General features: G+C 41.0%; 3 protein-coding genes across 6 annotated transcripts; 1 reads left to right on the forward strand and 2 right to left on the reverse strand.

The window, feature by feature from the left end:
* Positions 1 to 855: 855 nt before the first annotated feature.
* Positions 856 to 24,666, reverse strand: mindy3 (MINDY lysine 48 deubiquitinase 3). Of its 3 annotated transcripts, none has more exons than XM_031746256.2 (16): positions 24,545 to 24,666; positions 23,576 to 23,903; positions 23,169 to 23,248; positions 22,295 to 22,355; positions 21,944 to 22,150; positions 21,694 to 21,745; positions 20,890 to 21,004; positions 20,640 to 20,713; positions 20,416 to 20,495; positions 20,098 to 20,168; positions 17,757 to 17,837; positions 9,074 to 9,146; positions 5,549 to 5,621; positions 3,637 to 3,724; positions 2,659 to 2,730; positions 856 to 1,760 (listed from the first exon to the last, which is right to left on the reverse strand). In XM_031746256.2, the coding sequence occupies exons 2-16, from the start codon at positions 23,664 to 23,666 to the stop codon at positions 1,611 to 1,613; spliced, it is 1,368 nt and encodes a 455-aa protein (XP_031602116.1). In that variant the 5' UTR covers positions 23,667 to 23,903; positions 24,545 to 24,666; the 3' UTR covers positions 856 to 1,610. The 3 variants fall into 3 exon arrangements, with proteins under 3 accessions (XP_031602116.1, XP_039475412.1, XP_031602115.1); XM_039619478.1 differs by lacking the exon at positions 24,545 to 24,666 and adding an exon at positions 24,407 to 24,537 and having other exon boundaries at positions 20,146 to 20,168; XM_031746255.2 differs by lacking the exon at positions 24,545 to 24,666 and adding an exon at positions 24,407 to 24,537.
* A 108-nt stretch (positions 24,667 to 24,774) lies between these two features.
* On the forward strand, positions 24,775 to 53,803 carry si:dkey-12j5.1 (probable assembly chaperone of rpl4). The gene is made up of 11 exons (XM_031746278.2): positions 24,775 to 25,086; positions 25,237 to 25,346; positions 25,467 to 25,613; positions 25,727 to 25,879; positions 26,945 to 27,054; positions 27,161 to 27,284; positions 28,359 to 28,451; positions 29,127 to 29,195; positions 35,558 to 35,611; positions 42,476 to 42,628; positions 50,420 to 53,803. Exons 1-11 carry the CDS (start codon positions 24,897 to 24,899, stop codon positions 50,591 to 50,593), a joined length of 1,377 nt encoding a protein of 458 aa, XP_031602138.1. The 5' UTR covers positions 24,775 to 24,896; the 3' UTR covers positions 50,594 to 53,803.
* A 3,377-nt stretch (positions 53,804 to 57,180) lies between these two features.
* LOC120442525 (G patch domain-containing protein 8) lies at positions 57,181 to 92,180 on the reverse strand. 2 transcript variants are annotated; one of them, XM_039619124.1, is made up of 5 exons: positions 92,107 to 92,180; positions 91,213 to 91,524; positions 67,751 to 67,888; positions 62,973 to 63,103; positions 57,181 to 62,112 (listed from the first exon to the last, which is right to left on the reverse strand). In XM_039619124.1, exons 2-5 carry the CDS (start codon positions 91,363 to 91,365, stop codon positions 58,125 to 58,127), a joined length of 4,410 nt encoding a protein of 1,469 aa, XP_039475058.1. In that variant the 5' UTR covers positions 91,366 to 91,524; positions 92,107 to 92,180; the 3' UTR covers positions 57,181 to 58,124. The 2 variants fall into 2 exon arrangements, with proteins under 2 accessions (XP_039475058.1, XP_039475057.1); XM_039619123.1 differs by lacking the exon at positions 92,107 to 92,180 and adding an exon at positions 91,685 to 91,793.
* Between the last annotated feature and the right edge of the window lie 21,502 nt (positions 92,181 to 113,682).

Consider the following 113,682-nt stretch of genomic DNA (forward strand, 5'->3'; position numbering starts at 1 on the left):
TTCTCCAGGTTTAGAGTTCAGTTTGAGGATCCGGTGTGCACATTTCCATCCGTAATCATTTTGTCCACTGCCTTGCCTCCAATAAAATGATCACAGACATCCTATTTCCAAACGTGGAACCATTACTTCGCATACTGTTCATGTTACTTCCTGTCAATCTGCCAGTGTGTCCTGATCAGAGATTTACTGCAGGTCACTGTGGATTGATGACTGCACGAGAACAGTGGTGGTTTATGTTTTACACACTTTGACTTCATTTCTCTTCTCTCTGTAGAACCTCACCATAAGACTTTTAAAATGAGCGTTATGCCGGATTATATCACACACATCCCTTCTCCATTAGAGACACACCCAGGTAATATTACACATCTCCTGTGCATAGACGCAGAGAGGAACAAGCGTCTTCTGCATCCATATATAAACACACAAATACATGTGTGCTGAGCTACAAATGCTTATAATCCTGAATCGAAGTAGCTAAAATGTAAATTCTCACTCTGCAAACATTCACCACTTGTTTTGAATTATGAGGGACCAAAGTGTGAGGACATACAAGACAGAGTACAGACTGTCTCGTTTGTCTTCTTCTGGGACAATTTTGAGCAAACAGAAACATGCATTTTTTTCTCCCTTAGGAGGATCTCCTGTTTATAGGGAGGTACTTAAGTGACCATCGGTGTCTTGTAGATTTAGAGTCTCTGGGGAGCACAAAACATTTGTTTGTGCGTTTGATTTAGTGGTGAAGATCCTGGCCGAGCTGGGACATCTGACACCCTATGTTGTCCCATGTTTGGTCATGATAGGATACTTAAGAAGGGAATTTCTAGGACTTAAGTTACCAAACCACACAGCATATCAACAAAAAAACGTGTTTATTTCACAATTTTTGAGTGTTGGTAATAAATACATGAGCACATGTCCAACATCCAAGTGTAGTGCATGAAGCACTCACACAGAGCACCTAAACCAGCTCCGTCTTGGTTAAAACACTGAAAACCTCCTCTCATATCTCTGCGTCCGGGTTGGTCCCTTTTACGCTGTAAACTCTAAGCAGTCCGTCTCTGTGTTCTCTTATGTGGAAGGCTTTGGTAGGTTTTCCCTTGAACAGTCCTATAGCTGGGTTAACAGTAGTGTTTCACAGTCGACTGGCTCTACATGCGATTCAGCATTTGATTTAATGACATGCTCCAGTCGAATCAAACTAGTATGCTAACGGTCTACTACCAAGCTGTAGCAGAGGTGTCGGCACAGAGCAGACCTGTAAAAATAAACAGTCACTCTTTTTGTTTTAAATAATCACATCATAAACATCTTCAGTGTCAGTTACAAGCACTGGTGTACAGACAATAGCATGAAGTGTAGAGGTGAGTTTGTGTGGAATGTGAGAATGACAGAATGGATCTCTGGCTTTAATGTTTACTCCATGAACATGTATCGCTTGAGCGCATTTGTGTCTTTTTGTTGTGTTCCTTGTTCTCATTCATCTGTGTTGCATGTGTTTCAGTTTTGTAGCCTGCCGACCTTTTTGGGGTCATTGTGCAGAGAGGCATGCTGTGACACAGTAGTGGTCCATCTGCATACATAGGACCACGCTGCTTGCTGTGTCAGTGCTAGTTTAACGATGGAGAGCGATCGGTAGTCCACAAAAGCTCGATGTAGGGCCACTTGGTCTGTAGGCAGCGCTTCACTGGAGTGTCATCCGTCCGCACCATGGGGTCCTCAAAACCAAGCACCAAAGCAGTCCCCTCCACGTACTCGACCTGAGAGCGCACATAAATGCAGGTTAATACACAGCAAATATACCCCCCCCACAATATCTCTTGAATGACCAATTAACCTAACCTCATGCATGTCTTTGGGCTGCGGGAAGAAGCCAAAGTACTTGGAAAGAGCCAATACAGACATGGAAAATATGCAATCTCTACACAGAAAAGGCCCCTGTTGGGATTTGAACCAAAGACGTTCCTGTTGTGAGACGACGGTGCTAACCGCCCTAAATGCAAATCAGTGTACTTCAATTCTGACCGTTCCTCTGACGGTGTCAGCAGAAGGGATGCGAGTACACAGCAGTCTTACACAGAGACACAGGCACACAGTCAGCAGGTCTGTTATTCCCATTTGGAGCTATAGGAATGGAAATGCCATCACAACCTGCCTCTTATGTGAGTAGGTGTGCACTTTTGTGTGGGCACACATGGTGCCATTCCTACAATTTCAGGTAGCGGTATGGGGAAAAAAAAGGAGCAATTTTACACAACAGGAAACGTGACAGATGAAGAAACTGATATTTTTGACTGCCAGGTTTGTGCAAAGCCACCAATGACATCTGCTGATAATCATCCATCAAACTAATCCTGCTTAACAAGCCTGTGTTTGACCATTTATCACAGAAAGCCTGCTGACAGTGGCCTTCGTGTTGAAATGGCTCGAAGAAACGCGAGGCTAAGCCAGGGTTTTTTTGGATGGACGGACAGGCTATTAGGCTCGCAACAGCTACTGTTTATTTTGGAGTGGCCAGCTGCCACCAGCTGTGTGTATGTGTGCGCATGTATGTATGAATGATGACGGGAAAAGGAGCGGAGGTAATTGGGAGAGAGACAGAGAATATGAAAAGGGAACCAGTGCCATTAGTTACTGTGAAAACCCTGAGTGTCTTACCCTCTCTTTGTGGTTTGACTGTTTAAGACCATTGTAGTGGTAGACGGGAAATGAGTCTGGGATTCCTGAATCCTGAAAAACAGGCACAGAGTGAAGGGGGTGAAAAACATGCTGTGTTGTTGAAGACTCTGAGCAATCTTTTCTCACTGAGATGGAGGCAAAGACCCACAGAGGCAGAACCTTTGCCAGCTGAAAAGCAAAAGTCAAACAGTCACATCTCTGGCTGCAACCGAAGCTTAATGTTAAATCCCAGGTGCTAAACAGAAATGCGTGCGTAACTCCAAATGACCACAAAACAGCCTACGCTACAAAAAATGATCAAAACAATGACAGCGAGCCAAAACACTTCCCATGACTTTTCTGAAGGTGCAGAAAGCTAATTGGGTGTGTTTTTTGAGAGCGTGTCCAGCTTCTCGTGTTTATACGGTATATATGAAACTCTAACCCTCGCCCCAATCCCACGTGTGTCTGCATGTGTGTGTGTGTGTCCAGTTGGCTAATGGTAGTATAATTTTTTTGCGGCTCGGGGCCATTCTTCTGGCGAGTCCCTAAAGCCCTGATCACTTTAACACAGTTCCCCTCTATCTCCCCCACCTCCCCGTCTTCCTCACTCGCTCGGCCCCATAAAAGCATCTTACCGCTCTTTCTTAAAACTTCTCGGCAAGCAGCATCATATGATGGTGAGCACACACAGGCACACATGCATTTCACATGAGACACCACAGGAATGTTATTGGCATAATGCTAAAGCAGCACTCCACATATTCTTTGAAAACAGACCTAAGTGTCACCCATATGTGTTTGGGCACAAGTCCTCCTCCATATGTTATACTATGATATGGATTGTATAACGGATGGAAGGCATTTATCATGCAGCATCTGTATTGTAGAAGTGGTAGTTGACCTCCATCTGCATGCACACACACACACACACACACACACACACACACACACACACACACGCACATGCACACATACCTGATCAGGGAAAAACTCCAACAGGAATGGGCCCAGAAGAATTATGCCCAAGTTCTCTGGATCCAGCTTACTCTTAACCAGAGTCACACTGAGAAGGAGAAGAGATAAAAAAAAAAGAAAAAAAAAGGGGAGTAAACATACAGTGAGCAGACGAAAACAGACCAAAATGCCCCAACAAAACAGATAAAAACAAGTTTCAGGAGAAAGGAACTATCAGCACAAAGGAAACAAGATTTGTGTATGAAAGCTGATCCAAATTTACAATCACCTCATCACTCAGCGTGGATTCATGATGCATGTTTTGGGAAAGCGCGTGCATATTTTCGTGAATACTGTGGTACAACTAAATATACCTCTGTCCAGACATTCCTATGTGTTAGATCAGTGTTATTATTATTCCACTGTGATAGAAAAAAAATCTGATCAGATTGCCCTTTTAAGGCAGTGAGGAGAAAAGTGCGGAGTACACGCAGACACAGAGGGAAAAGAACGATTATTTCTTCATCTGCCGATTTGTTACCAACGGTACATGCAGCAGGGGAGCACGCAGAGTAAGACTCAGTGTCACTGAGCAAACCTCTGAAATACTAACAGCTTCTAGCTGGCCTTTTGCACCTTTTGTACGGAGGAAAGAAGAACATGATGAGAGGAATCAATAAAAAGAAATAAAAATCCCACTATGAAAAAGTTGTTCTGTGTTGATGGGGCTCAGCAGGGTCAGTTGTTTCTGGTGGGTTATATCAGTAAATGCTGCATGACTTACATCACCTAAAAACTGACTAGACGTGAGATTAATCTGCACACACCGAGTATGCCACAGTAATTTCTTCTAAGATGATGTTTGTTTGTTTAGGAATTGCACAAAGACAGTAGATTAGCAAGATTGGTAATATTTGATTAAGATTATACCTAAGTATCAAAATGTAGACTACTTGAATTGATCGTCAGTGGATTTCTTGCACTGGATATGCTGGATTTGCTCAAAACACAGTAAGGATGCAACAATGACATCTAAGTGCTTGTAGAAGGCAATAAGGAGACTCGTTTGTATTCTTCTCACCCTGTAATAATATTTGACCTCACTTTTTGGTTCCCATTATGCATCACAGCTGATTACTTAATTTCCAGACGTACAGAAAGTGAATTCACATATTCACCAAAACAGTCTATAAGTACATTTCTATTAGTACTTATAGAATCAAAATCAAATTATATAGAAATGTATCCATGTGTTTAAAATCTCAAGAAATAATAATTTGCCAAACATAACAAAAGTCTTAGAGCTGCCGGCTGTCATAGGTCACAGGATAGATGGAAACAAAAAACTTTCACTGCTCTCAATGACGATGTTTGCTTCCTAAAGTCTCGATACTGCTATTAAATACTGATGTAATCAAGATGCTATTTTTAACATAGGAATCCCGGTGAGATCTTGTTGTGTGGTAAGGAATGAGACTCTCCTGTTAGCACTGGGAGTCTCCCGTCAGTTTGCTGTGTTTTGTTGTGATGTATCAGCCATCTGGGGGTCTGTAGACCAGATTATTGGTCCGGTTACTTGGCAAGTCCAGTGACTACAGCATTAAGGCTTACCGTTCCTCAGAGGAGAACGTGCTTCTGTTTGAAGCGGCACTTTAAAGTGTTTCCTCAATCTCTCAGTCTTTCTTCCTGCAGTTAATGATCTCCCCGTGAGCCTCAATTTCTGACTCTTTCTTCCCCAGCCTTTATAGCGGGCTCTCTCTGGTCTTGCTTTATAGCAGCCTGGTAGTGAAACATGAGCAAGGAGGTGCTGACCTGGCCTGCAAGTGACTTTGGAGGTAGAATCTAAGAAGCTCTACAGGTGCCACATGGAGACGGACACATACAGGCAAGCACGCACACACAAACATAAAGCCTTGAACATGCAAGCACTTACTATTCAGGCTCTGAGACAAGGTCAAGAGCTTTCATCACATCCTCCAGCAGAGACTCTGGGATGAAACCATTATCTACAGAGAGGGAGCGAGAGAAAGAGACATAAGGAAAGACTGGCTGACTTTAGACAAAACATGAGATACATACTTTAATTAAAAACCAGGCAAAGCCTTCACCTACACACATGTGGCATAAGAACTATTTACATCACAGGCCCTGGGCAATGAACTCATCTGACACACATTTCATACAGACACCTTGTCTTTTCTCTCTGACCTACATTCCTTAAGCGTGATGATCGCTTTACCTGAGAGGAGAAGCTTTAAACACTAACATGTGTTTCTATCCACTGCTGTCTGGCCGGGCAGTTTTATGTCATTTAAACATCAGCATGTGAGTCTGTGCGGTCTCTTGTTTAGATATACACATAAACCCCAAATGCGAGCCAAAGAACACTAACTGACAAGTGCGCTGCTAGTTCGCTCTCAAAAACTCAATCTCGTTCTATCAAGACAGAGAGATATTTTCTTAGAGTGGCAGCTGATGGTGTGACAGTGAGCAGAGAGGGCAGACAGCAGGGACAATGGCAAACAAATGTTTAAAAAAAAAAAAAGTGCAGTGGGTTATCGAGTTTGTAGTTCTTGTGAATCACTGTCGTGCGTGTGAATGTTTCTGGCGCCATTATTCCACAACACAAGGGGCTGTACTGACCGTACATGCGACACAGACAGATTTATGGTCCTGTTACGCAGCACTCATCTGTACAGTGCATTCTTCTTTCATGTGTGTATACGTATCCCTATAAGATTGTGGGTCCAACTACTGGAGCCCACGCATGTGTTTGTTTGAACAAGTGTTTGGGAGAAAAGACCATATGGCATGCAGAATGTCCTGGCAGATGATAGCAGAAGCGGATTTGACAACAAGCAAAGTGGTATTCTGTGCAACAGGAAGAGACAAATGAAGAACAAGGAAAGTGCAGACGATGGCTGTGTTTACATATTTGTTGTAAAAGCTGTTGGAGCCTGCAAGCTTGTTGTCAGCTGGTAGGATTTAATCATGCGTTAACATCACATCACACCACATTAAAGCTGCGCTATATCATATCGTCTACGTAAAAACGTGATAAAAACAAATGTAATTTGGAGATATAATTTCAGCAGCCAGCCACGTGTCAACATCCGATGACAATTTAACACCTGAAAAGGGAGCTACTTCAACAACCTCCAACAAAAGCACAATGCTTTGAAAAATATGCACGACAAGTGTTCCTGCCAAAAGCTAGAAACGACACTCGTTTCACCATTTGAGGCAAAAAACACTGTTGAGAACAACCAGGCTACAAAAGAGGAGACACTAGCAGCTGGTGATGCGAGACCCAGATGTAAACAAATGACTCCACCGAGCTTTGCTGGAGCACTCATTAGCTGCACGCCATATGACAGGAAGAGCAAATGGTGGATGGAAATTACTGATGCGATCAGATAGTGGAAAAGCAGCGCTTTAAGCAGCTGGTTAAAATCCCTCAATCCAAGATTCAGGAGTCAATATCCCAGGTAGAAAATATTTTTATGTGACCACCTTGTGCAGCTCTTGAAGTATTACACGGGAAAGTTTTGTTATTGTTAAGTGTTAATCAGTTATTATATACTTTCCATTTAAAGTTTCCAGGTAAAATACTGCTGCTGTAATACCACTGCACTATAGCGCTGGCACCTTCAAATCAGAAAGTGTGTTATCAATGACAGTTATTAATTATTGAAAAAAACCCCAAGAGGATAAAAAATGCTGCCGCCTGCAAGCACTGATAGTACTTTTGTTTTCCTAGATCGTCATAAATATCTGGATATAATTTAGAGGTTTTAGTACCCACCCCTATACAAAATACAGAAAGACCTCGGCACATATCGTGAATAATGCAGCTTACAGCAATGAAGAACAGCACAGTTCCTTTGAAAATAGGAAAACATAAATATGTGTTATAACTGGTTCCCAGCTGCACACTTTAATAATAAAATAGTTCATGCTCACGTCCTGTGTACGGCTCCTGACATCTCTTTACTGCTCACTTCACTCTCTTATATTCAAGCAGAAGGAAAAACACTGCACGGCAGATGTTAACACTAAATGTTTCATTGCTTAGTGTCTCTCTTCTCCGAGTGAACATAAATATCTAACATTATAATCCTGAGGCTACGTGAATGAAAATTACACAGAAGATTTTCATTTCTACTGACATGACAAACTGCTGCCTCTGCTGTCATTGTCCCACACTCTGTGTCTTTCCTGTGGTCTTTTACACAGTGACTTGGAAGTGATAAGAAAGGAGGTTTAAGAAAATGAGGAAGACAGGGGGAAGAAGCAGGATGGTTGACTCAGCTGTTAGCTGAGCTGATCTCACTAACCTAAACAACAACAATGAAGATCAGAGGAGGGACATGGACCCTTGTTCTCTTTGCAGAAGAAAATAATGGTGATGAGAACAAAAAGAAAAGAGGTTATGACTGCATCTGCAAGCAGGGAGAAGGGAAGAAAAGACAGTTGGGCCAGGATGTCTTTTTTTCAGTTTGTGTGTGTAGCTGTGTTAGTGAAAGTTTGGAATAACTAAAGTACAACCGTGTGCCAGGTTACATATGACTGGTTTATTAATAAGCAAATAAAGTACAGTGCTCAATCAAAACATGTGCACAGCTGGTGACAGACAGAAGATGAATAACATGTGGACTCTGTATATGAATCAAACTGAGGCACGCCAATCAATACTTAGTGTATTACTGTATCAATACTGGATAACAGCCTCAGAGCTGGTTCAGGTGTTCAGGGCAGGGAGCAGACCTCTTAAATTCAAGTCTGTGTTATTCTAAGTTTAGTATGTCAGGCATCGGCAGCAGTGCGCCCATAAACTCTTACATTTTGCAAACAGAGCTTATATAGCATGGAGAGAGCTAACAACAAAGGGTGAGCAGCCTGGATGCATTTCACTTTTACTGCTAGAACAAATTCTGTTAGTGTTTTTTTTTTTTGCACCGTTGTCTTTGATGGTGAAATCCTTTTTGGTTTCTCTCCTCCAGTTATTTTAGGTTTTTAAAAATGTATTTATTTTATTTGGTCAAGTTTAGACTGTTGCTGCAAAGCTTTTTAAACTTCACCCATGTCTGGTCTGCGGATAGTGAAATAGACACATTCACAGACATGGTGAAACAGGGAGCAGAGGAAGCTGGGGAAGAAACTATTGCAAACACAGTTGAAAGTCTCTTGTGTTTTATCAAACTGCTCTCAAATGAAACAAGTGCAAATAAATTAGGCATTAAAAAAAACACTGAAAAGTTAAAAAAAAAATGCCCATTTTACCAATTTTCTTGGCCTTGTTCCTTAAGTAAAGCCTGATGCTGCCTTACATACAGAAGAGTCATGCAGAGTCTCTTCTTCTGTAGTGAGGACTACTAATTTAAAACTGATATCAGTCAAAGCTTAAACAGAGGTATCAGTAGTACATCTCAAATACAAACACTTGATTTTCCGTTACCTTCAGGATCAAATGACTGGAAAACCCTCCTTGCCTGTTCTGATGGAGACTCTGGACCAACCAGTGACATCTCCTATTGGGAGACAGTAGGGACAAAGATACAAGACATTAAAGACAAGAACAAGTAAAAAACACGTGTGCATGAGAACGTGAAGAGGTTTAACCTTAAAGTGACCACACACATCCAATATTTGTATGCAGAGTGAGGAGAGAGAGATGATCATCTATATATCGCTATCTTTCTCTTTATCTATATCTCTACTAAGAGCAGATTTCAATTGGTCCTGCCCAAGTTGAGCAATACTAATGCACCAAACCCACTCTATATTCTAAACATGCAGCCAATACAGAGCACCACTCACAGCAGTAGGTTTGTGATTCACTGTTGGTACATTAAGCATGTATGTGTGGAACCTAAGGGGCCTGTGCAATCACCAGAGTTCATTAGGTTATTAACTGATTTGCTGATAAAGTTAGATGGCTTGTTTTCACTCCAAACACAGTGTCAGGAAATCAAGTCTTAAACATCTAGCTTGTGATTTATGACGAGCTCTGCAATGTTTGTATGTTGGTAAAGTTTGGAGAGAGCAATGCTGACAGGCACAGCAGATGCGAAGAGTTGTGTTTATCCGTCTATAAGTGGTTGATGCTTCGTACAGCGTGATTATGCGAAGCCTTCATTACTCTTTCTATACTGAGGAAGTTGGGAATAAAAAATAAAACCAAAAAAACCCACAACTTATCAGACTGTTAGACTCTGAAATTCTTCCTCCCACTCCACTCCACTTTCTGACTTTGTAATTGACATTTTGTTTTACTTCCCAAAACTAAAAATATGAAAGCATGAACTAAAATCTTCAGGGGTGATAAAGGTTTAGACCCCTTTTTTTTGCACACAACTGAGTTCTAACAATAAAATCAGGAAAGTATTTTGACCCACAAGGAGAACATGACCGCAAGGTTTTCACCCATTTGGAGGTATAAACAGTTTTGCCTCTGGACGCTGTTGGATGATGTGTTTGAAAACCAAGTTTGTTTAAAACATACCAAACCCTTAATACAGCACTTTAACCCCAGAGGCCTGCGATAGATCTTGTTGGCCACCCCCCCCCCCAAAAAAAAAAATTAAGAAACGCCCTGACTTATCTTGCATTTAGGTATTATTTGATATTTTCAAACTTGGTGTCAGATCTTGTCAAGATTGTACAGGTTTTACAGCCGAATAACCAAAGTGTCTGATAAGCAACACTGAAAGCAATCAGTGATAAGGAGAGCGAAGGTAAATGTTAAAGCGCCCTATAAATATTTTTCATGTGTAAACACTGAAAAGAGTTTAAGAAAAAAAAGGAAAAGAAGCTCAGAGAAGATGGAGGGAATATTTTTTAAGAGAAGAGACGATAAAGATGAAATACTTGTTCAAAACGTGAAGTCAAGAGTCGGAGGGTTCTCACTGTTCTTCCTTACAAGACTGTACTTATGACAATGAATCACTGGACAAACACATAATGTTTTGGGAGAGCAAATGAACCCTCCACATCTCCTTTAGCCAGCCTTTATTAAAGCTTGAGCCTCTGATCCACACAGGCTGCTTGGGTTTCACGGTCCACTTATTACTGTATTCGGGGCTTACTTAAGGAGAGAGGAGGTTTTTTTGGGGGGGGGGGGGGGGTGTCAGGGGGACACATCCAAGAAGAGATGACTCCCAGCTGCAGGCTCTTCAGATGCAAAGAAAAACAGTCACACCAGCAAACGTACGCTCACACACTTTTCTGTGACAGAGTATAGCAGAGGCCTGATGTGTTAACATTACAGGCTCCATAAATCTGACAGAAGATTTTTCATTAGTTAGATACGTCTATGCTTCACTTCCAAGACTGAACAATTCCCAGAGGAATAAAGTGCTGAAAAAGTTCAGAAGGAGTTGAACAAATGTCCGTATCATGAAACATGAACTGTTTTGATAAATATAATTACGCCTTGTACCATAACTGAAAAAATAATCCTCATTTGAAAGACATGAGGCTTAATTAATTTAAGGCTACATATAGAGGTCGAATAAGCCTCGTGAACTGAGAGTCAGTTTGCCATGTTCACCTGATAATCTAACATTTACAGGTTGCGTTCCAACGAAGACACAAACACTACTAAGTGGTCATCAACACCCTAAACAAAACATATCATTATGGCCAACCATTACACACAGACACACACCAATATGAGCACAAGAAAGAGACTAATAAAGACAATGACTCATGTGAGCATCAAGACCATGCACAGGCACATAAAATGACAGCAAAGCCTACATGACTGTGTGTGCAATGATAGGTCTGCTTGGCCAGCTTTGATCCGTGTTTTATTAGAGGCCTGGGGAAGACGCTGCTGAGTTGGAAAACATGTCATGGAGCTAACAAACTCTGCAGGGAAGTGTGTGCACGCATGTTGTGTGCCTCACAATTTCATTCCACTCAAACTAATTGAGTAACAGTTCATGGCAGTGTGTATGTGTGAGCTTCTATGCAAGAGGTAGTGTCAGTGCAACAACTAAATTGCATCCTGTGATGAAATTCATTTGGTACAGTGCTAATGCAGAGAACCAGTGCAATGATACACTGCAGCACCAAAGCCAGGTCTGAGATGCAAACGCTGCTTGTGAAGGAGCACATTCCAATCTCTGCAGTGCAACCTTTTCTGTGCAAACCCGTGACCTCAGTAAGGGAGCGAAAACAAGCTTCTCCAAAGCAACAAAGCAGTAACAACAGTCATGCAATCACAAGGACTTACATATACAATGTAATGTAGAACATTTGCTCCAAGTAAAACTGGAATACATTTACGGTCTTTGCCAAAATTTTTTAAAAGACCGGAAAGGGGATCCGAGTAAGAATTCAGGAATGTGTGTTTGTCTTTCAATCAACCGTCCTTTTCAGCAAATGTCTTTTTATTAGATCAAGAGCATTGTTAGACCAAAAAAATTACAGATAGGAAGTAAAATTTGTAATTATGCGTGTCATTTTATGTAATTAACTCATGTTACACAGAGAGGAAGACTTACTTTAGCCAACAAAATATTTGAGATCACAGACCTACTTGTGCAGTAGCTATTAAGATCACGATAGACGAACACAAATTATTTAGGTTTACCTGCAACCTTCGATTTCATGTAACAGGTGATGATGTGCTTATTCTTTTCAGATGAAAATACTAAAAAATAAAAAAAAGGCATGAAAGCAAACACACAGCAACTGATGCAAGAAAAGACCCCAAGAACAAACATTAAACTGGATGAAGGAGCAGTGTTTTGTGTACTATTGTTATCTGATGAGCACAACCCAATTTTAGGAAGTAATGCCTACAGCACTGTTGGATTTTGCGATTGCCACCTCCCTACCCAATGCTGTAAGAGTATGAAAAATGAGTGCATCTCTAATGAGATCAACCATAAACAATCTAATTTTGTGTCTTACCAACACAGTTTAAAAAAATGAATAATTTTTCCTCCCTAGCTTAAGAACCTATTAAGCCTCTCTGGCTCTTTACATTTTTCCCCCAACCTGGACCAACCCTTTGCCTGTTAATCTTCAATACAGCCCAAAATTTGCTGCAGCATGTTAGATAAAGTACAATGCTCGGCTGATCTTTATTATTTGTGTCATGTTAAAGAAATGTTTGCTGACTACCTTCTTCAACGTCACCTCTATCCATCTGCTCTCATGCTGCACTGTGCTCACCAGGCTGAGAGGCTCTCTTAGGTTGACGTCTCATGCCCTTCCTTCTTCCCCTTTCATTCTTTCTCCCAGCCCAGCTCGCCCCCCTTCACTTAGCTTTTTCTGTGCTAAATAGGTACTCCAGTTTTGGAGTATTTCCTCCCCTCCCTCCCTTAACTTTTGTTCCATTTTCTTTCCACCTTTCAGCCTTTATCTCCACATGCATGTAGCTACTTCAGGTAAGACAGGTAGACATAGCACTTTACTAGAATTACTCTCTCTTTCTCACCGGTCCATCCAAAGAGCTATTGTGTGTGCTGAGAGGCTTTGAGTGGCCATAGAGTGCGTCTGTAGAGATCAGTTTCAAAACAACAAAGCAGAGGTCTTGGGCAGTGTCTCCCATCTTGTTCCTAGCAGGTAACGACAGACTCACTACATGACAGGCTGAGAAGAGAGTCTGTGAGTGAGGGCTTGTTATGTAGAGTGTATGTGTCTCTTTAGTTCACCTTAACTAGCCTGCGTGATCACGAGTACAGAGAAGAACAGAAGCTCTGTGTCTCTCTTGCTACATAATGAGTGAGTGCAGTTTCAGGTGTGACAAAGCAGACTAAGCAGTGATTTATGAAACTGTCTTGGATGGGCAAAAACGTGTCTCACCAGAAAAGAAAGGAGACACCAGAGAATAGTTATACAGCGCAATGATGCGTCTTATAACAAAGAGCAGCACCTGAGGGAAAAGGAAGAATAATGCACACATACAGTGACAAAGACAGACTTTTATCCTACTACAAAGACCTTTGGTCTTACCTGTCACAGATTATTAATGACTGTTAATGTACACCGCTTTGTTAGTTTGTGTTTGCGTGTGGCCCGCGCCCACTGATCATATGGAGACCAGAAATTAATCGCGGATGACCAAACAAATTTCATAAAGGCCCCGCAGATTATTTTCCAGTTGTCGTTTTAAATATTAATTCTTTAAGAACGCAATACATCTGTCGTTTTGCATACATGTGCTGATTGAGTAATGAACAGGGGGATTCATTATTTACTTTATTGCATCAAACCTTCCCACATTGAGTTCAGAATATTATGTTATAAATTACACTGAAGAAGACTGTGGGCTGCAGACAACATATTTTAAAACGGATGGCAAATGCACCTTGAGTTTGGAATACTTTGTGTTGAAGATTTCAGCCATATTCCAGTAGCAGTAAGACACCAATGAATTAAAGCTAACTGTGTCTGCACACAACGTCTTCCTCCTTACCAGTCCCTGAAAGACATCCTCTGTCTTTGCAGACAGAAGCTGGAGTCTTATGGGACACAGAGCGCCATAGCGGCTGCTCGCTCTCCTAGTAAATCACTGACCCAGAGCACAACTACTGTACACACATGCACACACATAACTCCCCGGAGAAGCGCAGATACAGCCTGTGAACCTCATCACTCAGTGAGGGCAGAGTAAAGAGCGATGAGAAATGTCACAGGGGGGCTACCCCCACCTCCTTTCCTGAGTGACCACCACACTGCTCTTTAAAGTGCATCCTTCCTTTCTACTTCCTTTCCTCCTCTTTCCTTCCCATGAGGGACCAACAATCTGAAGAGGCTGGCTAAGGTGCGCTGGGGAATCCTTCACTTGGGCAACAGACCAAGCGTCAGCTACTTCAAAGAAAGAAGGAAAAGGAAGGATGGAAGAATCTTTTTTGTTTTTTAAAAAAACATACTATACGATACGTCTCATCTGTCACCCATCCCTCCACTCCTTTGCTTTCTGTCTTTTTTCCGTTCTCTCCTTTTTCTGGCGTCTCAAAAAACTCTCGTCCAGAAACAGATCCCATTACATGCCATTATACACACTCAGACTCTCTCTCTTTCACATGCACACACACATTAATACAACTGAGAACAGAGTGCGGGAGGTATTGTGGGTACAGATCAAAATTGGCAGGATGGTCTTTGTGTAGGCAGATTAGATAAAACAACAACAAAAAAACCCACTAATGGCATTAAGCTGATGGCCTGAAAGCCACAGTCACACTGACAACCACTCAGGGGAATACACACCCGTCCCCAGTGACAGAAAGAAGGAGCCACTGACACATCAGAGGCGGGGATCAGGTTTTCTGTTTTTGTGGCGATGGTTCTATATCGGAGCTAAAAGCTACATAACCAGGCATGTGTATTTTTGTACCATAAAGCCCAGAAAAGTATTCTCGAAACACAGATTCACTTCACAGTAGGACAAGGTCACACTGAATGAGGCCCCGCATCTGCCTTCCTGACCTCGAGCTCAAAGTTGTAGAGCTCATTACTGTTGGCATAGTGTACAACTAGCCATGTGGATCAGTACATATGCATACATGAATGAGTGTGTTTCCAGTGTCCAGAGGTACAAATACATCCAGATGAGAACATGGGAATCATATTTCCTTCAAGAAGCCATCCACCTAAAGCAACACACACACACAACTAATGCTAATCAGGATTAGGTTTCCTGTGCTCTGGAATGTGTGTGCATATGCGAATATGTCACTAGTTCTGGGGGAATTGTAGAAATTGGTAAGTCATCTGTTCACGCATGACGACTTTAGGTCATAGCTGAGGCAAAATACCATCCACTCACATAGTGGGCATGAGATTATTCCCGTAACTGAGCTTTTAATCAATGATATATTAGCAGGGTAGCGTTATGATGGAGATGATTACTTGGGAATTTTTTTCCCCCCTCTGGTGCAATTTTCACAACAGCAGAGATAATCGATTTGCTACAACTGAAACTTCCAGCTTTAATTCACAAGCTAAAGCAGCATATTAAATTACATGTTAACTAATGGAGAAGGCTTGTTTGAGTGTATAACTCGGATGCAAATGCACACAAGTAAAAATGGGACAGTAATTCATTCATACTCCCAAAAGCCAAAGATTTCCTTTTCCTCCCCTCAGATTTCCAACAACATGTTTGGCCACAATTAGAGCCCCTCTGGTATATCAAGGCTGAATCAGTATAGTCTGTTACAGAACACAAACCTCCAGAGCGCCTCAACTTGTAAAGGAATCTCACATAGTGCTACAATAATATACTAGTGCATCTCATCTTCCTCTTTACAATGTTCCATAGGTTCTCATTTGGGTACAGGTCAGCTGATTTGGCTGGCCAATCACAGACAATAATAACATGGTCAGCAGCATGGTAGTAGTTTTGGGACTGTGGCCAGGTGCCAAGTCCTGCTGGAAAAGGAAATTGACATCTTTAAGAATTGTCAGCCAATGGAAGCATAAAGTGCTCTAAAATCTCCTGGCAGTTGGCTGTGTTGACTTGGATTTGATAAAAAAAAAAAGGAAAAGTAACAACTGTCAACATCAGCAGACGACATAGCCCCCCCCCCAAAATACATCACAGACTTCAGACACCTCACACTGGACTTCAAACATCTTGAGTTCTGTGCCACTGTTCCTTCAGACTCCAGGACCTTGATTTTCAAATGAAAAGCAAAATGTGCTTTCATCTAAAAAGAGAACTTTGAACCACTGTGCAGTTTTTTCCAGTTTTATTTCTCTTTAAACCTGGTAAGACGCTTCTGATACTGCGTCTGAGCGGTTTAATATTAGGAATATGACAGTTGCAGCTCCTTTCCTGAAGAGATCGACCTCAGTCAGCTCTTTGTGGAGCTCTCACCAGTTCTTGAATGGACTTTTCTTGACAAGGTTACAGTACACCTTTTCCTACCATGCTTTTCCCTTGTAGTCGGCTTTGTAACAACTTGCTTTGAAACGTGACTCTTAAAACAGCCAGCCTTTTCAGCAATGACCTTCTGTGCCTTACTGTCCTTAGGAGGGTGTTGATAATCGTCATCTGAACAGCTGTCAAGTAACCAGTCTTCTCTGAGAGATACAGAGCTTTTATACTCCTTGATTGGCAATTTGCTCAAACTTAAAATACTCTAATAATCTGGGATACTGGACTTCAGATATCAGACAATTTTACATGCAATTAATGTAGAATATACTGTATATAGAATATAAGTCAATATTTTTTAACCAAACAACCAAAAATATATTTTTATAATATTCTAATTATTTGAGATACAAGAGTATGTGGGAGTGCATTTACATCTGGAATTTTTAACATTAAAATAACTATTATTTCCCAACTACTAACAAAACAGACACTGGGTTAAATACTTAGACCAACATTCTTTGTGTTGTTTGGGGCAAAGTTTTATCTCAGTATCTTGTTTTTAACGTCTATTCGGATTATTTTGGTATCTTGGCTCACAGTAAAAATCTCATACCAAGCCGCTGCCAACAATCAGTTGTGTTCCATTTGCTTATGACATTTCTTGAAATGCAATGGAAAAAAAAATTGTACATGCACTGGGAGCTATTTCTGATTGTTGTTTCAGAGGCTTTATAGCTCTCGTGACAACGCTGTATAAAAAAAAACGTGTGCCAGAAGAGAAAAATCTGTGATCCATACTGATGGATTTAACCTGACAGTGAAGGTGGTTAGAAGTGTAGACTCTTGCTGGAGCACAAATTCAGCAGTTTGCATGCTTGCAATACTTTAAAATAAACCACACGTTGTTTAGTTGATCACAGATGGTTGATAAATTAAAACTTTGTGTGTTTGTGTTTGAGAAGTGAGAACGAGCGAGAATGAAGACCATGTCTGTGTGCCAGTATTTGTTAAGTTCCTCTTTGGGAACTGAGCATTTTTTCCCCCCCATACTCGTTAGGTGAAAAGCCAAGAAAGAGCACCGACCATATATGACTATCTCCTGTGCTCATTTTTCTCCGCCCTCCCTCTCTGCCGCTGGTTTTTCCCCCACATTGATATCTGACCTGCACTATTTTAAAGCACCTTCCATATTCTGGTTTTTCTTACCTGCTGAGAACACTGGCTTATGTTACACATTGTATGTCTCTGTGTGTGAATTATATGCTACCTCTCCAATGGATGTGTGTATTGAACTTGCCTTGGTGAAAAATACAGAGAGGTGAGTTTCACTGCCAAGGATCCAAATAGGGAACTTTGGAGACTTGAGGAATGCCCCGACCTGCAACACACAGACACACACACAGGCGCACAGAGAAAAGGAATGCATAACCTATGAGTGTCTATTTCAGTAAATTTCATCATGAATCAGTAATCGCTTGAAATGTAACATGCAGATTCTCCATTCAACATTAATATTTAAATAACAGCGGCATGTTATTTCTCTAAACCCTTGACAATAATATGCATAATGAAATGCTGTAAAATGACAATGATAACTTAAACCGCCATGAATAGCATATAAATGAGCTGCTTTGTAAGGTCGATCTTAAGAGCTCTTTAGTTACTTTGGCAACCATCTACTTGCCATTAACCTATTACAGCTGCTTACTTACTTTACCTGGCTCTACCTTGGCTTGCTTATATTGATAAATGAGCATTCCTGTTTTTCAAGCCAGCTGAATTATTTTGTGGTACAAGCATTTTTATACCTTTTCATTGTGATCTGTTTTGAATAAATCAGCGTTTCAGTGCACGTGTTCCAAGAATAACTGTTCCTTCCAAACATATTTTCGCATGGGAGTACAAACTTTGGTCTATGGTTCACAGTTGGAAATGTCAGAATTACAACTAACAACAAGTGTTTGTGTCTTTATTTGTATTTGTATTTATAGTCCTCCTTTCAGTTTACACAATGGGCGTCCATCTTTATTTGCATTCAAGCTTTCTTGAGCAAACACGAATCCTCTGCAAGCTCACAAACAACCACCACTGGAGAATTTGTTTATACTTTTAAATTATGCTTTGTGAACCTACAGAAAAAAGTTGGCAAGCTGTGTAAAACGTAAATGAAAAAACTGAATGATTTGAATCCATTTCAACTCCACAGCTAATTCAAAACATCTTTAATGCTGAAACTGTAGAAAACTGTAGTGGTTTTTGAAAAACAGAATTGGGACAGCAGCTTTAAAACACTGGAAAAGTTGGGCAATACTAGACAATCACTTTGTGGAGAATTTTATAGCTGATTAGATTAACTGGAAACAGTCAGGATGATGGCTGGATATAAAAAGAGCAGCCCAGAGATGCTGAATCTTTCAGAAGCAAAGATGTGGAAGGCATCATCATTTGTTGAGAGACCATATGGTCATAATGTTAAATAAGTCAAGAGTGTTTCCAAACATAAAATACCAAAGACTCGGGGCATTTCATCATCTACAGTTCGTACTACGGCCAAAAGATTCAGAGAATCTGGAAAAATATCTGTACACAAAGGACAAGCCAGAAAACTAACATTTTAGGACAAAAATATCACTATTATTATAAATGGACAGACTATTGCTGGTAAACACAATTTGCGGCTGTATCCTCAAATGCAAATTAAAACTCAACTATGCAACCAGAGAAAAACAAACATCCTGACAAATCCACATTTAAAATTCTTTTTGGAAAACTTGGACATTGTCTCCTCTGAGGAACAAATGAACTGGACTGCCTGGCTTGTTATCAGCATGAATTCAAAATTCAGCATCATTATGTGTTTGCATTGGTGCATAAAGTGAGGGCATCTCAACTTAATTCAAATGCATTTATAAAGCACAAAAAACTGAATAGATAAAAATAATAAGGGGAATAGATAAGAATGTGGTAAACATAGGAGCACAGGAGACACAATGGGCAAATCAGACACTCAAATGCCAATTAGTACAAATAAGCTTTGACTCAGTGAAGGAACAGATTCGACTGTGAGGGGAATGCTGTTCCACAGTTTGGGGGCAAACACAGTGAATGCATGACCTCTCCCAAGTTTAAATCTAGAGCGCAGGACAGTCAGAAGCATCCGATCGATTGAGCAGAGGGACCTGGAAGCAGCGTATGGATGTAAGAGGTGGGACATGTAATAATGAATCAGACCATGAAGGGCTTTGTAAACAAACAGAGACTTGCACATCGGGCAAATAATCATTATTTCTTAGCAACATATGCAGGAATCAGTGCTAAACTTGCTAACCACATAAAAATGTCAAATGCATTTTCAAGAAAGACCTTGCTTGCTTCACTAAGACAATGCTAAACCACACTTTGGACGCATTACAAAAGCATGGCTCTCTAGCGCCCCTGCAGGCCAATCTGTTGCCGAGCTGATATTTTTCAAAAGCCAATACAATTTCTAGGCTTCAAAATCTGATGTTTACATAGTCAAATTACATGTAACTACTACCACATGTAAGCTTCATTTGATTTTAAAATGATGTGTGTTTTGTGACATTTTAGAGAGCTTCCCAAGCTTTGTGAAAATTTAAGTGTATCTGTGTCTGTACCTTGCAGTAGCGTAGTGATTCCATTAGTGTGAGAAAACCAACACATGCCTGTTTATGAATTCCCTGTAGTTCTGCAAGACAGGAATGGGGGGAAAAAAACAACAACAACAACAAAATAAGAATTCCAATGATGTCAAACTGGTATTCATTTTTAGTTTTGTGCAGTGCTGTGAGGTTTAAGAGTTATGACAGTCTGGTGACCAGAGTTTAAATCTTAGACCACAAATGACTCCTGTGACTCTCATATGTGTAGATGTTTCTTTTGTGTGGATTTGGTGTCTTTAAGGAGCTCCATGCAATGCTTAATTGAAGTCTTACTCATTCCAGAGCACTCCCTGTCTCCATCCCAGACATTAGAGACAGCATGACCAGTTATAAGAAGGTTCACCAGGCTTTGACTGCAAAAGAGGGGAAAAGACACATCAAGAGGGTGAAAAAAACCCAAAAGTTCCAAATAAAATGTAAGATATCTACCGCTTCTAGAAATTGTCATGTGACTATATAAGGATATGGAAAAAACAGGTGAAGATTTGCTTCACTACCTTCCATGGCCATGTACAGGATCTATGAGAGGCTCCATTGTGTCCTGGATCTCATTCCTTATATTTTCTATGCCCTGCACAAACAGAACCAGAGGAAATTAATGTATTTAATTTTTGGTTAAATTGATGAATGACGATGATTTAATGCAAAAATCAAAGTCTTAAATTGAGCAGCAGTTTCATTCACGTCATAATTATTTCAGTATTGCATTTTTCTAACCATCTCTGTCTCGTGCTTTCATTTCTTTACCTTAGTGAGGATGACAGAGTAGAGGAAAAGCAAGACTCCACAGCACCCCCTCCAGGTGTGGTAGAGAGACAGCACCTCCTCTCTGAGATCGGCCACTGACACAACAGTCCGTTTGCTGCAGGAGGGAAACAAACACTAGAATGATGTATGAAACACTCAAAAGACAAATGTGCTGGGCTTCAGGAGGTGTCAATATGACAAATGCACTAACTGAGTTTGTGATGCCCAGATGCCCTTTCACAACAGGGCAGGTATCAAATAAATGAGAGGGTGAAGAATAATCTGATCTTTTGTTTGGAGCCACTTCCCTCTTTTGCTCAACCTTGGAAAGCTTGCTAGTGAAGCTATTCGTCTTGGTTTGCGTGCACTTCCTCACAGTGAGTCAGCACTGCTTTTTGCTGACTAATGTCTCAACTGCCAGTGCACTATTTGATGAAATTTCAATATTTGTCTGGCAAACACACCACTGCAGTCATTTGGCTTGTGTTTGTGTGGCAGACGGTGTGTGAGAAAGGTAGTTCTTTTTTATTAGGCAATCAGTGAAAATGCTGAATCAGCAAATTGTGAGCAGTGAGTGAGTGAAAAAGGTAACACAGATGTGAAAGCCTATTCTTGCAGACTTAGATGAATCTAGTTGAAATGTGCTGTTCTCTAGTACAGTAATGCATATTGACAACTGTCCCACCATGACTTACAAAGTCCAAATCCCTCCAGAATACAAACAGTGATTACTTAATATCAGGATTTTATGGGTATTAAAGAAGCAAATTGTTATATGTGGACAGAATATTTACTGTCACTTACTGGAGAACACTGTGAAATTGCTCAAAGCCAAGCTCCTCAGCAGCCAAAGCAGCTAGGCACAATAAAACACACAGAAACCGTAGCATTAGAGCATGTCACATCGAAATACTGGATCAAGTGATTAGTCATTAAAAATTTCTATTTAACAATTAAATATTAAGACAAGTCTTCATTTAAACAGTAAAAATACTTCTGCAGTTTCATTTTCAACGTGCATCTTTTATGGAAATGTGACAGACGTAGGACTCACTGGGTTGCTGTTCCTGTGGTGGCTGACTGCTTGCTGGCTCTGGCATCTCCTGTGTTTGCGACTGTGCCTGTGTGATCGTTTGTGTGCTAGTGTGTGGGCTCTGTCCTTTGGCCCAGGTCACCAGGCAGAACCCCGTGGAGGTGCTGGAGCAGACAGACTCCAGGATTTCGCTTAGCGTCGAACAAAGTGCCATTTTCTGCTCCTCCTCTAACATACACAAACATAAAACGTGCTTTTTAAAAAAACAAAAAACAAAACAAAAAAACCATGCCGACCACATAAAATTAAGAGCACAGGCAATTCAATGAATGAGTTTGTTTTTTGTTTTTGTTTTTTAATTTAAGAAATTACCTGACATTTGTCTCCAGTTGGAACTTTCTCTGTTAAAGAGGACATTTTTTAGGAGGAAAGCCTGCAAAGAAACAAAGTCTGTAACCAAATTTGCAAGAAATATTGCATGGTGCAATGTGCTTTATCTCTTAGACATTGTTTGTCCACAATCAGCAATCACAGACTAACAAAAACTGATATTTACTTCATTTTATACAAGTAACCATTTTTATGGGGTCGCCAGTTATACAAATCTAATTTTTGATCAAAACAAGATGGTCAAGATTAGATTTTTCACAATGTTTGTCTCACTTTGTCTTCTTTTATAAATCCAGTGTACTTTTTCCCCCCTCGTGATGGGATCTATTATACGTTTCCTTAATGGTGGATGTTTACATAAAACAAGGAATATGTTTCAAAATGTGAGGTCAGCACATGTGCACATAATACCTCTTAGCTAAACGTTCAGGTGCTCTAAAGTGAGCCATGCATGTCTGGCTGTGAGTAGCCCTACCCACTGTTAAATAAGACCGTTTTTTTTATAAGGAGCAGCTAAAACAGAACATTGTGGTCAAGGGAGGGTAAAAGTAGCTAAAAAATGTTTTATAGAATGTGGATGAACTGAAGAGCTACACTACAGCCCAGTGTAAGATAAAATACAATTATTTTAAACTTTAAGTCAAACAAAGCTATTTTTGAGACCAAGACCACAAGCATGGAGCTGGAAATGAGCATAACACATCTCCTTTAAAGCAGAAAACCTTGTTGTCAGGCTGTGGCATATTTAGTTCAGTTTGCATTTATTATAATCTCAATTTTAACCAAAATAATTGCATAAAGATATTTTATCATAAATGAGCAGGACAAATTGTCAGAAGGCTGAATACGATCTTACCTGGATAGGTGCTATTACAGCACAGGGTCCTCCTTCAAACTGCTCCAGTGCTGTGAGCTCACTTTCACTAAAAACAAATCCTGTGATAAACAGCAAAAAGATTTTGTGTCGATAACAACTTAAAAAAACCAAAACAAACAAACAAATGGATATCCAGCTGAAGACCTGAGGGCCACAGACCAAAATCAGGGCGTAAACCGCAACATGCAGGTAAGTATTTATACTTTCATTTTCAGTATTTTACATTTTAACTTTGTTTCAGCTAGAATTTCACACAAAATCACTGCTCGCTGTCTTTTGGTCTTAAAGTCTGGATACAGTGGATTATTGCTTCATACCCCTTTTGGGGGGAATTAGTTTAAACTCTTATCAACATACTGACAACATACTGAGAAAAAGTATCATACCTTGGGCCCATCTACGGAAAATAGAGACAGACACTCCACTGGAGGGTCTCCCCCAAACCAAATCCACCACATCTTTATTTAACTCTGACATGTTAGCTTTCAGTGTTGGATGATCCGAAGTCAGTCCCTCTTCAGTCCAACAGCCAGGTGGAGAAAAGATAGGCCTGTTTACACCAACTTGCGCTTTCCTCTTGTTGCTGACAGTTTACTTCTCCGGGCAGGTCGAAACCTGTGGCATTGGCCACAAGCTGCCTGTGCACGACAGCCTGACTACAAGTACTGACAGCACACTGGCGGGTAGGAATGACATCAACGCAACCACAGCAGCCTACCAAGTGATAGAACAGAAACCATGCAGTTTATGAGAAAAAAACATATTCATGTTTCGGTCTGTGGGGGAAAATGTCCATTAGGAAGTGCAGATTACTTTCATATCCACGATGACAGTCGCCCGATTTAAGACCAACTAGTTTTTTACTTTGGTAAATGAATACTAATTTATACTTCCCGGGGTTATAAACCAGCTAAACATCTACCAGTTACATTAACGCTAATTTAAGAATCGTTTATTAAAAACTGATAACTAGATAACAATTTGCTTATTTGTGGCGACGTTGTTACCTTGCAAGACATTTAAGAAAATAATGCACCAAATTTTGATCTTAACAACCGAGTTAGTTTGGTATTGTCAACAGTTAGCATTAGCATCACTACTAGCAGCTAATCTTTCATTGCTTTGTCATTCATTTACTTTGCACATTCAAACGACGGCTAGAATCGTTACATGAACTCCCAGGTTTTCGATAGCTTTATATTAAAGGCCTTAATTACCTTAATACACAGTCCGATAATGGTATTCTGTATTGATGAAATTTTCTGGTAGCAATTTCACCGTCAACCGCGTCTCTGTCATTCGTTTATTTACAACGGAATTGTGTGAAAAAAGAGAAAGGCGTACAATTGACGTACTTGCTCATTGGTTGAAATCCAGAAAGTTCCAGATGCGTCAAGGGCTGCGGCGTCAGCGCGTTGCCTCAGTAGTCTACAGACTTGTCAATCATATTAAAGAACCCCGCCCATAAATGGAAAGTCGTCTAACTGAACTAAAGCTCTCCTTAGCAACTTGGAGAAAGAAAAATATCATTATTAAAGTCTCGGAAATCTTCTCAATTAAATAATATTTTTTTAATAAACGGACTCATACCAACAGGCATATAAAATATCCTCGTTCAGCGTTTCATTTTACCAGCTTTAGTCAGGACTTTTGCTTTTTTTGGCCGCTACCCGTCTCCGTAGGAGCAATAGAGTCACCATCCGGCGCATGTGCACTGTATACTTTAAGCTAACTTTAACTTACTGTCCACGCGTGTTTAGAGTCTCACTTTGGGAAAAGTGGGGTTTGAGCCCAGGGATTTTAGAAATATACGACGCGTTTTTCTTCAGAATGGGTGGTCAAGCTAAGGGTAAAAAGAAAAATAAACCGAAGAGGAAAGATAACCGTCCAAACAGGGGTGAGTTCACTGGTTTATCATTTTATTTACTGTGTATAACGTCAAATTCGTACACACAATGTTTATAGAAAGGAAGGACTGTTATGTTTTGTTTTGAGTGTAGCTCTAATAAAAACTATTGTTATACGTGCACTTGTAACATCTCTGCAGATGGAGGATTTGTTGGTTTATCACCTCAAGAAAGGATGAAGGTAAGAATGCAAGAAAAAGCCAAGAAGAAGACAGCGGAGAAGTACTCAGTACAGCAACTCCTACAGAAGGTAACGTTTACTACATATCCACAACAAAGGCAGGACCCAAATATGCCATTGTCTTAATATCCTTTTGTTCTTTAAATTCTAATCAACTACTGAGCTTTCCTTATGTGTTGTGGTGTACAGACTGAAGAATGCATGGACAGTTTTGATTTTGAAATGGCCAGCCTTTTCTGTCAAAGAGCCCTGGATGTGGAGCCCACCAACCTGCAAGTTCTGGACATGCTGGGGCACATTTCCTCTGAATTAGGAGACACACAGAAAGCTAAAGAAATATCCTTTCTCGCTGCTTGTGTCCATAATTTTGTATTTTCACTACACTGCTGTGATAATTTCACTCTACTCTAATGCAGTGACTGTTGTGGCTTCCTTGACTCCCCTCTCACGTATTCTTGCGTGCTGTGGAGCTTAGCCCAGATATTGGCCACAGTAAGTACATGTACCTGGGACAAATCCACACAGGCCGGGAGGCTGTGGACTACTATACCAAAGGCATACAAGTCCTACTGAATACATTGGAGAAACAAGGAACAACAACAGTAAGTGATTGAACATAGGAATACCCCTCTCTGTTTATCTGGTTATGGAAACTGAACTAGATGTCATGACTTTGTGTTCAAGGCTCCTGAATTTTTTCATTTTCACAAGAGGGTGCTATTGGACAATGCATATCTTAGTGACATGCATTGTTATGACAGATTTATGTCAAACCTATGAGCATCCTCTTGTTTAACTGTTACTCCTGACCTGTAATACTAATTACAGATATTTACAAAACACTTTACCGACACTACAGTGCACTAAAAACTATGAACTGTGAACTCAACTTTGAAACAAAACAGATTTTGCACCGAAAATGTAAAAGAGTAAAATGGCAGTTCTTGAAGTGGTCAGAGGATGGTAGTTTTAAAACTTCTGCCTTTTTTCCCCCTTAAATATATTTATTTATTTAAAAAAGAAAATATGGCTCGTGAAGTTTTTTGCGTAAGCAAAGATAAAATGTTTTCTCATTTAGAGGACATAATAATGTGCCATGCATTACAATGTTAATGTTAAATTACAACAAATGGAAGGAAAATAGAATAGAAGAATGAAGTTAAAAATGTTAGGATACATTGTAATAATTGCAAATGCATTACTCTGTCAATTTTACATTCACCTATTCAATATCCTTGTTGTTGTTTAACTTTGTGACACCTCGTTTATTAATATCATTGTGAGGGTGAGGTCTCTTTATTACTCTCATTCAGACGTCTTCAATATAATAGCTAGAAGTGTCAGTTCTAGCTAGATAAGTGTGTCAGTACTCAATAACTGTGACAATGAATCAACACGAACAGAGCAATGACTCTGAAAGTAAATTGGATCAATTTAATTCACGCAGTTTGCAACTCTGATGTTACTGCTTCCTTCCTGCTGTGACATGTTAATATGATTTCAGAGGAAAAGGCTTTTTCAGATGGTGTCCCTTTTTATTCTGATCATTTCAAAAAGAAAACCGGTCTTAGATTCTGTTTCATATAAGTCTCTTTCAGTCTCTTTTGAGTTGTAATGAATAATATGAACTTTAGAAACTAAAGAAGTCTGCCCTTTGATTCATGCAGGCTCTGGCTGGAGCTGCTGCCCCACCAGATGAAGACCCTGAACTCCCCACAGAGAAGGATGTTAGTGTAGCCTACTGCTCCATCGCTGAGATTTACTTAACAGACCTCTGGTACTAGAGCACACAGAGTTATGCACTTGACACTGATAGGCCTGCCTTTGGTAATATTTTGAGATTTTCTTTTTCTGTGTGTGTGTGTGTGTGTGTGTGCATGTAGCATGGAGGAGGGGGCTGCCGACAAGTGCAGAGAGTTCATAGAGAAAGCATTACAGTATCACCATGACAACCCAGAGGCTCTACAGCTTATGGCCAGTTACCTGTTCAGTACAGAGAGAAACCAGGTCAGTCCTCTCTTTCTCACACACACACACACACACACACACACACACACACACACACACACACACACACACACACACACACACGCACACACACTTGAGATGAGTTATCACCACATTAAAGCGGGAATCTGCTGAGTTAATTATTCTGAGCAAATTGAATCGTATGCGATTAATCAGCAGATGGACAGGTCATGCCGATAGGAATGTTAATTACTGGGCGGATCATTAAGGTCATGCAGTCATCTGATAAAAAGAGAAAAGATGAGGGAAAAGCATATTGGACTAAATTTAGAAAAAAATCCACAAGACCTTTTGAGTGTAACATTTGACAGTGAGTTTAGAACAATATCCTAAATAAACTTCCTGTATTTTTACATCACATGTATATTTGTAAATGCGGGAGCAATTACTAAATGAAGAGCATCTTAAACCACTATTAATAGACGGCATTCAAGGCAAAGGCTTTTTTTTTTTTTTTTTGAAGTATTTAAACATGTTTATTGTTTACTTGAAATGTAATCTAATCGATATATGGCCTTAAATTACCATGTGGAAGTATTTGTTGGCAGTGCTGTCTGCCTCAATCATCCTCAACATGCACTGATGATACAACAAACAACATTCAGTTCACCTACCACTGTTTTTTGCAAGCTATATGTAATGGGTATTTTCAAACCTCTGTACTGTCTCTCCGTACGCTCCATGCACTCCTATCACCAAACTGAGTAGCAAAGGATCTGTAATACTACCTGTAAGCTGTAGGGGTCAGGCTGGTTCCAGTCTCACTTCACACCTTTCCACATCCTGTGACAAAGTCTCTTTTTTTTGGAATTTTTTCTAAGAAACAAGAAAAAATAAATTGTTCCCAAATTAATCCAGGGATTCTTGGTTTCTGTAGAAAATCCAATAGCTAGTCTGTGGAAGTAAATTATACAGTGGGATTAGTCTGTAGGAACTGATTTGTGTGAAGAGTGCATTCTCCAATTACTCTTGTATATACATTTGCATAAGAAATGAAATGTATATTTTTTTTAAAAAGCTTTTTATATTTATATGCTCTTTTTCTGTGCTCAGGAAGGCAAAGATTACCTGTTGAAGAGTGTTGGAATGTGGCTACCTGCGCTAAAACAGAGAGCAGCTTCGTCCAGCGCAGGGGAAAACATTCAGGTAGGCTGTAGCTGTGGGCTGGTATTTGTCTCACTTCCACCAGCACCAGTAAGATCCCAGTTTATTTATAAAGCCCCTTTAACTAACAAGATTGTCAGAGCATGCTATGTGGTGTGCACAAATATAAGGACAGCTGTACAGATAAAAAAAAGTAAGAGATAAAGAGGGAATGATAGAAGATGAAAGGTGGAACACAGACTTCACAAACCTGTATGCATTTGTGTTAGACTGCGCAGAGAGAAAGCAAATAATAAATTCAACACCAAGAAGGGTTTTAAAGTATAAACAAGCAAAGTACAACATGGAATTTGATAAAGGAAAAATGGCTATAATGTCAAAGCTGGATGGGCTTTGAATAGCTCAAAATAAATTGCAGATTCAAATAATAAAAAAGTGATGTAAGAGGGTTTGGTGTGATGATTTGATACAATAATCCCAGTGACACCACTCTTATGACTCTTATCTTCGGGAGCAGGTTGATGTGAATACAGCCTGCTGACACTTTGGCTGTGATTAACAGCCACATAGCTGCAAAACGTTTTGTACCTTGAAATTGGATTGTGTTATTATCAGACAAAGGAAGAACTATGTTTGTGGATGCCTGTGAAAGCACTCACTGCAGAGGTGGTTGTATTGTCCTTTTTTATTTTTTTCTTCTTTCTTTCTCTCCTTCAGAATGAGATCCCTCCGTATGAGTCTCGCATCACCACAGCCAAACTGCTCATTGAGTCAGAGGAGTACGAGGTAAAATGTTTGCTGTGTGTCGTGCTCGTACACTCCCTTGTTGTTGTTGGTCTGTGTTTGTTTCGTGGTGGGAGGGCAACCTGGCATTTTTTGCGTGTGCGCGCATCTGTGTGTTTGTATGCTTTCCTTTCTGGTGAATAGCACTGAAGGTGGGAAGGCCATGCCTGGTCTTTATCCCCTCTGGAGTTTAGTGTCAATAATTGAAGAGTGGTATTTACAAAAAGGGATCGGGCTAAGGGGGGCACACAAGGGTGGAGGGATTGGGAGGAAGAGTAAAATAAAAAAAATAAAAAATTGAAGCTGTGGTCTGATGAATTGCTGCCATATCTCGAAACAGCATACTTCTCTACTAAATCACTCAGGAATTTCCGGTATTAATGGCCTTGATTTCAGTGGCTCACTGCCTTCAGTTCAGTGCTAAAACTCCTAACGCTGTCATTAACGCTTCAAGTCATTTTCGGTGATTACCGCCACACCAACAGCAGTTTAGCTACTTTCTATTGTGATCCAATGATTAATTTTCAGTCACTCTTGTTGGGTGGTTTATGGTTATTACTTACGGGAAATGAGAACAGTGCCCCCCCCCCCTTTTTTCCCCTCCTCTTCCCCCTGCTCACACCCAAATAGCTCAGCTGCAGTTATATCTTTGGGTGCATGTGTGCGGGAGATGGGCTGTCAGGTGTATCAGTAAAATGACAACGTCTCGGTCCACAGTTTCTGACATGTCGTTTGTCTTCATCCTGCTGTTGGTGTCATGAAGCCCGAACCACAAACCGCACCCATTCCTACTGCTTTATAACGTCAAATATTTTGCCATGTGCTCAAGTATGTGTACACACGCACACACACACGCACACGCACGCACGTTAAGGGGTATTTGGAGTTTCTGGCAATTGCATTTAAGGGTGAAAGTAGAGTAAAAGCAAACAATTTTCTGTCTGTCTCTCCCAGCCTGGGATTTGGGACTTGGATTTGATAGGAACATCCTCTCAGCTCTTTGCTTCCGATACTTCTCTGTCACACATACTCACACACACATTCTCTCACTTTCACATTTAGCATCTCTGACTTAGAAGGATCTATGCACAGTTTTATACTCTTTGTAAACTTTGCGTAAAGTTGTTTAATTCCAGTAGAGTTATTAGTTGGAAGGCTGTCTTTCGAAAATGGTGCCAGAATATGACCAATTGTCTCTTTCTCCCCATTGAATAATTTGTTTGGTCCCCAAAGCTGGGCCAAGGCTTTGAAATTTGCATTAATATATTTGCCAAAAAAACCCCCCCAAACATATTAAAGAATTTTTTTTGTTTGTTTGTTTTCTGTAACTGCATACAGCCACTTCTAGTAAATAAATGTTAATTTTAGAATGGCACAAGGCGTAGAGGTACTACCATGTTCTTTGGCAGAAACTCCATCTCATGGTCTTTGTCTGTACTTTTCTGTTATGTGGATGGAATTCAAATTAACTAGGCCACAATAAGGCAGTGTTAGTGTGGTTATTATAGTGCATAGTGGTGGGAGATAGAAGTTTACTCAAAGAGTGGAGACTTCCCCAAACGTCTCCACTGTCTGGTCTTATTTTCCACCCCAAAAATTCAGATCGGCACCAAAATTGAGCGGGTTCTTTCTTTGACTTATGCTCTATCTCCCTCCACCAATTCTCATCAAAATGAGAAAGATTTTGCTGAAAAACACTGGGCAGATGTTTTCAAGACAAGCTGTCTTTAGTGGGTAGACACTGTCACATCTCTTGGGCACACTTTACTAGGTGATAGACCTGTCTCCCCACTTTTTTTTTGAAGATTTGCCACAGTTAGATTTAATTAAAACTCGTGGTTTTCTTATGAGGGTAGTTGGTTGTCATCAGAAAGCCTCAGCAATAATAATGTCAAACTCAGAGCATGTGCAAATATTACTGTTTATTTATTTTTAAAATACATAGTTATCTTTTATGATAAAAATTTTGTCAAGACTGTGGCTTTCAGTTGTTTTTTTGGAGGAAATCTTTAAAAATAAAAAACCTTTGCCACATGAAAAGCTGAATGTGATAGTAAATTTGACCGAGAAAGGGATAAGAGCATGAAAACCATGACATAGGCTGGTTGTACTTGTGCTCCATTGTGCGATTGTCTTGTTTACTTTAAAAAATGTGATAGAAAACATTCCAAACACACTGTGTTAATAAATTCATGAAAACATCAGTTTCACAATTGCTGCTCTTCTCTTCAGTCAACTGTTTCTGGAAAACATGGATCTGTGCCACTTAAATTAGAAGAGGAGGAAAAAAGTCACCAAAAAAGCTTTTGCGAGTCTTTTTTTTCCCCTCTTTTGATTAGTTGAATACATGCCAAGTTTGTTTGTGATTTCCAGAATGGAAATAGATTAAGAGCACACGAGGGTGCTTGAAAGCAAAAGAAGTGAGACAAACATGTTGGTTTTATTGTCAAATATCCCCATATTTGTGAGAACGCTTGCAGTGCTTAAACAGGTTTGTTATTGGTTTGATTGATGGAAAATTAATTGGGTTTTCATTTGGTTTTAGTCATTTGTCTTCATTAATGTTTGGTTCCAGCATTTAATATGGGATACTTTGCTGCTGTTAAAAATCTTTAATCTGAATATATCTGATATTTTCAAGCAGTTTGAAGACCATGTTTTCTGAGGTTTCCTAATATTTTATAGAATAAACTTAAACAACAGTTTAAAGCAATCAGTGTGGAGATGATTGCTTGCCTACTTGTTTGTTTATCAAGCAAAAATACCAACTATTATATGGTGCCCATCTTTTCCAGTATGAGGGTCTCTGTTGTATATGGTAGGAAATATCATTAAAATGGTCACATCAGTCTATTTGACTAAGTTTGTTGACCTTTGAATGGGAGTGGGGGCATCCGTGATTTATAGGAATTATGTTAATATGTATATTTACATACATAATTTATTTTGCTTTATTTTTTCATGGCATAGTTTGCACAAGGTGCTGTAAACATTTTAGACCATACCATCTCTGAATCTGCTGTTCCATCCCACAGGTGCTCTGTTGGATTGAGAGCTGTTGACTGTGGAGGCCATTTGAATGTATTGCCATGTTCAACAAACTACTGGGGTACACTGTGTTGTTCACATAAAGGAATTTACATGGTCACTAACAATACTTGGGTAGGCTGTGATATTTAAATGAGGCTCAGGGGGCCCAAGGCATATCAAGAAAATATCCCCCACACAATACACCACCACTTATCTTAGCATATCTTATCACATCTTATCTTCTCATCAGGCTGTTTTTTTTGTTGTTGTTGTTGTTTTTTTTTTCTTTTTTTTCCCCCAATCCTGGGTTGTTCAGTTTTGGTGAGACTATGTAAATTTTCCGTTTCCTGTTCTTAACTGACAGGAGAGACCTGGCCTTCTGTTTCAACGTTTGAGCGTTCACAGATGCTCTTCTGCATACTTTGGGTGTCATAAGTGGTTGTTTGAGTTACTGTTGTCTTCTTACCAGCTTGAGGCAGTTTGACTATTCTCTTCTGATCTCTGATCTCTCATCAACAAGGCATTTTCTCCCAAAGAACTGCCACTCACTGGATATTTTCCTTTATTGGAGCATTGTCTCTAGCCTAGACACATTTGTGTAGGAAAATCCCAGTAGTTCAGCAGTTTGTGCAATACTTCTGGCACCAACAACCAAACATTCAAAGTCACTTAAATCACCTTTCTTCTCCATTCTGATGCACAGTCTGTAGCCTCAATGCATATCATCGGCTGATTAGATATTTGCATTAACTAGCAGTTGAACGGGTGTGCCTAATAAAGTGGCTAGTGATTGTATGTTTTTTATAGTCTTGATTTAAAAAACAAAAAACAGCGTGGTAACAGCGTTTTCCCTACTGTAACGCACGCACAAACATTACCGTGATCACCCATCACAACCACTGATTCACTTGCCACACAGCAGACAGACAGACAGACAGCCACCCTCCCCTGACAGCCATTCAAGTGTCTCTTAGCTGAGGCGTCGCAGAAGCTGATGGGTAGTTACGCACCTTGTCATTGTCACTCTTCTTTGGCTGTATTTTATTTATTGAATGTTTCTGTTCTTATATTTAGTTCACAATGTACAGCTTGTACTTTCCTATATTGCTTGCAAGTACAGTTAGCAGTGACATCCCCAGGATTTATTTACTTAAGTCTCGATGTCCCTGTTTACGTGCGTGTGCGTGTATGTGTGTGAGATATAGCTTGCCCTTGCTTGTAAAGTGATTTGTCTTTCTCCTGTCTCTGCCGTGCGCTCCAGTAAAATGATTCTGTTAAACAAAATTGCCTGAAGATTACACAAATGCAGAAATGGATATATGAGCACACACACACACACACACACACACACACACACACACACACACACACACACACACACACACACACACACACACACACACACACACAGTGCACATGCCCACGATGGACATTATAAATGAGTTCCTCCACAGAATGCAGGTTTTTTTTCTTTTGGTTCCTTCAACAGTTCTTAAAATAAGGAGGACAACATGTATGTATCGTCTTGCATGTGTTATTGGTTGTGTGTCTCTGTAGTGCACTGTTGTTTTTCTTGAACCACTTTTGCAATGTTTATTAAGATTTTTTTTTTTTAACCTCTCTTCCAATTTTCTGCGTTTTTTTTCTCCCCCCCCTCCTTCGTAGTACAGCCTCTTTTTCTCCTTATCTTCATGGGAATATTAATCTTGTTGTTGTTTAGAGCATGAAGCGGCCTAAGAATCTCTGAATCTTTAATCACTCGCCCCTGGGCTGACCGGTGTAGTTAGGAAGATGTGCAGCTGGAGACGATATAATGGTTATCATTGCTCACTTATCCTGGCTCCCAGATATCTCTTGTTCTATTTTTGTAGCTCCAAAACCGCCTGTTCTATCACTTGTTTAATACCCAAGCAGATCTTTTCTCCTATCTTTTATATCTAGTGCTTGGCTCGATTTACTGTGTTTGAATGTGTGTGTGCATGTGCAGCTTGTGTGTCTGTCACTTTGTAGTGATACAGTGAAAGTAGATAGTAGATCATTCTGAAGCTGGACATGAATCCATTCATCATCGGCTGGGATTAGATGTTTTTGTTTGTGTATTTTTAATCAGTCATTAATTAATTAAGGACAATGGTATTTCAGCTGATAATTGGTCTGGCAATCAATCAACTGACTCCCTGACATGCATATTTGCACAATCTTAATGAGATACTCTCAATTAACCTGACTCCCCTTACTCTATGCAGCCAACAGACCTCTTTATCGCCACCAGAACCGCATAGACTTAATGAAAAGAGCAGAGAACTCCAACGAGCAGGAGGGGGGAAAAATTAGGAAGCTCTCCAGCTAATAAGACTCCCTTAACAAGAAACAAGTGTTGCTTGTTGTGCTCATTGTTGTGTGCAGGCTTTTTTGTAGTGTGTGACTGTAAAGTGGTGTGTGTGTGTGTGAATGCACAGGTACGTGCGTGTCTTTTATTCTTGCCCTTCACCACGGGTGATTGGCTAACAGTCGCCTCCAACCTGAAGTAGACAAAAATCAATATATCATCACCTGGGGCCTCACACACATACACACACGCACACACATATACCACAACCACAGGATCCACAAGGAGGGAGACAGAGCAAAACAAACACCCAGCCTACTTTAGTCAAGGTCTGATTTCTGTAATGGAAACTTCCCACAGAAACTGACCCAGACAGTGCTGTGACAAAGGTCACCTAACATTAAACCCCTTTGAGACCTCACACTGCCTCCGCAGGACACTACAGGGAGGAAATCAGACAAATGCTTTAGAGGAAGGGGAATACGGGCTCTGGGTCTGGTTGGTCTTTAGGTTTATCGTGTATCCTAAGGAGTGGAGGGGGTTACTATGAATATATGGTATTGACTGCTCTGGTCTTTCCCTGCTGCTCGTCTCTAATAAAGACAAAATGCTGGGAAAAAAGGCAATGGTAGACGGTGGCTAAAGTGACTATCGACTGTGCGATAAGTACTTGTAAGTGTATCTATTGGCGATCATGTCTGTTGTCTTGTTGGTATTGATGGTGCTGTGTATGGGTTGCTGACCTATTCGATGCTTATCAGACCCTCTGATCCATCTGATTGATTGAGCCGACTGGAAGATGTGCTAGATTGTGTGCAACAATATTGTCTTTACCTTTATGCATGTTGGTTTGTGAGTCAAACCTGCGAATAGAGGGAGTACTGATGAATTTGTACAGACAAAAATGAGTGTAGTATGATTGTTGTTTGTCATTTTAATACATTTTTAAAAATTGTAAATATCTGTATCAGTCTATTAAAGTTCTGTTTGTCTCTCTTTAAATTAGATGGCAGTAGATGTGTTGGAGAGTCTACTAGAAGAGGATGACGAAGTTGTCCAGGTAAGCGATGAAGTCATGTCCCAGCTGTTCCTCTCTATTTAAGTTTTATGGTCATTTAAGGACATTTCGGGTTTTGATTCTACTTTTCATTGTAATTATTTTTCTCTCGGAACTTGAAAATTTAGCGTTTTGCTTATATGCATGTTTTTTCTTTTGTTATGTCTTTCCAACCGGCCATAGTGGATAGCTGCCCCTCCCTGAACCTCGTTCTGCGGGAGGTTTTTTCCTGATAAAAGGGAGTTTTTCCTTCCTACTGTCACCAAAGCGCTTACCCATGTGATTGTTGGTGTCTTCTCTGTATTTTTGTAGGGTTTTTACCTTACAATATAAAGGACCCTTAGACAACTGTTGTTGTGATTTGGCATTATATAAATACAACTGATTTGATTAGAAAGTTGTTGTGAACACATTTTTCTTGTTTCCAGGTTGCTTACCAGCTTTGGTTGTAGAAAGGATAACATTATTGCAGATTTTTAGGCAGGATTAACTTCATAAGCTACCAAACTGTTTGAGGTGTGATCAAAAAGTGGCACAAAAACTTGCCTGATTTAAAATTAGAATAGTCTCACATTTAAGGGAATCTTCTTGGTTATGTCAAGACCGCTTCTAGAATGGCATTAATTTTAGATCAAGTCCTGTTCTGACCTGTTACACTGTGATTTCAGCTTCTGCAAACAGCAAAATTCAGTTGCAAACAGCTTCAGATTTTTTTGGTTACACCTTTTGTGTACCTATGTACAAGCTTGCAAACAGCAGAAACAATGTTGTATGGATCAAAGCATGGATGTGATTGATGCATTTGTAAGTAATCCTGCAGAGATAACTGAACTCATGTATTCACTCGAACGTCTTTTAAAATTGGCAGATGTGTCAAACTTGATTTCAGTTTGACCAGGGAATGCAACCAAAATACCTGCCATTCTACTAGTTTACCTGTCATAATACTGGTCCTTCAATCAAGAAATCGATCCATGAACTCAGTGTCAGGCTAAGTGGGGAAAGAAAGCAGCTGAGTCTGAATTTCAGGGTAGTCTGTCCAGACTAACTTTGGCGATTCTTAAAAAAAACTCTTAAAAATGTTTAAACATTATAAATCTTTACAATCTTGAGTCACAAATTTTTAAACTTTTTCTTTTTTTGTATTTTGTTTCCAATGAGCCAAACTGTTTGTAAATTTTTGAAAATGGTCTCGAGCAATAGTTCTCCAGGCTTTCTTGTGCTCTTTCAAAATTGTTCTTTGGACATTGGCTACTTTTTCACTCATTTTCGTTTGTTACACCACTTATGAATCATTCAAGCATAAAAAAGCCACTTTACTCAAGGAGAGATCCAGTGTTGTGTATACATATAACAGACAACTTGGCAAACAACCAATTTTAAATTGTTTCCGTAGGCACTTTATTACTAACAGTCTGTCACAAAAACACATAATTTGTTCCCCTTTCTTTTGTCGAATCTATGAAAAATAACAAAGATAACACAGTTTGACAGGCATAACATACAATTTATACAACAGCAAGGTGATTCACAAGAGATATTAGCTGAAAAACTTTCTCGATATGGTGCATAGTGTGTCCTTAAAAAAAATTAAGGAAGCTGGACAAGTAGAATGCAAAGGAAGACAACAAAAGGACTAAAAAAAGTACCTGCAGGAAATGAACAGCGTCTGAAAGTCAAGTGATTTAGAAATAGAAAATAAGCAAACATTAAAGACCCGACAAACAAACATTAAAGGTTGATAAAGGTGGTCATACCAAATATTGACTTTCAAGCTTGTTAGAATTGCGCAAACTCTATTTTGCCTTGTATACTGGATTTCCATGTGTGTTTGCATATGTGTCAATAAGTCACTGCACTTGTTACCCATTTTCCTAGCAAATATCTAAAAAAACGATTAGATTGCTTGTGAGTTTTGCACTCTACTGTGTGTGTGTGATAATATTTGATGTCATTTTTGAGTCCAGTTCATAAGATGTTTATATACAGTCATTGGTCCTCTTGCATACAGTCTTTTTATAATACAGTAGAAACTGCTGGGTAGGTATAAAGCAAAAGCAGCTCTTTTTCATTTCAGTGGGAAGGAAAACATCTCAGTTTATATGCTTAGACTGTATATTAAAAAATGAATGTAGACTCCAGGTTTGAAAAATGAAGCCTGTGCTGATGTACCTCGAACCTCCAGCAGATGAATTTATTGTTCCATTGTTTCATTTGCTAGTTTTAAGTCTTAAGAATCATTTGGTAAATTTTGGACTCTATGATAAAGCAGGTTTGGGCGATCGTATCTTGTGTTGGCTATAGTAAGAGCTCGTCACATTCAGTTTCAAAATGCCAAGAGTGCAGTGACCAAAATGCTCACCTCAAGGCTTCAAGACAGAAATACAGTAATCTTTGGATGACGTCATAGCGGTTACATCTAGAGCTTAGTTCCTTCTGCTGAGCTCTGTGTACTCCCTACATTTGCATTACTTTATCTCAGCACTTATGTGCTCACACATAGAGTCTGGCGCTGAACTTATTAGAGTGAATTGCAGTATTTTTCTGTGCTTTAGTATGAGCTCTGTGCTGTCAGTGTGCTCAAAATCCCCACTGTCGCTGCAATAGAAAGCGAAGGTGTGCCACTAAGTGTCAGACAGAAAAGCACGGTCGTGTCTGTCTCTCTCTTTCCCCCACTCCCCCTCAGGCTCAGCCTCCCACACACCCCTCAGCTGACAGATTGAGAGCAGTCATCAGGGGGCTGAACTTTTAAACTCACTTCAGAGACGCACTGCTGTGACACTCAATTTGAGCATGCCCACAGCCAATCAAATATTGGTACTGTCACCAGTTCTGGTGGTCAGAAAGTGTATCGTCTGATCACAATATGGGTACATTGCTAGAGTCATATCTGTGATGTCAGAAATGTATGACAGACACATTTAAAAGCATTATATTCTCTCTCTCCCTTTCTTTCACCTCTTTGTCTTACTTTTTCTCTTATTTCTCTCTTAAGTGCAGCAGATAAGAGGTTAGCGCTCTACTCCTTCTTCTTTCTCTTGCATATCTCAAAGTTGGAACCTTACTTATATAACGTTAAGTCTGCAAAAACAAGTGAGCTACTTTCTTGCAAATCTTGTTTCAAAGGTATTCTGTTGATTCATGATGCTTTTGTTCTTCCTTCAGTAGCACCATATGGAAACTGAGATGTGCCTTCACTTTGAAATTACAATAGTCCCAGCGATTTGATTGACAGACACAAAATGTATTTTATTACGTGTGCCTCGGTCTGGGGTTGGAGTAGGACACAGTGGATTCTCTGAAGTTCTTAATTAGCAAACTTTCACATGTTTTAATTCTGAGTGCAGATGCTCAGGCAGACTATACTACACACGCAAATATTTCACAGTGGACCATCTGCAGAGAATTTCCTAGCATTGTTCTGAGTGTTTAAAGACGGGCTTCTTATTTCTGAAGTTAAAATTGTGAATTTAAGTGACCCAATTACACTGTCTCACTTGAATTTACACATTTTATTCTAACTTCTGCATTCAGGGAAATGTTTTAGTGATAAAAAAGTCGTACCGCTGGGCCTGCAACAACACTACATTTATCCAGTGCTGCTGTTGTTCTGATAAGTATGGCTGCAGGGGGTAGCCTCCCACTCAGCATGCTGAGTAGCAATTCTGAATTCAGTGTGCCATGCCTTGATGTGTTTGTTAGCTAAATGGTTGATTTGGCAGGGGCGCTGGTCCCTACTGCCTCTGCTCTCAGTGAATAATGAATAAAGCTAATATTTGTGTCTTGATGCTTGAAGAACAGTGGGTGGGTGATCTTTGGCCTTAGATGAGAGGCGATCTCACACCTCCAAGTTCACTGAGAGTTGAACGTGAGAATGTTTAGAGGTAGAGGATGAAGCAAAAGTCAGTGTTTGAGATTATGCAGAGGCAAAAATGTGTTATTGTGAAAAAGAAAGAAAATTAGGTGCTTTGGTGTCTTACAGCAAAGTAACTTACAGTTAAAAATATCATTCCCTTTTTGAACTCTGTGGAGCAAATGATCTATTTTAAAAATATTGCTCTAGGTTTTTTGATATATATTCAGCTAAGACAAGTCTTAGTGAACTGATTCTAATACTGTGACTTTGCTAGGTACACCTTTTCAACTGCTCATTAACAGAAATATCTTACCAGCCAGTCATGTGGCCACAGCTTAATGGATTTAGACATGTAGACACAGTCAAGACATGACCTGCAGTTCTCTGGATGAAAATACCTTGTTGATGCCAGAACTCAGAGAATTGCCACACTGCTTCAAGCTGATTGGAAGTCAATAATAACTCAAATACTCACTCATTATACCAGAGGTATGGAAAAGAACATCCCTGAATGCACTTCATTGAAGCAGATCGGCTACAGTAGCAGAAGACCACACCAGTTGGTCAGCTAAGAACAGAAACCTGAGGCTACAGTTTGCAGCAGCTCAGCAAAATTGGACAACTGAAGATTGGAAAAATGTTGCCCGGTCTGATGAGTCTCGATTTGTGCTTTGACCTTTAGATCGTAGGTCAGAATTTGGTGTAAACAACATGAAACCATTGATCCATCCTGCCTGGTATCAACAGTTCAGGCTGCCGGTGAGAGTTTAATGATTTTGGGGTATATTTTCTTGGCACACTTCAGCCCCTTAGTACCAAATGAGTATCCTTGAAATGTCACAGTTTGCTTCCAGCAGGATATTGTGGTGTGACGTGAACAGTGACGTACAGTTCACTGTGCTCCAATTGCCTCCTAAGTCTCCATATCTCAATCGAGTAAACCACCTTTGGGATGTGGTGGAAAATTAGATTTTCATCATGGATGTGCAGCTGACAAATCTGGAGCAAATGTGTTATCCTATCATGTCGATATGGACCAAAAATCTCTTGAAGAATGTTTCCAGCATGTTGTTGAATCTCTGCAGCAAAGTTCTGAAGGCAGAAGGACATAGTAACATAGTAGTAGCAAGGTGTACCTAATAAACTGTCTGGTGTATATTGTACAAAAACTCTGATTCATGCATGATAAATAATTGTTTTAGCATATGAAGTAATACTTCAAAATGCAGTTTATTTAGTCTGGTGTTGTGTCAAAAGATAAAAAACATATTTTAAAGCACATATTTGAATATTCTCACATTGATCGTACGCTAGTAATTCTCTGGTGGGCAAATCAAAAATCCACAGTCACATTTGTTGGTTTAAAACTGTATGGTATTTAAAAGCTTGACTCAGTAAATGAGTATTACACAACTGAACAGATGTTTTTCTTCTAAAGCAGACGCAAGTAGTAAGTGGTAGAAAATCCCTCTTTACATTTTATGAGCAAGAAAAATACCATACTGTGAAAACATTCAGACACTTAAAGAAATGAAATGGCATTTATGGTGCATTGTTCTACTCCTATTCACGCCCTTAAAAAGGTCTTTACTGAATTTGTACAGTGCTTTGTTTATTATACACTTACGGATGAATGCATTTGGAAGTGTGTGTGGGTGTGTTCTAAGGTTTCGAACCATCAACCGTCTAATTTTTGATAACCTGCTCAACTTCCCCGGTAAGGAGGGGTTTTAATAAGCCTCATGACTGTGACTTATTCATGACTACGAATGTTTTTTGTTTATCAGTTCACTTCATTTAGTGACTCTTCATATAATCCCAATGTGTAGGTGATGCATACTGTGCCTGATGACGCTTGACCCTCAGTTTGTTTGACCAGTGTGATGATAGTATACTGAGCCAAGTGAAAGAGATGGCCCCATTCAGTTGGCAGCTAGATTACCTGGTTAATTGTAAGAAGGTAATTTGGCTGTGGTAGCCTAATAACAGCCTGTGCTAAAGAACATTGCTTATCTGTGATTTAGATGCATTAGAGCTGTTGTTTATTTGTGACATCAGGATTTATTCTGTCTCAGGATAAACCTTTAGGATATGATTGCATGCTTAGGCTCAAAAAGCCTCGGTACAGTAAAGGCAGGGAGTCTGTGTTACTTTATTTGAGGGAAATCTGTGTATATTCTTGCTTTTCTGAGCATTTGATAAACAGAAACATCCATTATGTTTGTGTAAATGATACCCTAATCATCACAACTTCTAAACTAGCAATTATAGTTATTCCTAGGGATTTTTTTTCTTCCTTTCAATATTGTCGTTTACAAAAATCAACACATTATAGAACGTCCGTTTTGTGAAATATCATGCAGTCACAGATGGAGTCTAAAGTGTTGAGACTCCTTGTTCTTATTTTAGTGTGATAGTTCTTGGAGTCTTTGGCTATATGTTTGGGATCGCAAAAGCATACTTGTGAGGAATAATAAGGTACAACACTCGAACTATTTGTGGAATCAAACCATATTAAAACCATCATTTGATGTAATAGCTAGTGCAAAATTGCCAACAATCCAAATTGTGAATATGATATGAATTTAAAAGCACAGATGTTATTTTCCTGAGGGAATTCATTTTTTCATTATGTTATATTATGCTACAGTTCAGCATTTATTTTACTAATTGCATCTTTTGCTACAGAGAGGGGAAAAACAAACTGAAAACTGAAAACAAGAAGTTTGAAGTTAATGGGAAGCTACACTGTGTGCTTATGGGCTATCATCTGTAAATGAGTACATTATGTCATGATTTTGTCAGGGTGAATTATTATGTGAGTGACTGATTGCCTGTGCGTGTCTGAGACTGTGTATTTCTGGTTCCATGTAAAATGTGTGAAACCCGTTTGTGTTGGATTTCATTCTCTCTGAGGGTCAGAAAATGTTTTCCCCTTGTCGTAACTGACTGTCACTCTAAATCTTTGCACCTCACACCACATAAACTGTCTGTGTCTCTGTGCCTCGCAGGTGTGGTATCTCTCTGGCTGGGTGTGCTACCTCCAGTTGGAAAAGGCAAAGGAGCAGCAGGAAAGGGAAGGAAGAGAAGCAACAGAAGAGGAAAAGGAGGAGGGGACGGCATTGAAGGAAGCTGCCAGATCATACTTGACTAATGCTAAGAAGGTAGTCCAGTCATAATAACCTCATATATATATCTGTTTCTAAGCTAAAAAGCTGGGATGTGGTGGAAAGGGGGAATAAAAACTGAAAGCTGTCATTATTAAACTTAGTACACAAAGTTAATAAAAGGTTGAGATGATTCCTTTAACGATGCACTGATGACATGTGTTCACTGGCAGTGGTTTTTGCAGTGTTTTTCATTACACCGTTGCATCTGCTTTTAATGCAGTACTGACTAAAGGTCTGAAGAGCAAGGCAACTCGGCATTGATTTTTAGCCTTGTCCCTTGCTTAGAAAGATTCCTCCAGATTCTCTGCATAATTTAATGTTATGTTGCGTAGATGATGAAATCCACCATTTTTTTTTCAAGCACTGTTCCTAAACTTTTGAATCATTTGTTCAACCAGAGTTGTAAAGAACTCCAAACCCACCTTAGAATCTGCTTTTATACCCGGTTGGAATACCACATAACTTAAATTAAGACGTGTTCCAGCGGGTTTAAACATTTGTTGAAAGTCTGTGTGCTATAGTTATTCAGCTATTTGATTTGCAAGTCATTTTTTTTAAATGTGCATTTTACATAAAAGCAAACAGGGTTGTAATATGAGCCATTAAATCGAAAGCTCAGTATAGCTGTCAATTATCTGTGATCTCAAAGTAAATGATTCTTTGACACTGCACTGCCACTGTAACACACGTGTGTGTACTTTACTAAAGCATGGCCATTGCCTCATTGTCTTTTGGCCGTATACATGCAAAAATGGTCCCGACTTCTCAATGGTGATTATTTGTCTTACATTACAGTTAACGAAATATTTTTCTGGTTAGGCAAAAACAAAGAACATGAAGATGTCACTCTGAGGTCTGACTAATTGTGATGAACATTTCTTCGAATATTTTCCGTAATTAAAAATAAAATTCTTCCAAATAGATCAAGAAAACAATCTTTAGATCAATCTAAAATTAATGCATGATTAGCTGCAGACCAATATACAGTGTTCGCTTTGTAATAGAGGATTGTTATATTCTAGTTATGTGTTTCCTTTCATAGTTTCTGAGTAGTAATTGTGGGTACAGATGGTTATATCCAGCACACTGTCACAATAGTTAATTCGTCTGAGAGCTGGTTGTCATAGAAAGGGTACATGCAGTACTGTGAATGTGAGAGGATCCTAGCTAAGCTTCATTGTTGCTGCGGAAATGTCTTTGTATAATCTCAAAGAAGTGTAAATATACCCCCTACTCTCTTTCCTATTCCCCCTCACACACACGAGCACACTGTCTAATTCATTCTGTCGTTCTGTCAGGGAGTAATGCCTCTATGGAGCAGTGATTCATGTTAGTCTAAAATCCAATAGGCTTGTAAATCAGACAGCACGGAGTGACGGATGGCAGGCCCCACCTCTGATTTTTCCTTTTTCTTTTTTCTTCCACTCTTTGCTTTCCTCTCCCCTTCACCTCCTCACCCAACTACACACCCTTTTTCCTTCTCTCCCCCCCCCGTGTTCTTCTAGAGATGAGTAGGGACAGCTTAGTGACAATATATTGACGTCTGTCTCTGTGGCCAGCGGTGTATTGACGGGCCTATCTAACAGGCTTCCACTGGTGATGTCCACAACTGAGATGGGAGCGAGGTGGACTTGGAGCTGCCAAGCAGGAGAATGGAAGAATCTATCAGGATAAATATAAGTGTGTGCATATAGATCTGGGCTGCTAGCTTTCTGGCGAGATTTAATAACTGGGGAGAAAAAATAAAACAATCAGAAAAAAAATGGAACTGAGAAATAGGGTCATTTAAGTTCTAAGCCATTCTTTGCATGGACAAAAGAAGAATGCAAAGGAATAAAAAGGTGAAAGACTGGTAAAGAATTGGGTGAGGCATCGGAGCATGACAAGTAAACAGCAAAGCAGTTTCTTTGTAGAGTGAGTGAAGCAACAGGCGCAGAATAATGTGAAAGGTAAATGCACAAAGACCTTGAAAAGGTTAGATGGAATGTGGAGGGAAAACGGCCCCCTCGTGGTACATTTAATTCCACAGCTTGGTACACAATGTACAGATGTGTGCATCTGCGCATTGTGTAGACGCGATGTGCAAACAAAGCTCGGATATAAAAACATTTTTTTTATATCCGAGCTTTGCTTCTGAGCATTACTGTGAGCGTTAATAATTAACGATGAGTCAGTCTGCTAGTTAAAATGGTCTCCAACATGGAAATGAGGCCTCAAAGCCCAATGGCTTGTTTTGGCGCCGGTCCACTTCTGTGCATACTTTATGGCTGTCTCTGTGTGTGCGCGTGATATACTGAGCATTCAGGCATTCATAGGTGCTCTTATGGTGATGCATACATTTAATTTAGTTGTGTGTGCCAGCTTGCATGCATATTATTTGTTAAGAAATTGTTTGTCATTCATCTTTTTTCCTGATCGATACTTGTTCACTCTCATGCACTATATTCAGCTGTGAGGCTCTACAAAGGAATGATGGGCAAGAATGGATGGGTCAAGAGGACAAATAGGAAGTGTAGGAGGGTGAGCAGGAGTGGAAAAATAAAAAATGGGGGGGTGAGGAGGGAACAGATTGGATGTTGGGTGTGTGTAGGTGCAGGGCGTGTAGCTGGTGAATAGTGGCGAGGGTAAAATCAATAGTAAACCGGACGTGAAATGGAATTTGAGTCTCAGCCAGATAGGGTGCGATTGAAGAAGGATCTGCAGTGTATGCACAGAGGACAATGTTATATATGTGTGTGTGTGTGTGTGTGTGTGTGTGTGCAAAGAAGCTGCAAGGCAGCTAGGGCAAACAGAGGTCAAAAGCTTTACTATTTGAAGTGTCTGAGACGGTATCCCATGAGCACAGATTGTGGGTAGGATTGGTCTAAGGTGTGCTTGTCATGTAATTTTAATGCCTTTCCCTGCAAGGCTGTGACTGGGGGACTGAGGTGTTAAGTTGTAAGTGTGTGCATGTGCATATGTGTGTGTGTGAGTTTTTGGTCATCACTTCACATTCAAAGAAGCTCTAATTAGGGGCCAGCCTCAAAACTATAACACAATATTACAAGAAAACTTATTTATTTATGGTTATTTTTCTAAAGATGTAGAAAAAAATACTGAACAAAGTTTTATCGACGCGTGCAGACACCAGCATTTGTATATGTAAGTAATGAAGGGCAATTTTCATCTTCCTTTTCAAATGAGCTACTGTCATTGATGGCACGCTTCCTAATTCAAAGTGTGAATCTGTTCAGTCAAGGTACCAGCAGCAGCAGCATTAGTGGTGACACACCATTATATCCAGGTTAAATGTAAGCATAAAAGTAGCTGATTTTATGGGGGTTTTCTGGAAATTGTAGCACTTTAGATTAACAATGACTAAAGTAACTTAACCTTGTAAGTGTTCAGGAGCTATGCAATAAAACTGAAAAACATTTTATACCTGGGAATTTTTTATCTTTTTAACCAGCTGCTTAAAGCTCTTCTTTATTACCATGTAGCTTCATCAGTAATTTCCATCCACTGTTTGGGCTTCCTGTCATACATTAGTACAACTAGGAAGTACAGCTAGCAATGCTTGGTTGTTTATCTTTGGGTCGCACATCTGCAGCTGCTAGTAGCTCCCGTCCTTCATAGTGTGGTTCTAATCCACAGTGATTTTTGCCTTGAACCATGTTTGCTTCATGGGAACTGTTTTCTGGGTTCCCATGAAAGATGTTTAAAAAGACTTTGTTGGGGGTTGTTGAAGTAGCTTCTTTTTTAAGTAGCAAATTGTCATCTGAGGCTGACATGTGGTTGTTCTGCACACTTTTCCATCACGTCTGAAATTATTAGGGGTTGTTATCGTGGATGATATGATGAGCTCTAAGCACCGTTGCTGGTCACGGAGTGTGTTGATGTTTTTGCTGACAGTGATACAGAGAAGTTAAAAGGTAGAAAATGTGTTGAAACAATTACTTTAATTATAGCTCTTGTGTTTTTGGGAGTGCTGTGTTTGGCAAAGAAAAAGATGGTGATAACTTGATTGTAGTCACGGAGAAACTTAAAAGAAGGGTAAGATTTTACCATTATTCTTCAAAATAGTACATACATAAGCTTGTGTGTGCGCATCAGTACAAGTGCTTGATGAGCGTAAGAAGACCTGTCTGTCTCCTTGACAGGAAGGTCATTTGGCAAGAATGTAAGTGAAAGAAGGCAAAAGGAAAGTGCACTGAGGGAAAATAGTCAGGAGACAAGCTGGGAGAATGAAGGTATTACCAAATGAAATAAAGGCTGAAATGAAAGTGGAAGTTAAGCACAGGTGTGGAGCAAAAGTTGAACAATGATGGAATGATTAGGCTTTTACTGCGTAATCAGCCTGTCCTTTTATGCGAGTTCTAGAAAAAAGGTTTCTACCAAAAAGTGAGAGGAAAATATATTTTCTGTGAAGGGTACTTTTGTGCTTATTAGACTTGCGTCCACTTGGTGCTGGACAGTCCTGTTAATCTATGCTGGCTCCCACCATAGGAACAACACATCACACATCTTTGTCTTTGCTTAGTTGGAGTGTTGGGTTAATGCATTTTTGACTTTTTATTTCTTCTTTACTGTTCGATATTTCAAAACAAGCAGAAGGCCCCTGCAGGTTTTATTTAATGACCATAAACAGAATGAGGCTTCATTCGGCTCCCGAAGCACCGTTGCTTACTTGAAATAAACATAATTCTGTTTTGAATTAAATTTCATGGGCCCATTCAATTCTATTACCGGTGATCGGAGCTGATACTGTCGTTATCATGAGCTCAAACTTGCCAACTCTTCTCAGCTGAAATTTCTTCACTGAGTGCTGCCATGTTGATTTATACTGGATCGTGTTACTAAATGTCGGAGAACCTGGAGCTCAGTGATGAATTATAACTTTCAATTCATTTTTCTCCAGTTCCCAGGTGAACATGCACTGGCAACAGGCACAGCAGAAACATTCTTGAACCTTAAGAAATAACATACAATACTAATACATTTTATGTGCACTCAATATTTTTTGTAAGTTAATTCTAAAGATATTCAATGAAATTTACGACTCGCCGTCTTTTAATTAAAGTTGTCATTTCAGGAATGTCCCATGACAAAATAACAAAATATGTGGCCACACTTTGAACTCTCTGAGGCTCTATTTAGTCATAACACTGGTTTAAGTTTAAAGACGCCAAGATTTTAGTTTGGAGTGACCAGAAGGGACAGGATTAGAGATGAGCACGTCATAGGGACAGCTCAGGCGGAGCAGTTTGAAGACAAAGTAAGCGAGGCAAGATGGTTTGGACATGTGCAGGGGAGGGGTAGTGGATATATTGGACAAAGGATGTTAAATATGGAGCTTCCAGGCAGGAGGGAAAGAGAAAGACCTCAGAGAAAGTTTATGGATGAAGTGAGAGGGGACATGTAGAGAGTTGGTTTGACAGAAGAGGATGCTAGGGATGGGGTGAGACTGAGGCAGATGAACCGCTGTGACGACCTCTAAAGGGACCGGCTGATGGAAAACGACCAGTTTAAAATAAATACTTAAGGCACTTGTCAGTGTTACTTGTCAGTGTTGGTGAAGATGCTAACAAGCTGAAGAGCATCATTAGTTTTGCAGGTATGCTGCTATAAACCAATATATTTTGGCAAAAGTTACATTTTGTTTTGATGATCATTTTTAGAACAAAATTTGTACGTATCCTTTTGATAGATACTGAGATATATCTTTGAATACGGGGCACAGCCAAGTCATTGGTCATTACCCTCTACCCTCTTGAATGCATGCGCGCAATTTAATGGCAAATAATCTAATAATTGCTGAGATATTTCACCCTGGACCCGCAAACATCAGGAGGCAATGGAGCTGTATTCACATCTGACAGACAGATCAACATTACCGCCCTCTGAACAACGGCTTAAAGGAATAGCAAGCGCACATTGCTGTCGGTACACCTCTGCATGTGCAGGTGTATAATATGCTGTATGTATGTGAGTGTGTCACTATTGAAGCGTGCTTTGGGCAGTGACTTAGGGCTTGAAAGTAGAGCAAAGTGGACCATGAAAAAGTTATACGATCAGCCGCATTCTCCCTCCCTCTTCAGGCAGCTCTCTGAGCCGTGAAAGGGAGAAGAAAAAACATAGGCTCTTGTAAATGAGAAATGCTTGTTTTTTTGCGACGGCAGTGCTGATCTCAGCAGCACTCATTGCGGAAAGTGTAAAGAATAGCTCTGGTTTGTTTAGCTAGCTGAAAGTATCACATTGAATAATCGCACCCTGTCCAGCAGACACAATGTGCTATTGATTTGTAGTAAGTATATCTACATACAAATACAATTTCCAAGTAACGCTCAGTACAGTAGAACATAGAGCACCTTTGCAGATGTTGACTGTATCTGCTAGATTATTTCCTTTATGAAAGACATCCACTGCCCGCTACTTATTACCCAAGGCTGCAGTGTGCAATTATTCTGGGTATTGAGGCAAATCTAGTATAAACCCAACCCAACTTTTATTCAGAGTGTTTGGTGTAGAAAAACATCTCTAGGCATTTCAGAGTGACACTGGCAGAATGAGAGTGTGTGCGTGCGTGCGTGCGTGCGTGCGTGCGTGCGTGCGTGCGTGTGTGTTGCTCTAAAGAGTCTGAGAGGGTCAAATCCCCTCTGCATCAGACCCTGTGCCTGGACCTAGGTCACACTCCACCTCCTTGGAGCTTCAACCTGCAGAGACAGCATCCACTTAAGTACACAAAAACACACACACACACACACACACTCTGCACATTCTAACGCTCCAAATGAGTTCCCATGGGACTGCGTGTCTCCTGTCAGGACCTGCTGTTGCTTAGAGACTGGTCCTGGGGCAAAGCAGTCACACACACTCTTCTTCACTCTCCTGGCCTTGTTACACTTTTAGTAAGAATGATGGCACTCAGCTGCTGATTGTCCGTGAGCATAAAACACTGTGTGCTTGCATGTTAACTGCGTTTGGTAGACAAAATAGAGTTATATTCTTAGATTATATAAATCCACCAACTGCCTTTTCCCCCCTCTCTAGTTTTGTTTCTGGAAAGAGCAGCATAAATATGAATCGCTGCATCCTCTCTCCCGTGTTTATGTAATGTATTTGCACACAGAAGCATAGTCTTATGCTCGCTGTCCTTATTGGTAGCCCGAGTAGTTTTATCACCCAGCCCCATTTTGAGTTCAGTAATTACACACAAGCAGAGTATTTTACCAGAGATAAATCTACTAGCTGCTTAGAGAACGGGACTTTTCTATCTTGCTTTCTCACGGCGTGTTTCACTGGGATAACTTTGATTATAACACAACCATATGCGCTTCGATTCAGGATACATTTCTCCGTGTCTGTGTGTGCATGCATGTTGAAAGAGGAAGATAAATGGTCTTTCTGTCTCCTCGGCTGGATTGTGCATCAAATGTGCTGATTTGCCAAAACAAAGACAAAAACTGTTTACCAGCGTTTTGTGGGCTGCTGTGCTGACAGAATGCAGATGCTGTTGGATATTTCAAATGTCCTAACCGGCACTTGGAGACTTAAAACCTGAGGGCTGCTCACTTCCCTCAACTCGAATCCCCTGCTTATGGATGTGGTAGTGACTGAGCTTCTGCTGAGAGCCTTTCACTCACCATATCATTACTTCAGTTGCTTCTACAGTATAATTTTGCACTTTCTTTTTGGATCTCTGCTTTATAACCTCAGTTCTATTCAACATTTTCCATTTCCAGTGTACCCACTAGCCTATTACACACTTGCATCATTCTTTGTTTTTTGTCTTTTTCTTTCTCCCAGCTCTACAATAAGCTGCGATGTGACGACCAGCCGATGTTGGAGCATGTGGAGCAGCTTCTGGGCGAGCTGGGAGGAGAGGTGGAGGGAGAGGATGCAGATCCAGCCTTGGATGAAGATTTTGAACCCTGTAGTGATGATGATGAGGAGGATGCAGAAGCACCCATGGAACACTGACCGCACCTCCCTGCTTGGATTTTGTGATTTCACTTTTCTCCCATCATGTCTCTCTGTAGTTCTCATGAAATCTCAAAGGGTGCCTTTTTTTTAATGGTTTTCCTCTCCCACCTGCTTATCAACAATTAAATCTGAAATCCACTGATATGCACAAAAGAGTGGCATTAAAAGCAGCAGTCTCCTCAATCTCTTTCAGCCAGTTGTTTAATGCTTTCACTGAAATAAGTCCGTACTTGAGTAATGCTTCCCTTAATCTCCTTGACAGAAGTTGATGAAAGAAATGAGTTTTAAAGCTTTACACCTCAGCAGCAGCAGAAGCTGAGCACCTTTGAAGGCTTTTTTTTACCTCTTATACGCACCCACGCTCGGTTTCGACAAGCAAACATACACGACACATACAAACAACAACACAAAGGGAGCATGTTAATTACTTCAGCTCTTCCTCAGTACAACAGCAGGAGCGTTCCCCTCTGAGAGACTGCAGAGTGAGCCATCTCATGTAAGAGTTACTCGAAATGCTATCTTTACATGCAGCTCTGTTATGTTAAGTTTATGTGCATTTCATTTCATTCTCCTGCTTTAGAGCTCATTTAATTCAACAAGACATAAAAGAGAGTTTGACTACCTGATGCAGAAAGCGATTCTCTGAGCTTGACTGTTGAAAGTGACTTGAGCCCTTTCAGAAAGGAGAAACAAGCTTTTAAATGCTCAGGCAGGGTTATGTTTTGTCGTACCTCAATAACGGACAGAAGCTTTTCACTTTCTTTAGAGCCGAGTGCAGCAAGGTGAAGAGAGTGCTTTGATATCTGAGTGGGTGACTGTGTGTGCGTGCGTGCATGTGTGTGGCAAGATAATTATGTCGCTTGAACAGTTTTATCAACAGCAGAAAAACCCGAAGTGTGAGACATTCACAACATGGCAATTAACTAGATGATGACATGTTTGAAAGCTAATGTATGAAAAATTTGGATAGTTTTTCCACATTGCAACCCCGTAATATCCTTTTGTTGTCTTTCAAACATGCAGGCAGTCAATCGGCGTCTCTTAGCTGCCTCAGTTTTAAGCATCTGTTTGATTTGATTTTTTAGCATAGAGAATGCATGTCTCTATGTAGGTGTATGAGCTGTGACTTTTGCGCTTTGATATATTTTTGGTGCGTGTCGAGTTTTTCTCCCCAGATGCCTTTAGCAGGAGGGACTGCTCCATGCGACATACATTCACTAACGCACAACCTCCACAGAGTATTTCTCCATGCACCATGCCTGTTAACAAACACGACACACCACAGGCTTTCGCTGCTGCACGGCCCCTTTGAAGAATTTCATAACCGGTAAATGGGAACGTTATCTGAGATCCTGATCCCGATAGTGACCCGACTGCAAGCTGAGAGGTCTGTTTGGGAATGCGGGGGTTCAGATAGTGTGAGTTGATAGTGCGCGTTAGTGTTTAAGGAGCATAAAATACAGCTCAGGAGAAAAGTTACAGATATAATGCTGTGTGTGTATTTGTATATGCAGCAGATTATCGTAGCTTAATGTGATCTGATGTGTTGTTATTTGTGGACTGGGCTTTGCTCAGAAATATTCAATGTCTGTGATGTTTGGTACATGGTAATGTACCAGTGCAGGCCTTGAGGAATGACTACCTGGAGCGATGCTGTCATCTAGCATTTGCCTTTTATAATTAAAACAAGCTCCACTGTGTGTGTTTTTTCTGTGCGTGTGTGTGTGTGTGTGTCCGTCCATGCGGCTCATTTGTGGTGCGGTGTGATTAATGACTCCAGGGGCGAGTGAGCACTGGCGGTCAGCCCTTTCTGGTTATTCTGAGCTGACCTAGTGTGAGTGGGCCATAGTCGACACAAAGCCTTAGGTGATCTCAAAATCCTTGGCCATTCTCTCACCTGTGCATCAGCTTCAGCACCGCAGGAATACTTTCTCTCGCTGAGAGAGGGGTGTGCAGATTCTACACAAGGACACACATTCAATCACCGGTAAAGGACACTCACTGTTTGCTTGCTTTCTTTCCAGCTCTGGCTCGAAATGACTCTCTGAAAGGCCAGAATGGGTCTCTGAGCGTGCCAAAAATACAGTAATAATCATACTTCTATTAATATATTGCCATGCCTTTTTATCTATAAAGTGTGATCGCTTCATGCGTTAGTGATAAATATGATCTAGAAAATACGTCAAAAAACATATTGTGTACATAGGTAATGTCTGAGGTGCAGTAAGTGGGGTTTTTTTACCTGTGTGCAAAAATGTCTTTGAACACACGGTGTAAAGGTCTCCAATCTCCAGGGAAACCAGTCCATAATTAGGGTGTGTGTCTGTGTATGTGGGTTATTTTCTTTTTCTTTTTTTTATTTAATAATCGACGGTAATGAGATGAGCGGAGGGGAGAATAATCCTGGATTAACAGCTTAAAAATGCATGTGTTGTCATAACAACCTCCTGATTGGGACTTAATCATTGAAATACAGTCACACAAACACTCATTCTCTCTCTCACACACGCACACACACAAACTCCCCAACCCAGGAACCACCAGTTGTCCGTGCATCAGATAGCTAGATGCTCCTAGCTGTGTGCGTGTGCTGTTTATCCTGTGCTGGTGAATGTGTCGTTGACTTAATTAGAGAGTTAAGCAGGGTGCTCCTCTGAAGGGATTAAGGGGGAAATTATCAGAATCTGGAGACTTAATGCTGAAACCAGTTAAACGGAAGCAGGAGGAGGGGGATCAAAGCTCAGAGGAGAAAAGAGTTTGAGAGGCAGTTCGACTGTTTATACGCACATTCACATGTTCATTTATGTAAACTGTCCCCTTGAAGTCACGCTTAAGCACTCATATTTGGTTTAGGGTATACAAGCAATTTGTTCACCCTTTCAAAGCTGCTGTTTTGGGTCTTTTTGAGTCTTGGGCACTGGGGATGCTGGAGAGGCTCATGGATATTCTGGGATGCTAAGCAAGAGCCTAGGAGACAGAAAATCAGACAAGCAGGACAAAGACGATCGGACAAAATCGACTCGACTGACTTTAGGATTGACAGGAACTGTGCATCCCTCATCCCCATCATGTTCTTAATGCTGTGGCTGTGCATCCAAATTGTGAATTAACAACATAATGCAAGTGATGGTTATCTAACCAAAGGGTTTTCCTGACAGCCTCTGTGAGAAGCCATGAATAAAGTGACCTTTATCCTCTGCTGTGAAACCATTTCGTCTATAGAACAGTTTTCTAATAGATGCACTGTGTGCACGCCCTGGAAAGCTCTGCTGATGAATTGACACACAAACCCCACAGCTTTGTGGGACTTGTGTGATCATTAAAACATTCAGTGAGGCGCAAGGTTATGTCCGTTACATGATTTATTTGACTCTTAAATGTAAGATTTGTTGAGGGAAAACTTTGAGGGGGTTTTTTTTTCCCTCATTAGTTTTCTGGAGAAACTCTCGTAAATAACTCTCAGAAAAGTCATCTTCATCATTGATCTGTGTTTTTGGTCAATATGGCTATTTTAGACTCTCCCACTGCTGCTATTGTCTGAGGATTGAATGTGTTTGTGCATCTCTGCGCGCTCGCAGTTTGTGTGTGTGCGCATAGTAATCTTTGGTGGGAACATCTGTCTCTCAGAGATAACATAACCGAGGAATTAGGCATGCTGTCTTACCACCGAGCATCACATCTCACTATTACAGCCCCCTAAATTATACCCTATTATACCTCTCTGTGTATATATGTGTGTGTATGTGTGCAGATGAGTGTAAGCAATGTGCTGACAGTGTCATGTCCTTGGGGGACTGTGCCACATGTTAGAGTATCGCTGAGCCCACCACCTCCCCTAATCCTTAAATCCATTGTAGACCAAAATTCACATAGTTATTTCCACATAATACAAGTCTTACACAAACAAGTTTTGACTCGACGAGAAAGCCGAGCAAATAGTAAATGAATGAAATAACACAAAAAATAGACTAGCAATCTCTATGATAAATTGGCTTTACGTGGTTCAGAATTATACACAGTAATGCAACGTTTTTGATGTAAAAGCTCTAAACAGCCTGGATCCGCTTAGCTTTCCATATATTACACCTGTCTGAGCAGTATCTCTTATGCATCAGCGGTGACAGATTACTCTTTGAAGTGTACTCTTTTATGGAAGTTCAAAAGCTCACAAAAGCTAACAAGGTGATGCATCAAAATCACAGAAAATTCAGAGTCCTATATGATAAAATATGTGATTAAAGGATCATCTCACTATTCAACTCACGAAAGAGAGAATTTCTACCCTCTTCTTCTTATTTTACATTATTTTCCTTTTTGCTTCAGTGTCATTTGGTTGTTGAGTAAAACAGAATATTACCCTTGCTGTTAGTATAACACCTACACCTAGGAGCCGCAGAGATCCAGTAAAAAGAGGGGAAAATTGGAGAGAAACTGTATTACAGTCTCTTTTACAGCTCAAGGAAAACTTTTAATGAATGTCACTATGGGGGGGAAAGGAATAAGAAGGGCGCTGTAATAATAACACCACAAAAGCACATTGCGCTGCAAAGGTCTGTGCAGTACAACAGCATTCAAACATGTAAAAGATATGGTCTCTGAATGAAGGGAATTGAGATGACAAAGTGTAATGGTGCCTTTTCTTCTGCACAGTCAGAGAACAGCCGGGGGAGCTGAAGGCAGCCCCACTGACCTGGTTGAATCAAAGAGAAGGGTAGGAGGCGAGATCACAAAAAAGGGAAAGAAAGGAAGAGAGCAAGAGACGGGGAAGTGTCTCGTTTATACAACACTGCAATTTGGGTCGATGGAGCATTTCAGTAGCCGTAAGGGGCTCTTTTTGCTCAGTGCAATCTATAGCCTACCCGCAATCTAACAATCAAATGCGGTGCCAATAGAGGCGACCCTGCCTCAGCAGTGAGCTCTCTGTGACTGCTGGTGTATTTTGACTGAGTGCCAGCTTTAGTTTTTATTCCTCATTAATTCTCAGAAGCGATTGACTGAAGAAACCGCTTCCTCTCCATCATAAATCAACTCACACTCCTGAGTGTGTGTGTGTGTGCTCACACAGCAGCAAAACATGTACACACCAGGGGGCGAGTCTTGGGGCTTAGGTAATGGTTTAATCAGTCACTGACAGAAAGTACAGTGATATTGCGATTGCTAATTTTCATGTGACCCCAGTGTGGATAAGTGTGTGCGTGGGAGCCTAAAAATCTAGTGATATAATAATGTGAAGATTCCACTATTGCCTCGCTATTCATGGATAAATAGGCTTTTGAAATGACACGCTGTGTTTAGCGTTCAATCTCCACCTTTTAGATTCTTTTGTGTGTGACTGTTTTCATGGATTTCCTCATTAGAGAGTCGGAGTTATGAACTGGAGCCATTTGCTTTTATACGATCTCTGTGATTATCAGCATTTGAGGACGCAGAAGTTGCAGCACATTTGAGTGTCTCCAAATTAAACTCTGGGAAAGAATGGAGTAATAGTGTGTGTGCGTGTCAGAGAGGGAGAGGTAGTGATAGAAAGGTTTGATGCTGTAACAGCTGCTAATTATTGCTGCTCTATATTTCACACAGTCTGTTTGATCTCTGGTCCTGTGGAGAGAGATAGGGATTCTCGGTTTCTGTTTCTCCCAAATTCGCGCGCTTTACACACAGGCTCAAGGGTCACAGGGAGGAGAAAGCAGACCCGTGCTCTAATTACTGAATCTCTGCAAGAGATGACTTATTTGTAGCCAACGCTTCAGGACAGAAAGTGTACATTTTGTGAATTGCTTTTGAGCCTGTATTTATGTCACCCCTTGCTGAAGCCCCCCTCATGCGTTGGGCTGTGTTCACTGATATCACGGAGGGCAAATCAATCCAATCTCTCAAAGCGCTCTGGGTAGTCTAAGCCCATAGACCATCTGGATACCGCTCTGTTCTCTTCTGTGTTCTGCTCCCCGAGTGCCGGCCGCTGCAGTGATCAACTATTTGGCAAGCAGCTTTGACACATCACCAATCACCAGGCTTGAATACATAGCAACAGTTACCAGCATCCATAACCCTTGGCGAGATATGTAAGAAAGTCATCTGTGTGCGTGTGTGTGTGTTTTTATTTTCTTCTTTTTTTTAGTGATTGAAAAAGTTTTTTCTTCTATATGCACTTTTAAAAAAGTGTTGTTTTGAAACAGCTAGATGATGAAATTTGGTTAAAGAATAAGCAGATCTTAAAAAAATTGTAAAGGACAATAAGATGTACAAAATGTTTCGAGTCTTCTTCTACGGCTGACACAAAAGTGTCACAAGAAGTTTTTCTTTCATGCCTGTGGGATGGTCAGGACACACAGTAACTACTTTCCGAATCAACAAATTGCTGCATTTCTAAAAAAACATTATGATATAATAAAAATATAATAATTTTGTACCGTTTTGAAATCATCCATGTGCACTCTTTGACAAAGGCTTGCATGAAAAATGTAACCACTGCAGAAAAACCACGCAGTATTAATTCTTAATTTGGACTTTGTTGCAACACGTTGCCATCAACAAGAATAAGACGGGGGGGAGAAAAAAGCATGAAAGCCCATTTATTTTCACTCACGCTTTATTGTAACTTATCAGATTCATTCATTTCTGTCTTACAAACTGATTTGTTAAATGCTTCATGGAGGAAAAAAACTGTTTTTAATGTCACACATGGAAGGTTGTGTAAAAGGTCTATCACTGAAGCCATGGAGTGTGGGGTAAGCATTGTACTACTGGTCAAGGTTAAATTCACATTTTATTTTGGTGTTTCTCATCATTCTAATATTATCATATACTGTCAGAATATTTACACTATAGAGACAAAGCAGGTCTTTACACGTGTCAGATATGGGAATTAGATGTTGTTCTTCCTGCTGTGAATGAATGTGTGCCATCAGAATTACCTTACACCCGCACATACAGTCCACAACAAGGTTAAAATGTCTTTGCCATATTCACCGGCCACTGGAGCGTTATTTATGTTAGCTGAAAGTCACTCTCTAACTCAGATAACCTGTATGAAATGGAGATAAGGGGAGAGTATTATCACTGTCTCTGTCCCTGGCATGAAGGATACTTCAAAAGGCAGCTGGTCTGTCTGTGGTTCAGAAGGAAAGAGAGAAGATGACACAAGCTTAGCTTGTCTTTGAATAGCAGGTGCACCTTTCTCTTTATTCTGCTTGTGAATGAGGAATGATGGAAAAAGCAAAGGATCAAAGTCTGTTCTTTCACTGTCTGTTTTAACACAGCAGAGGCTAAATGGAGAAACAAATTCTCATTTGAAAACAGTCAATAGTTTGGCTGCTTGTGTGTATGCATGCGAACGAGCGTGTGTGTCTTGGTGTGTATCTGTGTCTGAAGGCATATGTGCAATAAGAGTTGGAGTTGATACTACTAAAAGCACTGACACATCCCAATTTCAAATAGCAGGCCTTTCTTCAAACCAAACATTCCTCCTTTCTCTCTCCCACAGGCCAGTGCTGCCAAGAAAGATTAATAAACATGGCACCCACTCTCAAAATCATAACGCCTTCTGTTGAAACTTCACTGGCCACGATCTGTCCATGATAGGCTGTGGATTCAAGGGTTGCAGAGCTACTGGGGAGAGTGGAGAGATTGGGGTTGCGTGGAAAGTGGGCGACTGGGGAAGGAGAAGGGTGGGAGGATGTGATAGCAGGATGGAGGGAAACAGGGAGGAGATGGAGAAAGGGGCGAAGTGAAGATGATGAGGGAGGGAAGGGTGGCGAGGGGTGAGGGGGTGAGGAAGTGGAACTGGCTGTGGGTGGATGGCAGGAGAGGGGGGTGAGCTGGAAGTCGAGGAAGAGTGAGGGGGCATGGATAGGCCTGTGTGCTGTAAAATGATGTGATGGAGATTCGAGAGAGGGGAAGATGGTGCGAGTGGGGTGAGGTTTGGGACACCCAGAGCTATGGGCTGGCTAAAGTTCTCTTGCGGGGTGACGTGTGGAAGTGGGAGACTGACCTGGAGGGTGTGGTGTACTTGCTTATGCATCGTGTCTGTGTGAATTAACTGGGCTTGAGGCTGCGGAGGTGTGTATTGCGCCTCTGAAGTCCCACAGTTCTCTGTCTGCAGGTTGTGTGTGTAGTTTGCCTGTGTGTTTTTGTCTGCGTTTTCTTGTATGTTTTCCAGGACTTTCTGCATGTGCTCTCTTGCCTGCTCTTGCAGGAGACGATATTTGTCCATCTCCTCAGCGGTAAAGCTGATCGGCGGAGCTGTCTCTCCACCTGTCTGTTCATCATCAGTTCTAATCTGTGATGGGCAGACATTTGGCATGCTGCTGGGATTTGACCCAACTGGAGAACATTTCTGACTGTCAGTGGTTGCTCCAGGATCTGTGCCACAACTCTTAGCTTCCTCTTCCTCTTCTCTCTCCTTCTCCTGACTCTTCTCAAGCAGCCCCTTTTTCTTCTGAGCCTTTCGCTGAATTGCAGGCAGTTTTCCTATAAGGGGCAGAAGCAACCTAGATGGTTTTTGTAGCAGTGACTTACTGGGGGATAAAGCTGAAAGGGTTGTGTCTGGGCCCCTTGTGTTGACAGAGGCGGGGGGCCCTTGGCTAGACTGTGAATCCTTTAGCTGTGAAAGACTTCGGTCACAATTATGTGTGTTGACACTTGGAACTGTCGCCGCAAAAGTGGATCTGTTGGGAGATGAATGTGTGAACGGGCTCGAGGAGAGGGCAGATGAAATGGACGTGAGGCTGCTCTGCTTTTTTGCCTGCTGACTGGCCTCTGCGGCCCCCGAGGACGTCTTGCAGGAGCTAGCTGTCAACCCATCCATAGTGACTCCTGAGCAGGTGCTACTCCTGCTCCACTCCCAGCTCAGCTCAGACGTGTTGGTGCTGCTACAAGGGCTGCAAGAGCGTGGGCTGTGGCATCTGCTGTCCTGTGTGTTGATCACACTCTGGCAGCTGTACGTCTGTCTGCTTGTCCACCACTCAGGGCTCGAGAAGTGTGTTGAACTTGAGCGTCTGGTGCCTGCACATATCCTCGCACCGCCTGGGCTGTCTCTGCTGTCAGCTCCTGTCCTGGAGCCTGATGTGGACCTGTGTGTCCCCCTGTCTTCCCAGCTGTCACTGCTGCCCCATGTCCATCTATCCCAGTCTACATCTTCAGTGCTAAGATGTCTGCGCCTTTTGCCCCAGCTCTTAGGACTGGGGCTAAACCTAGCAGGCTTATCCCACTCCACTGCTCTGCTCCTCGAGCTCCACCCAGTCCTTGACCTCACCTCCTCACTACCTCCAGGACAGGCCCCTCTCATCCACTCCCACTCTTCTGTACCTGAAGTCAGGCCTCTGTCTCGGCCACCTGAATGCCCTTGTGCTTCTCTCCCCCTCTCCTCCCAGAATTCACGATGCCTCAAACTCTTCCTCTTATTATGAATGAATTTCCTGTCCCCGTGGAGGAGTTTTCGCTTTTTCATCGAGCTGTTACAGCAGCTGTTGTCAGGGTAACAGCAGTCAATGAAACTCCTGGGGTTGCTATGGTGACCCCTTTCCCAAAACAGCTTTGAGTTACATCCTGGTGAGAAGGAGTGTAAGGAGAAGTGAGACCGCCAGGGAAAAGTCGCCGCGTCTCCGTCTCGTTTTCCCTCCTTCTCGGTGTCTCGGTCTGCTGTGTGTCTGCTGAGATGGGAGTAGACGCTGGAGTGTTCTGCCTGCTCTCTGTCTGGCTGTGACTGGCATTCAGTGCTGTGGCTCCTATGAGGCCTCCTCTTCCTGACAGAGACAGATACTGGCTCAGCCTCACATCTCCCCAGGAGACAGCTGCTCCCTGCTCCCCCCACCTTCCTCATCCTCGTCTCTCTTTGCCTCCTTTTCTTTCCCCATCTCCCTCCAGTTTCTCCTTTCCTCTCTCTTCCAGTGGAGACTGTAGAGATAACACTCCTCACTTTGCACCTTGCTGATTGGCGCTTGTCTGAAGTTTTTTCCTTCTCAGCCATCTTTCTCTTTCCCAGCTTGTGTTTCTTTGTGCTGGCTTTCCTCTTTTTGCGTGATACTTCAGAGACACCCACATACGGCTGTGGAGCACTGGCACACTTGCACATTGTCTCACTCCCACACTCACACCTGGATGGGCTGATGCACATCTCCTGTGTGCCAGGCTGGGTGACAGACTCTAATTTACAGCTCAGGGCTGTGATGGCTTTCTCCCTGATCCCTCTCGCACCCTCTAATCTGCCTCCCAGAGGATTCTGGAAGTTTGTGTCAGAGCTGTCACTATGAGTGGGGTCAAATGGATGGGGAGCTGCCCGCATGCAGTTCTCCATACTTAGCATGCATCGTTCTTTTTCTGGTCTTGTTTCTGATGATAAAAGGTTTTTGTTCTTTAGGAACAGGTGTGCTTCTGTCTCCACATCGATATGTTGCTCTGCTTTGAAAATTTCCGCAGCTTTTTTCTCCCTGTGTGCTCTCAACTCTTGTCTTATCTGTCTTTGTAAACACGATTGAGTGTCTGGTTTAAGAATAGCTGGTACGCGTGGTTTTGATTCATCTGAAAGGGAACACAACTGATTTTGTTGTGAGTCCTTCAGATCCTCTGCGACTTTTTCTGGCCGTTGAAGGTTCAAGCAGAGCGGGTTGCAGCTGTAGGAGATGTGTGGTTGAGACTTGGTGAACTTAAGCAAACTGACAGGCCATCTCAGACGGGTAGAGCCATCCTTCCCAAGCACACACACATCCTGACTCGCCTCCCGCTCGCTCTCCGGTTCTTGCTTTTCCTCTGTCTTGCTTTCTGTGTGTTTGGTATCCATGTGTGCTACTGCTGATCCTATGCCCCATACGGTCACCTGAGATTGTGACACTGAGAACAGCGAATCATGACTCTGATTATCAGGTGCTGATGTAGAAATAGGAAAGTGTTCTTTTACTAAGTCTCTTTTTTCAATCTGTTCCTCCTCTCTTATGGCCTCTCTTGGGAACGGGTGCATGTCGCTTGGTAAGACACTGTCAGGGCCGGTCTTATCCTTTTCACTCACGCTGTGCTTCCTCTCATCTGCTACCCCAATTTCCCTGTCAATATCTTCAATTATTCCCCTTATCCTTTCTTTCATTTGTTCCCTCTTCTCTCTCTCCTCCTCCTCCAGGTCTGAAAAAACGGAGGCAGAAGGCTCCAGCCTAGGCCCCCTGCGTGAGAAACAGAAGGATACTCCAAGTCTGCCTCCCACTCTCCCCTGTGAAGAGAGAGGCAGCTGGGGATACAGGCTGTGGCAAGACTGGGGGCTCACTGCAGGAGTGTTTGTATCGGCTGTCTCAGTCACTAGTGGGGATTCTGCTAGAGCAGTGGCCGGTGGTACTTGGGAAACAGAGTTGCAGAGATTTTCTGACGGGTAGCTGACAGTAGTTGTCCTGGGCTGTGTAGAAGTGGATCGCTGGGGCTGGCACAAGAGTTCAGGTTTGTCCTTAGGGCTGCGGTCTCTTTGTGTCATATCTTTATCACACTTCTGACTCACAGCTCTGACTGTGCGTCTTAGGCCATAGGTCCTTCTTTGGACTCTGCAACGAGATGTGATAGGACAAGCATATGTGACTTTAGTTGATAATACTTGTCTAAGTTTTCCTGGCATCACTCTAGATTTACACAAAGCCACTCACTGTGGCATCGTTTTTGGGTGAGGTTATGCAACAATGCAAACTTTTCTACCATAGCTCAAAGCAGCTGTTAAAACACTTACTCTTAAATTTAATGCAGTCATGAAAACATAAATTGTTTGAATAATATGGAAATTGATAGAGTTTTAGACGAATAGATGGCACAGTATATAAAAAGGAAAGGGACCTAAAATTTTAGTATGGACTTTATAATCTAAAAAGGAAAAGGATAAAGAAAGCGAGAAGAGAAGGAAAGGAAAGGAAATGTGCGTTCTATTGGTAGTCATAGTAATGCTGTTCACATATTGCTACCTGATTATAGGAAACACATTTAATTGCACAGGGAATAGTTGCAATCAAGTTGATTATTGCATGATGTATTGTCTTATTGTATCAGTTGTTTTGATTGCTTTAGGTGAGCAAGGCGGGAAGCAAGTTTCCTCTCACAATTCACTTTGCTCATTTTATTTACTCAATGTTATTCTGCTGCTAATTTTTCACTAAAACCTCATGTCCTCCACCTACAAATGAATCAGATGCTCCGAGTGTCAGCAAGTGTGTGTCTTCATGATATATTTACTTCACCTGTGGACCTGTGGCCTAGCTAAGCCAGCTGAGCGCTCTCACATCTGTGGACGCATCCATCAAACCTACGAATTGTTGACTGGATGTGACGCACTCTAACCCCCTCCCCCAGGACTCCTGCCCCTGGTCTCATTGCACACATGCTGCCACATGCACGAATACACACTCCTCCCACTCACCGCTGAGTTTCCTGTTGCAGCTGTGCGAGCTGGTGCAGACGCCGAAGAGCCTTCTCCTGCTTGCGCTGGTCCTTCCATGATTTTGAGGCTACGTTACGAGCAAACTCTCTGTGCTTGAGCTCCTTCAGCCTCTGCAGGAAGTGGTAATAGAGAGATAAAGAGGGATAGAGAGGGGGACAGAATCCATATGTGGATGGAGAGGGGAGATGCAAGGGTGGGAGAAAGAGGAGAAGTAAGAAAGAGTTAGTTTTAGGAAGCTCTCTGCAGGCAGCTGTCTTTCAGATCATACACATCAGCCAGCAGTGTTTGCAGATGTTCTCCTCCAAACCTCATGTCCAATTAACTCCATTCAGTCTTCAAGAAAGGGCCCTTCCTTCAACACACAGCTTGAAACCAAACACCAAAACTAGTGAATAGTAGATTACATGTGCAGTTGAGATGAGTGGAATAGGCAGTTTCATGATGATGCTGCTCTTTCTGAACCATTAGAGCGACATTTTTCACTTTGGTTAGCGCCCTTCAGTCCAACTGTGTGCCATAGATTCAGTTTATTAGTTATCACAGCTCAAATAGAGGTACTTTTGAATCTATGAAATGGGGAAGAAGACATTTTGTTTGATGATGTTAGAATGACACACTACCAAACATAAAGGCACAAGATTAAATGCTGTAAAGGCCTGACATTTTCTTCTAGACTGCTTTTTATGCCGTGTGTGTGTCTGTGTGCACTTTGTGAGCAAACTGGTTGGTCTTTACCTCCATTATATTACAGGATAATTATTAATTAGTTCAGCTTTACCCATGTGTGTATTTATATGAACTTATATGTCTATAGCCATAGGTGCACCAGTTCTCTTGGGGAAACAATGATTCACGCGCCTCTCTCCAGTTTCCATTTGCTGACACACTTTAATCCCTTCTTTATCCATGCTTGGCAGGTATATGTGCACGGATGCTGGTGTCTTTCTTTTTGTCTGTGCATGTCTGAAGGGTAAGGAGGGACTCGGGAGTCTGGGGATAGCTGCAGTATTGTGCACAACCATCCGTCCTATTTCCCCTTTTATTGAATCACATATTCCAGTGTATCTCAGCTGCTCCATAGCTTACACATCCAAGATTTGTTGTTTACAATATATACTCTTATCCTGTAGTGCAAGTTGCGACAGGATTACACCGCACTCATTTTTAGATTATGTTATACCATTATCTTATCCATCCACGCAATATGTGTCACACTCAAACACACACATGCACACACGCATGCATGCATCAGATTAGCCTCTTACGCATCAGATTTATTTATACAGTCACTCTCTTTCACGCCCAGATCCTGTGCAGGAGCTGACAGTTTTCAGGTTAATCCCAGCTGAGTCTTACACAAGCTGGTGTCCTTTTACATTATCACTCAATGCTTAACATCCCTATGTCAGCTCACTGAAGACAGCATTAAGTATATACCATAGAATCAACACTTGTGCGGTTCGTATTCCTTAAAGACACTATATAAGTTCTTGTGGAATGTCTGCAGATGTGAGCAATCATATGCTAGTGTATATCAAAAAGCCCTGAGTCGTTGTGATGCCAATGGTATTTTCTATGGGAAATATTAATCTTGTTCAAGCACGGAGGCATTCATAATGAACAACTGTGAATGGAGCCAGCAGGCCTAAGGATGAAAAATTTGTTGCTCTGCATTGTGCTATAAAAAAAAGAGTTGTTGTACTGTAAATGTCAGTGGCAATGCCTGAGAGAGAGAGCAGTCTGTAATAGATGAAATATATGAGGATAAATACTTCCTGCTTCCTCGCGCATTTGCACTCTTCCAGGTTATTGTTCTCTCTTAAACCATGTCCTACTGCAGGCAAACCTGAAGCTATATTTAGAGACAAATCAAATATTGCACACAGTACCATTTTGGCTCAATACACAGGACAGACATACTTCAACTTTAAAAGTGGCTACTTTTGTCTTCAAAGTTGATGTCATGTCCCCAACTGCAGGAAATGATGTTCCTGCTCTCCAACATGCAAGCCTTGCTATGTGCTGTGAAGCTCAATGCGTCTGTCAAAGCTTCGATCAATATTCCTTTAGATGTGTTAAGGAGTGCTCAGGCTGAGGCAACTATGGATGAGTCAGAGTTGATTCATATCCACTAGGGCCCTAGAATGAAGGATGATGTATTCTTAGGTAGCATTTGAGTGGCCATGCTAATGGGCTGATTGCCTTTTATTTAAAAGGGAGTGTAATTCTGTTGTAATGAGCAATTTCTGTAATCAGCAGTAAATGCTGATAAAGCCCTGTATTCAGACATGTTTATCCCTGAATCGATGACAGCGAAAGAAGACAGAGCAAACGCAATCAGCTTCCATTCTCCAAAGCCAATACTCCTGCAGGGAAACTGTCTTCAGCTAGAATTTCATCTGTTGTCTGCTCTGTGGGCAGAGTGTACATGCATTTCTGTACTTGTGTGTGTGCGTGTGTGTTCCTACAGCGCCAGTGGCTACTGTCAGCTCAGTGCCTCATGCAGCTCGTTTCATGTGCCTGCCGCTGGCTAAAACAAAGCATTAACATTGGCCTGCAGTTGCCTCAATTTATTTTCAAAGAACAATGACAGAGGAGGAACAGTCTTATTTAATGTTTATTTCATGATACATAGTGTGGGTGTTCAGAAGTGGGAAGCGGCTTGGCTTGTTTGAGAGATTGCCTGCATTTGAAGATGAGTGTGTACACGGGTAAGTGCATGTCTGTATGTTTGCGCGTGCAAGTGTATGCCTTGGCATGACAACAGATAGCTGTAGGAGAATGAGCTATCAGAAGAACCTACAGCTTGTTAGTCCAGAGTGGAGGTTGTGTATGAAAATGGATGTGAACGCAGAATGCAGAAGAAAACCTGCTGCTGAGGCTTTTTCTAATGGTCCATTGGCCTTATCTTGTCCAAACTGGAATAATGGAATCATACTTAAGCTATGACTAATAGCTCTGTTTTATTTGGTACTGAATATTTTTCTTTTTGAAGGAAGTACAAGCTGAGGAATAAAGTGAATTTTAGAAGCATTTTTATGTACCAGATACATACAAATCAACAGCTCTGAGATTTGGCCTAGAGGTAAAAAACAACTCTTCTATCATAAATTTGTGGCTTACAAGCCTGGTGTACATCTGCAATACTGTGTTGTATTTGTTTAAAATAGTCATTTTATTTTTCATGCAGTAATAACTCAGAAGCTATGTTGAAATTTTCCTGGAAATTCCTGGAGACCTTTTAAAGCACTCATACTAAACACTGTATTGTCACCTTATTTCTAAAATTAGGAGATTTGCTTTGCTTTTAATGCTCTGCTAAATCATTCTTCCTATTTGGTTCACAGAGACGTTAGTGTGCTGTTACTTCTGTTATCGGGGATTTTCTGATATGCGCAACACAATGAAAGCCAGCCAAAGACACAGACCTAGAATCTCAGCTGCATACAAAAACTTTCCAATATTTGTTATCTTAACCTCACTGCAAATATTTCTCTAAACTATATCTGAAGAATTTATATTGAACAGCTTCTGATGTGTTAACTGAAAATAAAAAACACGCTATTTTTGCTTCAAACCTTCATCCAGCAAACCTCTCAGCTTTGAGGGGAAAACCAAGGCTGTGCGGCCCGGCCAGTCAGTCAGTGAAATTTGCCCCATTAGTGATGCTGGTGACTTTTTCCGTCTTTAGCCTGTGGTGATGGTGCTGTGTGGATTGCAATCGATTGAGTGTTTCTTGTAAACCGAGTGGAGTTTTTACTAGAAATGTGATCATTTACAAAAGGTGCTATAAGTGAGTATTCATCTAGTGGCATTGCTACTGAGCTACAGTATTTCAAAGAATGCACAGTCTGACATCTTTGAGATAAAAATCAATAGGTAGATAAATGACCCCCCGCCCTTTTTTTTTTTTTGCATGAAAATCTAGAAGTTTTGAAACAAGAAAAAGTACAAGAAAATTTTGGACTTCGGCCCAGTTTTTGCATGCTGCTTGGATAAAGTTCTTAACATTTGTCAGATCACTGACAACTCTATTGGGTCATAACAATGTCCCTATTTGGCATCACACAATAAGAAAGGCTTTGTGAATAACTTTTCCTATAATTCCCATTAATATTACCTTATTTGATTCGTGCCCAGTTTGCAAAGTTCTAGCGCACATTGTCAGACAAAACGACCCATTTATTAATATCTGTAAACATAAAACCTGTTGTAGCAAAATACTTATTTACTGTGTATGTCTAGTATATACAGTACCACAGTTACTTTATTAACTCTACTATAGTATTTATACTAGAGACTCATTTTTTATTATTATCTTGTTTTTATTAAAGAGTCTTTGGATATTTGCTTTAGGTGCTACGACTTCAATTACCCTGTGCTGGATCAATGTGGGCTATTTAATTTTATATCAGCCTGTTCAACTGGAAACCTAAAATATAATTGGAGTGCTAGGTGTGTGCGTATAGGCTGTTTGTGTTTGCTTGTGTGCTTTCTTCAAGTTGAAGTGTGCCACCTCAGTATGTGTGCTTGTAAGAAATGATGCGGTTGTCACACTCCTACTGTTACCTGGTGAGAAACTGTGCCCAATGGGCAGACTGACATGGACATGTAAAGCAGCTTTCCATCAAAACGCATAATACTAACACACCCAAACTCTACAAGAAAACACGGTTAAAAAGAAAAAAAAAGAGAGAGAGAACTTGTGTGTTAGTTTTTGTGTCCCTACACAGTGTGTATGTGTGCATCTCGTGTACCTGTTTGTGTGCATGGTCGTAGGAGTTGATGTGGTTGTCAAACTCCTGGTGTCTGAGGTACTGCTTGTCACACAGCTCACAGTAGAAAAGAGCCTTCAGATCCTCCACCGAGCAACCCAAAGCCCTCTCTGTGCATTCCTGGAGAAAGAGATGGAAAGAATGAGTGAACATGTTGGACGGATTGGGAAAGAGAAATGAGAAAGACTCAAGCTAGAGGCATAAACAGACAGCGATATAAAGGGTTAGAGAGGTAGGGATAGAGAGCAAGAGGAGTCAGGGAGTGGGGAGGGGGGGGATCAAGAGAATGGAAGATTGTTAGCCATTTAGAGGAAATCTGCATCCCAGAGAAATCAGCAATAATAGCCTCCGCATGTGCTCTGCATAAAACTGTTAAACGGCTTGCCATTAAAGTATGTTGCCTTTGCTGCCACTGCTGGAGGCTGGACAAAGCCACTGAAGCCCTGTGCTCATGGCAACTTGAGCCTGGGGACACGTTTAATACAGCCGCTATAATAGAAACTTGTGTATGTGCTAAAATGGCAAATAGTCTGAATCTCTCTGCGAGGAAACCGATGTTTGACAGACGACAAAACCCCCCCCCCCAAAAAAACCCTAAGCGTCTGAAACGCACAACTTGGACTTTTCGTGCAGACAAATACACACAAAGACATGCAGGTAAATAGCACATGGATAGAGATACAGATACACAACCGCTATGCAAATGGCACATGGACCTTAGGGAGTAAATCACTTGTCTGCATGCTCACATCAGCCAGAGGGCCTTTTTTATGGTCTGAATACATGCACAGTGTTGTGTACAATAGATGTGTATGCTTCCTTGTGTGTGACTGTGTGTGTGTGTGTGTTGAGGAGTGTGTGTGCATTCATGCCATGCTCTGCTTCAGAATGTAATTTCCCTGAGGCTAGGGGCTGCCAATAAACACTATTGAATTCTGTTCTACACTGACATGATGGGAATTTAATTTGAGGTTGTCACTTCTTTCTCTCTCTCTCTGCTTCTTTCCTTTCCTTCTGTCCATCTTCTATCTCTCGCTCCCTCTCTTTTGTAGCACTTATCTCGTCCCCGCCTTTTTATGCTCCTCCTTCAAATCACTCTTCTTCTCTTTCACTTCACACTCCCTTTCATCGCCTCTATTTGCCTTTTTCTCCCTTTCTGGCATCCTCTTTTTTTTCTGTTTGAGTCCCGGGTCAGGCAGTGACAGAGTCTATTGGCCCCAATTTGTTTCAGTAATATGCCTGCGCACAGGAACAGAGGTGAGAGGAAAAGAAGGGGAGGATAAGAGTGCAGGCAAGAGGAGAAATAACCCCTGCCTGCATCACAAACACACATACAGACTCTCACAAGCACCTCAGCGTTATTATTGCCAGTAACAATCATCATTAAGCGTTATTTGCTACATTCAGGTACTCTACTCACATACATTAACCTGCAAAAGAACTTGCTCTTCCTCTGGCCATGCAGGAATTTATCCAGTATGTGTGAAGGGTAGGGGAGGCTGAAGGACAGGGTGGTAGGACTCTCCTATACTAAAATCAACAGAAAGGTAACTAATATACATTGATCCTGTGACGTTCCAAGAGTGCATGGTATTGATCTGCCTCGCAGGCTTAAGTCACTGCAAGAAAACGATCCAATCACCCAGAGCCGTGCTCATTTGAGTGCTGCCGGTGTGATAAGATTGAGATAATGAATGCTGTGAATTTGTCAACTGTAGGGCTTATGCAAGATTACATAGGAAACGTGTAAGTGAATGTCAGTGGATGTGTGTACATGAGAGGTTTTCTATATTTCTGTGTGCTTGCCTTTCTCAAACCCTTTCTTCTCACCTCTCTGATTCTGTCAAGATAATTACTTTTAACAATGAGAAAAATATACATAGAAAGACGTGAGAAAAGGTGTGAACGCATCAAAGCAGAAAGGTGCACTTGTGTGTGCGTGCGTGGGCTAACTCAGAGGCCATTTGTTTATGTCAGAAGCATCTTGGCAAGAGGTTGCCCATTTTTCTGCTGAATGCTGAAATCAAGCGCGCTAGCTTTCATTTGGTTTAAATGTTCACATCTCATACAAGTTTCCACTATAGGCACTCCTATAGAAACACATCTACATAGTTAGTCCCCTCTTATACACACACTTATGCATGCACAGTCACACATAATGTGTCAACCTGATATACCGGTGCCAAATTAATCTAGACCTCAATTTACCTCACTGGCATGAATCTGTTTGCAGAATAAGCACAATTGATGTGTCTGCAGACCTGAATGGACAGTGATTGTTTGCATGATTATGCGTGTGAGTGTTTGTGCAGAGCTGTGAGCATCCATGCTTTTTTTTTTCTTTTTCTTTGCGCTTATCCACAGTTTGTAGGAGAAGTGCCAATTTATCCCTTTTTATAGCTGAAATTGTGCCACAAATAGGAGTCGTTTTGGACCATGACCAGAGTTTCAGACACACAGTTTAATGTCTTTGAGCTGCTGTGGAAATGAACAGGTCACGCTTAAAGTGTTTTACAGACGTGGTCTGTCAGCATTTGAGAATATGTGCACTGCAAACTAATGATATACAATATATTCATGAAAAATGCCCCCAAACATGAATATCCTTTTGGGAACGTCTGGGAGTTCTATAGATTTAAACTGTGGTAGCACCTTTTCTGATTCACTGCCATCATTACAGTTCAGACGGCCCCTTTTTTTCTTCTTGATGACTCCTATGGTATGTAAAATCAAAAAATGCTCATTAGCAGTGAACATGCTTCACTGAGGCTTGTGGAGATGATTTTTAAATAACCGTAACTACATTTTTTTTAAATTCTTCATCTCTGAGTTGACCTTCAAGACTGCTGAACAGCACCATAAATCAAAGAACCATATGATAATATGCTTATCACTGTCATAATGTAACTCTTACATCTTGACATTGAATTGAACTCAGATGGAACCATGTCAAGGACAAAAAGGAAGCTGGATGAACCTATGAGGTTTTCAAGTAATTAATTAATAAGATTTCCAGCTAAAGACAGCTATAGGATACTTCACTCACTGAGCTGAATTACAGCAGCAAACCATGCAGGCCATAATGAGAAACTTCCTGCAGAATAATTAGGTCCCTTTAAAAATACAAAATGGAGTTGGTGGCATATCTCTGAAATATATTATAACTTAAATATGACTCTTTGAAAGCCACTTGAGCTCATTTCAATAGGATAGTCAAATATTTTGAGTCAACAAAACCAATTTAAGTGGTGCCTGTGTAAGAGTATGTATGCGTGGTTATGTATTCTGAAAAATCAAAGAAAACTCGGGCTGAAAACATTTTCCTTGAAGCTTTCATTTTATGCTCGGCGTGGTAAACAGTGGGAGAAATAGTCTGTAGTCGTTTACAATTTGCTGTCTGCATGACTGACGTGACAGTTTGTTATGATTTAATCAAATGCATTATAATAAAGAATTAAAATCTCATTCGCTGCCTACTGCCCTCGAGCTAAATTGTTTCTCTCTCCTCACTGGTCACTTTCTTGTAAGTTGTAATTAAATATTGAACAACATTCTTGTAGATTCAACTTAGTGATAGAATGAAGAATGGTTACAGGCTTTTGCGCTGATATTATATTAAAGTGATACTGTAACATTATTTTGAGAGCCATTCGCTTCCTTGATCTAATGTAAAACAAAAGTGGTTGTTTGGATGAGACATATGCGGAGAGATCATGACCTCCTCCAAGGACATGATGAATTCACTGCCAGGGAAGTTTCCAAGTGGAGCATGGTTGAAGGAAAAAGATTCATTTTTGATAAGGATTAAGGGATGAAGCCAGTCACACTGTCTTGTGAACAGGCGTGCCTATTCACAGCTGCTTGGGGCCCCGGGCCCAAAGGGGGACCACAGATTTTATCCCTCCCCAATCTGCAATGACATTTCAGTGGGAAAACTCCCTAATGGTGGGCCTGCTTAGGGTGTGTGCTAAGAACACCAGCTGTTTCAGATTGTGAGCATGTGCTACTGAGCTCTAATAGGCTTTATTGTAAGTTGCTATTTGATGTTATCTGTACCCAGTTTGACATTTGGTCAGGATATTGACATTTGTTGAAGCTGGCACCTACTTTGTGCCCCACTAGTTAAAACTGTAGACTAAATTTGATAAGAAACACCTTTTTATTTTACTGAAGAAGTGGAATGGCCAAATAAAAAAGCAATATGTTTACACTTACCACATGACACCCTGAGATATACACACTGCCAACACAGAGATGTTGATATAAAAATTATGTAATTGTATTACTGCAAATTTCGGAAGCATTTTATGTACTTTGTTACTTTATTTTCTGCCTCTCCCTTTCTCTGTATATTCGTCAGTGTGTTTAAAAATGAATGGGAATAGATACAAATCCGGATGGAGAGCACTTGAACAGTATCGGAAAACGAGTGCAAATTTTGCATCTCCACAAAATTATGAGGCACTTTGGCTCGGACCTACTCGAATGTAACTGATCAGATGTGATAATTGTTAACAGCACTGCAACACGAGCTTTAATCGCAATCCCGGTTCAGTGTGAAATTCAAAAATAGGGCGAAACAACACTCATGCATGCATAATAAATCCACGACAAGAGAGCAAGAGCGAGCCTTGTAGCACACAACTGATAGAAACAGATTCTCTCTGTTCAAATATATTAACTTCCACTGAAGAGAACTTCTACTGCAGGGGGTGGAGGAAAAATATGGTAAAAACTTGATGAGTATGACCAACTTTGAAGAAACTATTGTTATAGAATTTCCCGTCGCAGAGCTGCTACAGAAACAGAGCATACAAAATTAGAGGCCAATTAGCAGTTTTCTCTTCATAAACCCCATACACTCATGTGTCAGGTTGCTAATTCCGCTTCGCTTATGCATGCTGTCTGTGATGATGCCTTAATCTTACTATTACAAAACTATGACAAACAGACATGTGACTTTACAGAACTTCTAATTGTTACCTCTGGTTTTTGAGAACAATTCAATAAACAATTCCAAAAGGTTTATCAAGCCCAATTAAATCTTTAATTATCTTCCGCTATAATTATCACCCTAACTTAGCAACGGTAATGAACAGAAAAAACGAATTGAAATTAAAAATAATTCAGCAAATTTGTTTGCCTTCTGCTTCGCTCTCTCAAATCATTTACATTAATCTGCCACTCTTTTTTCTCTCTACCTGTGTCTAAAGTGCTCCTGTGACATGTTTCCGTCAGATGCGTTCACACTCGCACGAGTGCCTGGCAGCGCAGTGAGATTTCTTGCCATTTTTTCGGTAGCCAGTGACAGTTGTTGACCCGAGGCCTAAATTACTCATTACTGTAATGACCTGTAAAGCTCAGTGGCAGACATTTTTTGTGCACAAACATGCATGCCAAGCAGGATAGCTTAGTGTTAATGAGCTGATATTTGCAGCCCCGATGTGTCTCCCTTGACTGCCTTTAATATGCCTGCGTGCTCTGTGCTACCCACCCATTTTTCCATTTACTGTGTGTGTACCTATTCACATCTACGCCCTGGCTTTACAGTGTTTTTGTCTGTGTGCAACTGTCTGATGTTGTTTGTACGTGTGTTTGTATATCTTTGTTTACTCCAGATCGTTACTGCCAGTTAGAGGTATGGCCAAAACAAGTAGATCGAATAACCACAGCCAAAATCACAGATGTGTTGACCATACATATGGTCATTAGGGCTTTTTCACAGCCAAAAGGACAGATGTTTTAGTACCAGTGAGTTTCATAATCTCTCAAACTACCAGCAACTTCTGTTAAAGAGAAACTAGAAAGGCTAAAATATTTCACAAAGTGAGACTCCAGCAAATAAAAGCACAATGTGTATTCCAGTGAACTTCTGTCAGGTGTGCCATAATTCATTGTTTGTGTGTGTGTGTGTGTAAACTGTAACTATCTAAAGCACAATCCTCTACACTATGACATCATCAGTGAGTACCGTGAAGTATAACAAAATGTTACAGCTCCTTCTGACCTTTTAAGCTGAGCTGCATGCACAAACCAAACCGAATAAGTAAATAATAGTGAGAGATTTTATTTGATTATTTCTCCTGCTCCCTCTGTTGCCATTTCTGAAATAAAGAATAGATTCAATCCTTAATTTCTTTGCATCCATTGTAGCTGACATGGACATCGATGTTTACTCTTAAATCTGATTCTTATTTTTAATTGTTGCTATTTCAGTCCAGTAAATATTTACACATATATAGCATATATACAACACATTTGTATGGTCTCTCTATGGACTTTAAATGAGGAAAAATAAGGAAAAGATAAAATTCCAGTTTTAATTACACATTGGATGTAATATACAGAACAACAATGAACCTCTGTTTTGTCTAGACACACAAAAAATGAGGAAACTGGACAAGTGGAGGACAAAAGAAAAAGTGAGAGGCCTAAAAATTTATCTAATGCAGATAAACAGTATCTGAAAATCATGTCCTTCAGAAACAAAAAAATCCAGCAAAGACTGGACAAAGGACCGGAGAGATGCATCTGGCCCATATGACACCGTCAGAAATGATCTCAGTGGAGGGGTGGCTGTCAAGAACCCATTCTTAAGGAAGGGAAACGAGGAGAAAAGGCTGAGGTATGACAAATTACACAAGAAATTTATATAGTGCAAAATGACAACAACAGTTGCCTCAAGGCGCTTTATATTGTAAGGTAAGTAAGTAGGGTAAGTATTATACAGCACCCTACAATAATACAAAGAAAACAGAGAAAACCCCAACAATGATATGTTATTATTTATGAGATGAATATAACAAATAGTTAAATACAGAAAGGTGTATAAACACATAGTGAATGACAAAGGTGACTGAAGAAGAAGCACTCAGTGCATCACTGGACTCCTCCAGCAGCCTAGACCTGTTGCAATGTAACTAAGGGATAATTCAGGGTTACCTGATCCAGCCCTAACTATTTACTTTATCAAAAAGGAAAGTTTTAAGCCTAATCTTAAAAGTAGAGGCGGTGTCTGTCTCCTGAATCCAAACTGGAAGCTGGCTCCACAGAAGACGCGCCTAAAAACTGAAGCCTCTGCCTCCCATTCTACTTTTAAATACTCTAGGAACCACAAGTAAGCCCGTGGTCTGAGAGCAAAGAGCTCTAATGGGGTGATAGGGTAGTATAAGGTCAGTAAGATTGTATGGGAGGAACAGGATTGTAAATTCTGGATTTAACAGGGAGCCAATGAAGAGAAGCCAATATAGGAGAAATATGCTCTCTGGTTCTTGTACCTTTCAGTAGGGGAGACTGGGGATAGTTGTAACGTGGGTCAGTTGTAACACTTCCAATTTCTCCAATCAGGGCTAAGTTTCAAATGATGTGATTCATCCTGTGCATGCCCAATTCAGTTCTGCTATCACATGTGAAAAATCAGCACATTTTGTCAAATACAGACAATTTAACACGAAAAAAAGTAATTTGTATGCCAAAAAGTAAGTTTTTCTACTTTATTTCAATTTCTAATAGCATTATCTGCTTTGCAGTTAAACTCATCAAACTTAAATTATGTTATTTGTATGTCTATGGGGATATATTCTGTGTAGGTCTTTAGTGCTAATGTTTTAGCCATTGGCTGTAATGTTAGCTAGTTCATGGCTATAGGAGTCTGGGTCAGTTGTAACAGCAACAGTCTGGGTTAGTTGTAACAATAATGCAGATGTTACAACTTACCACACTATTACTTTAACTTATATTAAACAAGTTGGGGCAACGACATCAGCAGAGAGGTTCACTGGTCGCTTTTGTCTATGCGGTTAATGCCATTGGCAACACAACCACTGTTTGTGTTCCTACGCATACATTATGCAGACTACTGTGTCAGAGATGGACCAGTAGGAAGTACTGGTAGTGGAAATAAATCAGGATGGGTGCAAGAAACAGATTTCCTCATCTTTCTGAGGCACTTTGCAAACCACACCAAGGTAAGCCATGATAAAAAGTAATGGAATTGCGATGCTGGTGCACAACTACATTTTTTCAGCTTCATTGTTATGTTCAAAATTGGTGCAAGAGTTGTAGGTTATAATGCCCACTGAGCCAATGAGGCCAAACTCAAGGAAGACCAACCAAAAATTGCAGAAAATTCCATCATTTGTCTTTTTTGGGGGGTTGGAATATGTTCAAAAGCTAGATTTCTGCATTCTGTCACACACACATAGCTACATAAATGGCTCTATGTGCATTCATGTGTTGAATAAAAAAGATTACATGTTAATGTTTTGTCAGTACCTTTATTTCATTGTGTTACATTTCACCTTCAGGATATGTTACAACTAACCCAGACTATGGGGTTAATTGTAACATTTCACTCTTTGTGTTTGAGACCATACCATGCAATGGGTAATTGTGCTGCAGAGAAAATAGCTGCACTATTTAATAGCAGAGACATGTAAATACTTTGCATTACATTTTGAATCCACTACCTTAAAAGAGCTCCAATTTACAGACAGAAATGTCAAAAATGTTACAACTATCCCCGGTCTCCCCTACTCTTGCTGCATTTTGGATCAATGGGAGGCTTTTTAGGACGTCCTGATAATAATGAATTACAGTAGTCCAGCCTAGAAGTAATAAATGCATGAACTAGTTTTTCAGCGTCACTCTGAGACAGGATATTTCTAATTTTGAATATATTAGGCAAATGGAAGAAAGCAGTCCTACATAATTGTTCAGTATTGAAGGAATACTGAAGCTGAATATAGAAGCACATGTCCTGGTCAAAAACAACTCCAAGATTCCTCACAGTGTTACTGGAAACCAAGGTAATGCCATCCAGAGTAAGCATCTGACTAGAAACCACATTTCTAAGATTTTCAGGGCCGAGTACAATAACCTCAGTTTTATCTGAATTTAGAAGCAGAAAATTAGAGGTCATCCAGGTCTTTATGTCTTTAAGACATTCCTGCAGTTTAACTAAATGGTGTGTGTTATCTGGCTTCATGGATAGATAGAGCTGGGTGTCATCCACATAGCAGTGAAAATGTATGCTATGCCTTCTGATGGTACTGCCTAAGGGAAGCATGTATAATGTAAACAGAATTGGTCCTAGCACCGAACCCTGTGGAACACCATAATTGACCTTAGTGTGTGAAGAGGACTCTCCATTTACATGTACAAATTGGAGTCTATTAGATAGATATGATACAAACCACTGCAGTGCAGTACCTGTAATACCTACAGCATGTTCTAATCACTCTAATAGGATATTATGGTCAACAGTATCGAACACTGCACTGAGGTCTAGCAGGACAAGCACAGAGATGAGTCCACTGTCAGAGGCCATAAGAAAATCATTTTCACTAAAGCTGTTTCTGTGCTGTGATGAGCTCTGAAACCTGACTGAAACGCTTCAAATAAGCCATTCCTCTGCAGATGGTCTGTTAGCTGTTTGACAACTACTCTTTCAAGGATTTTTGATATGAAAGGAAGGTTGGAGATTGGCCTATAATTAGCTATGACAGCTGGGTAAAGTGATGGCTTCTTAAATAATGGTTTAACTACTGCCAGCTTGAAGGCCTGTGGTACATAGCTGATTATTAGGGATAGGTTGATCATATTTACGATTGAAACATTAATTAATGGCAGGACTTCTTTGAGCAGTCTTGTAGGAATGGGGTCTAAAAGACATGTTGATGGTTTGGAGGAAGTAATTACTGAAGTTAACTCAGAAAAATGAATTGGAGAAAAAGAGTCTAAACAAATATCAAGGGTCCTGAAAGTAGCTGTACATAATGTTACATCTGTGAGATGATTATGAGCAAGTTTTTCTGTAATGGTTAGAATTTTATTTGTGAAGAAATTATTTCTCTAGCTTATGAGTTATCTGCTTTAAGGTGAGTGTTTGAGAGTTACACCAGGAAATCAGGTACTTCTCTTTCTCAGAGGAGTTACAGTATCTAAAGTGGTGTGCAGTGAAGAAGTAAAAATATTAACACGATAATCAACCTCTGTGGGAGTAGCATTTAGATAGCTGCTCTGAATTGTGTTGGCACAAGGCATTGAAGAAGATAACAGTGGATGAATTATATCCTTAAACTCAATTACAGCGCTTTCAGAAAGACATCTGCTGTGATGAAATCTTTTCCGTACCTCTGTGTAATCCATTATTGTAAATGTAAATATTATTAGGAAATGATCAGACAAAAGACGGTTTTCAGGAAATACTGTTAAATGTTCAGTTTCTATGTCATATGTCAGAACTGGACTGAATAATCAACATGAAAGGAGGAGTCCATGTGAGAGGTACAACACTGAGTGTCTACAGACATCTGTAAAACAGATGTCATCATGGTACACAAAAAAATACAGTCAGCTTTTGATCTATCATGCAATGTCATCTGGAAAGAGTCTGGAGATTGTTGACAGCATCATGTTAAACACACTGCCATTGCAGTAAATGCACACCTGGATAGAAAAACACACAGCGGAACACTTTCAGTCATGATTGGCATTGGACCTCGAAATTATTGAAGCAGTGTGGGATCATACTGACAAAGAACAGAACAAAAGACAGCAAACATCCAAAGAAGAGCTTTAAAAGTCCTTCAAGAAGCCTGAAGAACTATTCCTGAGAGCTACTTAAAGAAATGACGAAAAAAGCTTGTCTAAGAGAGTTCAGGCTGTGTTGAAGAATAAAAGTGGCCATAGCAAATTTTGACTTTCAAGCTAGTTGGAACTTTATAAACTAGAAGTAAGTATTCTAGTTTTGCAGTCTATGTTTAAAATGCACACCAGAAAGCCTGAAATTTGTTACTATGTAAATACTTTCAGTCTGTTTGTATGTTTCGCGTTCACACATTTCTAAACAATGTTACAGCTGTACAGCTGTAAAAAACTGGTCTGAACATATCTGTAAGAATATATATTCTGTTGATAGATTTTAAGGCAATACCACCCAAACATAAAAGAAGTGAAAAAAATAATCAAAGAACTTTATTCAAAAGCCTCAAAATAGCTGCACTGCTTTTGTGTCGGGCTACAGTAGGGAGTCTGTAGCATCGACAAATTGCAGTGCTCTCCTGTTGAAGCCATAAATCTATGATTAGTCACAAGGCCCAACCAAACGATCACTCAGCAAGCAATCAAAATTTAATTCCCTGTCCATCACAATGCAAGGCCAAAAGGCTCCCACTGCTGATGTGTCCACCCCTCCCTGCCCTCATCCCCTCTGTCTCTCTCTATTTCTCCTCCCTATTCAACAGGGCTACCTTGTTTTCACGGAGTTATTCAAGCGCTCTACCATTGATCAATCCTATTCTGTGCCCACATTTAAAATCTGTCCACCTCTCAACATCGCCACCCTCCTCTCTCAATCTCTCTGTGTTCATGCCATCCTGAATACAATGTGAACTTAGCCTCTGGCTTGCACGGCATGAGTTAAACTGATTCACCCGGGCAGAGCATAGCTTACAGACACAAAAAGCAGAGGACATCTTAAGACATTTTCGCCACTTGAACAAACATAACCCATAGGTGCTTTCTAGGATTTTTGTGAATTCAATTTGTGCTCTGTGGGAGCAAGACACAAACACAAAAGCCTGAACGCCTGCATGTAAATTCCTGGAATACCCAGGTGTTCTACAAACTGTGGTCTCCACTGTGGCTTTGAATGTATTTTTTATGATCCTACCTCTCACTTACTCGCTGTGCTCTTCAAGGACTTGCATTTGTTTCTGTGAAAAAGACAAAGATTCCCTTCCTGTTCTTTCACTGCACATCAAGGCGAAAATCATATACCAATTACAGGGAGACAAAGGATGGTGAGAACAATGGTGGGTGAGCTGAACTTTACCCGTCGTCTCTGCTGTTTCTAAACGCGTATATTGTCAATGCTTTGTGTGCCGTCTCTGTTTTTGGCAACTCTTGTTTTCCTCTTTGATTCTCTCCAAAGCTGCTCTGAGGAGTGAAAATTATATCAGAAGAGCTTTAGAAGGATAGACTGGTGAGATGTGATGATCTCTTATTCTTTCACTATTTTCCCTCTGATTGCTCCACCTACCATTTCTGTCAGTTTTTCTATTTGTATTTTGTCTTCCTCCAAATTTTTTCCTCCTTATTGGTTCTCCTTTATGCACTAAAAACACTTGTCAGTCATACGTCTTTCAAACCTTGGGCTTATTAGGCTTTTCTCCTCTCTTGCTAAATGTCACTTTCAATATAATTTTTTTTCTCCTCCCAGATAGCAGAAAGAAAAAAAAGTAGGAATATATGGACCATACACTCTTGACATTTAAATTACAGACACAACTGAAGACTCTGCATGGATAAATGGATATACGGCACTGTAAAGTTATTAGACCTGCAAACATAAAACAGACACACACACCCACGCGTTCTTTATACTCGTGTGCTGTCAATCACACTCCAGACAAGGCAGCTGACTGACTGCTTCAAAGGGGATTGAGGAGGATCTGTTAAAGGGATCAAACAAGGGCTGTAATCTGTCAGAGTGCGATGATACAGATTAGAGCGAAAGACGAGTTAAGGAGATGAAGGTAATCAGTTTGGGAAGTGACAGATTTAAAGAAGAGGATTAATATGATCGAAGATTACGCACTACTCTTAATGCTCGACTAAGTCTCGCCAAGTCAGAAACTTGCAAAGATGAGTGGCGAGTACGCGCGAGGAAAGAGTCGCTGAGGAATGATTGCTCTCTTTCAGACATTACGCTTCCAGATTCTTTTGAAGTTTTCATGTAGGTGAGCATTTCGCTGTATGTGTGTTGGCTCATTTGTGCTATCAGAGGATAACACGAGTGTGTCCAATAAGTGAGTGATCTTTTCTGTGGCACATTACAGTGCGAGTGCATGGATGGCTAGAGATACTACAGATCAGAGGCTGAAATTGGAGACTGTCTGGGGACTTACACGCCAGCTGAGTGAATTGCTCTGTCATGCACAACAGTCCAACTTTTTGAAAGCTGGTTTTGCTGTGCTATATGATTTTGTAGCAGTTAAGACCTGGAGCTGGCCAGGATTGAAATCCCGCCAGGACTCTCTCTGCTTTCAACATCCTGCTCGCCACATTCATTTCTTTCTCTGGGTGTCCCGTGCTATCATTCCTAACTTGTATCCAGCCCTCGGTACGGCTGCATTAGTATGTATGGCCGTGTAGCTCAGGGTTTAGAGGTTTATGTCCCCTAATAGACAGAGATTTGTCCTGTCACACCCACAAAGAGCTTACAGCGAGAGACAGAGGCAGAATGGCTCCTTCCACTCTGTGTGTTGAGGGTAAAGAAGGAACATTTATGTTCCTGTCTTATCTCCAGAGAGAAGGTTTCCATTTCTGTACAAATCATAAAGCCCTAATTTGTGCTTTTCTCTTCTTTTCTCCTGCACTTTCCATCTTCTTCTTTTCCCCCTCTTGTTCTCGCTCTCTACCCCTTTCTCTCCCTCTTTTACTCACTATGATTGGATTAAGACCAAAGAAACAGAGTGTGGAGATGGGGAGGGGATGAGAGCTTATTAAGCATGTGAGAGGTGAGATGACATTAAGCTGTACAGAAAGAGATTGAGGAAGAGGTGTGTGACCACATGCACAACAAGTATGTGTGTGTGTGTGTGTGTTTGTGTGTGTGTGCATGTACTGCACATTTCTGTATTTATCCCCATAGAAGGTAGGGTGAGAAGAGGGAGGAAGTGAGGCGTTTAGCTGTGGAGCACTTTAATCAAGGGGCGAGCAATCCTGCATGACCCACTCTGTCATCCATTATTGATGCCTGCCTCAGCCAGGCTGATGAATCATTAAGCCACTCATCAGGCCTGGGAATTCTGCCTTCTCCTCGGCCGATGACACTCATTTACATAAATCACACGCTGCTATTTTTCACACTCTTGCGCATAAACACAAACACACACCCACATACAGCCAAATACACAAAGTTCATACATGTTGGCTTGGTCTCTGATGGGCACGGCTCATACAATTTTTAATGCTTCCTGCAAAAAACCTCCCCCCAAAAAACTCATTCGTGTCATACCTTGAAGAGCCAAGTTCATTTGAGCTGTGAATACAGATTCACAAAGGTTATACTGTACATGACAACAGCACTCAACAGCTGCAACCCTAGAATACCCAGTGATTAAAGACAATATGCTCAAAATCCCATGGACTGCACAGAACATGTGTTGCCTTTCCTGAAAGACAAACATGTTTCACACTCAATCTAAACAATCGTATAACAATGCATAGGTAAGTGGAGAGGAGAGAGTGAAAGACAAGGGAGACAAAAACAAGCAGAGAGAAACAGATCTTACAGAGTTTGAGTTTGCCTCTGGGTTATATGGCAGAGGAATCTTAGGGAAATTGATGAGCACCCACGCCATGCAGGCACACACGCACTCACACACGCAATCCACCAACATATTTCTTCTCATCGTTGTAGGGTTTCCCTTCATCTCCTCCCCTCCCCTCTCCATTCACCTCCCCTCCTGCTGTTTCCATGTCTTCCCATTCACTGTTGAAACTAATCCAGTACTACAGGGTAAGAATATACCTCACAGCAAGGGTAAGAAAGCCCCCCCCCACCCCAGGGCCGGCTTGTTCAAAAATGCTGAAACACAAACATGCCAAACATACATGCACAATCAGACAGAGGAAACAGGCACACTGCCCATGAAGCCGTTAGCCAAGGCCTAGTGCCGCGTAGCTGGAGGCTGCTCGTAGACCACTGTGATCCTGCCATCCTGGCAGCACGCAGCCAGGGCATTTCTGCACAACGCTAAGCTGAGCGCCTGGCATCTCCAATCTGCTAAACACAGGAATGCTGCTGCTCATGATAATTGCGGCGGGTTGTTTTCTCCATCACTGCTGATATGAAGACTGGTTGAAGCAAACGGCATGAATTATTAGTGTCTGCATCATGGCTCACGCTGCTGGTGGAGGTAACTCTGATATAATTCGATGCACTGTTACTGATGCATGACCGACTGCACTATCAGAATGTCCTAGTAGGTCCTATCTGCTGTAATACATAAACATGAGAGCACACCAGAATGAACACACACGGGCTTTCATATGATGTTATGATAATACTACATGCATTTTTGCCCTGCTTGTACTATGATTTTATCAGGTTCACAGAGATTTTAAAAGAAAGGTAATAGCTCAATAATACGCTTTTCAACGTTCTGAATCCTTGAACCCAACAATGACTTTTTTCAGTAAGTAGAAAAGTTTCTAACCACGTTGTACTAGACCTATTGTACACGTGCCATCATAGCAACTTGATAGCAGAGCACTACATCCCTATTTTCTAGACAATAGAGAAACCTTTAATTTTCATATGTTTTACAGTAATCTAAGTTGCTCCGTTAATTTAATATGTGGTATGACTTTGAGTCATCTATGTCAGCGGTCCCCAACCCCCGGGCCTCGGACCGGTACCGGTCCGTGAGTCGTTTGGTACCGGGCCGCGAGAGTTGAGGCTCAGGTGTGAAATGTATGGTTTTCAGGGTTTTTATCGGTTTTCAGCGTTATTTTGTTATCGTTTTTATCGTTAACTCGGTTTTCCTGGGTCTTTTCACGTGTGTTATGAATAAATCTTCTTTTTTTCGGTACCGGTACTAGTTTTATTTTGTTGTATTTATCCGCGACACCTTAAAGGCCGGTCCGTGAAAATATTGTCGGGTATAAACCGGTCCGTGAGGCAAAAAAGGTTGGGGACCGCTGATCTATGTGACTATACTGGCGTACCAGCAGTACACCAGTATAAGTCACATAGATCGCAGTGCACCATAACAGCCTATTCTGTTCAAGGCACAGCGAAGCACAACATGAAAGCCTTGATCTTATGTCAACGAATCCAGGGAAGTAAAACTTGTTCATATGCATTAAAATTCCTCTGCCACTTTGATCTCTAAATGCAAAGTGCCTGCTCGATTTCTTTCAGTCGTAGTTATTTTTATAAATCATCCTTATGCACATGAAAAGTGGAAAAAAAAATATGATGTGAAGATCAAGCTGTGAAAGAAATCCAAGTTGCTTTATTCAGAAGAAGCCCCTTGGTCCCTGTTAAGCTGGGAGAATTTCCAGGGCTTCTGCTCAACTAGGAGGTGCTGGTTCACAGCCTCTCTTTCAGTGAGTCATCCCTTCTTCAGAGGAGAGATAATTAATTTGTCTGAGCTGCTCTTAACCCTGGCCTCTGTGTCAGCAGCCAAAAACGCATGCAGGTAATCAAGAGCGCAGGTGCAAATTTCTGTAAGGCAATGCACATGCAAATATGCAGGCTGTATTTAGCGAGTTGCAGCTTACATCACCTATATGAAAGAATGAATCCAGGTAGAGTGGCAGAATAAAAGCCAGAGGAGTAAAACGGAGGTTATTGAAGAACAGAGAAACCGACCATCAAATAAAGCACACCCTCTCTGCACTTTCGTTCCTTGAAGGATTTTTCAGCAATATTGCTACTGCAATATTACTCCCATCACCCACATGCTCCCATGCAGGCATACTGTACACAGATATGCACACAAACACACACACCGCATACCTATCGCTCCCCCTCTCTCTCCCCCCCTCTCTCTCTCACACACACACACATACACACACAATTCAAACGCCTAAACAGATGAACCTTTGACCTGCTAAAAAATGAATGGGCTTCAGAGATGAGATGAGAAGCAATAGGAGATGGATATAAGAGGTGTGTCAGGGAGAAGGGGCTGAGAGCAAAGGTAGTGGCTAGAGAAATGGTTAGAGGGGAAGACAAAAGCTAGCTGCAAATTATAGTTTAAAAGAAAAAAGGGGGTGGGTGGGCGGGGAGCAAAGTTTATACTGCAGAGAAAATCATGTCAAGGGAATTAAAGAGGATAAGACCGAACCCAGAATGAGACGTGACATCCTAATGACTGTGAAGCAAAAATGCTTTCATCTTCTCTTCTCTCACCTGTCTTATTTTATTTTATTTTTTGCTATTTCACATATATATTTTTTTCCAGCACATGCTCAACGATACACTTTTGATTACTATGATTTGGGTATTTGTGTGTATGATTTTGTTATGAGCGTGTCTTTCAGTTTCCGCCTGAGCTGGTGTTCCAGATGGTTCATCAAACATCCCGTAATTATCAAACACTCACTAATTGTACGTGAGTGTGTGTTTATGTGCTGGTGTGTCTCCAGGTGATTATCTGAAGCTGTGATCACTAATGACCACACAGACAAACATCTGTCCCCAGGTAATATACAGAATGAGAGCTTGGCCATCTGCTGTGCCTGTGAGCAGGCACGTATGAGTCTACAGAATTCGTGTCTTTCCCGCAACATGCGTATAATGCCAAGATCTGTGCTTTAAAGATGCCTGCTCATCCCGATAAAATCAGCACGAGAGGCCCTCGCTATTCTTTTACCATAACTATTACCAAACGCTCAGCCGCTCTTTGCCCTCTAGACATGCTCGCACACTCTCACACAAAGCCCTTGCAGGTTAAATCAGCCCTGCAGGCATCTTTGCAGTTATGCCCTCGAAGCCATAGACATCGGACCCAAACTGGAGGTAATAAATTCTTCCAATTTCTAAAGAAGTCAGGTAGAACTTTTAGTCCAAATGGAAGGTTGTAAATGTGTAAAAATACAAGCTCTCGGGGGTGAATCATCAAACGTTTTGTGATTGAAAAATACTTTTTTTTGTGTAAGTTCAAATGGTCGTTGAATTCATTCAAGTCAAGGCTGTGTGTGCGTGTGTGTACATCTGTGTGCGTGCCGGCGTTGTCAGTAGGTAGCAAGTCAAAGATGCACAAATAAAGACTTGTCAGTAAAATAAATAAAGATCATTTCCATCTCCAATGAACAAGCACCACAAAGCTAGCGCGCACACAGGAGTGGAAGCACAAAGGCACCTATAGATAAGTAAAGGCTGAGGATGCTCAAACATCTTGCATCTCCTTCATTTCTCCATTCCTGAGGGCACGCTGCGCTGTTGTTAAGAGACTGGCAGGTTATGTCACCTCAGACGCTGGGTTCATTTACAAGTTACACAATGCATTCCAAACAAACAGGGAAGAAACTTGCAAGGTAGAAGAAAAAGAAGCTAAGGTGGATTAATAACAAAAATGATGAAAGCTGAGAATCAAACTGGAAGAGCCAGAAAATAGTGAAGCAGCAGAGTATAGGCAGCACTTTTCCTCTGGGGAATCATCCTGGTTATCAAGTAGAGGTTATTATGCTATGAAGCACTAATGAATTCATTAGCTAAATGAAATGTCAATAAAGGCTTGAGAGAGTGTTAAAATCGATGCCAACTGTCTCTTTCTCCTGCTCGCCCTCCTCCTTCTTTTCATCCTATCTCACCCATCTGTCCCAATTATCCACCTTTCTCCCCAACACGCACTTGAACACACACACACACACACACACACACACACACACACACACACACACACACACACACACACACACACACACACACACACACACACACACTCTCCAGAGTGTTGAGCGTAAACTGTGATGGAGGACATTAGCGGTGATCAGTGGGAGCACTTTGCAGTGGTCAGCAGGAATGGCCCAGTCATACAGAACTTTCGCATTCAGCAGCACTCACCTGCTCACTCTCAAACGGCTCTAATGCCACTTAATGGCTGACTTGGTGCGTGCGCAAGTGTATGTGTGCAATAACATTAGACTTTGTGGGAGCGACTGCAGCTAAGAGTGCCTTGACTCCGGAGCTGTGACAATACAACAAGTCAACAGCTGCTCTTGAGCTTTTCTCACAGACATTTCTTCATCTCAAGCTAACGTTTAACTCTTTTTCTTTCTGACATTTGCTGAACCGCAATTACCACCTTGATCCTCTCTTCTGAGTCCTTTTAACACTGAGGCTGGATCACTTACTATTATGATCATCATTTAAGGCCCTTGGGTTAGATTCTTGTGTAATGCATTAGCGTCCACGAGAAAACTAGCAAGCTAAATAGCCAGCCGGCTGGCTCATCTCACCTCTGTCCCCTTATTATGGCTTAATATTTAAAGCTAACCACTTGGCTCGCTCTGAACACAGCACTGTTTTTGTGCAGCTAAACAGTTGTTTCAAGGTAATTGTTCGGGGCATATGTTTAAATGCCACCTCATTTACATAAACACTGTTCAGCTCCCTGTGGAATCAATGAAAACAGGAGGGAGCAAATGTGGAGTCACACACACACACACACACACACACACACACACACACACACACACACACACTGCCGCATTGGCACTCACTTTGACACCGTGCTGGATAGCCAGTGATCTGTTTCCTGCAACGGCAGTGAAATATACATCAAAGTGGTCTTCAGTGGATGAACAGTAAGTATGCACATACACACACACACACATACACACAGTCCACCCCCACTTCTAGTAGAATATTATAGCCGTGAATGTGTGTGTGTGTAAAGGAAAGCGAGAGAAAGACAGTTTGGATCCGTTGGAACTGAGAGAAGCATCATGCATGACTTTGTCCTCTTTGCACACACCTTTTCGCTCCTGCTGTCCTCCCTCAATGTTGACGCCGAAACCAAAAAAACAAAAAAAAAACCTTTGAGGTGTTAACAAGAGATTTAGGAGTGACTCATCAGTGATGATTAAGCACTAATATACATGCAGGATCCGAAAGTTAGAAACATCCAAAGGGCCTATTGCAGTGACTAATTGGTAGCAATAAAGTAGTAATAAATAAAATCCCAATCTAGATCTCCCATGCTACACTGTGTGGATGCTAACTAAGCAACAAAACAAAAGGATTTTAACAAACACAAGATTTTTTTTTTTGTGGTAAAAAAAAGGGGGCAGTGTGTCCATTGATTGGCACCCAGTGTTTGCTTAATGCCGCCTTAACAAAGTGAAGACACAAGAAGTTACTCCTGACAAATCCCAGCTGTAAAATCCTTTGTAGTCAACTGATCTGAGCTAAATCAAAGAGCGTCTGCTGTTCTGCCTGGCGTGGCATTCCCTACAACAGGACGGACGGGGGCAAAAGATGCTGCTCAGCATGTTTAACCACCTTGAAGTGATGTGTTCAATTCACTGGTTCCTGGCTGAAGGTCTAACTTTCACCTAACACATGCAGTCACATTTGAACTCCTTGACCACGAGCGCTGATTCTGTATCACGCTGACAGGCTCGAGCCTTGTCTAAACTAATATGGATAAATCTGAAAGCGAGTCTTTTTTTTTTGACCTTCTAAACATGCTTGGCCAGCGTTTTGCAGAACTTTCCACATGTAGATTTATGTTCATTAGTTTGGACATGGCCTTGGAGGTAAATGATGTCCTTCGTACCATGAATAACACCTGAAAAACAGAGCTTGGAGTCTGCAAAATGTATTCAGTAAAATTCAAACTTCTATTTTTACTTGTCTCTGTCTGTTCACATGGAAGTCAGCTACAGTTAAGCCTGTAAGCTGCTATGGATTCAATGTTTTTTCTTTCTTTTTTCTTCTTTTTTTTTGTCAGGAACGCTTGAATCTACAGTATACTAAGGGTGAAAGGGAATCTTCAGCAGCTGCTGCTCATGTTTTTTGCTTGAATGGTTTTCTTTGATGGGATTTCTTCTTTTTGATGATATTTGAAGGGTTACAGATTTGAAATATGGCCTGTAGAGATTCCTAATTTTCAGTGTCAGATCTGATTTGATGGTTCACTGTAACAGTTCAACTATTTATAATCATGAGGTTTTTATGCTGAAGCCATGATGCCATGTAACATCAGGTAAATCACAGGTGTGAATAATAAAATGACGATGGCAGTTTTGCTGTTTTTTATATTGTTTCTGCTTTTATCACATGGTATAAAGTAGCATTTTGCCAGGACCCCACCTGTGTGTTTTTATTTTAATGTGAATTTTCAAAAGGTTGAAAAATTCCAATATCATAATGGCTTAGGTTTGTTGTATACACACATATAAATCTAAAGCTTATTAGCATTTTATTGAAAAGAGAATCAAATGGGTTGTTGTTTATTACTTATTGATTTGTTATGAAGGTGTCAGGTTTAGAATTTTGTGATGTGATATCTGTTTCTTAAATGTGGAAATGTATCCAATCTCAGCTTGAGTGCCGCTCTTTCAAAGCACTTTTTAATGACATTTTACTTCCACTTTTTATCTTATTAACCACCTCGTGACAAATCTGTTTCCAATATTGTTCTGCAGTCGCTCGGGGAGAGAGGCGCACCTCTTTGTCTTTATTGCTAAGTGACTGGGCACCCAGACAGAGCCTCTGCGCCTGGGTACAGGTAAAAGACATTGTGTTGCTTTTAACTTTCACTCTGAGTCTTACTTTATAATATAGCAGAATCTCAGCATAGCCCACGTGTCCATCAATGCATATAAAACTGATTAGTTAGGAACTTTGAACACATCCTTCCCACCATCTGATACGTCTCAGCTTTAAACCTTTATCATAATGACCCCAATGAAGCCTGGGAGCTGATATGCGTCAGTCACGCAGTAAAGTTGTTCTATATACTACGTGAGCACTGCAGGAGTTTTGACCTCTTTAGAGTTTTTCCTCGCCTCCATACAACTTGGAAAAAAGTAAATCTGCACCAGAACTGTTCCAGAAACCTCTAAATTACTCTGCTATTACACAACATATATCTGGATACAATATATCCTTTATACTTAGGCCAATTGCACCCAATGTATAATCTGGGATTAAACAGCTTCACACTTACTTTCTCAATGCTAATTTTAAGACATTTCCAATACATGAGGATACTATTGGATTTTGGTCTGCGCTAAACAACTGTAAACTCATCCCTAGCTACGTGTGTCATGAAAGTTTAACACATTTTTAAAAGACATGCTCCACTCTAACTGATTACTTATCCCAAACAAGTGACAAGTAGTTCAATGATTCTTCATAACATGCCGAATTTGGAAAAGAATGGCTGCCCGGGAGCCTATGCATTCATTAGTCTAAAAATCTAGACACGCCTAAAATAGTCATTAAGCTTCAAATGAATTCAAGTAAGAGTTCCTTTGAGAATTTAGACTGATTTCTGAGAGGAGGTTAAACTTGTTGCAGAAGCAATAAAGAGTGAGTGTTTAATGACCTTACAAGAAGATAAGAGGGTTCTGAGAAATGATCAAATATAACAGAAGCCCTAATTTGTAGAAATGGAAACATGTGCCGCGCATGCTGAATCTAAACTGTGTGGCAGACGCGCAGAAATCATTTCCGTGTGTTTAAAAGTTTGCAAGAATATTTGCGAACGCAACTCCTTGCACCATCTCTGCCAGTCTGACTGTGTCTGCTCAACACTGTTCGCTCATTCCCATCACACAGTGAACGCGGGCCGAACATGACAGACTGGTAATGACTTCAGTATGAACACACACATACACACACACACTCACGCACTTATACACACATACCAGCTGCTCCTTTCCTCCTTTCTCATCAAACTTGTCATCAGCTCCGCCAGTTTGTCTCGTCTCACATTAAGAGCTCATGAATAATGTGTGATTACCAGAGACCCTTGGAGCAGCTCCTGGATGTACAACACACAAAACGCAAAACGTAGGCTGCACACGCCGAGAGATACGGAGATGCAGAGACCACCCTAATTCACACGGTCTAAAATATCACATACATATTTACATTTGCTGCCATTTCTTTTGCTTCTCTCTATGCCTTGTTTTCATTGCTCTCTCACTCTTTTTTTAAAAAAAAAAAAACCCTTTCTACTACACATATTCCTTCATCTATACAGGTGTGCACACAAACATGCACAGACCCTCAAATACACTGAAAGACAGTTTACAACTGAATGCCAGTTTCTTGGCTCAAAGGAATCATGAGCACCGTGGAAAGGTCAGGAAACTATACTCTACAAGCCTAGACAGGTTTTTCTCTCTTTCTTTCTCACACACACACACAGAAAAAACAAACACGTACAAATACTCCCCAGGTAATTAGGCCTATTTTTGTCAGGGCAACTCATTTCCTCCTCAAAGAACTAATGTAATTTGATTCGTTTAATTCCCATAGCCATGAGAGGGAGAAGGGGGCAAGGAGGGACAATGGCTTCATGGTTGGATACACTGATTTTTTTCCCCTGGCTTAAAATATTCACATCTCCTGTCCCCCCATCAAAAAATCTCTTTTAAGGCTCAGGGAATTATCATCCTGTGCAAAAATATTCACCTATTCAGTACCGTATGACAGCACGACTGGGTCTGCTGGGCACTTGAGTGTTACTGTATCTCCCTCAGTTTACATACACAAACACACACACATTTACCTCCCTACACTTGGACTTCCTATGACATCACTTAACTTTACATACATTATAAATCCCATATCTCCTAAAATAGAGAGAAAAGAAAAAAAAGACTCCACTTGAACTCTTTAAAACTCGATGGCTCAAACCCACACACATCTAGAGAAATCTGTCAGAGCATGTATGCTGTCCTACCGGTGAGTCACTGTTTGCGGATGGACACAGAGGTCCTCTGAAGACTCCCTTGACGCGCCTGAAGTGTCCATTACTCAGGTGTGTGGAGCTGATAACCAGGTAGTAGCACGCGCTGCACGCCATCCCGGGGGCCTCGCGAGGTTTGGGGCCCATAAAGGTTTTTTTTCCCACGCTGGTCCTGGGTGTCGGCGGTGTCCGATGGGCGCCAAGTCAAGTCCTGCTGGGAGGCTGTGCAGGTAGGAACGTTGTCGGAGCGGTGCGAGGAGAGGAGGGGGGCCTCACTCCTGCTGTCCTCTGTTGGAAAGTCTCTGTCTGCGCGAGAAAAAGACAAGAGAGGAGAATTGCTCTTTATTAAGACTGTACCTGCTTCTTAGATGCGCGCGTGTGTGTAAATGCGTGAACGCAGAAGAGACAAAAAGACTAAAAAGAATGAGAGACAGTTTCAAAGATGAGGATGCTAGAGCCTACTGACCGAGCTCTGATGCTGGAGTCTGCGTTTGGCATGCTGTCGTCGGCCAGGCTTAAATAAATGAATGAGCGCCTGTGGAGTGCCAGAGGAAGAGAGGGATCCATCCAGTCTCTGTTTCACACACACCCCCTCTCTCGCTCACCCCTCCTCTCGCTCTCTCTTCCCCGTCTTTCCCCCCCCGTCCACTGGTCCAGTCTGTAAAGTGCAGGCAGCCTCAGCCAAACAGCAACAGCGGCACCCCAATTTGAGTTCTCAGTAAAGAAGAGAGCAGCAGACACTCTCGCAGGTGCGCCTTCTCTTCACGCACCTCCAAGAGGAAAGAAAGGGAAAACATCTGACCTCTCTGTCTCCCCCCCACTCCCCCCACACACCTCCCCCTCCCTCCATTCTGCTCTATATTTATTGGCAGAGTGGTTTACAATCACCTGTCTTGTGAATGAAATTCCGCGGTGCTTGGAGGGAGGGACGGTAAATCCATCCAGAGCAGAGCTAGTTGTTATTATCGTTCTCCAGCGCAGGCAGGTGGAAGTGGCTCAGATTCTTTCTCAGAAACACACACACACACTCTCTCTCTTCTTCTCTCCCCCCTCCTCACCCCCGCGATCTGTATGTGCGTGCGTGTGTGCCTGCTTTCTCTCCTAGGGGGCTGCACTGGAGCGGATTTCTGTCTGCTGTAGACTATAATATGCAGTCCGTGTCCGCGTGGGTCTGGGATGGACGGGGATCACTTCAGTGCATGCTTTGCTTGAGTAACTCCGAACTGAAGCCCCCCGCACTTTCTCTTTTTTCCAGCTTTTCTTCCCTTTTCTTCAATTGTTGTTGTGCGCATCAACAAGGAGAGGGGAGAATCTATTTTGAACTGTATATCCTTGCATGTGATTTAAACCCACCGACGGCAGCCCGTGTTTACGTCCATCTCTCCCTCTCATGTCCCCCCCCCGACACACACACACACACACACACACACTGAAGGCACGAAAGTTAAAGCGTCATGCTTTTATAAGATCCTGGCAACGTCTGGTGGGGGAGAGGAAATCTCTCTCACTTGCAACCTCGGGGCTGATGATTTGATTACAGATAAAAGCGTATTTCCCCGGCTCGGCCTGTCAAACTGCGCCGGTTGCCGTCAAAGAGCAGCTCTGGAACAAGCAGCAGCTGAGGCTCACGGTGTGTCTCAGCGGCGTATGGCGCTGTTCCTTAACGCGGTGCTGAAATTAAACCGCGAACACCCACAGCAGTGCGCGGCGCGTCATGCATATTCAGCCTGGGATTAGGGTGCCTTTTGTGCTCAACGTCAACCCTGAGCGCTGCAGACAGCTCTGGATTTTAGAGGTAAACACGAGGAAAGAGGACACCAAGGGACGCGTTTAAAAAAAAAGTGAGGAGAAAGTCCACTTTGCTGGCTTTTCGTGTTTTCTGTGTGGGTGGATGGTAATATACACCCACGATGAAGTTTAAGCAACTTCCACTTTGGAATAAAGGATAAAACGGACAGATTCAGATGCTCAGTGTGTAACTTGTGACAGTCTTTATATTGTTGTTGTTGCTGCTGTTATTAACGCAGGGGTCAGTAAAGCTTTAAGGACGACAAATATATAATGAAAAAATACAAACAACACAAAAAAACCATTTGCACTTTCAGTTTAAAAGCAGCAGCAAAATCTACTCTTTCTGAGACATCTGGGCTTCCACATATTTGTAGCACACAACTGTGGTTGATCTTTGTGCTCTTGGAGCTTTTGCAAACATTATGTCCGCAGCAGCCTCCTACTCTTTGTCAAACTGTTGCTGCTCTGCACTCGACTCATTTTCCTTTTTAATAAGTTTCTTTCTAGTCCTAGAGGCCAGTTTTCTAGCACTTCTCAGCCCTCCCGAACATGTGTGAGCATCATTACATGAACTGCTCTCAGATGCACTTGGGTTTTGGTTTAAGTTCATTATAGTCCGAGAGAGTGTGATGCTGCTCTTTGGTCCTCTGGAACGCTATAATGGTCAATTGAGTGCTTGCCGCATGGCTGGCTGATAGATCGGTAATTACATTTACCCACCCAGTGCAAATCTGTATCACATGCAGAGATTTGCTTCCGTGGGTGTCTGTTTGTGTTATTAAGTAACAGCAGACAAGCAAACAATCTATTTTGGTTCATCTTAGGTTACAACAGCCCACCTCTGTTTTTAATCTGATGCATGCATCAACATAATAAGGACTGGGAGGCCATACATTCTGTGATACAGACCTAACCTTGGGACTTCTTTATGGCACTACTTTTATTCAAAAATCTTTCCAAAGCAAAACTTAAATTAAACCTTATTGATTCTCTCTGAGGCACATACTAGCCTCCAGATTAAGCACTAACCATGGAAGATGTTTTAGATTTTACTTACAGGCTGCTTGCACATACCGCATCTAAGTTATGTCAAGGTTTTCAATCATTAAATTCACATTTTTCTATCTCTTTATGAAAGACGTCTATCAGAAATCATGTTTCAGTTTGTGTAATACTTTGTATAAAGTCTTGTGCACGTCTGTTCCTATAAACTTGGTGATTCATGGTGACAGTAAAATCATTATATGATATAAATCATGTCTGTGTCAGCCTAAGCTTTATCTCTCTGTTTTTTTAAAGGAGTATGTACTTGGGCTCATGTAGGCAATATTTCTGAAGTGTTGGCTAATCATGAATTTTTTTCCACCAGTGTTCAAGTTTGCATGCGCCTTCCTTACTGCAGCAGTGTTTCCTCTACTCATTCAAATGACTCTCATTACCTGCTGTGAGGCTAACCCTGTGAACAATTTATTTTCTGAACATCCTGGGGTCAACAGTAAGTGTTTGAACATGTATGTAAGTATGTGGCTGCAAAATAACACCATGAGAATACCTGTTCCCTAACTCCTCTGCAGTCTAAATTCAAACGTCATGCTGGTGTCGCAATTTTCTCCTGCAGCTGCCTCTGCTCATAATACTACCACACAACCCCCTAATGACAATAAAACTGACTGGGTGCCAGGAACACATACAGTCATGTGAAAAATAAAGTTTTTGCAGAAGTCTGTGCAGCCCTGTGAAAAACTAAATACATCCCATGATTCAGCAGCTTGTAGAACCACCTTTGGCAGCATTAATGATGTATGATTTTATCAGTTTCTCACATCGAGGTATTTTGGCCTGCTCTTTTTTTTTTTTTTTTACAATGTTGCTTCAGTTCAGTTGAGGTTTATGGGCATTTGTCTAAGCACAGCTCTCTTAAGGTCCCACCACATTTCAATCAGGTTGAGGTCCGGACTTTGATTGGGCCATTGCAACACTTTAATTCTTTTCTTTTTTTCAGCCATTCGTTCCATCAGCACTTGAACTTTAAAGAAAAGTTTTTAAATTGACCAATGCATTTCAGCACGTGGCTGGGTCTTCAAGAACAATACTGCAATCAGCACAGGAAAAAAATCAGAACGGCAAAACGTGTCCAGTATACCTTTCTACCAATCCACTCAGTTGTGTGATTGCACAGAAAAACAAAGTAAAATATATTTGTGATATGAGGCTTTTATTTTTAAGTGTCCTTCACAGTGGATGTTTGTAACATTGGATAAGGAAAAACCTAAAACACCCCCCAAATTTATATGCTTCCTGGTTAGGTACCAAACATATCTAAATTTGACATTAATCAGTCCCAAACTGGCCTTTTATCACACTGACAGCATATCAGCACAAGCACCTCATACCAACTGTCAGGGGTCCAGGACACTGTTCCAGAAGTCTTGTGTTTTCCTTCAGATGCAACTTTGCAAACCTAAGCTCTGCTGCCATGTTCTCTTTAGAGAGAAGATGCTTTCCTTTTGAAACCCTTCCAAACAACCCATATTTGTTCAGTCTTCTTGTCACAAACTTTAACATTCAACACGCTAACTGAAGCCTGTAGAGAGATGTAGCTTTTGGATTATTTTTTTTTTAAAGATTCTCTGAGCGTTGCACAGTCTGACCTTGGGATGAATTTGCTAAGACATCCACGCCTGGGATGATTGTGAGCTTGTGTCCAGACCAGCAAACTGCCAAATCTTCTGCTTTTATAGAGGTGGATACACTTGCTAATTATCAGTTAATGGACACAACTTAGTTCCTTTGGATGTCCTTCATTTTTTCCTCAGTCATGTGAACATTTTTCTTTTTCACATGACGATAAATGCAAGCAGATATTCGCACATTGGTTCCTTCACACGTGTCTAATGCCAATCTGAATGAACCAGAGTGTGTGATCTTTTTAGAGTTGGAAAGTAACAATGTATATTTACCCAATTATGTTTCTCTAGTAGAGTTTTGAGGTACTTGTGCTTTTCCTTTATACTCTTTAACGCTACTTTTCCCTTCTACTAAGAGAAATCTCCATGTCTTTTATTAGTCTGTTTTAGTCCCTATAGACATTTTTACATAATAGATGCTATAATAACTTTTTAAAATACAACACAAAACATTGTTAAACTCTTTTTCCCACCTTTTTAGCTTCTGACATTGTACAAAAAAGCAGTGTGCAGTTAGTGAAAGCCAGATTTCAGATGTCTGTGAGTTGGTTCACCAAATGCTGTTTTGTTTTTCCCTTTGAGCTTTTTGCATAGTTTCGTTTCAATAAAAGGTCGAATGGTCAGATATCTAATTAAAATATCAAGGACTGGACATAAAGTCCATAAAATGAAAACAGATTTTGTGCCTCTGCTCTCCTCTCCCATTAGTCCTCCCCGCTTCTTAGATTTATCTGGTATTCGAATAAATAAATCTGTTTATAAAGCAGTTCAAACTAGTTTTATCTCCAGCAGCTAGAACTGAAACAGGCTGCTTACACACTAATGCTTCCTCCATTAATAATCCAATGATGTCATTTCAGTAAAATAATGTACCAATCACAGGCACCAGAATAGTTCTTTTGCTTTAATATTTTAACTACATTTTGCTTTCACTTATTTTCTTTCACTCGAGTAGTGTTTTTGTTCATGCAGGACTTTTATTTGTAATCAGATATTTTCAATAAAGATCTATACTTTAACTTAAGTAAAGGATTTGATTACTTCTTCCACCGGTGTTTTTCTTTCTTTCTTTCTTTCTTTCTTTCTTTAAACCACTTTACCGCCTGGGAATACTTTTTCCTTGACACGCGAAAAAAGAAACCAATTTCACACAGGAAATTACCTTCATGCTGTCTTCTAGCAAAAGGTTTAGTTAATGTCTTACACACTTAAGCACTGCTAAGTAATGCATTTTCTACGTTTTGGAGTGCCAGTGAAAGCAAAGCAGCAGTAATAAGTGTAACCTAAACAATAATGTAGTGCAACACAGTGATACAAACCCTTAAAAATGCTGTCTGATAAACAAGCTTCTTTGCGGTTATTAATAATGTTAACAGTAATGCTGGGGATCAGACAGTGCACAGTATGCAGAGGTGTTGTGCACTGATTCACTACCTGCTGGTTATACTGGGCATATGTGCAGGAAGGATGAGGGGGGGGGGGACTATTTGCACTGATCACCCACAAGAGGAAAGCCAATGTGTATATTTTAAACACTCTAATTCCCTGAAGTACCTCCCCTCTCCCTTGCTCTCTCCCTGCTCCTGGTGCACTCATTACTGTTGGAAATGATGCAGTAATACTGAGAGGAGGGAGGCGGGTGGGGGAGTTGGAGCAAGTAGCAGACAGTGAGAGAGACAGAAACAGAGAGAGGCAGAAGCAGAGGGGGAAGGCAAATTCGTGGTGGTATCTATTTTCCCCTGTTGCTGCCTCTGGGTCTTTTTTTCCCCTCCTCGCTCTCTTCTCTCCTTATAAACCTTTGAAATATTACAGTTAGCTTTTGGGCGCATATTGCTGTCTTTTATGCACAGCGGATGAGATTGCTTCTGAATGCATTATGATCCAGTATTGGTTAAGTGTGCGCCTGTGTGCCCGTGGTTTGTCTGTGTGTGTGGGACATCAGAAGTGGGTTTCCTCTAAACACCCACCGTGGCATCAGTGTGAATATACTGAGCAAAAAATTTGTATACGTGTGGAGGCAGATAAATATTCTGACAGAAGCATTTCTGTACCACTCGTATAAACAAGACCAGAGTTCCATAGAGAGGGTGGTTAAGGGTGATTTCTTTTAACAGCTAAATATTGCACAGTTCAAGGCAAGCTGAAGCTCTTTTTCAATGCTGCACTCAGTTTATGAACACGACATACCTGAGCTATTATCTGAGACACACCATCATCTGTGAGTCGCTCTGACCGCAATGTATGTTGTTGGTAATCGCTTGCAGCACCCAGAAGAAATTCAGATAAACACAAGGACATCTTAATAGAAGACGCTCTCCATGCTCTTAATAGGCTGATACTTTCTGATCTAAATTACAGAGTTGTGACAGACCGCTAAATGAAGCTGTAGGCATTTCATGCCAATGTGGAGAGAGTTTAAATTCATATATAAATGTTCATATGGAAGAAACAGTATGAACCAAAATAGAGTTAGGATCATCTCAATAATGATGTACTGATGCAATATTACCGGTGATAATATCCTAGATACTTTTTGAATTTGCTTTGCTTATTTTTTTAGGCTTTTGTGCAGCCGTCCCTCTCGAGCAAAGACCCTTTCAATTCACCTTATAAGTGAGCATGGAGACTATAGAGATAATAACCTCCAAAATCCAGGAACAGGACATCCTCTGGCACAGATATATGACCATCAATAACCTTTGGATTAACAAAGACTGGACAAAGAAAAGAAGAAGCACCTTTTCTTGAAGCAAAACTTTTAAGAATTTCATTAATAAGACTGAAACACATTGAACTTTGCATCAAAAAAGTGGCCATATTTAAAAATATCTTTGAGCTGTTTCTCTCTCTGAGCCCTAATTTCCTTTGCTACAGACAGACAGAGACACTGATTTTCAGTACTTGCCCTCCTTTTGTTATTCTAAATTGAATACTTTTGAAATGGTTAAATATAAGCCCGTGATGTTTGGTTTTATAGGAATCAAAATAGTAATAGTAGTAATAAGAGCCCAAAATGTCCCCAGTATAACTATTAATCTAAGGTCCAGTTTCTTTTATAGTTTCATTAGAAGTAACCACAAAAGCCACATTTGTACAAAGCACCTTTGACTCTTTACTGGGCAGGAAAGAAGAAGTCAACACTGCCACCTGTGTAGAAAGATCAGCATGTGTGATTGTCAGACGCTTTTCTTGCATTCACAGTCCTGTGAAAAACAAGACTTTCCCACATAAGTATACCTCATGATTTCATAACTTTCAGAACCACCTTTAGGAGCAATAAACTGAAGTAATATGGACCAATTTTTAGCTGTCAGACAGACGTTTGCACATTTGACTCTAGAATAGTTTGGTATAGAGAGGAGTTCATGGCTGCAAAACAGAATTCATCAACTTCCACCATTGTGCTCGACAGCAGGTAAGAGCTGTTTGTGCTGATATGCTCTGTTTGGTTTTCATCAAAGATTTCATTTTGGTCAAAGAGCTCCACTTTCTCATTTGTCCAGAGAACATTATTGCAGAAGTCTTGTAGACTGTTAAGCTACATTGTTGCAAACAGGTAAATTTGCTGAGACGCCCACTCCAGGAAAGATTGTGAGACCGTGTCAACACACAGCTGAACATTCAAGACCAGCAAACTGTCAAAATATCTTCTTTTAAGGGTGTACAAAGCTTTTTTAAAGGACTGCATGAAGATTTTCTGTTTCACAGAAACTGAGTATAAAAACTCCTTCATTCTGGATGCAACTTTTGCTCATCACGCTCCAGCTTGATGCTAATCCACAAATGATTGTGCCTCACCGTGGCTCAGCATCACACGTGCAGTAACCAAACCTTCTTCTCCTTTAACTTGGTATTCTGAATTCACAGTTGCCTTGTTTCTTTTTCCCCAACACTAATCTAAATTCACCACCACATTTATTGACCGTTTTTAAGGTGATGTCAAGGTTAAGATCACATGTCATTCACATTTGGTTCACATCGATCGTTTGTTATTAGTGTAACAGGCATCTTTGTTGATTGCTTTAACGTTAAAAAGAAACTCTAAACTCTATTATTAGCTGAATTTGTCTCTGAGGCTGTCACTGCATAGTAAATTATAGATAATACAATATTGCCCCATTATCAATCAAATCTCCCTACAGTGCATTCAAATTTACATATATTAGTATGAAATTAGGATACAAATATGTATGCAATTATCTGTGTGGGAATTTTTTCTTTACCGCTGACTGTATTTATTATTATCTGTGAGCATGAGTGTGTGTGTTGCTACTTACAGTACCTAAATCTGTGTGCACAAACTATGCACTTGCACAGTTTGAGTGCAAGCATTTGTACTCTCACCCAACGTCGATTTCCAAGAGTTTGCATCAGTGAGAATATAAAACGCCGTGAACAGTTGCGTCTGCACATGGGCAAAGCCATGCACACATTGGTCTTTCACTGCAGATTGATGGGAATGAAATATTCTTTAATCTAAATGTAAATGGAAGTGAAATTTACCGGTGGGTTCTATGTAATTACCACTGCCACAATTTATTAGATTTGTGTTTGTGTAAGGTGGAGAGCAAGAAAAGGAGAATATGAGAGACAGAAAAAGGGAATTGGAGTGGTGGAGAAAATAAAGAGAAGAAATGCGAAGGCCTGTGGAAGGCCTATCAGAATGACAGAAAAAGAAAGGGGAATGATTTATATTTAGGTATGGTTTCATGCTTGAGCAAAGTAGGTGTAGACTCATGCTTAAGCGAGAGGGAATAGGAAATAAGAAGCTAGTCAAATCTCTTCAAAAGCGCCCACTGAGACAGAACCCTGAAAAACGGAGGGGAGGGTAAAATATGGGACAAGGGCCAGACTTTGGTTTGGCCGAGCTGACAACCTGACTTAGATGTGGACCTGATATCATGGGCGGTGGTCAATTAGTCACTCTCTGGTAAAGTGTTCTGATGATATGTGTGATATATGGTCAGAGTATGAGTAGTGTTCTGTCCTGACTTGATCCCTGCTGGCCCCGCAGTCGATGTGAAGTGATGTCAGAGGCAGATGCACTAAGAAAGATAGGCATCATTAAGGTGGGCTGCTGTTCCAACGCTATTAATGAGACCACAACTCTCACTCATACATATTTGTAGAAAGTGTGTACGTTTATTTGCACATATTTTTCATTTAGTTTCTCACTGCGCGTTTGCATCTGTATTTGCATACGTTTGCTCAAGCTCCTTCTGCCGTGTTCCGGTGGGTAAAAGTTTGAAGATGTAGTTTTAATGCACTTCAACAGAAAGTCATTTCACATATCTCACAAAATCCTCCCAGCACCTCCACTTTCCTCTTTTGCCCCCTACTCCCCCTCTGCAGCCCTCTCACCTCCCCTGGCTTACTCCCTGGAAGCTAATTAGCATATATTCTCCTGCAGATGAAAGTAATGGCCTTAGAGTTAGCACTGATACAGACATACACAAAACCAAATCCAGAATGGGTCATTATCTGTCCTGAGTGTGTGCCTGCTTCGACACACATCCATTGGCTTCCCGGCCCGTTTTGTAAATTTCTCTCCTTTTGTTATTTGTGTTTGCAAGTCACTGCATGTGTGCCATGAACTTTTACTGCATCGATCAACCCCATACTTGTTCGGCATCGTGGAGCCCTATTCAAAATGCTATTCACTACATCAAAAGATGCTGCTGTGTCTGGCTGCCAGAAAGCACATGACTATGTTTCTCTTGTTTGCAACAGTAGAGAGTTGTTTAGAATGGCACTTAGGTTATTTATTGGAATATCAGTGGTACTGTGTAAATAATACATAAGGTCTGTTGATGGGTCTTTGCTTCGTCCCAGAGGACAGTGTGAAACACACGAAGGAAGCACACACGGCCAATTTTAGTCAAACAGGGGAGCACACTCAAGAGTCCTCTCATCTACAGTTATTGTACTTCAAAGCAATGACAGTTAAGATTAAATGCGGTGTTAGGGAGCGCAGAGGCTGCGCCACCCCACATCAGTAATTGTGTAGGTGGAGAGGAGAAAAGGGGGGTTAGAACAGAGTGGAGGGAGTAAGGAGGATAGCTATCATAGCGGTCCAAGCTGATTTGGAGAAGCCCTTATCGGGCCTGGCTTGATGCCCCTCTGCGCTTGGCTGCAAGCCACGCCAAAGAATGCCTGGTAGGGTCAGAGGAAGTGAGGTCATGTGAATCACGGACACACTTAAAGATCCACTTGGCAGCAAATGGCGAATTCATCACTGAAGGTCAGACATCCACCACCTAAGAGAGAAAGATTGGCGTTTTGCTGCAGTAGAAAGGGATAGAAAGGGGCTATAAGGGAAGACAGGGAGTACAGAAGGAACGAGAGAAACAGTTTCCATCTTTCGTTCTGTTCTTCTTTCGAAACAGAGAAGTGCAGCTGGTGCAGAGAGCAGTATGTTGCAGTAACATATAGCCCACCAAGGGAGCTTTATAGTGTTGTTCTTGTGCTTGTGCTTGAAAGCAGAGATGCCATGCAGATAAACAGCAGCTGCTCCTCTATTCATTTTGTCCTTTCTTCCATCCAGATGCACACAAACACCTTTTAATCTCAACAAAAGAATTGTATTTCTCAGAGAATTAAGCGCAAGCTTGTATCTGTGTATCTTAGCTCTGGAGTGTGTCGTCCCAGTGGTGAGAGCTTTTGGAGCCAGAGGACCAGTACAGTGACCCGACTCAGCCTGCTTTAATCTAATCAGTCTCTTCAACTTCCTAATAGGCTGGTTTCCCAACAGTCTGCTCCACTGGGACAGTTGCTGCTTTTATCTGTTGTACGGCTGTTTACTGATCAGGGGTCAGGAAGCTGCCTCGCTTTCTGTACAAGAAACCAAAGCTCCATCACAGCACATTACATCCAGGCTTACAGTGATTAATGTGCTAGGGTTTCCACTTCTGTGTTTACTCTATGCACAAGCGTGTGTGTGTGTGTCTCTCTGTGTGTGTATGTTTGTGCGTGGGCTTTAATGTGCATGGCTGAGTCTATCAGCTGGACTTTAATCTAATCTGGTAGCAACCCTGCCACGGTGACCTGTAATGATTTAGAGCTGACCCCATCTCTCTAACTCAATACACTTGTTTCCACTCAGCTGCAGCGTGCATTTGTGTATAAGTGTAAGATCAAGCTTGCTTATTTGTCAGTGGCCTTGTGTCATAATGCCCCCTTAATCTCACCCCTCACATGCTCAGTCATCGATCTTCTCATTCATACACTTGAGTTCATACAAAAGCAGCTCATACATAGCCACTGTTATTCTCTGTCTTTCTCTCTCTTCCGTTTACTTCTTGACCTTCAGTTTGAGTTTATGGGAATAACCTCCAATCCTGTAAACAGGCCACAGCCTAACCCAACCCCCAAAACCACACGCACGCACACACACACACACACAAACGTACATGGGTACACACACAGATAATGGTTATTGGATTCATAACTGGGAGACTCCTATCCTCATGCTCTCTGTGCAAGATGAGAGGCGCTGAAATGAAATTCTCCCACAGAAAAGCTCTGCTCTTACCTGGGATTTAGAAAAGCTCTTGTAGGGCTCTCTCTCTTTCTCTCTTTCTCTCTCTCCCTCTCTCTCACACACACACACACCTCAAGGCTAGAAGAGGAAGCACATCCAAAGACTGAGAAAAAGAGTGGAAAATAAGCAGAGAGAGCAAATGAGAGTCAGGGAGACATCGAGGGATTACAATGAGGTAAACTGGGAATGGTAGTGGTATGACAGGGAGGGGGAAAGAATCTAGGAAGATACTCAAAAAAACATGAAGTGAACTGAGTGTCAGACAAAATTGATCTGTCTATCTAAGAGGCTGAAAAGAGCCACCCTAGGTGACCATGAATGGTCCAGGGACTTAGAGGAAGAAAGAAAAAATAGCAACAGGGATCTTAGTCTGTGGCTACACTTTCACCCTCCAATAAACCCACAAAATAGTCAAATCTTTTAAGATTTTACCTCAAAACGATGTTAAAAACACCCCCTGTGAGTTTGCTGTTGTCATACCTAGAAAATAAAACAGATTATTTCACACTGTAAAATAACCTACATCCTCTAAAAAAAAAAACAGGATAAAAAAAACGCCCTGCAAAAAGAGCTGCTGTAGTAACCCTGCAGCAACCCAGTTCATTTCATACCTAAAAGAAACTGAAACATTACATACGCAGTTTTATTTCAACCTGTGATCAGTTATACTTCAAAAGAATCAGTCTTCTGAGGTAACATGCAAACATGAATAGTGACAAAAACACAATTTGTGGTTGTCATAATTACAGCAGTACAATGCATAACTCAAGGAACGGCTCTCTTAAGAATTATGCATTGATTAAATTGAGATCACGGCAAGACAGTGAATCTCTCAATTACCTGCCCAAAGCAATTAAATGGCTGCCATGACTGTGTCCATAAAATACTGTGTTTCTTTCACAGATCATCTTTTCTGTGTTGTTAAGCGGAGTTATTAAATCGGAGAAATGATTTGTGTTGATGGAGTAAGTGTGGCTGGAAGAATCCTGTGCAGGATTTCATGAAGTTACTATTTTAATTATGTCAGAGCAGGGAGAACAGAGATGAGGTCTCAGCGGCCCTCTTGCTCTTCTGTGCAATCGGTCTATCTTTTAATTATCCACCACTCCTGTATGGAAAGCAGAGGGTTGCTGTGGAAAGGCGGAGATAGGAGGGGGCTTCTATTCTCTCATCAACTGCCTGATAGAGGAGTGTGATGACTTAACGATTGATTCCCCTGTCTGTCTGTCTCTCTCTCTCTCTCTCACACACACACACACGCTCACACACACACACACACACACACCACATATCTATCTTTCATGTGTCTTTTATTGCAGTGGTGGAATAATCTTTGTCATTTTAAAAGCATCTCTTAAACTCTTGTCTCCCCTCCATCTCTCCCAAATATCCACCGTATAAAATCACTTTTGCATACCTTATACTTACGGGGGGATCCTGAAGTTGATAGCAGAAGAAAATAACATGACCTAAAACTTCAGGGACAAAGTGTTGGTATAGTATGGGAGAAAAAAAAAGGAAAATACCGACATGATAGGGCGAAGACCCGAGGGGCAAGCACGAGGGGCACATGAAGAATGTTGAACGCACCTTCAAACAACAATCTCCAAACAGCTAAATCTCTGTTACAAGGATACAGTGAAGGAAAGCATTATGAAATCTGTCACCAAACCATGACTCACTCTCAGCGACCTGATATTTAACTTGACCCACGAGCCACTGTAGCTTATTCACCGCTCTCCCTATAAAAGAAGGCCTGTCTTTTAACAGCTGCCAAAGCAGATGATCTTAAAGGACAACACCACTGTTTTTTTTTTTAAAAATTAAATATTTTATATTTACATTAAAGTAAGTAACATTTTGCAAATGTTGCTGTTGTTGTTTGGGGGGGGTGGGGGTGTCATAGTTCTTTTCACTTTTTAATAATATGATAATTAATAAGCAGATACCTGAAATGTATCTGAGTTGTCTGATCCATCACCTTGAACATCACGTTGACACATTTTTTTTCTCTTTGTCATTGCCTGGTATTTTCATTTACATGCAAATCAGAGGAGAAGAGCCTGCAATGCATTATCACGCTATTGTAGGTTCTGCAAAAATAGTGCTGAATTAGTGCTTACAGTGATGGATTACACAATTCAAGAGACTGTACTAAGTAATCGTCATCCCTAACTGCCTTGAATAGGGCGTGGTAAGCAACCCAAATGATGATGATAATGATTATTATCATTATCTCTTTCAGAGCACTCCTTCCCATTTAGAATTTCAATACATTTTAATTTTAGTTGATTGCTCCATCATACATATTCATTAACTGATTCAAAATAAGTTTGCGTTTTTAGTGATCGTGGAATTGTGACACAATCATGCCACTATGTTAAAGTTACAATTTAGCCAGTTTATAAAAGCCTGAGAGTTTAGATTTTTCAGCCAACAACTATTCAATGTCCAAATATTTTCTGGGTTTGATGGCTGGCAGATTTCCACAGTCACCTGTAGTTTGATGACTTGTCTGCAAATACTCGCCAATTAATTGCAGAACACTAGTGAAACTATAGAAAGTGTGAAACAAAGTGGGAATGAGAGTGTTTCGCTGTGGCGCTAAGGCAATACTTAATTTTTTTCCCACACTTTCAAGTTTTAAAAGCGCTAGTAGTTAGCCACTGTTTGTAGGATTGCAACACAAACTACGGGTCACTGCAGCAATCTGCCAGTGTCGAAAGTAAGACTGAAGGTTTTGGTGCAGCAGTCTCTTTGTGAACTTCATCTCCCCAAGAAACCACGTGCCACCTGGTCAAGGAATACACATGTTTCCCTAGCCACCGATAGCTACAACTCTTGGATAATGTGTGTTATGACATCACAAGAAACCGCTTCATACAGGAGGAAAAAAAATGGCAACAGAAGGACAAAGCTTGTAACTGCAAAATCACTTTCATTCTTTTACAGCACTGCTGTCAAACTCATGTTACTCAATTTACAACAACCTGCAGCTCTTTCTGATCTCAAATGGGCAGTTTCAGTTTTACAACAGGGCAATAGCCCTAATCAAAGCTAACAGCTTACCTGATTGGCTACCTCCCTCGACTTTTTTGGGGGGCAATAACAACAACAACAACAACAACAACAATAATAATAATAATAATCTGGACTAAACATACACTCATTCTTTTTATTTATTAAGTTAAGTTACTATGTTGTGTTGTGTTGTGCGTAATGCCGACGTGGGACAGTTTCGTTGTACTGTTGTACTAGGTATGACTGTGCAATGACAATAAAGACTTATCTTATCTTCAGAGAAACTACTAAGAAAAACCTCAAACGGATTATAAAAAACAACTTCTAAATTTGACTGTTTCTTTTAGAGTAAAGTAGCACATTTTAATGAAACATCCATTTATAAAAACAGATGGTACCCCTATCCCACGTTCCTCCTTCCACATTAGAGGGATCTATCATGGCAGCTGCTGCCAATCCTCATTAATACCAGCACCAAACTACAGTCTCAGGCCTAAGTTGTTGCTTACCTTCTATCCCTTATTCTCGATCTTTAAACACAGTCTAGTTGTTTTTGACATTGTGGTCCTTGCCTAATGAAGTGCAGTTTGTATGTCTCAGATCTCAGTCTTTCCACATTCGGTTAATCTATTACAATCACAAAGCTACTGTTGTAACTCAGAGAAACTTGTTGGCATAGCCTCTTTGCTGTGTCTTACTCTGGGGCAGGGCAGGCCATAGCTCATGTCTTTGTCAGTAGGAAGGCCGTAAAGCTGACAATGATCAGACCTCTGGCTCAGATTAAAATAACAGTGCAGATATGACGTGATCTGTTCTTTACGACATGCAGCACAGTGCAAAGTATAGTGAAAAGTCCAAAAATTACACTGTTATTCTCTGTAATTTTCACACTTGGGACGGTGGATCGATTTGGTAGTGTCAAACATGCAGTGAAATTCCTCTAAGCCTAAATCTTAAACATTTTGTCTTAGAATCTCAAATTTTTCAAATAAAAACCATAATAATAATGCTTCACATAGACATGTACGGTCCAATTCAGAGAGAGTTCATTTTATATTTATATATCACTAGCACTGCTCAAATCTAAAGCAGGGTCTGAATTTATAGGACTCATACTATCAAAGTGCTGTGCAGTTCAAAGTTCTGTTTTAAGTATATTTTTTTTATGCCAAAACCTTTTCATATTTTTGTTACTGTGAGTAATACTTTCAACAAGTCAGTTGTTTGAGGTCAAAGGAATTTTATTACTTCATACTTTATTATATTAGTATTTCAGCTGTTTTGTAAAGTTCAAAATGAACTTACTGCTGTGCTTTGTATTTAAGTCTATTTAGAAATTTAGGATGTATTGTGATGTAGATGTAAAATATGGGTATGTTTGTGTGTGGGAATTTATTGTCTGCATGTATACGCTTGCTTTTTTTACTATAATTTGTAATCTATAATTAATCATTGATCGTCCTCCTGATTCTGGGCTTTTTTGCTAGCTTTTGTGAATAGCCACTCTATCATTCCTCTCTCTTTTTCTTCCTATTTTTCCCGAGGGAAGTGTCTATTTTAGGAACCTGATGTTCTCTGACAGCTCTCACACATTCCTCCGTGGCATTAATGCCAAAAGAGGCTCACAGGCGCACAGACACGATAACACATATACACGCACACATTAAAAGAGAAAGCGTGTACAGCTACACACAGGAATACTGTGTCTTGCTAACATCAACATTTACAGAAGTCCTCAGGTCATGTCAGCTGCAGGAGAAAAATGGTTGCAGGACAAAGAAAAAATCCTACACAATAGAAAACAATTTCCCCAAACATGCACAGAGCATTACCACATACAGTATGAAAAATTACCATACAATGCAACACGGCGTGGCATAGCAGCACTCTGCTCAAAGCACAACGTCACCGTACAGGACAATAAAATTCGCTGCACTTTCCCTCATCCGTTTAGTATCGAGTGCAGTCTGGCTGTCTGTGTTTGGGGTCTGCCCGCCACAGTGATATGATATCTTGTCATAGTTTCTGTCATAACTTGTCAAGTAAGATTATGACCAGCTTCAGACATGCCATAGAAAGGGTGAATCACATTCTGAGGTTTTTTTTTACTGTGAGGGTTTGTGTCTGCACACATGAAAATAGGGCAGAACAATACAAGTCATATATATAATCATTAACTCTGTTCTTTTTTTTTTTTTTTAGCAGTGAAACACACACCAAGAAAGGATGATACTTAAATGTCATTGTATAGCTCAGGAAGTCTAATTATACTCGTCTGCTGACACAAAGACGTTCCACTGGCTCTTTCTTTGAATCTCCACGGGTACCTGACACGATACGTGACCTGGACAAAGCTGGAGGGATTAATGGCTTTAGGACCGTGCGGACACACACACACACACCCAGACACTTTAGCAAAAACACAATAGAGCACGTGCTCTTTTAACACAAAGGTACTCCTTTCACACATAAATTATTTGACATGTTGGGAAATATTTGTTCACCATATTCACTTCTGTAGCGATTATGCTAATTATGAGGACTCTGTCCCAAACATATGTGATTGTTAGCATTATAGTTTTCGCCAGTGTGACACAGAGGGCAACATCCATCTGGAAACTGGCATTAAGGTTGTGGCAGCACTGATTGATAGGTGTTCTGGCACAGTCAGCTGGACGGTCCAAACCAGTGAGTGGGTCAAGTCCAAATATTTACGGTGTCCAGTGGCAAGGTTATAATCTATCCAGAAAAGGTGAAGAAGTAATTAGAATTTAGCAGCAAACTACTGTCTGTCATGTCTATTTCAAAAATAATGGGGCTGTGGCCCTGTCAACATTGTGAGTGCCTGTGCCTCACTTATATATGTGTTCTGAAGTGTTTTCTGCTGATTATGAAGGTTATCAGCGATTCTCTTCGGAGTAATTGTAGATTTTTTCTCTGTAAGCCAATCAGAAAGGACTATGCCTGACTCCAAGCATGTCAGAGTTCACTGCTCTCAGCATGGTCACACAGCAATTAACCTGCACTTGCTGTACAAACTGTCACTCCCCTTAACTCTCTCTCTCTTTTTCACTCTTTCACAAATACACACTCATATGATTATACTGCAGCTATTACACATTTGAATTGCATGATTCTGCACCAGTCCTGAATAGATTTCATTTTAAAGCAAAATAGTCTCTACAGCATGTTTTCTTCATCAAATACACACACAGTGCGAGTGTGTCGATTCCCTGCATCAACACACTGTGTCTCTCCATTCTCTCAAACACACACACGGGTTCCTACTACAAGACCTACTCTAACACTAATCATGACTTGCCTAAACCTAATTTTAACCAAAACCTAACCTCACTCTAACCTTCATCCAGAATTGAATGATTTATGTCATGAGGAGGCAGGTTCCCTCAATGTCAGTAATACAAAATAACAGGCGCAAGCACACAATGCATCATCCAGTGTGTGATTTTCAGCCTGCCGACACCTGCCATTTCAGGTTTGCATGCTCTGCAATTTTCCCACAGCTTTGCAGCAAGGACGCTACCTCAGGACACACAAACCCACACACCTATCCACACATACACACATCATTCATGATTCATGCCTGAAATCCCTAATATTTGATTGCCACAAGTCATTAATTATTTGTGCTTCTCTCAAAATATATCTTCCTGCATGACAAGGACATGCACCATCTTTCTGTCCATCACAGACTTTCATGCTACACATGCTCAGGTACAGTCTGTTCCTTAAGCATCGACATGTATTAAGTCCGAAACAGGCCATAGGCTTATTTGCATGAATTATAATTCTTAACAACTGTTTTGTAATTTGCACTTCAGTGCTAAGCAAGCTTCATAAAATAACAAATGCAGATAACAAGTATGTCTTACATTTAATGTTATCTATGCATGCACTGCAGGTTAGATTCTTTACAATGATAGACACTCAGGCCTCTTTGTACACACATGCACTCGGAAAAAAGTGAAGAAATGTTGTTTTTGTTATGGCAGTTTGGCAGTATATGAATATTAGATATTACTCCCCAATCATCATCCTTATTTATTCATTACCTGCTAAATGCGTGTTTCTTATCGCTGCTAGCAAGCCATCTGCTATTTGGAAACACAATAGAACATCACAGAAACACACTCAATGGCAATCGGAAGTACAGTTTTGTAGAAATAACAGATTTGTGGAGAAGACAATGAATAATTCTCTTTTTCTATTAAAAACCTACATGGGACTGCAGAATGCGCGAGAATCTGGTGTGTCTTATCAGCGCTGACAGTGTGTACGGTTGTATTTTCTCCAGGGTCGCTAGAAACATGGAAAGGCTGAATGGTTGTTAATTACTGGGAATAACATATTAACACATGCACATACACACTCTCTCTCACACACACATATATAGATAAATTTGACAGAGAGAGATGGGGTAGTTTAAGGACAGCACATCCATGTGTATGTTTCTGACCAAACTGTCAGAAGAAAACTTTAACCTGTGCTCACAGCCTAGCACCTTGCAGCTTGACTGACATTCACCAAGGATTGGCCTCCCCAGACCATCACTGATCCACCACCGAACCAGTCATGCTGGATGATGTTGAAGGCCGTATTATTTTTGCAGTGGTGTCTTCAGTCTCTTTCATGTCTGTCACATGTACTCAGTGTGAGCCTGCTCTCATCTTTGAAGAGAACAGGACACTAGTGGACTTTCCAGTTCTGGTGTTCTCTGCCACCCACATTTTTATTTTGTAGCGATGGAGAAATTGAAGTACAAAGAAAGCTTTTGCTTTGAGCATCCACTAGAAACTCAGAGCTAGATTGATGCCCAGGACTCATAACACTAGAAAAAAGATAACCAAGAAGCATAGAGGGCCTCAAAAACAAACAGACATGCATAAAATAGATGTAAACACTCAACAAACAGATAAACAAAGGCAGTTTCAGATTATCTCAAGGGATTTAGAGAGATTTTTAAGCATTTTCTTGCTCTGTTATTTTGGGTTGTGTGCACTATCTACACCATAAACAGGAACTGCAGACTGTCAGCATATTTCGAGATAACTTTATTGTAGTGTGGTTTGGACTCACAACAAAACGCTGCTATCAGGGTGTAACAAAATATCAGCTGATACGCTTACTCAAATAAAACACAGCATAAATTGATGAGTACATTCATGTTTCATACAGCTGGGTTAGTAAGTTTGCAAACTTACAAAGAAGTGAAAGTCTCTTATTTTTGTGGTATTTTAATTTTAATGAAGTGAGACAAAAAACGGTGGCAGCATGGTGGCACGGTGGTTAGCATTGTTGCCGCACAGCAAGAAGGTCCTGAGTTCAATTCCACCATCAGGCCGGGGTCTTTCTGTGTGGAGTTTGTATGTTCTCCCCGTGTTTGCGTGGGTTCCCTCCGGGTACTCCGGCTTCCTCCCACCGTCCAAAGACATGCAGCTTGTGGGGATAGGTTAATTGGAAATTGTCACTAGGTGTGGATGTGCGAGTGAATGTGAGCGTGAATGGTTGTCTGTCCCTGTGTGTTGGCCCTGCAACAGACTGGCGACCTGTACAGGGCGTACCCCGCCTCTCGCCCTATGACAGCTGGGATAGGCTCCAGCGCCCCCCGCGACCCTGAAAAGGATAAGCGGAAGCGAATGGATGGATGGAGACAAAAAATAAATCTAAAACATAAATTCTAAATTCAACTCAATTCAATCTGATTGAATTGAATTCTATTTATATCGGGGCAAATCTCAACAGCCTCAAGGTGTCTTATATTGTAAGGTAAAGAGCATAATATAGAGAACACTGAAACATTCAAAGAACCCCCTTTGAGCAAGCAGTTGGCAACAGTGGGAAGGAAAAACTCCCTTTTAACAGGAAGAAGCCTCTGGCAGAACCAGGATCGGCAAGACCGTATGCCAGCTGGGGGTAAAGAAAGGAAGAAAAACACACTTTATAAACTGATGTTCAAACATGAATCTAAACATCAGTTTATACTGTGGCTTGCTTTATTTGAGTCAGTGTATTCTTTCACACCCTTAAGCTACATATTGTGGTGGTTCCACAGCACAATAAAGTTACCTTGAAATACACTGAGGGCCTGCGTTTCCTGCTTATGGTGTGGATACTGATACAAATCAAACTAAAAGAATAAAGGATGCTTAACAGTTTCATTTAAAAGAATCTGAAACTGGCGTTGTTTATCTGTTTGCTGAGTGTTTACATCTATTTTATGAATTTCTGTTTGTTTTTGAAGCCCTCTGTCCTTCTTGGGTTTCTGTTTTCTAGTCTGATGAGTGCTGGGCATCCATCTAGCTCTGAGTTTCTAGTGGGTGCTCAAAGCAAGAACTTTCTTTGTACTTAAATGTCTCCATCATTGAAAAAATGTGGGTGGCATGAATGCTGGCCAGAGAACACCAGAACTGACAAGTCTGTATTAATTCAAGGATTTTTATATTTTAGAAAAGACAATTCCAGGCAGTCATTCCGGGCTAGAGCTCAAATATCACCTGGAAATTGTTTATCATCTCCACATACCGGAGAAAGCAGAGATTTAACCTTCTTTGAAAGAGACCTTATTAATTAAAGGGATACACAAACAAATGCCACAGCCTCGTGTTGCTTTTTCATGATAATAAAACAATAAATACAAACAACAACAGATGAGCCACTGGGGAAAAAGTCAATATCTGATATAACTCTACATGGAAAAAAGGATAGATATCTAGCTATGATCTTGACTGTCAGTCAGGGCCACAGACAAACATGGTTACCATGCTGCTGATCTAAGAGGACTGTTGGCTCGTAATTATTTTTTGCACCAATCATGAGTAACCTCATTTAGGCATTGCAACCCAGAGGCTAGTTTGAAAGGAAATTAGAACAAATGTCATCATTTCCTGTCAGGAACGTTCTTGTCGTCTTGTTAACTATAGCTTTGCTGTGAAACTGTACCTAGCAACAACAATTTGCCTCATCACCATTCACAACCATATTGCCTGTGAACCTGAGCATACTGCATGCTTCCTGACTCTCTGTCGTTTTCCCTCAGCACACCACCTGCGTTAAAAATACAGAGTAGGGAAACTGCACCTCTGATGACTATGAGGTTTTCATCATTATAGAATTAGACTTCTGTGTCAGCTTTTTCCTACCTTGTCAGCTCTTTCACTTGACTGGAGGTATGGCTGAGGAGATGAGGCGAAAAATTCTTTAGGCCTATCTCAGCCTCATAATGGGCTGTCGATTTCCCTGCAGCCACAAAGGAGGAACAGTGGGGATGCATGCTATTTGCAGACCACAGCTGTTTGTGGAGATATGACTATGTAGAATGACACAGATACATTGGAGATCTTAATCTCAACCTTTTCAGCATGTAAACCGAAAAAGACTGTTCAATTTCTTCTATCTTGGATCACA

Source organism: Oreochromis aureus, linkage group 11, assembly GCF_013358895.1.
Source record: "Oreochromis aureus strain Israel breed Guangdong linkage group 11, ZZ_aureus, whole genome shotgun sequence".
Taxonomy (NCBI): domain Eukaryota; kingdom Metazoa; phylum Chordata; class Actinopteri; order Cichliformes; family Cichlidae; genus Oreochromis; species Oreochromis aureus.

Bases quoted from the DNA above. Each gene is read 5' to 3' on its own strand.
- mindy3 (XM_031746256.2), bottom strand. From the start codon at position 23,666: ATGTCAGAGTTAAATAAAGATGTGGTGGATTTGGTTTGGGGGAGACCC. The intron at 21,746-21,943 runs GTGAGTCCTACG...TATTGTGCCTAG, and splicing joins ACCACAGGAACAGCAACCCA to CTGCTTTGGCTGCTGAGGAG. The intron at 2,731-3,636 runs GTATGTGTGCAT...CCTGTTTTTCAG, and splicing joins TGGAGTTTTTCCCTGATCAG to GATTCAGGAATCCCAGACTC.
- si:dkey-12j5.1 (XM_031746278.2), top strand. From the start codon at position 24,897: ATGTGCACTGTATACTTTAAGCTAACTTTAACTTACTGTCCACGCGTG. The intron at 27,285-28,358 runs GTCAGTCCTCTC...TTCTGTGCTCAG, and splicing joins TCAGTACAGAGAGAAACCAG to GAAGGCAAAGATTACCTGTT. The intron at 35,612-42,475 runs GTAAGCGATGAA...TGTGCCTCGCAG, and splicing joins AGGATGACGAAGTTGTCCAG to GTGTGGTATCTCTCTGGCTG.
- LOC120442525 (XM_039619124.1), bottom strand. From the start codon at position 91,365: ATGGGCCCCAAACCTCGCGAGGCCCCCGGGATGGCGTGCAGCGCGTGC. The intron at 67,889-91,212 runs GTAGGACAGCAT...CTCTTTCTCCAG, and splicing joins CCGCAAACAGTGACTCACCG to GAATGCACAGAGAGGGCTTT. The intron at 62,113-62,972 runs GTGAGTGGGAGG...ATCTCGTTGCAG, and splicing joins CTGCAACAGGAAACTCAGCG to AGTCCAAAGAAGGACCTATG.